At 40.5% G+C, this 144179-nt stretch overlaps 1 long non-coding RNA gene across 4 annotated transcripts; it reads right to left on the bottom strand.

The window, feature by feature from the left end:
• Positions 1-38934: 38934 nt before the first annotated feature.
• On the bottom strand, positions 38935-93051 carry LOC143684290 (uncharacterized). 4 transcript variants are annotated; one of them, XR_013175956.1, is made up of 7 exons: positions 92812-93051; positions 92032-92210; positions 90730-90808; positions 62849-62910; positions 52723-52847; positions 46264-46470; positions 38935-45627 (listed from the first exon to the last, which is right to left on the bottom strand). It is a non-coding gene; the product is annotated as an uncharacterized LOC143684290 (long non-coding RNA). The 4 variants fall into 4 exon arrangements; XR_013175957.1 differs by lacking the exon at positions 52723-52847 and having other exon boundaries at positions 38936-45627; XR_013175958.1 differs by lacking the exons at positions 52723-52847; positions 62849-62910 and having other exon boundaries at positions 38936-45627; positions 92094-92210.
• Between the last annotated feature and the right edge of the window lie 51128 nt (positions 93052-144179).

The following is a 144179-nucleotide window of genomic DNA, read 5'->3' as shown; positions in this document are numbered from 1 at the left end:
CTGATATTCTCGCAAACAGTGGGGACAACCAATTCAATAGGCTGAGCCCTCAATCTTGGGACTTGCTCTTAGGAAATTTTTCCTGCAAAGGAGAGGCTAAGCCCACTTATAACCATACCTAAGAATCACCCCTGGAGAGCCTCTTTTGTTGCTCAGATGTGGCCTCCTTCTTTTTAAGCCAACTTGGCAGGTGAGCTCACTGCCCTCCCTTCTACATGGAACATGACTCCCAGGGGTGCAACTCTCCCTGACAACATGGGACAGAACTCCCGGGATGAGTTGGGACCCAGCATCAAGAGATTGAGAAAATCTTCTTGAACAAAAGGGAGAAGAGAGAAATGAGACAAAATAAAGTGTCAGTGGCTGAGAGATTTCAGAGTCGAAAGGTTATCCTGGAGGTTATTTTTATGCATTGTATAGATATCCCTTTTTAGTTTATGGTGTATTGGAGTGGCTGGAGGTAAGTACCTAAAACTGTTGAGTTATGTTCCAATAGTCTTGATTATTGAAGAGGACTAAATAACTATGCAGCTGTTACAGTGTGACCATGTGATTGTGCAAAACTTGTGTCTGATGCTCCTATTATCCAGGGTATGGACAGATGAGTTAAAATACAAGGATAAAAATTAATAATTAATAGGGGTAACTACAGGTTAAAAATTGGGTAAACTGAAATACTGTAGGGCAATAAAAGGGAGAGATAAGGGGTATGGGATGCATGAGTTCTTTTTTTTTCTTTTTCTTTCTTTTTCTGGATGATGCAAATGTTCTAAAAATGATCATGGTGCAGAATACACAACTATGTGATGATATTGTGAGGCAGTCATTGATTGTATAATATGGTTGGACTGTACAAGTGTGGATATTTCTCAATAAAAATATTTTTTTAAAAAGACCACAGTAGTTTCCAGGACAAACCTAGATGTACCAAGGAATCTTCCACAATATTTTAACATGATACAGTTCTAGAACCTAATTAAAGACATCGGTGGTAGGAAGGTGGGGGGTGTTTTGGAAGTTATAAAGACACAATTTTAATTTGTACTCTAGGCATTTAAAGACAGTATATTCTCATTTGGGTTTATTAAAATATCATCTGAATGTTTACATAATGTATAAACAAAGTCATATTTGTTAATTAATATGCTTATGACACCAAATCTAAACTTGCCTTAATAATGCAAGGTAATCTATCATCCTACATATTTGAATATATTCCACCATTTAAATCATTCCACCAGTTACTTCCTGAGCCACTTTTCAATTCCAACATAGACGATCACTTTATCTTCCCCCTTTCCATCTCCCCACCCCCACCCAGCATGAATTTCCCCCATGATGGCCCTCTAAAGAGATCATCTAAGTGCAACTTGGGCTGTCCCATTTATCTTAGAAGAAAAGCTGGCCAAATTGTTAGGGCTTGAAGAGAGTTGTTCTAGAATGATTCACCAATGGTAATAGCTAAAAGAAATGTAATGTTTTACATCTGTTTCTTTCCTTATCACAATCATTCTTACCGTTGATGGGAGGTAAACTGGATTGAAGACATGATTTATTCTTTACAAAGTCATGTTCAGGACTCGCTCTGGTGAGTGTCACACATGCCCCCATAAATTTCAGATACCTCCAAGGAGATAAAATTCCTAAGAGAAGAATCCCAACACTTTCACTGAAAACCTATGTGATCTCAGACACTTTAATTTATCTGAACATCAATTTTCTCATCCACGAGCATTTATCCTGAACTTACAGTGTTTGGAAAGATAAACTAAGATGGTGTCTGTGAAATAACTTTTTTTAGTGAGACATAGATGTATGAAATATATTGCAGCTGTGGAAAGTCTCAATGAAGCTCTTAGCAAGACATTTTAATGACTAAATGGCAGACTCAATAGAAATAATTGTCAATTTCCCGAGATACCCCGACTATTACTCTTTAAGACTATTCATTGTTAGATCTTGGAAGAGACACCAAGAAACATGATAGGTAGGTAGGTAGATAAATAGACAGACTGACTCAGGAGCCAGCATCCTTAAGAAATCCCAAAACTTATATTCTAGTGGCGGATGCAGAAAATAAGCTAAATCATAAGTAAATACTATATAATAGGTTCATAATGAAAAGTGCTCGGGAAAAGAACAGATCAGGAAAGGCACATAAATAATGGGAGCAATCTGCAATATATACAGTTGATCAAGATAGTTTTCACAAAAAGGTGGTGTGTTATTTTGATTCAGTTGTCAACTTGGCCAGGTGAGCATACCTAGTTCTGTTGCCGCGGATATAAGCCAATGGTACGTGAACCTCAGCTATTGCTAATAACATCTGCAGTTGGCTAGGAGGCGTGTCTGCTGCAATGAGTGACGTTTGACTTAATTGGCTGGTGCTTAAATGAGAGAGCACAACATTGCACAGCCTAAGTAGCTCGGCATTCCTCATCTCAGCACTCGAAGCTCAGCCCAGGCCTTTGGAGATGCAGAAAGAAGTCACCCCGGGGAAAGTTGTTGGAACCCAGGGGCCTGGAGAGAAGACCAGCAGAGACCATCCTGTGCCTTCCACATAAGAAAGAACCTCAGTGGAAAGTTAGCTGCCTTTCCTCTGAAGAACTAACAAAATAAATCCCCTTTTATTAAAAGCCAATCCATCTCTGGTGTGTTGCATTCTGGCAGCTAGCAAACTAGAACAGGTGGCATTTGAAAAAATGTGGAACTCTTCATGAATTTGAAGATCATTAATTTGTTTATTCATCAAAGGCTGATTAAATGCATTCTGCATGCCAAGCAGTGCTCTGCATTCTAGGTTAGGCAAATAAGTCTTTGGGGGGAAAAGGTGCTGACCTAAGGTAACTTTGAAAAACAGTGTTTTGACTATGAACTGTAAGACAAAAACCAAGGATTACTTGGATTACTGTACTCGGGTAGTGCAGGTTAACAATTCCAAAGTTGCTGTACTTGTACGTCAGGACTGAGAAATAAGTGACTGGTTGGTGAGTGATCAGATCTGTCACTGTTGAAGCAGGCGGCATGGATAAACCAGGTGAAAGGCTAAAGTGAACCATGAGGTACTGGATTATATTCAGAGACATCAATGTGGACTCATGTTTAGTTTGACGTCTACATGGATAGATGATAATAACAGATATGATGTGTGCACAGGTTGGCATATGCACATCTAGGCCTCCTGGCTCTGCCTACTGAGAGGGCCTAGAAGCAATGATGCTGCAGTAGCAGTGAGCCTGCCAGCACCCAAATCTTGACTTCTAATGCCATTCTTCAATAAAAGGAACGAGGCTGTTTAGAGAAATGGTGGGGCAGGGATATCCAAGTTGAGTCTGGAGCTTGGATATCCCTGCCCCACCATTTCTTTAAATGACAAAATGTAAGGATGCATTAAAAAGGCAAAGGGAAGGGGGCATATCGATGGGGCACAAGAGCCAACCTGAAACAGTTCCCAGTAGCCGAAGCTAGAACAATTTGAGCAACAAAAACAATGCAATAACATGTTATAAATAAATTATAACAGAAAGGACAAAATAAATATCAATAAATCCATAGTGATATACATAAATAACTGAATTAATGAATAAGAGAGGAGAGACAAATCTCCCATACAGAAGAATTCCAAATAATTCATGTAGTCTCTCTACAAGGAGCTAGAGCTAATCCCCATCTCCCTGCACCCACACCTGGAATATGAGCTAAGCTCAGTGACCTGTTCCAAAGAGTATAAGAGGCTGGGGAACCTTACATGGAGACTCTGGCAAGGTGACTTTAGCTAGGTCAACATTGTCAGTGAGAAGCCGAGTTGATGGCACATACCTTTGATATGACATGACAAGAAAGGTATTGTACCACTAAGGTCTTCCTCCCCAAGAACCACATCTTGAGTCTAATCATGAGAAAACATTAGACAGACCCAAACTGAGGGACCTTCTACACAATATCTGACCAGAACATCCCCAAAATATCGAGATCATCAAAAACCACGGAGGATCTGAGACTGTGGTAGACTGGATGAGTCTGAGGAAACATGACAACTAAATGGGATATGTACCCCAATTAGGATTCTGGAGTAGAAAAAAAGACATTAGGTAAAACTAGTGAAATCTGAATAAAGCATAGAGTTTAGTTATTAGGAATATACCCATTTTGGTTCCTTAATTGTGGCAAATGTACCAAAGTAATTAATATAAATGTTCACAACAGAGGAGACTGAATGTGGACTATATGAGAACTCTCTATACTATCTTTGCAACTCTTCCATAACTCTAAAACTATACTAGAATAGTTTATTTAGATCAAAGAAAATTAATGTCAGATACCGTCCCTGTTCTCATGCAGTTGTAATTTCTCAAATAAGTACAGAGATGTTTTACTGCAGACTGTGTACGTACTATGGAGAAAAGTACAGGGGCCATGAAGGAATAAAACAGCAGTGGGAAGGGCTTTAGGAGGGGCAGGCACCCTGAGAAAAGCCATTTCATCTGAGGGACGTTTAGGAGCATGGAGGCAGAAATGTATTCCAAGCAAAGGAAATAGCCTGTGCTGTTTAAAGTTAGAGAATTTGGGGCTATATTTAACGTCTCTGGCCTCCTTTTCCTTGTTGCATCCACAGGTTTAAATAAAGGAATTTTATTTGAGTTCTACAAGTCTGAGTTAGCATCTCAGCTCTAAGAGCTGCTAAATGTATGGACTTGAAGGCAAGTTACCCAAACTTTCTTTGCTCTGGAAATAGCTCCTACGCAACAAGACTGTTTAAAGAACTGAATGAGATAATGAACATAATATGCTTAGCACAATATCTGACTTTAGGTAAGTACTCAGTGAGTAATAGCTATTAATTATTATAATACATTTTTAAAGTGAGGAGTTGAATGAGATTATGTCTAGAACCACTAGCTATAAGTATTTGCATTATTTGGGTGGGAGGGGTGTTGTTCCTGGGTTGAAGGCAAAATGAAATAGTAAATTCTATAAGGAATCTACCTTATAAGTACAAGTGTCTCCTATGTGAGATCCTGAATGTGATGCAAAGCTAAAACTATTTGGAAAGAAAGCATCAAAATCATATGCAAAGGAAATCGGAGTGCTAATATGACATCAAAACCCAAAACACCTAGAAAGACTAATATAATCTGGTCACTTTCAAAGTAAATTAAAGTAGGTAGAAGATTTTTGCTGGCACACAATTCAAACCAAATAAGTGCTCATTAAAATTTCCTACTGTTTAACAAAAATGAAGCAACTTCAAAAATAGTACGACCTTTCTGAACGCAGAAGCTAGAATTGCTCAATAGTTTAGACATATTAGGCTACCTGATGTCAAACTTATGCTGAGTAGAAAATGCCAAGTCTGAGCCTTTAGAGAACACACAACGTCATCCACGCACAGGGTGAGGAAACTGGGATCCGAATTGAAAAGGGACTTGCCAGAGTTCAGACCCAAGCGCAGATGCAGTTCAGCTCTTTTGGCTCCCCTAGTGTAAAGCCCCCAAATGGTGCGAGATCCCCAACTATGGCGCAGCATAAAACGAAGGCCTAGCCATTCAGAAACCACAATAGAAAAATAAGTAAAGAACACAGTTAAGAAATAGCTTTGATAGGCGGTAGTTGCAATGATTCAAAACAACTTCAATTACAATAAAAGCAAGTGTTCTCGTTTAATTTACCCTGGCTGTAGTGTAATTTCCTCTAGGAACTTGTCTGGGGTGGGGGAAGGGGTTAAGTCCGCTCAGTTTCCAGCCCCCGGCTGTGCTATCTGGGTAATTACTGCAGCTCACTCGAGGCCACACCTTAGATAAACCTGTAACGCTAGAGTTTTCTGCAAACAGTTTCTTTCCTGCAAGCTGTGGCTTGTCTCTTTCGTATATTTGCCCTAAGTTTTCAACTTGATTTTCCAGTGGCTAGTTTATACTTGGTTGAGCCAACAATTCAAAATCTGTTGATTTAGCTTCCTTTCTTCTCAGTGCTTGCGTGAGACAACCACACCAGCTTTGTGGTAAGGAACACAGGGCAGGTGAATTATTTTCCTACTATAGGAATAAAGATTTAAAAAAAAAAAAAGAAGAGGAGAAACTGGTTCAGATAAAGGTTATGATTTAATTTCCCTTGTTTTATTCACTGCTTTTTAAAACACTGGAGGCTTGGCTTGGGACTGAACTTTTATTTTGAATTCACTTCTTAGGTGAGTATTTTCTCATTTTAAGACATGCTGTTGTGTAAACAGAGCCCAGTATGAAAGCACAGTCTAAGGACAAAGCTGTATACTTGGCGTCAAAGGTAGGATGCCATGGAGAAGCCAACCACCCAACATGGCACTGTGGAAATGGAAGGTCAAGAGACACGCTGAGGTCATGGCAGTCTTTAGAGATTACACAGTAGTCAGGGTTTTAGGATTTAGTGGTTATAACTACAAGTTACTTCTTGAAGCTGCACATCTGCTTGAGAAAAAGCTCATCTGACACTCAGGTCACTGGGGACATAACTTTTTCCTTAGTAAAACAAGCAAACAAACAAAATAGGTGGTGTTCCTTTTTCCACATCACCCAGCACCCCAAAGCCAAACCAGGGGGGAAAATGCAGTGAATAATCACAAATTAAGTAAAAAAAAATAATAAACACAAAAAAACACATCTTCAGAACTTCTCAGAAAGTCCTGTAGGATTGCAAAACTGGATTCTTAATTTTTCGCATAAGATGGAAAATTCAGCCAGTGATGCAGGCTGTTGAAGTGGCATGCTCCAAGCCCTGGGTGAAGCGGACAGCCGGGCGGGTTCCTTCCCAGGGCGACGTGCTCTTCAGAATGCCCTCCAGCCACTCTGGATAGTTTTCAATGTCAACATCACCCAGCAACACTTCTTAACACGCATTAGTGGAATTACTTTGCCCACATAGTTTGATCGCTATCTAGTTGAGAAGTGTATTTGGGAAATAGAAAAACTTTGATTGGGTTCAGGCAAAAGGAAGAGGGCTTGGAGTGGGGTTGGGCAGGCAGGGGGTGGATAGTGGAAGGAAAATGTATTTACTGACTTTTCAAAAAAAATTTCAAAAGTTATACATGCTGAAGGGAGCCACTAATGTAACTTGAAGCAATATAAGGTTTGTAAAAGTGAACAGTGTCACCTCTGCCTCACGCCCACTCCCCTGAGAGTAAGCATCAGCAGCCTGGTGCATATCCTTTAGCTCTTTTAAAGGAAATAGTGGACAAGGAGGAGGAAGTAAAGCAGGAGGGAAAGGAACAAAGGGTCAGGATAAGGGGACGGAAAACCACGTGTACCAACCTGCCCTCAAACTGACCTCTTTCCATAACCAGTTGGCTGGATTCTATGCTCAGATGTGTCACAGAGATGGTTGGAAAGGTTACAACTTCACGTTCTCTTTGGTCAATGTCCTGCTCCACTTGTATTAGTTTAGGCTAGTGAAATCCATCCTCGCCACTGGACCTTGTTTTCTCCTTATCTAACCTCTGTCCCATCCCCAACACACACAGCTACTACCCCCTACCATCCATGAGCACAGGACCAAAATGATAAGTGGCAGAGGATGGTTCTCATAATACTACTGTTCTCTGAAGGAGGCTTTTGGGGATATCTGACTTCCTTGGTTCAAGCTAAGGCCTTGGCACACTAGTCCTGGGGGTTCAGGGCTACCTGTTTCCTGAAGTCAGGATCACCACACAAGCCTGATCGATGTCTGCCCATGGAGCTTGCAAGCCAAGTGCCTTTGGAGATATTTCAAGCCCTGCTGAGTCCTGCCCTTTGACAGTGCTGCCAAATCCTGAAGGTTAGCTTTCAGTTGTTGGTCATTGTGTGGATTGAAACGATCACATATTCCCAGAAAAGCTGTTTTAATCCTGACCCAATCTTGTGGGGGCAGTCGTTTCTTTCATCCTGATTCAATATTGTAAGGTGCAAACTTTTGATGAGATCATCTCCATGGAGATATGACTCTGCCAATTGTGGGTGTGGCCTTTTGAATAGATGGAGATGTAACTGCGCCCACTCAAGGTGGGTCTTGATTAGTTTACTGGAGACCTTTAAGAGGGAAACATTTTGATGAAACCTCAGATGCTTGAAGTGCCAGCAGAGAGAGGTGATGTAGACTCTTGAAGAAAAGATACTGACAGAGACATGGATGTTTGGAGATGCTTAGAGCCCAGCAGATGTTGCCATGTGCCTTCGCATGAGATGCTAAGCAAGTCAGAACCCAGAGTTGTGTCCCAGAGGGGCTAAGTGAAGGCCCACAGGTTAGAGTGGAAACCACTGGCATCAAAAGCTAGAGGCAACGGAACCGGGAACACGGACCCGTAGATGCCAGCCATGTGCCATTCCAACTGATAGAGATGTTCCAAATGGCATTAGCCTTTCTTGAGTGAAGATAATCTCTTGTTGGTGCCTTAATTTGGACAATTTCATGGTCTTAGAATTGTAAACTTGTAACTATTAAAGTCCCTTTTTAAAAGCTGTTCCATTTCTGTTATATTGCATTACAGAAGTTTCAACAAACTAATACAGTCATTATTAGGATTAAATTTTGGAAAAATTTATTGGCAGTCTCAGATATGGACCAGTTTGAGACTGGAATGGCATATTCCTACTCCCTTATCCCTCCACCCTCTCAAGTGTGAATGATCTGCCTCCCCATGAAGCTGACACATCTTGTGAAATCTCATTTCCGAGTTCAGCCCATCTGCCGAGTGCTGGGCAACCATGGAAAGACCTGGCTCTTACACAGCAGGGTGGTCAGGACAGTGAGGTGACCTGATGACAATATCCTGAGAATCCCAGAATGTATCCCAGATCCTGCAGGGAGCAGCCACCTGAGACTGATGTGGGCCTTCTGGGGACACAGATGACGACAAGCCTGAGAACCTCACCCTGCTGTCAGTTAAACTCAGGCTATTCTCACTGGTATATTATCGGTGCCAGACCAGGAAAAGCCAGTGCCTCCTGAGAAATGCCATTCTGGACTGTCTTTCCAGAGTAAATCCAAGTATAAAGGAGGGAGAGCTTTCCATGGGAATCCCAGAAGTTCCAGAACACATGATGTGTCCTCGCTTCCTGGGGCTACGGTAACAAAGTGCCACAAACTGAGTGGCTTAAAGGAACATAAATTGATTCCCTCCGAAGTCTGGAGGTGACAAGCCCAGAATTACAGTGTCAGCAGGTCCTTCTCTCTTTACAGACGGTAGCAGAAGATCCTTCTTTACCTCTTCTTTGATTCTGGTCACCAGCAATCCTTGCTGTTCCTTGGTTTCTGGTGGTGTAATTCCAATCTCTGCCTCCATCCTCCCGTAGCCCATCTCCCCTGAGTCTCTCTGTGCCTCTTCTTTTCTTAGAAGAGCACCAGACATGCTAGAGTAAGGGTCTACTTTACTATATTATGACCTCACCTTCACTGATTACATCGGCAAGGGCCCTTTATCCAAATAAGACCACATTCTCAGATCCTGAGGGTTAGGTTTCAACGTATCTTTTGGGGGACACAATCAAATCCATGGCATCATGCATCACACAGCAGACACAGCAGAACACTGTGTGGGCGGTAGTTTGCATGGTCTTTAACTTCTCCCCCTCTTTGATTTGAATGGTATCTGGAGACTTGCTTTAACAGTATTATAATCACTTCTATTTATTTAGTGCTTCTTGTGTGCCAGGCTCCGTGCCGAGTACTATAGAGATATTATCTGTTAGTCCTACAAATCTGACTGTAAAACGTTCACAATTTGCTCATAAAGTCAAGGCAGCCTTATTGAGACCTTAACTTTGCAAACTTGGATGAATGCTTTGCAAAAAACCAAGCCACTTTTCTTGATTTGAAAATAAGCCACTCTTCTTATTTTAAAATCGGCTGTTCTCTCTAGCCTCTACTCTGAGTAACCAGCCACTGGCATCTGCATCATGTATCTCTCTGCTGAAAACCTTGGCCTTGCCAGTTCTCCCAGAGTCTTCCTGCAAACACAAGTGTGTGGCAAGGAAGTGGGATCCATTCAAGAAGGCAAGCAATCCAAAGTCCAGAGAATGTATAAAGGGGTGTTACTTTATTTTCAAACGAAACATAATAATGAGTATTATTAATCTCTGAAAGTTAAAGCCTGATGTGAACTATAAAGAAGCATGAGACACAACCATTTTCTTCATGGAGTGACTTTCAAAAAGCAGACAAAGCTGTTTATTTCCTGAAAACCTTTGCAAATACCTACAAATACTTATAAACAGCATATGGTTCACAATTGGGCAATAATTTATCCCTGGCACTTTTATTTCATTTAAGAATGTAATGCCTTTTTCAAACTCACTGTTGAGTGATTGTCCATCGAGTCATAGGACTGGGCACTGGCAGTGGGCATGCCAATGCCGTGGGCCATGCAGAGATTTTGCCCCCAGAAATAGTCTCTTCAATCGTCTTTCTGAAATACTAGCCAACAAAAGAGGGTAATATGGGCAGTAGCCATATTTTTGATTGAGATACACCCATACTGGCACTTGAACTGACCACTGCATTGTGTGAGCAAATTGAACTTATTTAAGATTTGTTTTAATCAGGCTGCTATCATCTACACTTCTTTTTGATATATTCTACAATCCAAATTTTAATTTTTTTTTTTTTTTTTTACTTAGCCTCTTGCCTTTCCTACCAAGTAATTCAAGTGAGTAGAGTTTCACCATAAAATTGAAATGAGGTTTAATCTGTTGTGCAGACAGTTCTGACTCCCAGAGATGGTGAGTAGATGTAACTAAAATGCCATTCAGTGGAGATTGATTCAAAATCAGGGTAGGAGAGTTGAAGCCAGGGATCCAGGAGACACCCCTGGGCCCAGGAAGAGCTGGGCAGAGGAAGCTGCCCCGCAACCAGAGCTCACTCGACAGAGCATGTGGCAAGGCTTCTGAAACCCCAGTGAGCCCAAGGTGGGAAAATCAACACGCCAGCCTGCCAACATGGGCAGCATTCAATGGACCTATTTTTCACCACACACATGAAGTTACCATTCCTGCCCAAATATTTATTTGGGCTTGGATTCCAAACTGATTTTTCCTCTGTTAGGTTTAGGCACTTCCCCATTCCTTCTTCTCTCTTTTTAAGGTTATCTGAGGCTTTTCTTTGTCATCTATCTTAAGGGGCTGATGTTCCAGTCATTGAAATGGAGTCGAAGTCTGGAAATGGTGAGTTCGGGGCACAGAAATCAAATGTTGTAAAACTGCAAATTGAAAAACAAACTGAAGTCATGTATCACATCCTCAACTCAACATTCTAAAAACTTGCCTTTGTTTTGTTTATTTATAATAGTAAAGTGTCTGCTGAGATCTTACATCATTGATTTCTCATTTGAAGAATCGTTTGAGATAAACTTTTTTTGTTTCCTTAAGATGAAATTCTTTCAAGGCAAATTAGCTTTTAATATGAATATTGTGACTCATGGCAGGAGGAAGCGACAGCCCTGTTTTCCATTGCGGAAGTATTCAGGAATAAACGAGTCTGGAAACATAGAAATGGTGCTAGCGTAAGCTTTTAGATAAGAATCTAAAAACGGCTCTTTGGGACATCTGTACTGAATACTTCTGGGTAAAACAGATACATTTTTTTTTTAAAAATGCACTTAGGCCTGCCAGATGCCAGGTACTCTCTCATAGACTTTGGTTGTTTAGTTCTTACAGTAAATCTGTGATGATGATCTTACTATTCCCAGTTTATAGAAAGGCATACTGAGGTCAAATGATGTGCCAAAACTGCACAACCAAGGAGGTGCCAGGGTGAGAGTGTAAACCTGGTCTTCTGACTCAAATTTTGACATTCTTTTCACTACATTGTAGTAGACTTAGACAAAAGTCTTATATATTTTAATGGTTGCTTTTGAAATGAGAATTAATTTACATGTGTGCTTTCCCACATTCCAACCAAGATACGATCCTCAGTTTTGTGAATTAAATTGCCATATAGAGAAGATATTGTCCTAATAAAATTGCCTGTCTTAAATCCTTCTTAAAAACAAACTACTAGGTGCATAAGTGGTTCAGTGGTAGAATGCTTGCCTTTCATGTGGGAGACCCGGGTTTGATTTCCAGACCATAACCCCCCTAAAAAAACCCAACAAAATACCATATAAAAAAATAAACAAGCAAATAAATTAAAATTAAAATCCAGAAAATTAATTACAGCAGAGTTTATTAATAGTCTCAAAACAAAATGGGATTTTATTACCTGTGATTCATTAGAATGCTAGAGAACGTTCCCAAAAAGGTAAACTGAAATGGTATATCATTTTTTAAATATCATGAAGAATCCTAACCCAAGAATCCAAAGAGGTAGTTTTCTTTAAAAGATGCCCTTGAAATAAATATGCCAGGGAATAAATGTTAACCAAAACGTATTGGCTTTGCAGTTACAGTATGCTATAAAATTAAAGATGAATTCTAATGAACTGTGCCAAAATATGACCTTATAACTAGATAGGTAATGACACGGTCACTGCAAAACAACAGCCCTGAGTGAGAGCTCAAACTTTCAGTTTGACATTTTATTCCTTTGTTCCATATGTTTATTCTCTGAATTTCTTAAAGCCTATTAGAGGAAGTAAATTAATATCTTTAAATATTCATTGGCTCAAAGTAATGGTCGTTTATGTTCCACTAATTTGTTTGGTTTGGTTCAACCAATACAAGTAAAAAAGCTGACTGTTCTATGCTGTCAACAATAGCAAATTGTTGTCTGTGGGTATATGAAGCATACGGCAAAGAATATTTGGAAATAACCACTACTTTTTAGAGTATGAGTCAAGGTAGGTTTAGAAATGTTGGTGGGAGAAATGTGTCCAGGAAAGAAACGTCAGCATGGGCACTGACAAAGCAAAATGTGATGCCAGTGTTCTGCCATTTTCATCAAAAACTTCACAGGGTCATTTAAACCCGCCTAAATCAAGCCTCAAGTGTAACTAATATAGCCCTTGATAAGGCTGGGTCCTCCGCTGTCTCATTGTCCTGGGTTTTAACCCCACCACAGATTTCAGTTTGTGTTTATCAGGTTTACACATTTATGTGGTAAAGCAGTCATCATATCCCACTATTCCATGGCTAATCATGACATAAGCAGTTAGCACTCTTCATCTTCAAAGCTCTTAACAGCAGTTAATTAAAGTAAACAACCCCCTTAGGAGAAAAATTAATCACACTATAGCAATTCCCATTTTACCCATTGAGAAGCTGAAGTCAAGAGGCTGAGTAATTAGTCTCAAGCCATCGAGAGAGTATCTGAAGTTGGGGGTGGCTTGAGAAACCATGAGATCTCAAACTTTAATAAATGTTTGCTTTTCTCCTTAGTCTCTCCTACGTCACATACACTGCCATTCAACCAGGAGCTTTCTGCAGATGGCCTGTTGGAAGACAGAGGCCTGTCCTGCTACCCACGCTTAGAGCACAACGTTGACTCTAAGGTATGGACAGAACAGATCATCATTCCCAAGGCCCAGTTTTCACACAGAATTTTACTTTCTGTTACCTGATCCCGTAAAAAAAGGCCACAGTCTCTATTGCCAAATCTATATGAGAACAAACATCTGGGCTCAGAAATCAATTGAAAATAAACAGGAAAAATGTAATCAATCAGTATTATTCATACCTCCAAATATCTGGTATTGAGCTGAATTTTAGACTGACTTAGCTGAACTCCCTGAATCATTTAAAGTTTATATCAAATCACGCTAGATAATTTTCAACATATGATGTGCATTTTTAATATATAATATATAATTAATTCAATATATTCTATATATAATTTAATGGCATAGTATGGCACTAGTAAATAGTACATCTAAATTATACCCTTGTTCAACCACTGGCTCACAAAGTGTAATTGCTCTCAATTTCCCCTTCTGATTTAAAATTTCAAAGTGTCTCAAGCTATTCTTGAGTATACAGGAAACAAAAATCTATATGGAACATGAGTGACAAGACAAAAATAAACCTTGGGCTTTTATTATATTAAAATATTAGAAATTATACCCATATTCAACAGTCAAGATTCTCTCCAATTTTTGCTATAACTGAATGTGTTTGAACATACCCCTATATAGGTAATTCATTTCTTAGCAAGGGTTATAGTCCTCTTCTTCCCTGCTTTGGAAATGGATAATGGAGACTTCATTTTAAACAAAAAAGGAAAACAAAGGCTTGTTACAATATATTTGTCCTAAAAATATAACACTATTCCTGCTCTTATTAGCAACTTAAATCATGAAATAAAATTTTTAAGAAATAAAATTCAGAAAACTGGGTGAAAAATATATGTGAATTTTCTATATTATCTTTGCTAGGTTCCTCTAAATCTAAAATTATTCAAAATTAAAAATTTATTTTAAAAATCCAACAGAAAAAATGGAGAGAATATAAACAAGCCAAACACAGCAGAAATGCAAAAATGGCCAATGAGTATTTGAAAGACAGTCAATGTTACTAATAATTAAAATAACTGTCGGTTAAAACAGTTAACCTTTTTGTTTCCTATCAGATTGGCAGAATATAAGAGTTTGAGACTTAAAAGAAAACTTATCCCAGTGCAGTTTTCACCAAAGATGGTGCTTTAATTTGTCAAGCTGCTGGAATGCAATATACCAGAAATGGAACAGCTTATAAAGGGAATTTATTGCCTTATGAGTTTATAGTTGTAAGGCCATGAAAATGTTCAAATTAAGGCACCAACAAGAGGTTACCTTCACTCAAGAAAGGCTGATGCCATCTGGAACACCTCTGTCAGCTGGGAAGGCACGTGGCTGGTATCTGCTGGTCTTGTTCCCAGTTCCGTTGCTTCAGCTTCTGATGCCAGTGGTTTCCTCTCTAAACATCTGTTGGCCTTCACTTAGCTCCTCCGAGACACAACTCTCGTATCTGGCTTGCTTAGCATCTCATGGGAAGGCATGATTGCCGACATCTGCTGGGCTCTGCCTGGGTCTATGCATCTGCTCTCTCTGTTGGCATTCCAAACATCTCCAAACATCCATGCCTCTGTCAGCTGTGAAGCAACTGTTCTTCAAGTGCCTGTATCTGGGGTTTCTCAAAAATGTTTCCCCTTCTAAAGAACTCAAGTAAACTAATCAAGACCCACGCTGGATGGGTAGAGTCACATCTCCATCTAATCAAAAGACCACACCCACAATTGGGCAAGTCACATCTCCATGGAGATAATCTAATCAAAGATTTCCACCCTGTAGTATTGAATAAGGATTAAAAAAATAAAAGTGAGTGCCCCCACAAGACTGGATCAGGATTAAAGCATGGCTTTTCTGGGGTAGATAATAGTTTCAAACCAGCACACATAGGAAGACACCAAATTAGCCACCATTTGTAGTGGTCTTACAAGTTAACACATTTAGTTTCCTTCAGGAAAATACGTGTATCTTAAAAAAAAAACTCAGGGGTTGAGTAAAAAATGGACATTTCAGTTTACCAACAGGTTAGTGATTTTAAACATATATTTTAGTGGAAAAAACCAACATATAAAAAAGTAGGGAATACTCATGGTCAATCTTATTTTATCTATGCCACTTCCTGTCACCTCCAACCTAGCTTATTTTGAAACAAAATCCAGAATCATATCATATTTAAGTGTGTGTCTCTGCCTTTACAGATTCATATCTATAGACACATACATATTCGAATATAACTTGCTTAGTGTTTTCAATGGAATTCTCTTCTCCACTACTTTCCTTTTTCAGAGCCAGTAATTTCATACCAGAAAATTTTGAGATATAAAAGCAAGTGAAAATACTTTCCTATGAGGATCCAGGATTCAAAGTCTGATGCCTTTGCACACATGTCTGTGAGCATGTGTGTGGAAGGGTCTGTGCGTGAGTGTGCCTAGTCTTTTCCTCCTGAATCCCACTTTACCAATATCCTATCCTTATCTTTAACCTCTCCTCTACCTCTTTCTCACTCTTACAAATCATTGAAGCTGCCCCAACAGACAACAAACCCCAAAATTCCCAGAGCCATCGACCTCTCTTCTTCCCTTCAACCAAACTTCTGGAAAGAATAGATTATGTTCATTATCTTCATTTTTTCACTTCCTATTTACTTTGGAGCCTATAACAATTGAATTATGTTCACTTGAAACTACTCTTACTAACACACATTCATCAGGCAAAAGGATAGTAATGGTAAGTGAAACAGACAGTGGTACCCACCCTCAAAGCTCTGTGGAGTCATTGGTCCCACCCTCAAAGCTCTGTGTCCCATGCTTTCCTCACACCTGAGGTCTTGGGTTGATTCTCGGGGACAGCATGAAAGGCTCAACACTCCCTTCCCATCGCCCTTCGCAGTCCCCGCCTACCACTCAAACTTTGCTCCTGTGAGGTTACAGGCCACCTGTGGAGTTGGAAAACCTGGGCTTTGTTCCCCCTTCCTGCTGAAACCACATCTCTGTGTCACAGGTCAGTGAAGTAATAACTAAGGATGGCCATTTCTTTCCAGCCATCTTCATCTTCACTTGAAAAAGTGAAGATAATGGACATAATCTATTCTTTCAAGAAGTTTGGTTGAAGAGAAGAAAAGAGATAGGGTGATGGCTCTGGGAACTGTGAGTTTTGTTGTTTGTTTGTTGAGGTAACTTCAATGGTTTATAAGAGTGAGAAAGAGGTAGGAGGAGAGGTTAAATCGATTCTTTAGAACTCTGCAGTGGTTTCTGAAATCGCCAAACCTGTTCATGCCATATTCTTTGATGTTCCGGCACAGAACCTGAACTTCCTAACAAGTAATTTAGACACTCAAGAAAGGCTCATTTCTTATCATGTCTCATCTTCAAGCTCTATGAAGAGTGAGCAAAGACATAAATGAAATTAAAACAAAAAAATGTTGAGTATCTCTAAAGGGAATATTTGTCTTTTCAACTTAAACTAAAATGAACCAGAAAGGTCTAGTTTGTTTCCAATGGGAAAGTTTAAAACAATGAAGGGAAAGGAAATGATTGATGAAGAGTTGGATGATAATGAAGTATATTAAAATGAATGTTGTTTTTTAAAGAAAAAAAGTAATGTCTTCAGTCAGCAAGACATTATTTACTGCAACTAGGAGAAAATGAATGAAGAGGTGAATCTCTGAATGTTGATTTTCTTGAACAAAGCCCTTGAATCTTGAAACTAGTCAATAATGGCAATGTAAGAAAATTCCTTGTAAGTAGATAATATTAACCACAAAAATATCTTATGAAATAGTAAATGTTCGACTTTAATCACACCTGCACACACACATACACACAAACACGTGTACACACATACACAAAGACAATTTTGAAGATCAAAGACTATAAGAGAATATGGTGGGCAGGCCACGGTGGCTCAGCAGGTAAGAATGCTTGCCTGCCATGCCCGAGGACCCGGGTTCGATTCCCGGTGCCTGCCCATGTTAAAAAAAAAAAAAGAAGAGAGAATACGGCTTGTCATTAGATACTTGCAAGTTAGGCTATTATCTTGCAGAAGTTATTATATGGAGAAGGATACAATTATTGACTTATCATCTTTATAGTAAAATAAAGTTTTCTTTTGAGTGAAAGGATTGTGCACTGATACTTGAGGTGTAGAGATGGAAGAAATTACAGGAAATGAGTGGCATTTAATCATTTGTCCTATCGAGAGCAGACACAAAGAGACTGTAAGCTCAGTGAGGGCAAAAATCATGTCTGTCTTGCTTAATACACTGTCCTCAGTAGTTGGTGAATGGGTGGGTAACTGAACTCTCATTCTTCGTCTCACCCATTACCAGCTTGGTCCAGGAAAACGTGGGGAGGAGCATAAATGGAGCAATGATGACACCAGTAGAGAGGAAAGAGCAGACTTGAGAAATATTGTCACCAAAGAGAGGACTCTCAGTCGTGTGGTTGGGTAGAGCCAGAGTGGTGTGTTGCCAAGCGAATGTGAAAATAGGGTCCAAAAAGAGTGGCTCATTGTAAAAGTAGGTGTGGGGAGAAGAGATGTGGTGGCTGCATCGAGAGAGTTTTATTTCTTTGTTTGGATGGAAGAAAGAGTAGAGAAAAGGGTAAAGGCAAAGAAGAGAGAATGAGTCCTGGGGAGCAAATGGGTACCTACACACATATACCCACAATCATGTCGGCTTAGAAGTCACGTGCTTTGATCAGAAGCCCAAAGGACAATTGAAAGGCCCAGGTGCGGGGCTGCCACTGGTGCCCACTCGCCATCTTGGGGAAGCCACCTGACCTCCCTGAAACCCCAGTTTTATCATCTGTGCAGTAAAATGTCTCCCTCCAGGAGCCATCCCATCAGAAGTAGGTAAAGAGGAAAAGGGGATAAGGAAACTCAGGAGAGGAAGCGTGTTGAAATGTACTGGAAGGGAACTGTTTGTGAGCTACTCCTAGTGACTATGCCCCTAGAGTGAGCAGTTTTTAAGCTGGACAGACTGCAGACCCAACCGGTTTTAGTAGCCCCATTATCCACTCCGCCATTGTCCTTTGCTGCACTGTCTTGGCATAACAAGCTGCTATAGGAACTCTGCTTTCTCAGCCAGAAAGAGCAAGCTGAGTAGTGCTGTTAGGCCTTTGGTATCAAGATTTAGCAATCAGAAAGCTAATAAAGTCTCGAAGATTGGTATCGGTTTGAAAGGCAAAATTCACACAAAACAATTAATTAAGAACTTAAAACAAATGCACTGCTGAGGATGGAATTGGATCCAGGAGACAAAATGGGTTAAAAAAATTTCTTAAAGGAATGCTCTAATTGAAAATTGGCAGCAGCAGAAGACATAGAATAGTTAAAACAGTATCTTATCAGAAAATTAGCAAAATGTAATTTTATTGGGTTTTACAGATGTTATTTTTAACCACATCAAAAATCCCACCTCATGGCTATTGGCACAAATTGTTATAATTACTATAATTTGAAGTCTGAGCAATGGAATGGCTGTTGAGATAGTTATCTCATCCTCAGACTACGTCTGCATTAGTTGAGCAGCCAGGAGAAGGAGCTCGTGTTTTTGTACTTGGCCTGGACTTCATTTGTGTCCTTTATCCAATCTCATTCTTACGAATATTGAAGAATAATTTTTTCCACCTGAAACACTGGAGAAAATCAGGAGGTTAATATTAAGAGTGCTGAGGTCGCCTTTAATTAACATACCAATCACCTCACCTCCAATCTGCGAGCAAAGTGTTGTATTTTGTTCTATTTTTACATTTCCTAGTGAACTCTACCATATTTAATGCATATACTAAATTCGGGGTATAATATATTCAACTACCTACGATAGCTGATGATGCCAAGCTGAGAAAAAGGAGCTTTTAATAGCCTTAATATCCAAATTAACATATTTCCATTGCTAGTCAAGGGATTAAAATATGACTAAACATGTCTAAAACATATCTAACTTATAAATCAGAAAATGAGATCAAGAAATGCCTTAGAGGAAATTCTGAGAATAACTTGTATGCGCAGATTCACGGTGACATGTAATAATGAAACCATTATGACCTACGTTGTAGGTTAGATTTGGGGCCTGATTAGCAGCTAAATGGCTGTAAGATCCCCAGACAATCTGAAAAGCGGAGTCTCAATGAAAGAATAATGCTGGTCAAAAGGAAGTACTTTCAAACAACAAATGAAAGTAAAGGCCAGTATGCCTTTTTTGCAATCGTCCAAAGCAGAGTCATATTTTTTGCCATTTTAGGTCACAGAAAACTTTCAGAACAGACTCTCTCAAACTCTCTGCCATAGTTTAAGAAAGTATTGTATGAATATGTATTAAATTCATACATTCGATAAATATTATGTATTGTTGCTGCTCTTGGCCCTGGAGGGGCAGTGGTGACCTGGAAGTGGTGTTTCTAGTAGAGTAATAGGAGGAAATAATACAGGCAACAAACTCAGAACAATTGAATATGTAATAGAATGTCAGGGAACATGTGTCTTTTGAAGAAGAGTCAAGCAGGGTTAAGGGAATAGAGAGCCATAGAAGGATGGTAGTTTAAATAGGAAACCACCTCAGATAAAGTGATGTATGAGAAAGTACCTGAAAAGAGATGATGGAGAAAACCAAGTAGATATCTGGGAGAAGGGCATGACAGACAAAAACAGCCTGTGCAAAGGCCCTGAGGTAGTGATATGCTAGGAGCTTAGTGAACAAGAAAAGAGAGGTAAGAGGTAAGGTGGGAGAGTACACAGGTCAGATCAAATAGGCCCTGTAGGCTCTGATATGGAATTTAGGTTTTGTTCTAAACCATAATTTGAGCAGTGGAGTAACATTGTCTGACTTACACTATAAAAAGATGATTCTGCTACTGTGGAAGGTAGGAGTGAAATCCAGAAGGAAGTTATGAGGCAACGGCAGTCGCTAGTCAAGGAATGATTGGTGTCTTAGATCAGGGGCAAGAAAGTGGTCAGATTCACAATATGTTTGGATGTTGTACCAACGGAACTTGCTACTGTACTGGACAAAAGGGATGAGAGAAAGAGAAGACTCTGAAATGACTCCTAGGGTTGTGAGAACGTGAATGAATGTGATGCCATTTACTGGAATAGGGAAGATTAGAAGAAGCATGGATGTAGGATGTTGGGATGGAAATCGAGATTACATTTCAATCATATTAAGAGTGAGATGTCCATTAGATATTCAAATGGAGATGCCAAGTAGGTAATTTAATACATGGGTCTGAGTCCAGAGGATGGTTGGGCCAATGTTACAAATCTGGAAGCCATCAGCTTATAGATAGCATTTAAAGCTATGGAACTGGATGTGGATAGAAAGGAGAATCCAGGCTGAGGTTGGGAAAAACAGAATTTCTCAAAAGTAACTGAAAAGACTTACGTGACCTCTGTAGAATCTTTTCAACACTACAATTCATAGTGAAGCAGGGGCGGGCCACGGTGGCTTAGCAGGCAAGAATGCTTGCCTGCCACGCCAGAGGACCCAGGTTTGATTCCTGGTGCCTGCCCATGTAAAAAAAAGAAAAATAAAAAAATAATAAAGTACATAGTGAAGCAGGCTAGTTTTGAATAGGTAAGGAAGAGGATCAGGGGTTCAGAGCAGACCATTATCTAAATTTAATTATTAATTGAATAATTATCTTCTTCTTCTTGTTACTTTTATTTGTATATGAAGTCAGATCCTGAGTAAATAACCATACCAATCAGAACACGTTTTCCATACAGTAAATTCCAAATAAGTCTGATTCTGTTGCAGGTGGTTCATGGACTTTATTCTGAGAACTGCATCTCTAATGTGTCAGAAAGGAACAACAATTAATGGAAAAATTAAGCAGGGTTGTAAATAAGTCCTAAACGTAGAGGTTAACAACTACTGAAGACCTGGGTTCATTTCCTGGAGACTGCCCATGCAAAAAAAAAAAAAAAAAAAAGCTGATGAGAATTCTTGCCTGCCATGTAGAAGACAGGTTCAATTCTTGGCCCATGCATTCAAAGAAGCAAATAAACAAAAAAAATCAACAAATGCAATGACTGGATATTCACATGGAAATAGAATGAAATGTGATACACCACACAGCAAACAAAAATAAAAATAAGAGAATTAATGAGATATTTGGCTCAAAGAATAGCAGATGATAGAAGTTACCAAGTTTTTGAAAGGGATAGACTGTGATTGGCAGTAACTAAAAAATCTGTGTTTTCAGTTAACTCGTGCAGTAAAAAAGATGTGTAAATCACTGTCAGAAGCAGGCCTAAATGTATGAGTCATGAGATATTAAAATAAAGATTACTGAAAATCTTGAAATAGTTTCAAGGGAATGGAAGAAGAATCTCATCCTAAGACGATTTGAAGTAAAAAATTTCAGGATTCGTTGGAATGAATTTGGTGCCTTTACAATGTTCTTTCTGTTTATCCTTTACAAAGATGAATTATATTTGTTTTTCCTTTAGATTAAAAAAAAACAACAAATTCCATCACCTGAGATGAAATCAATTATAGCAGCACCTCTATCTTCTAGAAATCAGCTTCCTGGAAACTAAACATTCATAATGAAATTGAGTCTACAGGTTGTTTTGTTTTGTTTTGTTTTTTTAGGGAATTTTTATCCTTAAAGAAAAAAGGAAATAAACATACATTTGAAAAGCAAACAGTAATGAAACTAGCCAAAAAAAGATGTCACAGATGTGCTGGAACCAGTTGGCTAGCGTTCTGAAGGGAAAGGATGGTGATTAGGCTGAAAACCCAGGCATTTGGATTAAAAGCCAACAACTGGCTAACCTGAAGAGAACAGCAAGGGGCCATTGGAAGTGGCAGCAAAATGAAGGTCAGTTAACAATACCTGAATGTTAGGGGTCTGCTCCAAGGATGTAGAGGAACTCTTAACAGCTCTAGTGACCGGTTGCCGCAGCCCAGCTTGTCCCGACAGTTTGTTAAAGGGCACACAGCCCTACGTCAGCTCTGCCTGAACCCCAAGACTGGCGGGAATGCATTCAAAGGTCTCACTGTAGCCCATAATGATAGGTCTAAGTGATCACAATCTGTATTACTATTATTAATGGGAAACCTTATTTAAGAATATGGGGAAAGTTTTATTTTCAAATGGCTTCTGTTAAATGGTTAAAAGTGATCAACTGGGCGGGCAGTGGTGGCTCAGTGGCAGAGTTCTCACCTTCCATGCCAGAGACCAGGGTTCGATTCCCAGAGACTGCCAGTGTCAAAAAAAAGAAAAGAGAGAGAGACAGCTCAACTGTGTACAAGGGGGTGAAAGTGCAAAGGTCAGCATGATAGAGCCCCTCCCTCAGAAAGTTCACTGAAAGAGGAGAAGGGGAAGGAGGTAGGAGGCTGAGAAATTAGTGAAACATGATCACAGCACCTATGCTGTGGAGATATTAAAGAGGGAGCGATACCTCTGATCAGGGGTGGCAGAGAGACTACTGAAAGATTCTCAGAAAAGAAGTGCTGAGTTGACCCTTGGATGATAAAGGGGAGTGTTCAGGATAAAAATGATTTAAAGATTTGAACTTCAGTTATTTTGAAAAAAGCCGTTTTGGGAACAAAGCCGTTTTTGGAACACTTCATTCCCCCAATGACATTAAATAACTGAGGCATTATTCCATATAAATCAATCCAAGTGGACTAAAATCAAGTGAATATCTGGAAGCTTTTACTGTCATACTGAAGTCTAGAATATGGAATCAGCTTTGAAAATTAATCAGGTGTGTACAACAGGCAGGTGATCCACATATTAGAAACATAATTTTTATGCAAGATGGAGCAGAGTGAAATGCTTAGGGAAAAGATGCTATTAAAACAAGCTTTCCTGCAGGTTTACTATGAGTCAAGATTCTAGTTGGCTAATATTTAGGCAACAAAACATATGCTACAGTTTTCATATTTCAAACAAGAGCAAAATATAGAGAACTCCAACTTTTTCAAATATCAGAGGCATTTTGTTCTTCTTTCTCTACTATAATCTGTTTTGCCAGTTATCAATTAAAGATTGGCTGGCTGTCCCATTCTTACTTTTTAATCTGTTTCTTATGTGCTCAGAAACAAATAAAATGGCACAAAGGAATTTTCCAATAAAATATAACTAATGAATGAGAAAGTGCTATTTAGTGTTTTCTAAGCATTTCAAAATATTGTGAGACTTTTTTCCTCATTAAGATATTCCCAAACAAAACCAAAAAAGAGGAGAATTTCACTGCAGAAGCATGAAATATAACTAATAAGAACAATTATAATAATTTTCCTTAGAATATAGCAACTGTGAATGACAAATGTAAATAGCTGCAGTATATTCATTTAATATTACGGATAATTAACATGAGCACTAAATTAGAATTTCCTTTATCAGCCAGCGTTGTAAAACACTGCAACAGCCTTGAAATTACTAAAGGAGCTGAGGTCTGGGTGGAGAAAGAACACAGCCTCCTGATAGGGAAGGAGTGTACAGACTTTTAATTCCATAAATAAATAGAATGTTTCTAAGCACCAGATTTCATCAAAATTTAGCAGAATGAATTAGTAAACACATACTGCATGTCTCCTAAATCCTTTTATCCCCTGGAGCAGCTAATCATGTCCCTGTTTTGCATCGGATGGAATATGGAATTGTCCTAATTTTGAGATTTGTGCAAGTCAGACAAAATGGACAACCAGTGATTTCTGCCCAGAATTTACACATTTATATATAGTGCTAGTGTGATTTGTTCAATATACTTCTTCGCCTTTCTCCCATATACTATCAGAAAAATAAACAAAATTTTTTAGCTTAGGAAAAAGTGCCAATAAAACGTTACCCCACAGCTCCCCTGGAAACCGTTGCACTCACGCTCAAAATAAAATGAAAGGAGAATGTTGAAGTGAAGTAAAACAGGTCTGAAACTGACCCCTGCTCTGTGATATGCTTAAAAGATGCAAATGGATGTATCGTAAACAACTCTAACCTGGCAATTAGCTTGTAAAATACCTGCCCCTGAACAGTATCAGCAAGTCTGGCTTGTAGTAGGTGTTCAATAAATGCTTGCTAAAAAAATCCACTGGAATTTTTTAAGTAAGCTCTTACCTCAAATGAACAGATAAAAGTAAGAGTTCTGAATAGAATTTATTTATTATTGTGCTAAGGCAAAACAAAAGTTTGTCAATTTTAACATCTCTCAAATCCAAATATTTATTTTTACCTTCCTCTGACACTGCCTTAGTTCAGGCCATCATCCTCTCAGTCCCGGCCACTGAAACACTCTTAACAGTCTTCCTGACCTACCTCCTGCCCTGCCCCCATCAGATTTCCATTCCGGAGGCAGAATGGCCCTTCTGAAGCCTTTCCGTGTCCCCAGATTTCCTCAGGATAAAGCCCAAAGTATTCAAGCCCCTCCTTGAACAGACAAGTTTCTCAGCTTCAGTTAACCTCCATCCACTCAGCCTCCACTCTGTTCAACTCTGGACAGTGTTTCTTCGTGGCGTGCTTTCCCCACGGGGCCTGTGCACATGCTGTCAGCAGTGTCAGAAAGCTTGGCTCTCTCTCCCCACTCTTACCCCCGTCCTTTCCTCTGGCTTACCCCCACTCGTCCTTGAGGTTTTGGCTGAGACGCTCCAACCAGCCAGTTGATTGCATCTGTGCCTGACTACATCTATGATCAACTAAAGGAGTATTTTCTGCAATGAGAGAATCCAATCAGCCAAATTTAATCCAATCACTGGGAGGCTTTTAAGGGAGAAGAGTGAACTTTCACTTCTTCAGCTGTCAGCATCTCCTGGGGCAATCATAGGTGACCTTCACCAGAGCTACAGTACCTTCCCCATCTGGGGAATTTCTGATATTCTTGTGAGCAGAGGGGAAAACCAATTCAATAGGTTGAACCCTTGATCTTGGGGGTTGACCCTATGAAACCTATTCCTGCAAAGGGGCTAAGCCTCTCACTCTACCATTTACAGGAAATACTAGAGACAGAGGCACAAGTTAAAAGACACCACAGAGCTGGAAAAGTACCAGCACTGGACGGTGGTGAGAGCAGCACAACACTGATAGTGTAACCAGCCACTCAATTGTCCGCTGGAAGGTGGTTGAAATGGGAAACTTTATGTTGTTCGTCACAGTAAAAATTAAAAAACAAAGAACCCTCATAGAACCATACAACACAAAGAGTGAGCCCTAGTGTGCACAACAAACTTTAGTTAATAACAAAATCCAATTAACATGGTGCATCAGTTGTAACAAATGTATCATACTAATCAAAGCCTTTATCATAGGGATAACTGTGTTATGGGGGTATATATGGGAACCCTGTACTTTAGGTGTAATTTTTCTATAAGCTTAAAACCTCTGCAAAAAAAAGAGAGTTTACTGAAAAAAAAAAAAAAAGGCAGCACAGAAAGTCAACCATCAAAATCCAGACTGTGGGACGATTCAACGGGATAGACAACCTGGTGTCTTCAAAACAAAAACTGTGAGCGAGAGGGCCGTGTTCTGGGCATCACCTTCTCCAGCTGGGCCCTGACTGCTCTAGTGCACGGAGGTGCGAGAGGATGCTCCTGGAGGGCGAGGTGCCAGCATCCTGTCTGCTCAGATGTCTCGGCAACGGAGTCTGTCTCTGCCCGACCCAGGGATTCTCACCTGGCAGATCATCGGCAGACAGGCATCACCTCCTCCTAGGGATGTCTCTTCTGCTGCTGGGGAAAAATCTCCCCTCTCTTTCAATGCCATGCAACATCTTTGCTGCAAACACTTCCATAGCTTTCCTAACAAAGACAGTTTCTCACCTGAATAATAATCTCTCCACAGTAAAATCAGATATAATTTTTCAATACTCTTCCTAGCAGGGCACTTGCTGTTAGAGCTCTGGAATATTAAAATGCAACATTGTATTAAAAAAAAAAAAGAGGCCAGGGAGGTGGTTTAATTTTTAAATATTTTATTTAAATACTTTAAAAATATTTTTCAGTGAAGTTAATAGAAAAGCTCAAAACTCCAACCCCTTACTGTTCACAGTATTGTAGCTGTTGGACTATAAGGAGATGTAGTGTCATCCAGGCCATCATGTGGGGACCATGACCCCCAAGACTCAGGGTTCTATCCATGCCTGGCTCTGGGGATGGGGCAGGAGGGGCATCCCAAGGCTCTGACCAGAGCTGCTCTGCTGTTATTTCATTTATGTGTTAGGATTCTACATTGGATTTATTGGATTAAAAGGAGCTTTTCTGCCTAAGAAGAAGAGGTAGAATAATAGATCTGAGTCTCACAATGTGACACCCTAATTCTGTAAGTGAGACCACTGAAGCCAGGGAGGCAAGAGTTTGCCCCAGGGTCCTCCCACTAGTGGCCCTTTCCACCTGACTGCGTGCCTCATTGGTTCTGTCCATGAGGCATCTTTCCAGTGTGTCTCAAGCCTAAGTTGCCTCAGGCTTCCTGGAAATCAGGGCCTCTTGGAAATGCCAGAGAGCTCTGTAGCCTGAGCTCCTGTTGTGGATCACTGTTTCACCTTCCCGGGTATAGGCTGCTTGAAGACGTGATCCATTTCTCGCTTGCCTCCCCTCATCATCAGTTCTGGCACAGCCAGCAACAGAACAGGGTCTCCACAAGGAAATGCCATCCTAAGACTCAGAGGCGCCACTTTCTGCAAATGCAAAATACCTCACACTGGGAGGCACTGAGTGCACATGGACACACACACAGTCACACTCCCCCTCACACCTCCCATGTCCCTCCCAGTACAGCATCTGGCTCTTACTGCTGTGGTTGCAGCAGCTCGTCGGCTCTGCTACCTGATGGATGCGTGCTGATCTCCACTGATTGCTCACACCTGCAATTCAAACTAACCCCTGTTCCGCTTTGTGCAATCAGCCATGCCCAGGTAAGGCCATCAGCTTTCCAAATGACAGGTAAACAGAGACCCACCTGACAGGTCTGACCAGACACCTGTAAGATCTGCAGTGTGGAGAGGAAGGGGAAGGGAAAGGCAGAATCACAGAATTAAAGCTCCAAATGCAAACGTTGAGAGAGTGAGTGCTTCCTCTGTTTCTCAGAAAGATTAGAAACTCTGTGGATGGGAAACATCAAAGGTCTCTAGCTAATGAGTACAGAGTAGTAACTGGCCATGGAATTTTTATGGGCTTTAGGACCTGATATTTGTGTTTCTATGCATAGGAAGCTTTAGTCAGAGAAGTTAGGTAGACCTTAGATTTCAGAAGTGCCGAACATGACCCTGCTTTGATTTCCAGTGCCACCTCCTACCAGCTAGCTCTAGACATATTTGCTAATGTTGTCCTACTAATCCTCATAACATTTTTTGAAGGTAAGGAGTATGAATAGAAAAATGCCATCCATGCAGGACTACATAGCCTGCTCAGAGGATCCATAGCAGTTCCAGAAATATGCATTTGTTCTTGATGAAAAAGGTTCCTACTTTCTCAACTATATTCTCTACTCTGAAACTCTCTTTGTCTTCAATATGTATATGGAAAAAAATATATGCTGTGTCTACAGGAATATAAATCTATATAGACACCCTGGTTTATTTATTTAAATGCCATTGTCACAGGAATGAGAGCCATGCCCCATAAATCACGTTTCCCTCATCCTCAACAGTCCACATAGCCTTCTCAGGATAATAGTCGTAGAAATTTGTGTAAATAATTGGATCTTGGGTCATTTCCTTCATCTGGGGAAAAAAAAATCCATCTAACTTCTCTAAGTTAGATTTTTGCAATAAAAGTTTCACTGAATTTGTCCAAACCATGTGGTTAATGTTTCTCGAGGTACAAATGAAGAAACATCAGGAACGTGGCGCTGACAGTCTTATTTGAGGGTGTTTGTGTGTTTGCATGGGCAGACATCGGGAATTGAACCCGGGTCTCCAGCATGGCAGGCGGGTACTCTGCCTGCTGAGCTACCATGGCCCACCCTTATTTGAGTTTTAAGGCACCGTCCTCCAAACACAGTCCAACACAAAATTTACCAGTCACAGCACCTTCCATAATAACAATCATGCCTATCTCCTGCCTATGATATTTATTAAAGCATTGGACCAGAGGACATTTTTTTAATTCAAAGTTTTGTTTGGGGTTTAAGTTGAGGCTTACAAGCCAATAAAAATAAAGTCCATGCTTATTTGAGGGAACTGCATGGGAGTGACTTCCACTCCCCCCAAAATCATTCCGCCCACATTCACTAAAGGCAGAACAACACACTAAGAATAGGGATCTTCTCATGTCCTTCCGTCTCCCCAAATCAGTTATATGTCCTATCTTGTCCTTTTTTTCTCTTTTCTGGCATGGACAGGTTTCAGGAATCGAACCCAAATTATACTCTACATCTTGTCCTATTTTTAAAATGTTATTATTACTTGCATCAGATAGCCGAAGTCTCTCAGGGAGTTTATTTTAACTTCGGGTGTTTCAAGTTCCAGTGCAAATGCATACTAGCCGACACCCTGTCTGTGGTAAAGCTCTGGCCAGCCTGGGCAGTGCAGAGCCGCTCTGCTGCGTGAGTGAAATCCAGCTCTAGCCATGGTCATTCATGCCAGACAAGTGGTCAGGGGATTCCTGGAGACCGAGACTCCCATGTCTGGCCCTTTCTCAAATGTGCAGTGGGCCTTGGGCACCAAACCATGGCCCCGGCACACACAGCAGGCACTTCCCGGACCCTTCCCCATTTCTCCTTCCTGCATTATTTCAAGGAAAAGCAACCCAGACTTACCACCAGCTGCTACACGTGTTGAACATGTGTGTTGCAGACATCATGTTTAGATGCCTATATGAGGTCTCATTTCACTCCAAACGAGGATCCAGAGGTGCATTAGAAGCGTCGTCCTGACCCCTGCCTCCGAACCCTGGCTCTCCTGCCTCTCAGCCTCGGGCCTCAGGCCAGCCTCCTGCCCATTACCTTCTCTGTGATATCAGATCCTAACTCCTGAGTTTTCCATGGGAATTAAATGGCATGAATCTTGTAATGCATTTCTTGTAGTGCCTGCTGGCGCATGGAGGGTGTTCAGTACAAGTTGAGTGTTATTGTCACGACAAAATCCCGGGAAATAGGTGGTGTTAGTACTCCTCCATGGATGAAAAACTAGGATGCAGATGGGTTAATCTGATGGTTTTCAGAGCCTGCTCTCTGGGAATGTGTTAGAAATGTGGATTCTTGAGCCCACTCTGACTTCCTGAATCAGAGGTCTGGGCATGGGCCCCCTGCCTGGGTTCATGGAGCTCCCAGAGGATTCTGATGTATGTGAATGTTTTGTGACCACGTGGCAAGTCAGCTTGTCCAAAGTTATACAACTTCTAAGTGATGAAATCAAGATTCAAAGTGAGTCACAGGCTTGTATTCACTACAATGCATGCTCTAAATTCAATCCCAGAGAGGAATTCTATGCTTTCTCTCCTGGTTCTGACCCGACAACACAGAGTTAAGTGTCCTGCTCTCTACAATCCCAAAACTTGTTTCTGGTTTCTCAGAGCAGCTTTAGCCCTATTATGAGAGTCTTCTGTTTCCTTTCCTTCCTCCAGGGCTTTCATAGAGCAGTGGTAAGAGCTAGGACAGAAGATTATGCTGGGATAAGAAAAGCTCATTGTTTTAATTATTGACCTTTCCACCCAGACACTCCCTCTATGTCATATCCAAAAGCATTAAAATATGATTTAAAGAAAAAATAGAACAAATTGCATTCTATCCTCCCGCCTTCTGAATCCAAAAAGATGCAAGATTGCAGGTTCATGAATCAGTCTAGGTGTCCCTCTCAACTTCACTGGATCTAGGACAAGTGGAACTGAGAAGACAATAGCATGGAAAGTATTCTGATCCTTGGCTCCTAATCTCTTCTCCTTCACCAGACATAACACCCCCACTGGCATACACTACATCTTCTGGAGACCCATTGTCTTTGGTTGGTTCAGCGTAAATGGGAACCAAGTTCTCTCTCTGTGGCTGTCTCCCAGTCATAGCTTTCTCCCCTCACTGGGTCCTACAGCCAGTGTCCAGAGGACTTTGGAGAAGAGCCCAGAGGCTGAAGCTTCTAAAGGAAGAATAAGATCCTTTGAACAGGAACATCTAGAACTTAGTAGAGAGCTTTACGATAAATTATAAAGAATACAGCAAACCCATTTTACCCTTTGGCTCAAGTACTCCAGCACCATCTTCATTTCTTCATGAATCATTGTCCTAATTCATCATTTTACCATTCCCTGAACTCATAGGTCACATCTGCTCTGAAACCAACAAATGATATCCTGAGACTGCCAGGGATAAAGATCAACCCATGGTCCAGTCCATAGTACAGGCACCAGGGCCCCTTCACACAGGAGAAGACCAAATTTCTCCACTCTTTCTTCCTGCTGATTTCCCCCTGCTGCCTCAATGGCCAAATGGGTGAATTTAGAGCAAACAGATTCTGCTAGACCAGGTCATAGTCTGGGGATCAAGTTTGCTCTTCTGCCAGGAGAGTTTAAACTGATGCAAAAACTGATACAAATTGCCAGGTGGACTATCCTTATAGAGAAACACAATTGATGTACTCTAGGCCAGTCACCTCCATGTTAAACATTCCTTCTGGGCTTTAGGGTCAGCATGAATGGAGCTGACACTGAAGTATAGATTTTACTGTCCTGTATAGCAAGTACAGCTGTGCTCCTCTGTAGTGTCATTTTTAATCCAACCACCATTGATGCTGAAATTGTTGCAAACAAATGTGTATAAATGTTCCAGGTTTTATATGGCAAACAGAAGAAGCTGAGCCAGGTAAATAGGGGCGTGAGGCACACACCGTGGGAGATGAAGTCCCGAAGATGAAAGCACTTGCCTTCCATGCAAGAGACCTCCTCCCCACCCTGAAGCTCGATGGGCCCAGCTGACCTGGTGGTGTGCTCCCTCTGGGAGCCCACGTGTCCCCACACCAGACACCACTACGTAGCCACTGGGTTGGGGCTGAGGGGGAGGCAAACCAAGTTGAATATTTTCTCTGGCAGAGGGGAGGCTGGTGTGTGGCTGTCTTACAGGTGCCAGAATCACTGAATATTTCTCTTCTGTCAATCCATCTGAGGGCTGAACCCAGAGGACTTTCATTTTAATGATACTCTTGTTAGACAGAATTTAAAAATTAAAATACCTATAGTTGATTAATTAAAACTCTTTTTGTGATATTCAAGTGAACTCTAAAGGTATTTTACATTTCAGAACAACTGCGCATAAAATACAATTCAGTCTTTAAAACAGTCACTGCAGAAGTGAGAAATGCAATGAATAACTGCCACTTTGTGGCAGATAGCTAAGCCAAAAAATTCCTATGGATCTCTCACCAAGTCTGTGACTTTAGAGAGGTAACTTTCCCCTTAAAGATGGACTGCAGACATATGTCACTCCTAGAGTCCATGTGTCTTACCAATTACTGCAAGCAAAAACAACTTACCTACTTTATCTTCCACGATGTGCTGGTTTGAAATTGTTATGACCCTCAGAAAAGCCATAATCTCTTGATCCTGATCCAATATTATAGGGTGGAAACTTTGATTGGATTTTTTCCATGGAGACGTGACATAGCCAGTTGTGTGTTGGACATTTGATTAGATGGAGATATGATTCCACCTATTCAAGGGTTCTTAATTAGTTTACCAGTCTTTAAGACAGCTCACAAAGAGAGAAATAGACCAGAAGAGACATAGACACAGACATTTGGAAATGTCAAAGCCCCAGAAGATGCCAGGAGCTGAGAGAGCCAACAGAAGCCAGAGGGGAAGCAGAAGTGACATAGACATGGATAGTTGGGGGTACTTGGAGTGCCCAAGGAGATGCTTGGATAACAAGAAAATGCCCCCAGGAAAGCTGTTTGAAACCAGAAGCCAAAGGACCAGCAGACACCAGCCATGTGCCTTCCCAGCTGACAGAGGTGTTCCAGACCCATCAGCCTTTCTTGAGTCAAGGTATCTTTCCCTGGATGCCTTAGTTTGGACATATTTATGGCCTGAGAACTGTAAATGTGCAACTTAATAAATTCCCTTTATAAAAGCCAACCCATTCCTGGTGCATGGCATTCTGGAAGCATTAGGAAACAAAAACACATGCACAGACTTTTTTCTCTACCAAACGATTCTGAATAGGAATATCTGTTCTGTGACTTTGCAAAACACAGACACACTGTCTCTTGTCTTCTAGTTTCGCAGTAGCTGCCCCAGATTTGGGGATATCTTATTCATGTTTTGTTGCTTAAGACTATCTAACTTCCTTACAAAACTGGTGAATCTCAGGTACCCAGAGTGAAGGCCATGGAGTAACAAAGCACCAAGAAAAGTTCAATAAGCGTTATAATTTGTTTTTCAGAGCCCAAAATAAGAACATCTTTCTTTGATTTATAACCCTATTTTTTCTGCTACAACTTACATTTTTTCACTCTAAACACTTTACATAATTTTTACTGAGGCAAAGGACTCAAGTAAAGCTAAGGATTGGAATAGGTTCAAGCACGTGGTAAGTCAAGGCAGATCCTCTCATGGTTGTCTTCAGGTCTAGGGTCTGGTGGGATGGTGACTGTCAGAGCAGTGGTAGCTAAAGGACTGAGAAGACATGGTTAGAGCCCTCAGTGGTGACAGTAGGAGGGGCAGAGAGAGAGAGAAGAACTCGACACTGCGATGACCCATAAGCCACCCTTGCTACCAGAGCCTACAGCACTCTGAAAAAAGGCACTTTCCTTAGAACTTGAATTTTATGTAAATGCATTTTTATACACACAACAAAATATTTTTACATAATGCCATTCAAAATTACAAGTATTTTTAAACTTTTTTTCGTTGTAGATTTTGTTTTTTATTTTTAAGTACGTCTTGTACATAATTTTATAAAATTTCATTTGCCCTGTACCGTAACCATTACATTTAAGCACTGACGGAATTCTAGGAGTGAAAAATCACAGGAAACTTTTCTACTAGGACTGTGACAAGGGTGTAGTTATCATGACGCTAATGAAGATTGAGCTTAAGGTCTTCTCACTTGTGTAGGTCTCCTTGAAGGCTTTGGAAGTGCTTCCAGCAACGCCTTCATAAGGTCATATGCTTTTGTAAATTTTGAAAAAGAAATGTTAATCTCAGTTGGTTAATACCCTGGTCTCTTTCTACTCTGACTTTCCTTCTGCCACACTTCTTGTGTCAGCTAGGCTTGGCATGGAAGAATTTGGGGCATCCAATTAAGGAGAAGTTGACTTGGGGGTATATTTAGTTTGGATTTAATGGGATATATTTATGTGTTTTGCTGGCCATTCGGGCGTAAAGAGTGGATTCCTAGCATAGGCCTACTGCTACTGTGAATGAAAGATACAAGAGCAGGTAATGGAGCCTGGTATGAGTGTGTCCTCCAGAACCTGGCCCTGGAAATACTGCAGTTTGAAACATATGGAGCCAGACTCTGGAAGGTGCGACTATATAATAATACAGCTCTCATGGTGTCACTGTGTGATTGTGAAAATCTTATGGTGATTCTCTCTTTATTCAGGGTGTGGACAGCTGAGTAAAAAGATAAGGACAAAAAATAAACAATAGGGGGGATAAGGGGTTAAAAAATGGGTAGATTGCAATACTAGTGGTCAATAAGAGGGAGGGATAAAGGGTATGACATGTATGGATTTTTTCTTTTGGCTTTTTGTTTCTTTTTCTGGAGTAATGTGAATGTCCTAAAATGATCATGACAGTGAATACACAACTACATGATGATATTATGAGCCACTGATTATATATATTGAATGGATTTTGTGGTGCATGGAGATATCTCAATAAAAACATTTTAAAGAGAGAATCTGGTCTGTGGAAAATTTTTCCATTTAGGTGAATAAAATTATAAGCAGAGGATTTGTCTTTCTTTTGTGTCCCATCAGCATGGATGCTCTCTAGGTGAGGAATACCATGACAAGGTGTGGTAGAAAGCTGTTGGTCCTTGAAGACAGGTATATATGGGATTGGGTCTTGTCTCTTCGACACCATTAACCTCAGTTTACTCCTCCGTGAAATAGGAATGATAATATCTAACTTTCAGAGTTGTTCTAAGAAAAGCTAACTGTCATCAAGCCCTTTACTGAATGCACAACACTGAGCTTTACAGAGAGGTGGATACCAGAATTTCCATTTTACAGATGGCAAGGAGTTAAGGAACTAACCAAGTTCATGGAGTAAGCAGTGGGGTGGAACGTGAAGCCCAGCAGTCTGACTCTAAAGGCGCCCCTCTAACTACCACACTCTTCTGAAAGGGTACAAAAAAGCATATAGAATGTTTCTAGCACAACCAGGCAGTGGTCATCTTGAAAATGGTGAGGACTGTTAAATAACCCACTATAGACCTCTGTCTCCACTAGTGCAACTGTTGATGGTAGAAACCAGCTCAACTCCAGAGCTTGTGCAATTGTCTCAGTTCCTTTCTCCTATGTGGTTCCTTTCTCCAAAAGCATATGCTATGGCTTTTTAAAATAATGTAAGTTATACCAGGAATTATACGTAAACTAATGCTATTATGCAATCTTAAAAGGCTATTATGCTTGTTAATGTAATCACCATCATTCTCTATTTAAATGTCCTAAAGTTTTAGTATAAGTCATGTGCATGCATCTGTCATTAAAAATATTAAACTTTGTATAGACCTGCAATGATCTTTTATCAACAGTTGAATTTTCCTGAATTGTGATATAACCTTTAGTCTTATTAAACATGCATTGTTTCAACCATACTGTTTGAGTCTTTTAATGTCTAGGGATGAGATTATGCATCATGGAAGTGTTCTCTTTTTGCTCTTCACTCATCCGTCCATTCAACTAATGCTGTTTACCATGGCAGGTGCAGTCCTAAATTTTTTTGTACACATGATTGTTACATAGTCATGTCTTATAGGAATAAATAGAAGCTTGCATTCAATGTTTTATAAAATTGTGATGCTTGTGATGGTTTGCAGTTGTGTGTACTTCAGGAAAAAATCACGCTCTTCAAGCTAATCCATTCCTGCAGGTGTAGACCTACTGTGGGTGGGAACTTTGATGAGGTTGTTTCAGTTGAGATGTGCCCGGTTGGGTCTTAATCCTCTTACTGGAGTCCTTTAAGGAGGATCAAACACAGAGGGGACACAGGGGGGCTCAGAAAGAAAGCCAGAGAAGCTTAGAGAGAAGGACACACAGAGTTAAGACAAAAAGCAGCTAAAAGAAAGAAACACACAGAAGCTCAGAGAAGAAGCCTCTGAAGCCAGAAGTTGGAAACAACAAATCCCAGGAGAGGAGGGAGAGACCAGCATGTTCCTGGCATGTGGCAGGGGAGTGGAGGGCGCTGGTGATCTGTCTTCAGAGTTCAGATATCACCCACTCAATGCCTTGATTTAGACATTTTCACCACCTCAGAATTGTAAACTTGTAAGTTAATAAATTGCCATTGTAAGAGCCAACTCATTTTTGGATATATTGGATTTCATCAGTTTGAACAAAACAAAAACATAGGTCTTCATAAGTATAACTTCAGTGGCTATGTAATATTCCACGGGAGGATCTGCCAATCTATACCACTAATTGACCTATTCTTCAGTGTGTAAATAATGCTTAGGCATTAAAAATAATGCGATTGTAGATGTTTGTACATAAATAATATTCCTTTGGATTATTTCCTTACGTTGAATTCCCACAACAGGTCAAATACAAACATTTTTTGGTGTTAATAGCATTGCACTTCCACCTAAGATGTAAAAACATACCAACTTCAAAAAAACTTTGCAAACACTTGAGTATTATCACTAAAAAACTGGATTGAGGTAGCAGGTATAAAATGATACCTGTTTTGTCCTTAAGTTTATATTTTTCTTATGCGTACTAAAAAGGAGGAAGCCTATGTACAGTTAAACATAGTCCTCCTTTTTAAAACGTGTTTGTCAAATGGTCTGCAGTGGAGTGTGCAAAGGGCATCCAGCCCAACATTAAACATGAACTTGCACGCGGTGACTGTTAGTTACACGTGGACACATTGATATGAAGATGCAGGTGGACCAGTCAGGAGAGGGACCAAGCACACAGAGCATGTTACATGTGGGCACACTGATATGAAGATGCAGAGGTGACCACAGTGTGTGCTCTAAAAACTGTCCCCTCTTGGGCTCACACCTTTCTTTTTCTTTTACACTTCGCAGCTGGGTAATCCCCATCCTTAATTTCACTTAAAATACCTGCCAATGAAGCAACTTCTGAAACAAGCTTAAATTGTTTAATAAAAGGCTCTGATATCTCATGATAAACGTGGTTTAACTGAAGCTTAGAAATTGGGGACTAGTGAATGAACTTTTATACCAGTTGCCCATACCATTGATAAGAAAACGTGAGCTGTTATCCTTTTCTACCCCTAAAATTAGCCTCTAAGTAATATTCTTGATTTTAAATACTTAAAAATTAGTATATTCAATGGTTGTGGATTTATCTAATGCTTAACAGTGTCTTAAGAGCTGCGTGTCCTGAGACCAGATTTGCTAACTACAGAATAGTGGCTCACAGTTCTCATTGCACAGAATGTATATTGTTCCTGATATTACTCATATGAAGAGTGATAATTTCTGGACAATGCAATGCCAAAAAAGATGCCTTTTAGGATCCATTAATTATACAATCAAAAGGTGATAAAAAGCAATTGAAGGGTGTAATGCCACCAGTTTACCTGTGCTTATTTCTATTTTACAATTAACTATTGTTATTTCTATGCTACCCTTTGAAACATCCTACATTTTCATTCTCCTGTGCTTTGAAACTTCTGAATTAACAATTTATTATTGCAGAATTTAGTTGTTTTGGTATGAAATGGGAAGATGTGGGTGTCATATACCCCAAACGAATATACATAGTCTAATTTTTAATTTAATTTCTACTTGTCAAATACAACTTTCTGCTAAAAGTTAAAAAGAGATATATTTATCTTATTTCTATTCCAAATTTGTGATAGATGTTGCGAGCAATCAGGGGCAGAACGTAACCATAAGACTGTATCCCCAGATTATACACTATGTCACATGTCAGCTCATAGTGTTCAGCATCAACTTATCCTAAAATTGTTCAGTAATAAACGAAAAATGTGATTTGGCCCCTTGCTGCGTGGTCTCTTCTGGTACATACTCTCCAGCTGTTACCTGCTTGATCACACTCAGAATACCTGCTAGACACACTCAAAGTTATCAATCAAGCACAAAGGAATCAAAGTCTGGCTTGGGTTTCCTACTTGAGCCAACAAGAAGTAAAAATTAGTCCTCTGCTATTTTGTTCTATTAAATATTTTTTAATCTCAAATATGTGGGAAGCAAACAAAAGCCTTCTGCTAAAACAATTGATGGAGCCCACGCGACAATTAATGACTTGAAATGTCAAATAGGCACCCTGGATTTTTCCCCCTTAACCAACTCAAAAGCAATTTAATTTTAAAGTTCATATATCAGAGGGAAATAAACACAGTAAATGCAATTGTACTGGTGGTTGAATCTGAGGGTTAGTAGAGGGTCCAAAGTGATGGAGAAAAATAAATCCACAATGCTTTGTTTTTATTTGATTGTAAGTTATAAATTTACAGTGAGTTTCTTTTACTAGAAGTGTCTTTCAACCCTTGTTACTTAACAAAAGGAAATTTACACTTGGAGAGCCAAGGTTCAGGAAAGGTTAGTCTGTTTATATTAAGACTCTACCCCTGTTCTATTTTATATTTGCTCTTGTCTCTTTGAACATTTCCAAGCTCACCTCTCTGCTCAATCATGATAGCAATGCTATGGCCTTTCGAAGATCAGAATACCTTGGGGTCCAGGTCATGATAGCAAGCATCTATTTTTGAAGTAAACAGATGAGGTTTTCAGAGAAAAGTAGCCCCAAGATTGAATAGTCATTCTCTTAGGTGTGTCCTGGATAGGACAGTCATCATTCCTAGCAAACCACAGTTTTCGAATGGGAACACACTGCTCCCGTCTGTCCCCTCCTGTTTCTTCCTTTCTGTCTGCTCCTCTGCATCTCAAAAGCAATGTCTGCGATGGTAGAGAGGACTGCATTTTTAAATTTTAAATTTATCTTGGGGATAAATAATATTTATGTGGCTCAAAATTCAAAAGGTACAAAAGGTATACACTTCTGGTAACCTCTGTGAACAACTCCTTGGGAAGAGAACTTTCTTCTTTCTGTCCCTGCATATCCCCCCTTCAATTATGAAAATATCAAACCTACAGAAAAATTGGAAGAGGACAATGAATATCCTTCACCACTGACCCCTCCACAGATAACGTAGATAAAAGCTCCTACAAACCACAGCAGCATCCCTCTCCAAACCCGAGACCTGGGGCACTGATACAATCCAGTTATGTTAGGGCTCCGTGGCAGCTTCCTCTGTCACGTGCAGAGGCTTCCGATGACTGTGCGTGACCTCGTCCGAGAACACCATTCCCCAAATATCACCTTGTCAGTGTCTGACAGTGATAAGCAAGACAGTGCTGGATGTGTGTGCAAATAAAACTTTCTCTTGGACAAAGAAAAAAATGTAATCTGTGGAAACGAGAAGACAAAAATGAGTATAATCCTCCTGCATCTAAAATTATAATGTTTCAAAGGTTTGGTTAGGTTGGGTGATCATCAATGGGCCTTGAAACTTGGAATTTTGTAATTTTCTAAAAGACTAAAGTGTGTCTGGAAATGCTGTTCAATTTTCATTTACATTATCTCCAACCTTCATCCTCTTGTTACATAGTTTTTCATCTAATGTATTATTAAAATATTAAAAATGCATTTTCAAAATACTTTATTCTGGTTTTTGCATGTATATCCACACACATGAATAAATTTATACAAATATCATCATTATACTTGTCTTTTTAGTGCCTTTTTTTTTCTTTTACATTTGTATGGCTTCCTGCCACCCTCCTCCTCCTCCTACTTCCTCGTCAGCACTGACAAGCAGTGTAATATCATATCTATCTTTCCATGTCTTTCTCCAGGTTAAAATAATCTTATACAGATAAGCACATATACATATACATACATACATATGTTTTATTCCTTTCATCATTCATTTTACAAAAAATAGGTTCTTTTTTTTTACACAATATCCAATAATACCCTGGTCTATACAGATTCAGCCCAATCTTTATCCATTTTTATGTCTAAAACCAACATTATTATAATATTTGACATGTCACCAAAAATAAACTAACATACTTTAGAAATATTTTCAAAATTAACGTTGAAGTAGAAGTAAAGGCCCATCTTTAATGAAGCTGTGTGCTTTACACATGGCACTCTGTCAGTAAGAGCTTGACTTTCCAACCTTCCCTTGCTTTGACTAAGCGTCATTTTTATACGCCTGCTATAGGAAGTCCTGTCCTGTCTACAAGGATGCATTTTCAGAGGCGTCTGGACAAAAGTTTCAGCCAAGACATATACATGTTCTGGGGGAAGGGGAAGTTCTTTGAAGGACAGAGTGGATGATAGGACGTGATGGGTAGCCAGGAGCCATGTTTGGGTCATCAGGAACATGGGCCAGAGACGGCACCTCACACTAACACAACCATCACCACTTAGTAGTGTCTCAGTCTCCCTGGCTCTTATTTGGTGTCTTACTTGGCTTGGAGTCAGAGGAACAGTCTCCAACAAATTAATGAGCTCTCCTTCTCCAGTTTCTCACCTTAGGGCCTCTTTTCCACTCTCTGATTCCCAGTGCCCCAAAACTCTCATCCCCACACCCCATCAAACTTGCTTCAAAAACAAAATGAAACAAAAACTTGAGAGACACATTCACATTAAGACCCAAATGAATGAAAAGAGCTTAAAACATTATCTCTACCAGTATTGTTTTCATTTTTATAAGAATCAACGTCTATTTTGTAAAAAATATTCCAAAAATAGAGTTGATATAAGAAAGAAAAGGGAAGCATAGAAGGAGGGCCTGCTGAGCTCATGCAGCACCCCTGAACTCAGAGTAAGTCCCCCATGAAAAAGGACCCTGAGAATCCATTACAAAGATCACTGAATCAAAAAAATCTTTGGGCATGGTTCCAGCTCAGCCACATACCAAGCGTAGGAACTTAATAAGCCACTTCACCTACCTGAGTCCCAGTTTCCTCATTTTTTAAATAACGATCTTGAAGGAGATGACTTCAAGGTCAATTCCAGCTCCAAAATGCTAGGGTTCTATGATGGCTGTGGTCTCTCTGGGTGGATCGGCATTATCATTTGCACTGAGGTTGCATGATGTCTCCAGTGCCATAAAGATTTCTTGACAAATCCAGATTGAAAGTCCATACTCTGCACTCCTCACCCATTAACCACACCAAACCCCACCACCCACCCACAAACTCCATTAAGACGAAGAAGCATGGCACAACTTTAGCCCAAGTTCCATATATATGCCAATCAATTGCTTGATTTCTCAGTTTTTTTTAATCTACAAAACTCATCTGCAAAACTATACTGCTGACAGAGCAATTCTTTTAAAGTGAAAAAGTGATCATGTCAAATCTTGTTCAATCTTCTTCAAGAGTTTCTCATCGCCTACTGCAGCAAATGCTGTTGGCTGCCAGCCCAGCAAGCATTTCTCCCCCTTGAGCTACTTTTTCAGAAGCTCAGTTTTATTCCCATATCCTCTACCTGGCCATGTACTTCAGAAGAAGTGGGTTCCTCCCCATCGAGGGGATGAGTCAAAGTTGGTGTGAAGCAGTCATGGTGATTGCATTCCCCTTGCCAGTGAATGGTTTAGGTGGGGCATGTGCTACAGTTTTGGCCACTGACACATGAGGATGAGTCTGATGGAGAAAAGGTTTCCTCACATCAAGACAAATAAGCAAAACCTATCTCCTTCTGCAGTCATCTTTTGATCAAGACAAGAGTAAGCCCGTCAATAAACCATCATACCAAAGATGGCAGAGCATAGCAACGGAAAGAACTTAGGTCCTTGATGACAGAGTTGAGCCAATGAATTCAACCATCCTGGAACAGACCTGGCTGTTCATATCATATATTCCAATAAAAATTTTTCTTAGTGTTTAAGGCAGTTGAGGATTTCTGTTCCTGGCAGCAAAACACATGCTACTACATTTACAGCATAAAACATACATTTTTAGCATACAAGGCCCTTCATTTTCTGACCACCTCATCTCCATCACCATACTATAGGCTCTAGACACTCTAGCTTTTACCTAGAATACCCTCCCACCAATTGTCCACTACTCATCCTTCAGGTTTCAACAAAACCACGCCACTTCCTCCTCTCTGAAACCTTGCCCATTCTTCTGGAGCAGATTCTGCTGTCCTAATTTCCCAAAGCATTTTTTGCACAACTTTATTTAGTTGGAAGCATTTGCATGCCCATCAACCGCACTAGACTGTGAACTACTTGAGGACAAGGACCTCACGGGCTTTTTTCTCTTATATTAGCCCCTGGCATATGCCTGATACATGAGCATACCTTCAATATCCACTGAATGAATGCAACATCTGCTGACTCCTAATTTGGAAGGTTTGATTCCTTTTTCTCTCAGCATGAGCCTTGTCCAGTAGGCTATGACTCAAATTCAGAGTCTGAATAATCAAAGTATCTGAGACAAAATAGCTACCAGTTCCTACCCGAGACATGCACAAGCATGGAGAGGCAGATTAGGAATTAATTGTGTTTGACAAACTGACAATCAGTCATGTTTACTTCATTAAAGGAAATGAATAATGAAGGGAAATGCACCCTGCTCTATTTGGGCAGTGTAAGAATTCCTGTGCTACAGCTCAGCTCCAAGATGACAAAATGCTCAAGTGTAATGTGGCCACCTGGCCAATCCCTCTAGAGAAGGCCAATGCAGGCTTACTTTTCAGACCTATCAAAACTCCCAAATGTAAATGTGAAACAAGCAGGTTTCAGGTGATCAATTCAAAATCTGAATCTGCTCAGCTTAGGCTCTCCTATGTGTTCAGAAACTGCTTAGCCAAATCAGGTGTCTTTTTCTCCATCATTACCCACTCTCTGCTTTTCCTTGATGCCCCCTCCCCCACACGCAGACAGACAGACACACACACATACACAGGGAAAAGCAGTTTTTCTTCTTCCTGCACATAAATGCAGCTTTTTCTGGTAGCTCTGGTGAGTGACAGATTAAAAGTCCACATCTGCCCAGATGTGAAGCACAACACACACCCTATGATAAACCCTGAGAACTGGAAACCAAACAATCCCAGGAACTCCCCACTCAGGCCAAAGCACTCTTTCAAAAATGTATATCACGTTTAGTGTGACAGGGGGCAAACAATTACACTAGGGTTGAGATGACTCATTTAAATTGCAAAATTCAAATATTCTATTCATCTTTCAAGGTAATCAAACTCCTAAGAGGTTGCCTGTACTCCCCCAAGGAATATAAAAAGTGACAAAGGAGAAAAATGCACAGCAATTACACTGCCTGGATCAGTAGGTACCAAAAGCTGGAGGGAGTCGGGGTGGGTGAGAGTGTGGCCGCCCATGGAATGGGCAGCACTGACCAGACTCTCCAGAGCAATTACAGGACCTCGCACTGCTCCTCCTGCAGCCCTGGTTCCCAGACCAAGTCAGCCCATCATCAAAATGTGCTGAGTGCCTACCTACTATGTGCTAGAAGTCAGGGTGCAAAGGCAAAAAAAAATTCACCCCTCCCTCACCCCCTCCCCCACTCCCTAACAAAACAGCAAGACCAGTGCTAGAATGGTAAGGGAGAAAAGATACTGGCCAGGAGGCAGTAAATGCTATGCAAAAGTGCCAGGGTAGACTTTCACAGACACATGTCTAAAATGCATTGAAAGATGAGTAGAATTCCCCAGGAGAGGAAAAACTGCATCCTGGGCACTTCCAAGGCTCAGAACCAAGGACACATAGTAAACAGTTGGGAACTGGCAGCAGTTGGGGTGGCTGTGTTGGAGGTCTGGCTGGAGGTTTGGGGTCAGGGGGTTGTCTACGCCCAACCTCAAACCCTATTTTCAACCACTGCTCTCTCAAATCACTCCCTGGGCATTGGGAAGCTTTCTCCAGCCCCAAACACCCTGCTGATGCTTTCCGGACTCCACACAATATGCCTTCCCATCTGTCTCAAGTGCTCTTCCCACCCCATTCCCCCTCCCTGCCTGGACAACTCATCTCTATGAAGCCCCCTGGCCAAATCCTTGGGCACGGTGGGGTGTTCAGCCCCCTATACCTCCCACGTGGCCATTTCAGCAAGATGGACTGTGTCTCCACTTCAGAAAGGCATAGGTATTGTCCCTGTCTTCGGGGAGCATGTGAGCCTAATGACCAAAACAAAGCAAGATGCCCAAGCTATGGGCAAAGGGCCAAGAAGTGACCTGCCTGGTGCCCAGTGAACCACTGGGCAGTCCTGAAGAGGCCGCAGGCCATTCCCTCATCTCCTCCCATTCCAGTGTCCCTCAGGGGCATTGTCTCGACCCATGACCCTGATCTGTTTCATTTATTTACTTCTGCACTTTGAGGAGTGTCTCATTCTTTTCTTCCCCAAATTTACTTGTCTTGGGAGACAATGCAACAGTGAGGGAGAGTCCAAGTTTCGACTTCAAGCCGAACTGGACTTGAATCCCAGCTACAGCCACCTGAAGACTAAAAAAGAGGATGGCATTACATTGCTCTGAGATACTGTAAGCTTTCAGTAAACCAGAACTCTTGTCTCTGTTGATGATGGGTCCTGGGGTCATTTGTTGCTGTGCCCATCTCCAGTTCCTTATCTCCTGCCCTGAGTTTCACCAATTTTCTCCCCTATTTTTCTTCCCTACCCAGTCCCTTTCCCCTCAGCAAGAGTGAGAAGTCCTCCCAACTCTAGGACACCACAAACTTCATGAAGGAGGAGGCATCTGCAATGGATCTGAAGGACAAGTAGCATTTGGACCTGTGGGTCTGGCAGAAATTGTGGATAAAGATGGAGATGGGAAAGCATGTATCTTGTTCATGCAGGGAACTGTAGAGAGCTCTGTTTGGCGAGATTGTAGGGCCCATGCCAGTGAGATGCTAGAGATAGGGATGGATAGAGTCTGGGGCCCTCATCTTTTGCTCCAGGGACCCCACAGGCCTGGGTTTATAGTAGGGGTAGAGATTGAAGGTGAGATGCATTGAAAAGGAAAGAAACCAAAGGCAGAGGTGACCTGTGTGTCATGGAAAGCACACTGGTCACAAGTTCAGAGCCCTCTCCTCCAAGATCTGCAGCCAACAAGGCAAGTAACCTTGGGACTTCAGTTGGCTCATCTGTAAAATGAGAGGTTTGACCTTCGTGTGGAGTCAAATGGAGGCTTGCTTAACTACAGGCTTGACCACCTACCAGAACAATAGGATCATAAGTAAGTTACTGAATTTTCTGGTGTCTCACTTCCCTCATCTGTAAAATGGAGACAAGAGTACAAGTATTTCCCTTGTCGCATTGCTGCTAAGATGGTGCCTACAACTACACCTGCTCCAAAGGAAAAAAAAAAAATTAGTGGTATCTGTCAGAATTCCTTACCGCTTAAAAAAAGAAAAGATTCGTGTTCATGGGCCTTCCTATTGCAGAAATAATCACTTGGCAAAAATAAACAAATAAACAGCAATTTGAATACATGATGATACTTTCCAGATACATGTTGTCTTCAGAAAATATAAGTGTATTATCACGAAGACAGAAAAGCAATTATAAAACTCATGTCTGCTAGTCCAGTTCTCTAGGGAAACAGAACCAACAGGAGATATCTGCAAATATGAGATTTTAGAAAACTATTTCACACAACTGTGAGGTGCACCAGTCCAAATGCCGCAGGACAGACGGTGAGCTAGCAACTCCAACGAAGATTTCCGATGAATTCCCCAGGACAGGCTGGCTGGCTGATGTAGAAATGAAAATTCTCTCTTCTGACTGCTGAAGCTATCACTTCTCTTTTTAAAGCTGCCACTGATTGGGTTACATGTCTCCCTTGCTGAAGACATTCTCTTTAGTTGACTGTGAATGTAATCAGCCATAGATGAAATCAACTGACAGATGGCTTAAGTTCATGAAATGTCCTCACAGTAACCCGTAGGCCAGTGCTTGCTTGACTAGACAACTGGGCACTATTACATGGCCAAGCTGACTTAGAGACCTAACCATCACCGTCCTGAAATCAGTACAACTCGTAATCAGGTTTTGGTCTAACACAAGTTTAACCTGGATTTCAAAGAGAAAAGACTATCGAACAGAGGTGTGCTGGTGTACAACTCATCTTCCCAGTGATTCGTGGAAACTCTGGAAAGCAAGCAAACCACAGAATAGCAGCCAAGTATTTGCCAAGGTCAACAAAACCTCCGATGTCCCCACACTTTGTGACAGATCAGTTTGGGCCCCTTCCTGAATCTGATGATGAAAAATTTATGACCCTTTCCAAGCTCCAGCCGACAAGGCTCTGCTTGTGTTCTTAAAACAAATCGCAGGGGTTCCCTGCCATCCTTCCAGCAAACCTCATCCTCACCTGCCATGAGGAAAACATTCACACCTTGCATTTGGGTTTCCGCATGCCTCTTCCTCAGAGCCTAAGTGTGAGGACACGTCTGCCTATTCTTTCTCACCCAAATGCACACACCTTGCCTCTGTCTGCCTATCAGCTGGAGGTCACATGTTCCCCGGAGAACAAGCTAAAATTCAGTTTAGTGCTAAACTTCAGTTCTTTATTATTCCTTTTGAAACTCAGCGTAAGGATACACACCACATTCTCTTCCAGCATTCATCAAAATTCAACTTTCTGAGCTGGTGGAAAATACAGATACTTTGTTTCATTTGGATACCTTAGGGTTTATACAAGGGCATTCCCTTCTTCCAGAAGGCCACCCCTGATCTGCCCAGGCTTGGAAACCTGCTCCTCTTCAAAGGACTCACGGAACTCACCTCCGTGTGACATCTGCCACATTATACTGAAATTCGGTTGCTCATCTTGGTCTGGGAACTTCTCTGAGAGGAGCTCGTGTCTTTTCCTTTCCCACGTTGCATGCTCTAGATGCCCATGCGCTTCTACTCACAGAGCCAGGGCACGATGCATATCTGCTGAATCCCTTCCGCATCCCCATGGGATTCCAGCTGCCACCCTCTGAGGCCCTGTGGAAAGCAGACGAGGTGTTCACCTGATGCAGTTCCCCTTTAATGGGGGGGCTGGGGGGGGACCTTAGCTCTTAGAGGAGTCTTTTGGGTCAAGATTCTGCAGATATGTGAAGGAAAGGAGTTTGATGTGTCTTAGTTCTGACATCCTAGATCATCTCACTTCAGCAGCAGCTTTGCCCTTTGTTCTTTATGAAAACTGCATGAGAATAGGCTGGCCACGCTGTCGCTGCTGTAACGATATGTGGGTCTCATGGCACTACGCACTGTGGTTTGACAGTGGAGCACCCACACAACGCCTCATGGCTAGGGAAAGGCTCCTGAGCTCTGTGGATGGCTGAGCGGGCTCCCCGCTGACCATCCTGGGCCTGCCGCAGCCTCCAGCCTCCTCAGCTGACCCCTTTCTCCACAGCACTGACCATCTGCCGGGAGCTGCCTGGCCTTCGGAAGGGTGGACATCTCTGCCTGGTGGCCAGAGTCCGCCTTCCACACCCGCGGCCCCCGCCAGGCCCATTTCCCCTGGGTGCCTGGCCCCCATCTCAGCTGAGGAACGGGGCGGTGCGGCAGGGGTGCAAGTCTCCCCGACACCCCAACCCGGGCCCTGCCTCCCCCATATCTTCCCGTGGGCATGGACCGCAGCCCTTGCCAGGGAAGGCCTTTCCCTCCACCCGTCCGTCCGCAGAAAGGGAACTGAGGGCTGAAGCCAGCCGGAATTCAAGTTAACTTTATCAAATAGTCTCTTTCTGGGAAAACCAAGCCCAAGGGCCCAAACATAGTGTCCTCGTTCCAAGCGCAAACCACACACACACAGCCGTGGAGCATTTTGTGAGACAAATGGTAGCGTCACTAAGGTCCAAGCCCAGCCCCACTGTGTGACTTTCCGTCCCCAGGCCCCAACTCTCCAGAAGACAGATGAAAAGGCCTGAGGGAGGGGAGTGATCATAGAGATGGGGACAGCTTTTATTAAAAGAGCGCTTTCCCAGACCGTCACTAAACCTCGTCCACTTTTGTCAGTCAGGGGAGACAGTGAGAGAGACATTAGAGGAGGTAATTGCACGTATCAGTCAACAGCTTTTGTCCCGCGGCCGCTGAGAATTACAGTAAAACGGGCCCAGGAAAACAGCACACTGGATTAAAGGCGAAAAGGAGCTTTCTCCAGTTTCTCCCTGCTCACCAGCTGCTGTGTTCAGTGGTAGAGACAGAAGCAGCAGTATCAGAGGGAAATCTAGCCTAGCACAGTCTGGGCTTCTTTTTCTCTTGTTTCTCTCCACCTTGAAACTGACCAGGCTTTGACTTTAAAGAGCTTTCTAAAAAAAAACATTCTATCTCACCAAAGCATGACACTATTAACCATATATGAATTTTATGTATTAAAGTACAGGAATCCATATAAACTCAAACCTTCTACCGTTTCTCAGACTGGCTATAACATGATCAGGTCAGAGCCTCGGATGCTGATTGGCTTCAGCAGGTGTTCAAGTAAACAGCTTGCAAGGCAGAAACATTTTATTTATGTCTGACTGTAAATTGCACCAAACCAAACACGCTGACAGAGTCAGCGTAAAGGTCTCATGAGGCCTGTGGCTGAGATGTGCAGCAAGTGAGGGAGCTGGAGTAGAGAAGGGGAAAGGAAGAGACTGGCCTGATACCGAATGCCCAGCCCTGCCCTAAAGAGCAGCCGTGCTTTAACCCCTACAGACCCCATGAGATAAACCTGTCACCAGGTCCCTGGACTCCAGACACCTTCAACTGGCCCCCACCTCAATGTTAAAGGAATCCTCTTTTTCTAAATTGTACGAAGAGGCTGTCTGAAAACCTGCCGAAGCTATTGGATACGGGAGAGGGTAAAAGCTGCCTTCTCAGGTGTGGAAGAACTCTTGGGCAGCCCTAGGGAGACAGTACGGACCAGGAAACAGTAGGTCTGAGTGATGGGGGTGGGGGGGGAGTTAGGATGCCGGGCAGTGAGGCTTGGCCAACTCCATGTGGCTCCAGCAGAGGCCAGTGGGGCCCTGAGGTGGAGGGCCACAGTGAGGCCGCAGGTGTGAGTGAGTTTCATCTTTAAATATTTGAAATCGTGTGGCCTGTCAGCATAGCCGAGGTCAACTTTCTGAAGCCATACTTATTAGTTCCATCTTGCAGATCAAGACACCAGGGTTAGAGAAGTCAGGCAACTCTACCAAGGAAGTGGCACTAATACGGAATATCCACAGCCACCCGTGCACATGCACAACCAGATATGCCCAGGTGCTCACTCAGAACACTAGGCCACCTCATGCACCCTGGGGAGAGCGTGTGCCCAGGCGGGCTGGAAGGTGGGGAGCTGCAGTATAAGCAAGCATTGTCTCAATGGGGCCTCAAACATTAAATACTGATGGGCATCGAAAGTGGCAGGAGTAGAGTCATGCGGGATGAACTAATTGCATTGATCGGTATTTTAAAACACTTCTCATACTAAATTAAACAGCTGTATTTAGAGGATCCAGTATTTATACAAAAAATCTTAAATAGGTGATTAGTTCATATGCTTTGAAAGTCAAGATCACAGCAGCGATGCAACATCTGCACCGCCCTCTCCTGCAATGTACATGCAGGTGTGCAGACCGAGCTTCTTTCCACAGTCCAGGTGCACCCTCCAGGTCTGCTTGTCCAGAGGACTCCTAAGAAGCCCTGACGCCGCTGCTCCACCTCCAGGTCCCTAAGAATATGTGCAAGGAAGGGAAAGCTGCATTAAACGCCAGCTCTGGACTCCCGGACACCTCCCCTCCCCTCATGTCACCCCCACAAATGTGCGTGTGTGCTGCAGATATGGTGGGCTTGTTTCCACACCTCCACAGCAAAGGGATTCATGAAGGTTTTGTTTTCTTGGTGCTTATAAAGTTATGTTTACCACTACGCTGCATTCTACCAAATGTGCAATAGCACTATTTCTAAAGAAACAAAAATGTGCATACTTTTACCATAAAATACTTTATTGCTAAAAATTCTAACTACCATCTAAGCCTTCAGCAAGTTGTCACCTTTTTTGAAGGTGAAAGGTCTTGCTGACTGGCCAGGATGGTGAGTGCTGAAGGTTGGGGTGGCTGTGAAAATTTCTTAAAATAAGACAATGACATTTCCCCTATTGAGTGACTCTTCCTTTCAAGAAACATTCCTCTGTAGCCATACAATGCTGTTTGATAGCATTTTACCCACATTAGGACTTCTTTCAAAATTGGAGTCCATCCTCTTAAACCCTGCTGCTGCTTTAGCAACTAAGTTGATGTAATATTCTAAATCCTTTGTTGTCATTCCAACAGTGTTAACAGCATCTTCACCAGGAGCAGTTTCCATCACAAGAAGCCACTTTCTTTGCTCATCTGTAGGAAGCAACTCCTCATCCATTCAAGGTTTATCATGAGATTGCAACAATTCAGTCTCATCTTCAGATTCCCCTTCTAATTCTAGTTCTCTTGCCTTTTCCATCACATCTGCAGTAACTTCTTCCATCGACATCTTGAACCCCTCAAAGCCATCCATGGGGGTTGAAATCAACACCTTCCAAACTCTTGTTAATGTTGATATTTTGCCCTCCTCCTATGAATCATGAATGCTTTTGATGGCATTGAGAATGGTGAATCCTTTCCAGAAGGTTTTCAATTTACTTTGCCCAAATCCATCAATGTAATCACTATCTATGGCAGCTATAGCTTTATGAACTGTATTTCTTAATTCACAAACTTGAAAGTCAAAATGACTCCTTGATCCATGGGTTATAGAACAGGTGTTGTATTAGCAGATGTGAACACAGCATTAATCTGGTTGTACATCTCTATCAGAGTTCTTGGGTGACCAGGTGCATTGTCAATGAGCACTAATATTTTGATAAGAATCTTTCTTCTTTGAACAGTAGGTCTCAATGGTAGGCTTAAAATAGCCAGTAGACCAAAAAAGAAAAAATATTCAGTAAACCATATGGTAAACTTACATGCTGTCATCCAAGCTTTGTTGCTCCTTTTATGGAACACAGGCAAAGTAAATTTAGCATAATTCATAAAGGCCCTAGAATTTTTGAAATGCTAAATGAGCATTGACTTCAACTTATTGAAGTCATCAGCTGCATTAGCCCCTAACGAGAGAGTTAGCCTGTCAATTGAAGCTTTGGAACCAGGTATTGACTTCTCGTCTCTAGCTATGAAAGTCCTAGATGACATCTTCTGATAGAAAGCTATTTTGTCTACACTGACAAAACAATAGAAAATTTATTGTTTAATGTAGCCACATTCATCAATGGTCTTAGCTAGGTTTTCTTGATAGCTTGCTGCAGCCTCTGCATTGCACTTGTTGTTTCACCTTGCACCTTTATGTTACAGAGATGTCTTCTTTCCTTAAACTTCATGAACCAACCTCTGCTAGATTCAAACTTTTCTTCTGCAGCTTCCTTGTCTCTCTCAGACTTCATAGAATTGCAGAGAGTTAGGGCCTTGCTCTAAATGAGGCTTTGGCTTAAAGAAAATGTTGTGGCTGTTTTGATCTTCCATCCAGAAAACTAAAATTTTCTCCATATCAGCAAGAAGGCTACTTTGCTTTTTCATTATTTGTGGGTTCCCTGGAGAAGCACTTTTTATTTACTTCACAAACTTTTCCTTTGCATTCACAACTTGGCTAACCAGTTATCACAAGAGACCTAGCTTTTGGCCTATCTCAATTTTTGACATGCCTTCCTCACACTAAGGGTAATGATTTCCAACTTGTGATCTAAAGTGAGAGAAATGTGACTCTTCCTTTCACTTGAACACTTAGAGGCCACTGCAGGGTTATTGATTGGCCTAATTTCAATACTGTTGTATCTCAGGGAATAGGGGACCTAAGGTGAGGATAAGCAAGCGGGAACAGCAAGTCAGTGGAGCAGTCAGAATACAACACATTTATTGATTAAGTTCACCATCTTATATGAGTGCAATTCATGGCTCCCCAAAACAATTACAACAGTAACATCAAAGATCACTGATCACAGATTACCATAACAGGTATAATAATAGTGAAAAAGATGAAAACATTATGGGAATTACCAAAATGTGACAATGAGACACAAAATGAGCACATGCTGTTGGAAAAGTGGTGCTGTGATAGACTTGTTCAACACAGGGTTGCCACAAACCTTCTGATTTGTAAAAAACACAGTATGTGTGAAGTGCAATAAAGAAAAATGTAATCAAACAAGATGTGTTTATACAATGGCTTGAAAACAATCATCAGTAGCATGTATTGAACATTTACAATGTCCCAAACAGAAGTCAAAGAAAATATTAAGTCACTGCAGATTTTTAAAAAATTAAGAATGTCATCATCCTATTTTACAGATGACAACACAGCAACAGAAATGTTATAAACCATCCAAGGACCATAAGGCTAGTGTGAAATCAGGATTCACACTACAGTACAGCAACCAATCCTGACATTGCTGCAAACATCATTAGGTATCCTGGTCTCCAGTCAGGTCACATGGAACACACACACACATACACACACATTACCATGCAGAGAAATCTCACTAATATTTTATGACATCAAGGCATGCTACTGCCAAAATGGCAGGACGGTTTGGGCGGTTTATTTAAGACACTATTTTGCTAATTGAAGATATTCTGGGACTTAGCTTACCTAGTTTCTACTGAAAGTTGAGTAAATTGCTCAAAAGTCTGAGGATACATTCATCAACTTTCAAGAAATCAGGGAAATGATGTTTAGGAAAGAATATCGTTGTGACATGGGCTGGAGCCTTGGGTTACTTGGAAGTAATGATCTGTCATATAAATTTATACCAACCACTTTCACATCCAATCTTCTGCACACACAATTGGTAACTATTGGCATAAAGAGTGACTCAAGAACACCAACTTGTGCATTATATTTCTATTGCCTAGGTCTATAAAAGCAAACTTCCCAAAATCAAACCCACACCTCAAAGCCAAATACCCTGGGCTAGAGACCAGAGTGACTCATTCAATGGTATCTGTGCCTTGCCGGGGAGCAGGCTTGCATCGAACCTCTGATATCTTCTTATTCTCTAGATGACCACAAAGGAAAAAGAGATTAACAATACGAACCAAAAGGATGGCTTCCACACCATGCCACCAACCCTGGATAGCTGTGACTAAAGAGGTTTAAAAGTGAGAGTAAATTCACATGATAGGGTGGTTGTGTGTAGGGACACCAATGGCACAACAAACCTCTCTTGCTCTAGAGTTTTTAAGGGATTCAGCTAAAGTATACCTTTAAATTCATAGTCAACTTTTGAATATTCCAGGTCCAATAATCCAGATGGTGATTTATCTCAGTTTTTCCTTCCTTCAGCCCACTGCTTCTTTTTTGAAAGTTGTCTGTTTATATTCCTTGGGCTAAAGGAGAAACCACTCATTTACCATATCACAAACATTTATTTACCATAACACAAAAATCCTCCTTAAAAACCTTTTACGCTATAAAAAAAAAAAAAAAAAGAGTTCCTACCTGCAAGGAGTTTTTAGTCTACAGAGAGATAGGAACAATATGTTTTTTTTTTAGAAAAAGGCAATTGCAATGCTGAGCAACTCCTTTTGGCTAGAAGTAAGCACATATATCTCAGGAAGACCAAAGGATCATCCTTACAACTCATTCCAGACAAAATTGCAAAGAACACCCAAAGAAATGATGCCTGAACTGAGGAGTTACCAGGTTTAGAGGTGGTAAGGAAAGTAACCCAGTAGTGGTACTCATGTGCAGAGGCATGGAGGTGAGAAAACATCACCAGTTAAGAGGCTAAAAGTAGTTGACTGTGACTGCTATTTGAAGGACCAAGGCAGGGAGAGTTGAGGCTCTAGACATGAGCTGAGCCAGACTGTGAAACAGTTGGTAGGACCTGCTACAAGTATCTGTACCTTGAAAGTGGTGAGGACCATGGAAATGCATGAGAAGAGAATAGCATGGCCAGATCTGGACTTGAAGAGATAGTGCTCTGATTCAGGGAAGCTAAAATTCTGAAATAGGTGGCATTTAAACACTGGCCTTTAGTCTTCCTTTTCAGAGTCTTTTCCTTTCCATCTTCCTGACTTCCTCCACTGCAAAACTCCTCAGTTCCTAACATGGTGCAAATTCCTAACAAGACTTAATCAATTTGTGTTTTAATAAAAGACACAAATTTAAGTAAAGGAATGAATCTAAAATGTAGAATTTGGAGAAATCCAATTCAATTAGTAGGAGAAGTATCTGGGTGTGAGAGACCCCATTGCCATGTATATTAACTAGAGTTCTTTAGAGAAACAGAATCAACAGAAAATATCCATATATATAAAATTTATAAAAGTGTCTCACATAACCATGGGAAAGAGGAGTCCAAAATCTGTAAGGCAGGCTGTGAAGCTGACAACCCCAATGAAGAGTCTGAATGAACTCCACAGGAGAGGCTTGCTAGCCGAAGCAGGAAGATAATCAGTCTCTTTTGAATCCTCCTTAAAAGCCTCCAGTGATTAGATTAAATGTCCCTCCTTACAGAAGACACTCCCCTTGGTTGATTACAGATGCAATCAGCTGTGGATGCAGCTGACGTGATCATGATTTAATTCCATGAAATGCCCTCATAGCAACACACAGGCCCAGCAGTTGCCCAACCAGACAAATGGGCATCACCAACCTGGCCAAGTTGACACATGAACCTGACCATGACAGTCTACCCCTTGTCAACTTGGCAGCTGTACACATAACCCTTTAACCATATTTAATCTCTAAATAGAAAACAATAAAAGATACATTTTTTCCTCACCTAACAATACTCAACTGTCCCATGTACAACCAGAAATGTATTAAACCTCCCCATTATAGGGTGCAAGTCCTTGGATAAATATTCACTCTTAAACTTGATATCTTACAACTTAAAAACTATAACATGAAACAAACAGCATTACAATCCTCATTTCTGTAACTGATCACATGGTCACACTTCATATTTTTCACTACCGTCTTCCACTACCCATTCTATGTTCCCTTTACCCTCAGCAAACACTTTAACTGGCCATAGTTCTTCCCCTGGTTGGGGTGACCCAAACCTTAATTCCTGAAGTTTCAGAGCTATTGGTAGTCCTGCCTGGATTGGGCTGTTGCAGTTTTCCATTTATTTTAATCACTGGGCATGGTAGTACTAAAAGATGCCCTAAGGGGTCTTCTATATTCCAGGAAAACCCTTCTTTACCTCCATTGTGTAGTTGCAGTCTTATTTCCACCTGATGGTTAGGACCAATCAAGCCAGCCAGTAAAGTAATCCCCTTCTTGACTTGTTGATCCAGAGACATGAGTAACATGAAGTGACCAAGTGGCAGCCTTAGATTCCATTTCAATGGAATCACTGTGGTTTCTCCTGGTGGATGCACTTCCCCTTCTGGAACTAAAACCTGTTGACCAGCAGAGTTCAAGGTCACAGGGACAGGAAGCAAAAAATTTCCTAGTGGATCACTTCCTTAGTGAGTGGTGCCTCTTCCATTTCCACCCCTTGGTTCCTGGACCGATGAATCCTGGCTATAGGAGAAAAAGCACCACATAATGGACGCTGATTCATGGCAATCACAGCCTCCTGGAGGACATTACCTCAGCCTTTCAGGTTATTGCCACCTAGTTGGCACTGTAATTGAGTTTCCAAAAGGTCATCTACTATTCTATCAATCCAGCTGCTTCTGGATGATGGGGTACGTGGTAAGACCAGAGAATTCCATGAGCATGTGCCCATTCCTGTACTTCATTTGCTGTGAAGTGTGTTCCTTAATCAGAAGCAATGCTATGCGATTACCATGATGATGGATAAGGCATTCTGTAAGTCCATGGATGGTAGTTTTGGCAGAAGTGTTACATGCAGGGAAAGCAAACCCATATCCAGAGTATGTGGCTTTTCCAGTTAGAATGAATTGCTGCCCCTTCCATGAAGGGAGTGGTCCAATGTAATCAACCTGCCACCATGTAGCTGGCTGGTCACTTCAGGGAATGATGCCATCTCGGGATCTGCTGCTGGCAGATTGGGCACTCAGCAGTAGCTGTAGCCAGGTCAGCCTTGGTGAAATAAAATCCATGTTGCTGAACCCATGCATAACCTCCATCCCTACCACCATGACAACTTTATTCATGAGCCCATTGGGGAATAGCAGGAGTTGCTGGGGAAAGAGACTGACTGGTATTTGCAGAACGGATCATCTTATCCACTTGCTTATTAAAATCTTCTTCTGCTGAAGTCACCCTCTGGTGTGCATTTACATGGGACACAAAAATCTTCATGTTTTTAGTCCACTCAGAAAAGTCTATCCACATACCTCTTCCGCAGACCTCTTTGTCACCAATTTTCCAATTATGGTCTTTCCAAGTCCCAGACCATGCAGCTAAAGCATTAGCAACAGCCCATGAGTCAGTACACAAATGCACATCTGACCAGTTCTCCTTCCAAGCAAAATGAACAACCAGGTGCACTGTTCGAAGTTCTGCCCACTGGGAAGATTTCCCCTCACCACTGTCCTTCAGGGACATCCCAGAAAGGGGTCGTAGTGCTGCAGCTGTCCACTTTCAGGTGGTACCTGAATATCGTGCAGAACCATCTGTAACCAGACCCGAGTTTTCCCTTCCTCAGTCAGTTCACTGTAAGGAACTCCCAAGAGGCCATAGCTCTGGTCAGGGAAAGAGAAGCTAATGTGACAGGCATGGAGACTGTGAGCATTTGGGCCGCTTCCTCATGTAACTTGCTTGTGCCTCTCAGGACCTGCTCTGGCCCTATTTCATATATACCATTTCCATTTTATGATGAAGTGCTGCTGTGCACACCCAACTTACGGCTTGATGGGTCAGCCAATACTCAGCTCATGATAGGTAACCTTGTGGGTCATGGTTAAGCATTCAGTCTCTACTAAGGCCCAATAGCAGACCAAAAGCTGTTTCTCAAAAGGACAGTAGTTATCTGCAGCAGATGGTAAGGCTTTGCTCCAAAATCCTAAGGGTCTGCGTTGTGATTCTCCTATAGGGGCCTGCCAAAGGCTCCAGACAGCATCTCTATTTGCCACTGACACTTCCAGCACCATTGGATCTGCTGGATCATATGGCCCAAGTGGCAGAGCAGCTTGCACAGCAGCCTGGACCTGTCGCAGAGCCTCCTCTTGTTCAGGTCCCCACTCAAAATTAGCAACTGTTCTGGTCACTCGATAAATGGGCCGGAGTAACACACCCCAATGAGGAATATGTTGTCACCAAAATCCAAAGACATCAACTAGGCATTGTGCCTCTTTTTTTGTCATAGCAGGGGCCAGATGCAGCAACTTATCCTTCACCTTAGAAGGGATATCTCAACATGCCCCACACCACTGGACACCTAGTGGACACCTTTCACTGAAGTGGAAGGCCCCTGTATTTTTGTTGGATTTATCTCCCATCCTCTGACATGCAAATGCCTTATCAATAAGTCTAGAGTAATTGCTGCTTCTTGCTCACTAGGTCCAATCAACATGATATCATCAATATAACAGACCAGTGTGATGTTTTGTGGGAGGGAGAAAAGATCAGGTTCCCTGCAGACAAGATTATGACATAAAGCTGGAGAGTTGATGTACCCCTAAGGTAGGATAGTGAAAATATATTGCTAACCTTGCCAGCTGAAAGCAAACTGTTTCTGGTGGTCCTTATCAACAGCTATTGAGAAAAAAGCAGATCAATAGCTGCATATTAGGTACCAGGGGACATATGGATTTGCTCAAGCAATGACACCACATCCAGAACAGCAGCTGCAATTGGAGTTACCACCTGGTTGAGCTTATGATAATCCACTGTCATCCTCCAAGACCCATCTGTTTTCTGCACAGCCCAAATAGGAGAGTTGAATGGGGATGTGGTGGGAATCAGCACCCCTGCATCCTTCACGTCCTTAAGAGTAGGAGTAATCTCTGCAATCCCTCCAGGAATCCAGTATTGCTTCTGATTTACTATTTTGCTAAGTAGGGGCAGTTCTAATGGCTTCCACTTGGCCTTTCCTACCATAATAGTCAGGCCTCCCTCCATGAGTCAGAGAGACAATGTGGGAATTCTGCCAATTGCTCAGTATGTCTATTCCAATTATGCATTCTGGAACTGGGGAAATAAATACAGAATGGATCTGGGGGCCCAGTCGACCCACTGTGTGATGGGCCTGAGCTAAAACTCCATTGATCATCTGACCTCCACAAGACCCAACTCTGACTGGTGAAACAGAGTGACATTTTGGGTCCCCTGAAATTAATGTCACTTCTGAACCAGTGTCTAATAATCCCCAAAATATCTGATTATTTCCCTTTCCCCAGTGCACAGTTACCTTGGTAAAAGGCCATTGGTCTCCTTGGGGAAGGCTTGGAGGAAGATTAAGAGTATAAATTTGTGGCAGTGTAACAGGGTCCTCCCCCAAAGGGACCTGGCCTCCCCCTCATTCAAGCGGCTTTGGGTCTGTAAACTGTCTCAAGTCTGGAAATTGATTAAGGGTCTGTAATTCTGTGTTTTTGTAATTCAAGTTAGACTTCTGTTCACTTGCCCTAAAACTGTTTTGTTTATACAGCTCAAATAAGAATTTAGTAGACTACCCATCTATTGTAATTTTAGGTATCCAGTGATCTACTAGCCAATGCCGCAAGTCTCTGCAAGTCAGATTATTTTGTCTCCTGCTTTGAGTCTGCTGTCTATTACAATAGCTACGTCCACCTTGTCTTTGGCGATTAAGCACTGCAACATGGTTTCTACCAAGTTGGGATCCGGTCATCCCCATTGTCTTTAAGGATTCCAGCTCAGTGACAGCTGTTTCCACAATAATATCTGACCTACAGAGAAGTGCAACTATAGAGCTCTTCAGGGATGATGGTGCTAGTCTCACAAATTAATTTCTCACACTTCTGGTAAAAGGTGCATCCTCTGGACATTCCTGGGGTGTAAGAGCAGGCTTTCCATGATAAATCCACTCTAACATTCCAATTTCTCTAAGCCTCTGGATACTCTCATCTACATTATACCAGGGCAGTTCTGGAATTTCATCTTCATTTAGTGTAGGCCACATTTTTGTCCATGTTTCAACAAACCAAAGTATTAGAGTACTTTCTAGACGCTCAAGCTACAACACTGAATACAGAATCTCTGCTTAGTAGGACTGTGTCAACAACTTCAGGCTGATCCACCTTAACTTCCTTCCTCCATTATCCCCCTCTGATATCAACTCCAACACATTTTCCCCTGATTTCTGACTACACAAATTGGAAAATTCATTTATTTCTTTTAGAGTATAGCACACCTCCTCATGAGTCACATTATACACCTCATTTTTGGGTCTGTTAAGACTTCCATCCAGTTGGAGTTCTGGAAGCAAAGAGGTGGACTGGGGGTAAATCATGAAAGGAATGTGCAATGTCGACTATTTATTACAGGGGATTCCATTAATGTTTCATCTGGTGAAATAGGGTGTATTAGCTAGGGTTCCCTAAAGAAGCAGATCAGCAGGAAATATTCATAGACATAAAATTTATAAAAGTGTTTCAAGTAACTGTGGGAATGTACAGTCCAAAATCTGCAGGGCAGGCTTTGAAGCTGGCGATTCCAATGAAGGATATGAGTGAACTCCAAAGAAGAGGCTTGTCGGCCAAAGCAGGAAGAGAGACTGTCTCTTCTGAATCTGGTTTAAAAGCCTTCTGGTGATTAGATTAAACATCATCCATTGCAGAAGACACTCCTCTTAGCTGATAACAAATGGAATCAACTATGGATGCAGTTGACATGATCATGATTTAATTCTATGAAATGTCCTCATAGCAACAGGCAGGCCAGCACTTGCCCAACCAGACAAACAGGTGCCACCACTTGGCCAGGTTGACATATGAGCCTGAATAAAAAGCATGTCCCCAAATACAAATTTAGACAGATAGCAAAAGAGACATATGAATGACACAGCTTTTGAAACCTTGCTTATTGAAGAACACATTTCTGTTGTGCTCATATATGAAAGACAACCTGGCTCAGGTATAAAATTCCTGAATCACAGCCTTTAACAGGCAAAACTCTTAAGCATATTGCTTTGTCACAGTCATCACAGAATGGTACAATTCTTTGTATTGTTCTCTTTCTTCTTTTGGCATTTTGGCATTATCCTTTTTTTTTTACACTGAACACATATTGTTGTAATAAGAAAAAAAAATAAAAAAGAGAAAGAAAGAAGCAAACTCTCTCTCCAAGCCAAACTCTGCAGACAAACTCAACATCCTTCCCCATATGTGGGACACGACATCCAATAGTGAACATCTCCCTGGCAATGTGGGGCATGACTCTAGGCAGGAGCCAGGCCCTGGCATCATGATATTAAAATGCCTTCTTGACTATGCAAAAGAATGAAAGAGGATACATATCTCACACCCTATACAAAAATTAACTCAACATGGTTCAAAGACCTAAACATTAGATCTAAGACCACAAAACTGTTAGAAGAAAATGTAAGGAGATATTTTATAAGTCTTATAATAGGAGGCAGTTTCCTAGACCTTACATCCAAAGCACGAGCATTAAAGAAAGAAAAAAAGAAATGGGAACTCCTCAAAATTAAACACTTTGTGCATCAAAGAACTTTGTCAAGAAAGTGAAAAGACAGCCTACACGATGGGAGACAATTTTTGGAAACGACATATCAGATAAAGGTCTAGTATCCAGAATATATAAAGAGATTGTTCAACTCAACAACAAAAAGACAGACAACCCAATTACAAAATGGGCAAAAGACTTCAACAGACACTTCTCAGAAGAGGAAATACAAATGGCCAAAAGGCACATGAAAAGATGCTCAACTTCCCTGGCTGTTAGGGAAATGCAAATCAAAACCACAATGAGATATCATCTCACACCCACCAGAAGAATGGCCATTATCAATAAAACAGAAAACAACAAGTGCTAGAGAGGATGTGGAGAAAGAGGCACACTTATCCACTGTTGGTGGGAATGTCAAATGGTACAACCACTGTGGAAGGCAGTTTGGCAGTTCCTCAGGAAGCTAAATATAGAATTGCCATATGGCCCGGCAATACCATTGTTAGGTATCTACTTGGAGGACATTAGAGCAAGGACACTAGTGAACATTTGCACACCAATGTTTATAGCAGCATTATTTATAGTTACAAAGAGATGGAAACAGCCAAAATGTCCATCAACAGACGAGTGGGTAAACAAACCATGATATATACACATGATGGAATACTATGTATATATCAGAATAAAGTTCAGAATGAAGTTATGAAGTATGTAACAACATGGATGGACCTTAAGAACATTATGCTGAGTGAGATTAGCCAGAAACAAAAGACAAATATTGTATGGTTTCACTGATATGAACTGAGATTAGTGAATAAACTTGGAGAATTTCATTGGTAGCATTGAATTGGTGTTCAGTTAAGAACAGAGGTCATCAGGAGATAGAAATAGGATAGATATTGGGTAATTGGAGCTGAAGGGATACAGATCATGCAACAAGACTGAATGTAAAAAATCAGAAATAGATAGCACAATACTACCTAACTGTAATACAACTATGTTAAAACACTGAATGAAGCTGAATGTGAGAATGATAGAGGGAGGAGGGCTGGGGGCACAAATAAAATCAGAAAGAAAGATAGATGATAAAGATTGAGATGGTATAATCTAGGAATGCCTAGAGTGTATAATGATAGTGACTAAATGTGCAAATTTTTAAAATTGTTTTTGCATGAGGAAAACATAGGAATGTCATTACTGCAGGGTGCTGAATATAGATGGTAACTAACATTTTTAAAATTTTACCTTATGTGTGAGACTAAAGCAAAAAATGTTTATTTGGTACAAAATTTGTATTTTGACTAGGGCATTTCCTAATATAACTTATGTAGACAGCTTAATTGAACACCGTAAGTACATAGAACCTTGAGTAGGGCATGAGATTTTGTTGGTTTGTCCAGAGTGATGCCCCAATCAATCCCAGAATGATTTGAACAGTTAATAAAAAAGTGTTTGCAATGTCCCCTTCAGGGAACGGTGAGAAAGGGGGGAAATTCAACTTCCCCAAGTTGAATTCTTGATATTCTCACAAGCAGTGCAGACAACCAAAGCAATAGCCTGAGCCCCCAATCTTGGAGTTTGTTCATATGAAACTTAACCCCACAAAGGATAGGTTAAGCCTACTTAAAATTAGGCATAAGAGTCACCCCCAAGAGAACCTCTTTCATTGCTCAGAATTGGCCTCTCTCTCCAACCAACACAACAAGCAAACTCACTGCCCTCACCCTATGTACATGGGACAAGACTCCCAGGGGTGTGGACCTTCCTGGCAACATGGGACAGAAATCCTGGAATGAGCTGAGACTCAGTATCAAGGGATTGAGAAAAACCCTAGATTGAGCTGAGATTCAGCATCAAGGGATTGAGAAAACCTTCTCAACCAAATGGGGGAAGAACGAAATGAGACAAAATAAAGTGTCAATGGCTGAGAGATTCCAAACAGAGTCAAGAGGTTATCCTGGAGGTTATTCTTACGCATTAAATAGATATCACCTTGTTATCCAAGATGTAATTGAGAGGCTGGAGGGAACTGCCTGAAAATGTAGAATTGTGTTCCAGTAGCCATGTTTGTTGAAGATGATTGTGTAATGATATAGCTTTCACAATGAGACTGTGTAATTGTGAAAACCTTGTGTCTGATGCTCCTTTTATCTACCTTGTCAACAGACGAGTAAAACATATGGAAAAATAAAAATAAATAGTAGGGGGAGCAAATGTGAAAATAAACTTAGATTGAAATGTTAGTGATCAATGAAAGGGAGGGGTAAGAGGTATGATATGTATGAATTTTTTTCTGTTGTCTTTTTATTTCTTTTTCTGAATGGATGCAAATATTCTAAGAAATGATCATGATGATGAATATGCAACTATGTGATGATATTGTGAATTACTGATTATATATGTAGAACAGAATGATCATATGTTAAGAATGTTTTTTCTTGTCATTTTTTTTAATTTTAAAAATTAATAAATAAAAAATTTTTTTAAATGCCTTCTTGACCAAAATGGGGAAAGGAAATGTAACAAAATAAGGTTTGAGTGGCTAAGAGTGTTTAAATAGAATCAAGAAGTCATTCTGAAGGTCACTCTTATGCAAGCTTCAGCCAGATTTTACAAATTGCCATGGTGTGCCAAGCCCCAAACAATAATATTCTTAAAACTCCTAAAGAAAACCCAGTGCTCTAAGACTTTATAAAAGTTTTACTTATTAGGTATATTTTCAGAAATTTAAAATTTCAAGATTGTTCCTACACAGATAAGCCCTAAAACTTAGCGGTACCTATCTCTCCCAGAACATCAGCCAGTGGCATCCTCCAACCTCATAATGTCCACACTCCTTTTCAACACGACGAAGTTAGAAAGGTCATTGCCCAGATATCCCTGAAGATTGAGAGAAGGATCAAAGGAGAGAGGAGAATTGTTACATAGGAGTTAGGATTTAACAAACGACTGTGACTACTGAATATTATACAGATATTTCTTTTTAGTTTCTAGTGTATTAGGACAGCCAGAAGGAAATACCTAAAATCGTGGATCTGTAACCTATATACTATGCTTTGAAATTTGCTCTCTAACTACTTGTTAAACTGAACTTTGAAATTTATCACTTTTCTGTATATATGTAATATTTCACAATAAAAATGTTAAAATAGAAAGAAAGAAGCTGGTACTTTTATGCCTGTAAAAATGTGATTGGCACATGGCAATCACAAGTGGGTAGATTTGGCTGCTCCTTCTAAGCAAAGAACAAAAGCCTTGACAAAAGTTCAATCTCTCATCAATGCAAGCACTCATATTGGGGGAAATGTGGGGAAATAGGCTTTCTTAGTGATGACAGGTGAGAGTGTCAGCCGATACAATTTCATCAATTGTTAAAAATTCTATACAAGGCCATTTAACAATATCTATCAAAATCATGAATGTACGTATTTTTTGACTGAAAGATTCTACTTTCAGGAATTTTATACACAGACACGTGCTCAAGCATTCATACACAAAGCCATTTATATACCAGGTTATTCATTACAATATTATTTATAATAGCAATAGATTGAAACAACCAAGATGTCCAGCAATTTTGGACTGCTTAAATAAGTAACAACATATACATAAAATGTAATCTAATGCAGCTATAAAAAAGAATGAGGAAACTCACAATATACTATGAAAAAGATCTTCAAGATACAGTGTTAAATGGAAAGGAGAAAATGTAAGATACTGAATCACTACACAGCTATTTTTCACAAAATGTATTGGGAGCAGGGGTAGGGAGAATGCACATATGCGTAATAAAACAATTCTGGAAGGATACACACAAAACTGATGATAGTTGGTTGCCAATTGGAAGGGGAAATGGGTGGCTGGGGCAAGAAACTTCACTGTATTTCCTTTTGTACTTTTGAACCATGTAAATGTATTACCTAATCAAAACTAAATAAACTAATGTAAAAATTATGCCCTTGTCCTTGAATAGCTCACAGCCGAAGCAAATGAACTACAGCCATACAACGGGGATGACCTAATTAAAAATACTGGTAAGGTATAGCAGAAGTAAAGAAAGGGTTAAAAACAAAAAACGTGGTCCTGGAGCAAAGAAAATAATTGGGAAAAGATCTTATTTCTCCTCTTTCAGCCTCCATTTCTCTGTACTCACTGACTCCAGAGGCCCACGTGTGGCAGCTGTGTTTCCATTGAGACTCCAGCACCCCAGGGCTGTCACCAATGCCTTCAGTGGATGTGGGACACTGAAGCCCAGCACGGTGACGGGACTCGCCGCAAGCCACACGGCGGTGGCAGTCCTCTAACTCTAAACCACTGCAAATCTGCTGTCTGTCAGCCCCGCACTGCCCCTTACACCCATGGGCACGTGGTCACCATCTGCTCGGATCCGGCTTCCCGGGCCACGGGGACGGAGATGTGAGTTAGGCCGTCGAGTGTCTGCACTCCAGCCCTCTTTGTGGAAGCTTGCCTGCTCCCTCGTCAGCTGAATCAAACTTAAGCAAACGTCCCAAAAGGAAGACAGAGAAATCATCCTTTCCCTTTTGCAAAAGTCCTCAGCAGAAACGTGGTTAATTCGGTCCTTGCCCCTTTGCCAGACCAGGATCCAAACCTTGCAAGTTTCAGTTTGATTCTTCTACCTGACAGGCTGGCCCCTCCGTGCAGTTAACAAACAGCAATCTCAGCATTTAATTATTGATCTTGTTTTAAAGGAAACAAAATAATGACCTATGAGCTTGCCACCCCAAAGCTCATCTTTCATTTCTCCTTGGCAACAGAGCAGCTGCATTCTCCCTTCCCCATCCCCATACACCCCCGCATTGGGTAGATAGTGAGCGTGGCCTGCCTGCTCCCAGGGCTTTAGAAGGGGTAGCGCTGGGGCTGGCCGAGGCCGACTAAATCCCTCCGCAATTCAGAGCCCTGACTTGCTACCCCTGCTTTATCTTTTCCACGGAACTGTTCTCCTGTCCAGGACCTTCAGCGTGTTCCCACAACTCCACGCAGTTAACCACTGTGCTCTCCTCTGCCCTCTCCATCAGCTCCTTTCTTCTTCTTGCTCTTTCTCTGCACTTTAGAACAGGAGCCCATCCTAAAAGTAGCTCCCCTCTTGATCCTGCCTCCTCTTTCATCTGGGCTGCTGTTCCTCTTTCCTCTTCCCTTCTAGGTGCCTTTGGAATATGGGGGAAAACTCTCACTTCCACAACTTTAAAAAATAAAATATTACTAATGTAATAAGAGCAGCAAATACGCGTTCAGCATTTAACTCAGTGCCAGGTGCTGCGTTAAACACCTACCATGCAGGACCTCAGGAGGAACAAACCTATTTTGCGAGCTGTTGTGGTTCATTTTGTCACAGCCGCACTGCCTGACAGTCTCTGGTTGTGCGAACATGTCACTGCCGTCCAGCAGCCCCAGGCTGTCCCTGGCTCCCTGACCCCTCGGGGCTCCCCTGTGTCCCCTGACTGAGGTGACAGCGTCTGGGGTGCACCATGTCCCTTCCGTGTGCAGGCTACTCCCAGATGGCCCATGCGGCCTGAGCACACAGTAAATAATGCCCTGCAACAGATGCTCAGTGAATTTGATTTCTAAATGCATTGATTTGATGATCACACAGATGAAAGCAGGTAGGGGGTCCAGAATTCAACATTAGCTCTCTCTCCATTTTTTCCTTAATCATATTTTACTCCCATAGTCATATAAAAGCTAAGGAAACAAATTGACCCTTAGGTGGTTTCCTCAGGATGTATTTTGCATCCACTTCGTTTCAAAACTCAGTCGAACCTGGAGGTAGACACCTCCCCGTTTCCGAGATGAGCCAGCTCTGCCACTTTCCTGTACAAAGCGAGAGGCCTGCGGTGATCCTGCCTGGAAGGGCGTGTGTATTGCGTGGAAAGTCAGAAGGAAGGCTACATGCAGCTGTGGGGAGGGAGAATTCCATTCAAATTCCATTACAACGATGTTTCCAAAGCAAAGAGAAATGGTTCTGCTTCAAGTTTTTTGTGCCCACTATTTCCCTAGGGCAGGAGCCCCACAAGCAAATACCCTTAACTCTGCCAGCTCCTTAAATAAACACATACATGGGAACCATCTTTGGTTATGGAGATATTACAGGAAAACAAAGGTTACTTTAACTTCAAAAGTGGGTTTTAGGACAAACCAGATGAAAGCTTATATGAATACACAAAATAATAGACTAATGCTATTGACTGCTTCCTTTAAATTACTTTATCAGAAGGAACATATTAATTATAATGAAAGCAAACTTGTACTCAGTGGGCTTCTAAAGAAAATTCCTTTGTAGCCTCACGACAGAATTTCCCACCATTTTTCTCTTTCTGATGAAATCAACTCCCCACGGTTGGTCAGCAGGATAATCTAATTTTAGCCAACCAGCTTGGGAGCTGCCACTGACCTCACAAAGGGAGAGGAAGGCAGCAGCAGTCAGAGCAGCCACCCACTCAGCTCTGATCATGTCTGGACTCTTCTGTCTAGTGACAGACACCGGCATGCTTCTTAGATGATTAATCTTTTCCCCTGTGACCCTCCTTGAATACATTAGCTAAACAAGACTGATAAATTTGTTTATCCCCAGACATTCATTAGAAAATTACCTGCAAAAGTAATTCTCACTAGAGCAGTTTGTGAATAGAAAGCCATATGGCAGATGAGAACAAAAATAAGCAATGAAATCTCTCACTGTATGTTGCAACAGGTAAGAAAGTTTTTCGCCTCTAAACTTTTATCATTTTGAACTAAATCGCAAAAGCACAGCAGCCTAATGGGTGTTTTATTGAGCAAAAGAACCCTTTATCCCATCACTACTTATTTCTCTAGCCAACAAACGATGTGCCTACTATGAGTTAGGCAAGGTTGCATCAGAGAATAGATGTGCCTCTGCCTTCCACAACCCGCGGTCCAGTGGGAGGAGACAGATGTGCACACAGATAATTACAGCACATGATAAGGGGCGTAACAGAGGCCAAACAGAGAGTTCTGGAGGCATGGAAAGGGGGTGGGTAACTATTTTCGAGAGTCAACAAAGACTTCACGGCCATGACATTTATATTAGGCAAGAGTGAAGGAGAGTTTTTCCTCAAGAAGAGAATATTCTAGGCAAAGAGAATAGCATTGGAAAGACATGCACTTATGGGCAATTCTGGTGGATTCCTGGACATCAAAATGTCTGGAGCAGCAAGGATACTGGGGATATCTTCTTCCAGCAAATGAGACTATAAAAGTGGTTGGAACCAGGTAGAAAAGCATCTTGTAGGATGGCATAAACAGAGGAGACAGGCAGTGGTGGTGGTAAGGGCCAGTGCGTAACCTCTCGGTGAGGCTGAATCAGGAGAATAAGGGTCCCAAAGCACCACTGGTGGTGGTCCTCACAGGTGAGAAGAATGGGGACACAGTGGGCACTGCTGCAGCCTGCGGTTAACAGGGGCTTTGCTGTATGCGGCCACTGTATCCAGAACCACAGCTGGGCACATGGACCCAGAGGAAGGGCCTTGTGGGGTTGAGGTGTTCAACATGAGGATGTGACAACCAGCACTGCTCTGCTGAGGTCATCAAAATGGGCAGAGCCTTATGGACCCTGGCAGGGCTTTACAAACCCACACTGGACAGTCCCTGCCAACACCAGGTTAGGGTCAGGCTGCCCCAGCAGGCCAGGTCGTGTGGTCGGGATGGCAACCCCAGGAGTGGCAGGGCAGTCAGCCATCATCTCACAAGCTCTGGGGCAGTAGTCTGGTTGCATAAGGCAGAATTTCTGGCACACAGACTGGAATGGAAGATGCCACATCACTGGGCCCATCATTGATCATTTTCTCCAAATTGATCTAAGAACCCCAGCAAGGGACATGCTCCAGGTGCAGATGGGGTCCCCAGGCACAAAGCTTCTCTAGCTGCAGGCCCATCCGGGCATCCCTGTCTTCATCTCTCATTCTGTCTTCCTGGGGAAGGTGATGCCTCCCAATCAACCAGTCCACAAGAGCGTCTTCAACTCCCCTTCCTGGTCCGCTTCAGAAAGAAGTCAATCACCTGAGACAAGGAGTCTGTACCAGTGTGTCCCCATGTAACTAGCAGTAACCATGTGCTCACTCCATGACCTCACTTTGGTCCACCAGCGTCTTCATATTAAGGAGTCTGTATTTTCCAAATGTTCAACAGTGGGTGTGTATTAGTTTTATAATAAAAAAAAAAATTTTAAAGGTCAAAGTTACAAAATAAATTACCTCTAAGTTATATCTCTCTACTGACAAATGCATAGTAGGTTGTACACATCTGCTGCAAGCACTTACAGAGCCCCTGCTCTGTGCACAGCCCCATGCCAAGCTCACTACAGACCCCACGCTACTTAATCCCCCAGCAACCCATCAGACAGGTGCACACCTGCTTTTCCATTTTTACAAGGAGCCAGAAGCTGAAATGTATATCAATAAGAAATAGATAAACGCCATTATAGCTTAGCATAGCTGTTGTCAAGTTTCCGGAGTTTAAAGAGCACATTGCCTTGAAGCTATTAATGTTAATACCAAAACTTTTAAAAGAAATGCACCCAGGGAACCATACTCTGGGCACCTATGTGGCAGCCATCAGAATGCACAGAGAAGCACATGGTCTGCCGGGAAGGCAAGCACCGGGACAAGTACATGCAAGAAGGTGTGAGATGTGCCTCTAAGAGTGGGATACAGGAGAACAATCAAGTCAACGAAAAATAATTTTCACATTTAAAAAAAAGAGCGGACTGTGCCGAGCAGTCAGCCCGCAGCACCATTCCCGAGCAAGACCGTCCACAGGCCACTCTTCAGCCTTGATAAGCAGTTCTTCACTTAACCTCAGGGGGCGCAGTTTCCCCCCACATCTTTTTTCTTAGATGAAGAAAATACAGCTCAGAGGTTAGGGAACGTATCCAAAGTCACATAATTATTAGATGAGAGACCTGGGACCCTCTTCACTACATCATAAAGTCACAAATAAGAAAGTTTGAGTTTTTTACTGGTAGGCAATCCACATGCACTCAAAGACAAATTCCCACCTTCACAGAGCAAAGCGTTCATTCTTCAATGTACCTCGCTTTCTGCCCAGTTTCTCTCTCGTCCTCACTCTTCCTTACCACAAGCAGACCAAGAGGCAGCATCTCCCATAGGACCAGGCACAGAACTCTGCCCGTGTTTCAAATACAAAAGATGCGAAATGCATAGTTTATGTTTTTCTTTGGCTCTCTCCAGACCCTGAAAATTTGCTGAAGACATCATGCTCTTTTCTCACACGCACTTGGTTTTTTTTTGGATGCTGCAAACCCATGTTGTACCTTTTTAGAAAGGAGCTCTTCATCAATAAGAAGTTCTCTCTTCTTGCTCCCCTCTGAGGCCCACCTGATTAGAACTAGTGGCATTAATCTGACCTTTGTAAAGGAAATGCAAGGTGTTAAAACTCACGGGGACAAGAGGCCATGAGGCCTTATATGAGGATAAGAAAGCCTAGTCGTTAACCAAGATGGCTGTAAACTGTGAAGAGCATGGGAAAAAAAATTAGACCTCCTACACAACATGACCTTTTCCAATCATTTTCTTGGCATTAGCAAGGGGGAAGTGACCTTTTGGACAAATCTATCTCGGCAGGATATCTGAGTTGCTCAGTGGCAGATGAACATCTATCTCTGCCCTTTTCATCCAGAAATGACCAGATGGGAAATCACAAGGCACTTAGAGGACATGAGACATCCCATGGGATAAAGCCAGGGAAGCAGAGCCAGCAGAATGAGGATGTTTTGGCATCAGCACGGGGTACTTCAACAAAAGATGTAGCCAGTGGTTTGGAGGACGTCTTGTTCCTTCTAAATCATGTTGCATACCATTGACAGAAGAACCGTTTCACTCCCCTGCTCCAGAGCCTGCTATAACTCCCCATTGCCTCTTATTACCGTGGTACAATACGTCCTGGTTTGCTCAGACAGTCTTGGCTTACACCCGTGATCCTTATGAGATAACTAATGACACCTCCTATCGCTACGGATGATTCTATGTGGTCACCATATCTTCTACCTACTTTGAGCTCCTCCATCCATGCCATGTTCACAGAATGGAAGACCAAACAAAGTTAACATATCAATTCCATCCAAATGATTCATAGATTCAATGCAGTACCAATTAAAATCCAAACAACTTACTTTGCAGAAATAGAAAAACCAATAACCAAATTTATTTGGAAGGGCAGAGTACCCTGAATAGCTAAAAATATATTGAGAAAGAATAATGAGGTGGGGGTGTCTCACACTACCTGATTTAAAGCATGTTATGAAGCTACAGTGGTCAAAATAGCATGGTACTGACATAGAGATCTAATGGAATCAAACTGAGTGTTCAGAAATAGATCCTCACATACTGATCTTTGATAAAGCAGTCAAGCCAACCCGCCTGTGAAAGAGCAGTCACTTCAGTAAATAGTGTTTGGAGAACTGGATATCCATATGTGAAAGGATAAAAAAGGATTCATATCTCACACCTATATAAAAATTAACTCAAAATGGATCAAAGACCTAAACATTAGGGCGAAGACCATGTAGGAAAATATCTTATAAATCTTGTGATAGGAGGTGTTTTCCTAGACCTTACACCCAGAGCATGAACAATGAAAAAAGAAATAGATAAATGGGATCTCAAAATTAAACACTTTGTGCATCAGAGAACTTTGTGAGGAAAGCAAAAAGACAGCCTACAAAATAGATGGAAGACAGTATTTGGAAACCACATACCAGATAAAGGTTTAATATCAAAAATAGATAAAGTGAATCTGCACCTCAATAACAAAAAGACAAACAATCCAATTTAAAAATGGGCAAAAGACAATAAGCAGACACTTTTCTGACAAAGAAATACAAATAGCTAAAAGGCACATGAAAAGATGCTCAACTTCACTGCCTATGTAAATCAAACCACAATGAGATATCATCTCATACCCACTAGAATGGCCATTATCAAAAAAACAGAAAACAACAAGTGCTGGAGACGATGTAGAGAAAGAAGCACACTTATCCACTTTGGTGGGAATATAAAATGTTACAACCACTCTGGAAGGCAGTTTGGTGGTTCCTCAGGAAGATAAGTATAGAATTGCCACATGATGCAGCAATCCCATTACTTGAAGGTAAGGACACAAATGGACATTTGCACACTAATGTTTATAGCAGCATTATTCATGATTGCCAAGAGGTGGAAACAGGCCAAATGTTATCAATGGACAAGTGACTAAACAAGTCATGGTATATACATATGATGCAATATTACCCAGCTGTTAAACAGAATAAAGTCATGAAGCATGTAACAACATGAATGAAACTTGAGGACGCTATGCTGAATGAAATTAGCCAGAAACAAAAGGACAAATACTGCATGGTCTCATTAATATGACCTAACAGTAATATGTGAACTTTGAGAGTTCAAGTTAAGAAAGCAGGGTATCGGGAGATAGAAATAGGGTAGAGATAAGTCATTTGGTCCTGAAGGAATACAGATTGTGAAACAGGACTAATTGTAAAAATTAATAAATGGATAAAACAATACTACCTGACTGCTGTATAATACAATATAAGTACATTAATACAAGTACACTGAGTGAAGATGAATGAGAGTATGGTTAAGGAAGAAGACCTAGGGGCACATATGAAACCTGAAAGAAAAATAGAGGATAAAGACTGAGGCAGAATAACTTAGGAATGCCTAGAGTGGACAAAGATGATGATTAAATGTACAAACATAAGAATACTTTTGCATGAGGGAGAACAAATGAATATCAATATTGCAAGATGTTGAAAATGGGATGGTACACATGAAAAGATACAATCAATGCAAGCTAGGGTCTATAGTTAACATTAACACTGTAATATGCTTCCACTGAATATAACAAATGCAATACGCCAAAACTAAATGTCAGTAAGGGGGTTGGGGTATGGGAAGGAGTATGGATACTTTGCAGAAGTGTCTTCATATAGATTGTGGTGGTGAAGTCATGGCTATGTGATTACACTAGGAACCCTTGATTTTTTTACTTAAATTGGATTGTATGATGTGTGGATAAGACCATTTAAAATGAGAAAAGAGAATGGGAACTCTTCTGCCCAATTTTCCATACTTTTTACAATTAGCTCAGTAGTTCTCAAATCACTTTGTGTTTATGGTGACAGACTTAAATGCATTAAATTGGATCCACTGATATCACTTGGTTTCCTCCTTCAGTGCTGAGTACAACTATCTACTACCTTGACTGTGTTGAACCATGGTTCTTAAATACACCAGTGAGTTGCACATTTTAGTAAGTTTTGTGTTCTGGTGTGCACAAATTATTTTTTAGAGCTGACTGTGAAGTCAATAAGGAGAGTTGGAATCTTGACTCTGCCACTTATAAGCTGTCTTGTAATATAAATATCGAGAAAATAATAGATCCTCCTTCAAGATTCAGTTTCCTCTTATATAAATGCAGGTATCATTACAGAACCTAACTCATGGGGTTAGCCTTAAGCACTGGGTAAGACACAGGTCAAGGGCTCTACCCGAACCTGCTGGATGCCGGTAGAAGTGGTGATGTCATCACAGCTCCCCGAGCATGATGCTGACAGCCCACCACAGTGTGGCCCCACTTGTAGCTATGAAACACTGCACACATTAATTATCACAGTGTGGAGGCCTATTTGGGGAAGGTTCGTGTCTTAGAGTTCTCCAGAAACAGAGATTGGGATCCTTAGCACAAAGCTCCAGAGCACAAAGTATAGGACAAAGTTAGTCCCAGCTTAAGTCCAAGGGATGGCCTTTTGTACCCCATGTAAGTTGGCTATTGGCCAAGGCATGGAGGTGGGTATTTCCCCAGGAAATGAACACAGCTGAGAGTCTGGTCTACCAGCTGGTGAAGCAGATGCTGCCGTCGGCACCAGAACATCCATTAGTTCCATACCCTTATGGAACCCTGGTGCATCCTACCATGTCTAGACAATGACCTCATAAAGACTTGTGGGACTTGTTCTACTAATATATGTGACCTTAGGCAACTTAATTTCTCTAAACCGCAGTTCCTCCATGTGCAAAATGGAAATGGTAATGCTTATATTGTAGGTTATGGTCACGGTTTATAAAATAATTCATTCCTAATCCTGACAGTAATTGGGGTAGGGGTAGTACTGCACATCTTTTTGTCCCGTTGTCCAGATGTCTTTATGAGCATTATGCTCAGCATCCAGGTTCCTTCACTTCCATATCTTTGCTAATGCTAGCTCCTCAGTTAGCCAAACAGGTGAACATACACTCTTCCCTTCTACCCCAAAACCCCCTCCATCTGTCCTCTGCTTTAGTTTCCCACTTCCAAACCTCGGTTCAAGTTCCCCCTGCTCCTTCAGCCTCACCCACTTCCTCAGACGCACACTAATCTCACCTCCTCCAAAATCCCATTTCACTGAAGATCATGCAACTTGATATTTAGTTGATCTCTAATTGTTTAGTACTTGCTTGATCACTTCCAACCAGATTTTACATTTCTATTCCCCCATCCCAGGACTCAGTCCAGGGCCAGACATCTAGGGGCGAGTCAATATTATCTAAGAATTTGGTTCTTGATCAGAACAATGAAATAACTCAGTTGACCATTTCAATTCTTGGGATTATCAAAGCTAGCAAAGTCCTTCTCTGTGATCAGAGGTGTTCAGCTGATGACCTGGACCACATAAAATGAATGATAATGGCTTCCTCTGTAATTTACCCCACACATGAATCTTAGGTGAGATTTTTCTATTGGATTCTAACAGTTCCTGAAAATTGGTGCCCTAGGGAGTGTAAAGTGGAATACCCAACACCGCTCTGATTATCAACTGCAGTCTATGCATGCATTACAATGATGGCAGGGCTAGGCTGCTTTCAGCATTCTGAAATCTTATTAAATCAAACCTTAAGTATTTAACAAGAACAGGTGTGTTCTATTTTATGCAATAGGTATTTCCTGAAAAGTTGAAACAAATAGAATTTGGGGAAGGCAGGGGATCAAAGTATATTTAAAATTCCCTTGGGGCACTCTCTAATTGATGGTATTATACTATTAGGGTTTTTTCCTGTCCATTCATTTATTTTGTTTTAACATAAAGTTTTTGGTGTTCTCAGATCAGGAGATACCTATCTTTTCTCTCTTCAGGTTTTGAGAGAAATAAATTAAATTAAAAAATTATTATGATTAAATGCTCTTTTTTTTTTTTTTTTCATGGGCAGGCACCAGGAATCAAACCCGGGTCTCTGGCATGGCAGACAAGAACTCTGCCTGCTGAGCCACCATGGCCCACCCTCTCTTTCCTTTTTGTTATCTTTTTGCCCAGTATGAGATAGGTTGTGCTACTTGTTTATTTTAAAACACCATCCATTTTAATATATTTTACAGAGGAGTAAATGAAAATTCAGAGAGGTTAAATAACCAGGGGAACACAGCTAACAGGTGAGGAACCTGCATTAGAAAACCCAGTAACCCTGAAACCTAACCCAAGACATTCTCTTTCAAACATTTCAGTCTATATTTGATTCCTAGCTATGTGTTTGTGGGATTATTATCAAGTATTATGTAAATTTATGGTTTCATTTGTTTTTCCTATGTTCCATCTATAGCATTTCTTCTGTAATACCATATATGACTACTTGAAAAAAAAAACCTGGCCTTCTATAAATTATATGAAAAATAACAGAGCTTGTGGGGAAAATATGACTGGGCAGACGACATGAATTCTATAGAACTTTATAACTTTATAACATAGCAGTAACAAAAATAATAGCAATCCTAAAAAATATTTAGCAGTTAGATATTGGCATTTGCACCTAGCCTCAAATCAGACTTAAACCTCACAGCTTCAGAATCCTTCTTCAGGATGTACCTCATCAAAATATAGTGTTGGACATCAACTAGTTCCATCTCTCTACCCCCACATTATTGACAGACTCTTCCAACATGAAGGAGTTAGAATGACCACAGCCCAAACACCCCTAAAGTGCGGAATAGAAATTTTGATCTTTTGAAAGATCAAAAATTATGGTAGAGTTTGTATACAGAGAAAATAGGGATTAACTAATGAATATGGTTGCTGAATCATGATATTGATATTTCTTTTAGTCTCCAGTATCTTAGATCAGCTAGAAATAAAAACCTAAAATTGTGGGATTGTAACCCATACCAAACTCTGAAATATGTTCTACAACTAAATTGTGGTGCTGCACTTTGACATTCATTGCTTTTTTGCATATATGTTATTTTTCACAAAAAAAGAAAAAAGAGAGACAGCAGAGTATAGCAGAGAAGATAGAATTTAACAAAGAGTGTGACTGTTGAATCCTTATATTGATGTTTTTGTTGGTCTCCAGTGTCTTGTAGCAGCTAGAAGGAAAAATGAAAAATCATGGAACTATAACCACCAAACTTTAAAATCTTTTCTATATTTACTTAGCAAAATGTACTTGGAAACTTACCAGGTTTTTTTTTTTTTTGTATATAGGTTATATTTCACAATTTAAAAAATGATTTGGGAAAAACTATATTTATTGGTTCAGTATTGAGACTGTGGCTGTTATAGCTTCACTGTATGATCACAGGCAGTCTGACAATTTTTAAACCTTGATCTTAACAGGGTTGATCTTAATGCCATATATACGTTACTCTGCATGCACACACATGTACACACATGTATACATACACACAATATGTGTCTATCTCTCTGTTTCTGTATCTCTCTATATATATCTGATTTTTTGGTGTGTGCGGTAGAATGAGGATCCTCAGCCGTGTTTCCTTAGCCCCAGAGCTTGGTGCCCTCTACCAATGATCTCGAGGCCATGCTTTTAAATATCCCGGTCAGAGCCGCTCCAAGCAACAAGCTAAACACATTATTTTTAATGTCTAGAGAAATCTATGCATGCGCACAAAGACAGCTGATGACCGTGGAGTGCTATTTACTAAAAAGGCTTACATGATTCCTAGAAGAGATTCTCTTCAAGGTCACAGAATTCAAATAAAGTTACGGACCCAGGAAAAACTGGCCATACACAGAATTAGGAAAACTATTTATGGAACTTACACATACCCCTACAAGCCAATCTCTAAACCACACTAACCTCTGTAGAAGGACTCTATGGTGACGAGATAAAAATCATTGCTAGGAAGAAAAAAAAAAGGCCACACAACCGGGTTGTGGCAGGAGCAATGCAGACTCATGGGACCCGCTTCCCCCACCCCCTGCTTCGCGCTGTCTGCCACGCTCACCACACATTCCCTGCCTTAGAAAGACTGATCTAAAATAAACGGGACAGCCTGATTAAAATGCCAAGCAACCACTCCTTTTATTCCCGCCATCATCGAGCTATTTTAGATGAAAATCTTAGGCAAATGAGTAGCCCACTATTAGCTCAATGAATGCAGAGGGGCCCGATCATTTCAATCATGATGAAAGACTCACCTACAGCATTTTATGTTAGAGGTTCTGAAGGCGACACACCTTGAAAATCAGTCATGGACACACAGACAAAATCTGGACCACTTGGGGGAGGGCTGGCTGCCCCTTTAAAATCCCTTCTCCTAAGAGAAATTTGGAAATTTAGCTATCTCTTTGAAGCACCTTGAGCCATCAGAGAAATTCACTTTTTGAATATAAAATCATCATTAATAATGTATATATTTTAACTGAGTAAAGATGAAATTAATTTTCCACTAATTCATACAAGGCTGGTCAGAAGTGCTTTCTTCTAAGATTTTTTCTCGATAAGGGTTTGGATAAAGGGCCATGGCTAGAGAAACAGGAACAAAAATATCCCCTCGGATTTCAGATACTGATTACTATTTCATCCATTCGAGTCCTGCTTCAAATATTAAATTTTCTTCTCTCAAGCAGTGGGGACAACCAAATCAATAGCCCAAGCCCTCAATCTTGAGGTTTGTTCCTATGAAACTTATCCCACAAAGGATATACTAAGCTTACTTAAAGTTAGGTCTAGGAGTCACCCCCAGAAAACCTCTTTAGTTGCTCAGATGTGGCCTCTCTCTCTCAGCCAACATGACAAGCAAACTCACTGCCTTCCCCCTCTCTACATGGGACATGACTCCCAGGGATGTGGACTTCCCTGACAACATGGAACAGAAATCCTAAAATGAGCTGTGACTTAGCATCAAGGGATTGAGAAAACTTTCTTGACTGAAAGGGGGAAGAGAGAAATGAGACAAAATAAAGCGTCAGTGGCTGAGAGATTTCAAACAGAGTTGAGAGGTTATCCTGGAGGTTATTCTTATGCATTATATAGATATCACTTTTTAGTTTAAGGTGTGTTAGAGAGGCTAAAGGGAAGTGCCTGAAACTGCAGAGCTGTGTTCCAGTAGCTGTGTTTCTTGAAGATAATTGTATAATGATACAGGTTTCACAATGTAACTGTGTGATTACAAAAACCTGTGTCTGATGCTCCTTTTATCTATGGTATGCACAGATGGGTAAAAAATATGGGATTAAAAATAAATTAGGAGGAACAAAAGTTAAAATAAATTGAGTAGGGTGAAACACTAGTGGTCAATGAAAGGGAGTGGTAAGTGGTATGACATGTATGAGTTTTTCTTCTTTTTTCTTTCTTCTTCTGTAGAGATGCAAATGTTCAAAAAAATGATCATGGTGATGAATACACAACGATGTGTTGATACTGTGGGCCATTGATTGTAGCCATGTCAAGAATGCTGGAGGTCTCAAGCTGCCGGACTTTAAGGCATATTATGAAGCCACAGTGGTCAAAGCAGCATGGTATTGGCATAAAGATAGATATATCGACCAATGGAATTGAATAGAGTGCTCAGATATAGACCCTCTCATCTATCGACATCTGATCTTTGATAAGGCAGTCAAGCCAATTCACCTGGGACAGAACAGTCTCTTCAATGGATGGTGCCTAGAGAACTGGATGTCCATGTGCAGGGGAATGTAGGAGGACCCATATCTCACACCCTATACAAAAGTTAACTCAAAATGGATCAAAGATCTAAACATTAGGACTAAGACCATAAAACAGTTAGAGGAAAATGTAGGGAGATATCTTATGAATCTTACAACTGGAGGTGGTTTTATGGACCTTAAACCTAAAGCAAGAGCACTGAAGAAAGAAATAATTGGGAGCTCCTCAAAATTAAACACTTTTGTGCATCAAAGAACTTCATCAAGAAAGTAGAAAGGCAGCCTACACAATGGGAGACAATATTTGGAAACAACATATCAGATAAAGGTCTAGTATCCAGAATTTATAAAGAGATTGTTCAACTCAACAACAAAAAGACAGCCAACCCAATTACAAAATGGGAAAAAGACTTGAACAGACACCTACCAGAAGAGGAAATACAAATGGCCAAAAGGCACATGAAGAGATGTTCAATGTCCCTGGCCATTAGAGAAATGCAAATCAAAACCACAATGAGATATCATCTCACACCCACCAGAATGGCCATTATCAACAAAACAGAAAATGACAAGTGCTGGAGAGGATGCGGAGAAAGAGGCACACTTCTTCACTGTTGGTGGGAATGTCAAATGGTGCAACCACTGTGGAAGGCAGTTTGGCGGTTCCTCAAAAAGCTGAATATAGAATTGCCATACGACCCAGCAATACCATTGCTAGGTATCTACTCAAAGGACTTAAGGGCAAAGACACAAACAGACATTTGCACACCAATGTTTATAGCAGCGTTATTTGCAATTGCAAAGAGATGGAAACAGCCAAAATGTCCATCAACAGACGAGTGGCTAACCAAACTGTGATATATACATACGATGGAATATTATGCAGCTTTAAGACAGAATAAACTTATGAAGCATGTAATAACATGGATGGACCTAGAGAACATTATGCTGAGTGAGACTAGCCAACAACTAAAGGACAAATACTGTATGGTCCCACTGATGTGAATCGACATTCGAGAACAAACTTGGAATATGTCACTGGTAACAGAGACCAGCAGGAGTTACAAACAGGGTAAGATAATGGGTAATTGGAGCTGAAGGGATATAGACTGTGCAACAAGACTAGATACAAAAACTCAAAAATGGACAGCACAATACTACCTAATTGTAATGTAATTATGTTAAAACACTGAATGAAGCTGCATCTGAGCTATAGTTTTTTGTTTGTTTGTTTGTTTGTTTTATATATATTTTTTATTTTTATTTTTTTCTCTATATTATCATTTTATTTTTTTCTATTGTCTTGCTATTTCTCTTTCTGAATCGATGCAAATGTACTAAGAAATGATGATCATACATCTATGTGATGATATTAAGAATTACTGATTGCATATGGAGAATGGAATGATTTCTAAATGTTGTGTTAGTTGATTTTTTTTAATTAATAAAAAAAAGAATGATTGTATATCAAGAATGTTGGTCTACTGGTTCATTGTTTATAATAAAAATATTTAAAAATATATATATTAAATTTTTACTTTCACTATCACTGAGAAATGCAGTTGTTGATAAAATGAACCAAATTTTAATGGGCAGAAGTAAGCAGACACACAATTTTATGTTCTAGCCATTAAAGCATTCTAGAATTGTAAGGAATGTGTTAAAGATGTGAGAATGAATTAATATTTATGTTGTCTCATAAATTTGAAGGATGCTGTTTTGAGCCACAGCTATTGGCTTATCAACACTGACATGTGATATTGAAGGCTACCCTACTGCCAGAAAGAGATACTACATCTAGTAGATTCTATGATTGACTGGACGTTGAGACAAATTCCGTCTCCAGTATTCCTGCGTCCAACTGGGTGAACCTAAAACACGCTCAGCTGGTTCTTACAGTTTGCTTGATGTGACCTATAAAATACTAGGAAGTTACCTCTCCCCCACTAGATTTTAAACCGTTTGAATCATTCATAGCCCCTGGTGCCTGGCACAAAGTGTGAGAACATATTTATTAAGACAATAAATTAATGTAAAATGGTTCCTGGGATAATTGCATTTTTTACTTGAACCATTTAGTCTCCAGTATCTGGAAGAATTTATTTAAAGCTCCTTTTTAAAAAGATAGTAAATAAATAAGAATGAAGAACAGGAGATGGAAAGGGGGAAGTATTCAAAACAGGGCAACATATGGCCCAAAAATCCAATTAGTGGTACATGTCTACTTCATCACTGAAGTTCCACTTGATGACCTTTGGTTTCAAAATGCTGCATGAGAGTTCTCAGGATGACCTGAGCCAGGATCCCCCTAGTCAAGCCCCAAAAGACCAGGAACTGAATGATTAAAGAGCCAGAGACACAAAACTAAGCTACTTCACGAGACAGTCATGCCCATCAACAGCCCCTCTTTCCCTCTTTGCCCAATGTTGACCTTCCACACTTCGGACCCTCTGCCACCTCCTGCTTCACGCCTGCCATTTACTGCTGAAAGGGGCACACCTTTCCTGGGTCTTTGATCTCTGCATTTCTTCTTTTACCCCACCTAGAATCTTAAGATCCCCACATGTAGGCTTGGTTCCCTCCTCCTGTTCCTGAGGCCTTCGGCCTGAGAAATTCCAGAAGCTTTCTTTTCAGTCTTCTTTCTACAAGCCACCAGCAAGAAAGACAGCACAGTAATTTCCTCATCTTCATAACTTTGGGAAAGTCATCACCTATATGTAAGTACGCACACATGGTCATTTGTGTGCATATACCTGCTAACACACACACACACAATCAGGTCAGAGAGACTGACATGTAAATTGCAAGTTCCATCATAAACCATTTCTCTAGCATCAAATGTCTAAGTATCTTAAATGACCATTTTTATGGCATAGCACTGTAATCATCAAATTCATATGCTACATTGCAAGACATCAAAGTGTTTTATGACATTTCAAAGATTTAACCATTTCAGAACAGTTTTTGTGGCCATTGGATTTGAAAGGATTTGACCAGGTGAAAGGTGGCCCCGCTGCCTGAAGGACACTTACCTGGCCGACTCCATGTGGACACTGGCTTTGGTGACCAAATGTCCGTTGACTCCTGAGGACTGAGGTGTCCTCATGGAGGACAGTTAACAACGTCATGTTACTTCATGACACTGATGCCCTTTTTAAAGTTAATGGAAGTTCCTTGTCTATCTATGCATCTATTTCCATGCTGTTATCTATGAGTTGTTACATGTAAGGGTCTAGAACTGCCTGGAGCACAATAAGTGTTAGGTAAGTGTTCACTGTTTTAACATGGAAAGAGTAGCAGTAGGCATGACCTCCAGTGCTCTTTGTACAAGGTGGCCTTCTCCCAGGCCTCTGCTTTCTCTTCCTCTTGTCTACCCCTGTATCATTGAGCATCGTCTCCATTTCCTTTCCATGTTTCTTGATCTGGACTAGTCTTATCTTCTCTATCCACATGAAAATGCTTTCTGGAAAAAATATATACAGCACTCTAGGCATGTACTCCAAAGTCAATCAGTAGGACTTAAAGCTATTTTTAACCTTGATTATATGAATGTATTCATTGGTTCTCTTTTCATTGCTATCACTATTATGCAAATCCCTGCATCCAGAACGAATTCACTCTGTGCTCCTCTGACCTGGAGGTTACCTCCTTTCATGAGGGATATTGACAATAGGGAAACTTCCCCAGGTATCCTCAGTCTCATGTGCATCCTTCGTGCCACTAGGGAAGTAAGTAGGATAAATTCAAATTGCTAGTCTTGCCAATCCTGAGCCCCAGACCAGGAACAGACTAAAATCCAAATGCAAATTACTAGAATTCTGCCATTTTGAATTTCTTCTTGTTTATCCATTTACAATCAACATTAGCACAGGACAAATCTCTAATGCCAAAAGCTGTTCTTAGAACTCAATGGCATAAATGGCCAAATTTCCATCTATACTTGTATTTGAACAATATTCACATTGAAACATTGTCTCTGTTGGTTACAGTTGGTCTGCTAGCAAACCTCAATGGGTTTTAGGTTCTTTGAGAGAACAGAAATCTTATGCCAAGCCCTCCTACACCTTTATCACACATCATCACATTCTTGTAGACCAGTGATGACATATTAGGGTATTGCTCAAAAACATACAAAGTAAGCTTAAAAAAAAATCAAGATTTGTTTCCAGAAAATTCAGAATACATTGTCATCTCACAAAACAGACTTCAGAGCCCAAGTCATCGATGAAAGTGCCTCCATTCTAAATTTCACAGCTTGTATCAAACATCAATTTGTGAAGGAAATATTTAAAGAGTAAGGAATGACATATTTCTTCACCATATTTGATTTTTATGAAGTTGAAATTGCAGATACCTTCATGTATGAAAACAGCCAGTTTCCAATAAATATAAATGTGTTGAGATTTTAGATACATTAACTGAAATCAGTTAAATGTAAACCTGAAATTGCTTTACAGTAAGTCATGAAGACAGAAACAAAAATCATCAGTATTTAGAATCCTGAAATAAATTCATTTTATGAGGCAAAATGCTCAGAAGCAAATTTTTTTTCATAGCAATAAAATAAAATTTTCCTCAGGGAGTCTGTAAAATTCCCTCCAAGTTCCTGATTGATAAGCCTTTACAAGAGAAAGACTACTTGTCAAGGTAGTAAGTCGCCTACTGACATATTCCATACAAAGCTTCAGTGTTTAATACCAAACTGCAGGGTTGTGAGTACAAAGACACCAATTATCCCAAAATGAATTGGGGAGAGTCCAGTTCAGTTATTAGTTCTTTAAGCCATGTCCACAGGGGACAGAGAGAAATGGAGATTTGGCAATCAGCTGGTTAATTTGATCACTGTCGACAACAGCACTGTGTAATTTAGGGCGGAAACATACCATGACCTGGTGTTCCTAATTTGCAACATTCATCAAATTAATCAAATAATTGCTGATTCTCAGTTTCACTGCACCCTGTAAACAGAGTCTGCGTAACAATGGTCACATTTTCACCTACAGTTACAAACGAAACATGACGTGACATTATCCAGGCATCTGTACCTCCTACACGGTGTTGCGACGCATTTTCTACACCAACATTCAACCATCTTCTCTCTGCCTGCGCGACCGTCAGCCTTCTGTACCCTCACCCTACCCTCTACCCTGGTATGAGCCTGACTCCTTGGACATCAAGAGAAGAAAAGTCTTCAACTGGGGCTCCCTCAGCTTCCCTAGCACATACACACAAACAATATTTGTAGTTGCATCAACCTATACCTCCTCTCAACAGGAGAGTTTTCTGTCTTCTTTTACAAAACTTTTAGCATCTTCTCTTGATCCTGGGGACTTTGTTCCATCTCCTTTATCATTTGCCTTTGACGGTGTGCAGATTCAGTCAACTCAAAATGTACATACAAGAAGTCCCTTGGATGAAAAGGCACCTTCTCTTCCAAAGTGTTTAAGTTAATAGGGCCTTTCTGGAACAGAGGTGGACCACAGGTTTCGAAGTGCCTTGAAAATGTTCACACCCTTTGACCCAAGGCATTCCTCTTCCAAGAACCAGTCCTAAGGAAATAGTACAAACTATGGAACAAGCTTTATGTTCAAAGATGTTCATAGCAGTGTTATGGGTGGGTGGACATTTATGAAGAGTTTTTAATGTTAGGAGAAAATATCATCAGCTAAGAAGGTCATGTAAATGGACAGTAGAGCTTACCTTTTAGGTCTAGCAGGTGAGCGCAATACTTGTATACCACTGACTCTGCAAATGACGTTGCTGAAACATGGTGAGGTCAGAAGTGTAGCTGTCTTATTCAGTGCTCTAACACAGTGCACATGTTGGTTAATGAATGAGAAGTTTTATTTCTGACTAATCAAAGCACATCACATGGAGAAACACTGATGGGAGGGAAGGGACACTTATCGAGCCAATTAAGATCAACTAAATCAACCTGGGTGATTCATGCAGTGACAGATGTAGTGCCAAATTCTCTACATGTGCAGAAGAGTCATTCTACAGTGATTCCATCTCTTCTCAACTGGGTAAAAATACACAGAGCAGATTAGAAGGGAACAGTCCAAATGTCAATAGTGTTTGAATTAGGGTTGTAGGATCATGGATGATCTTGTCTGATTTTTATAATTTTCTGTACTGTCCCAATCTTCTACACTGAGTATGCATTTTACTTATAATCTGAAATAAAGCTTAAAAATAAAACCCTGCCTTGACTCTACATATTTCTGTAGTGATTTTGTTTCGTCTCTTTGCAATGAAGCTTCTTTCGAGTCCTCTACATCTGTGGCCTCCACTTTCTCACCCTCGGAGTCACCTCTTGACTCACCACAGCACTAAAATCTCCACTATCAGGGTCACCAAAGACCTCAGAGTTGTTAAATCCAGTGGCCACGTCTCTGCCCCCACTGTACAGGTTGGCAGCAGTTAACAACTGTTGACCCCTACCACCTGCTTGGAATCCTGCTTTGAATTCCAGGACAGCACTCCAATCTTTCACCCTTCATTTGCCTCCCTTCTCCCCTCCCTCAACCCATTAAAAATGACAGTTGTCCTCAGGATTCTCTTCATAACTCTTCTCACTATAGCTTATCTTTAGGTGATCTCACCACACTTCTTTCAGCCCCTGTGTGCGAACTCTGTGAACTTCCTTCTCTAAGCTCCCTGCTCACATATACAACCACCTACTGCATGAACCACAAAAACCTCAAATTGCCATGTCCAAAAATGAAAATCTACTCTTCTATGGCCCTGATCTCTGTTAATTGGATGGAAACTGAAAATCTGGGATCCTTTTCCATCTCCCTCATTGTCCTAATACATATGAACTATCACCAAGGTTGTCAAATGCTTAACAAGTGCATATTTTCCTGAACACTTTATCTAATCCACTCATTTTACAGAGTACCTAAAGGTCTACACAACTTTAAAGTCTATAACTCTGAAAATTTATGATTCTATAAAATGAAATATTAATTTTTACCCAAGTTTTGAAGTACATAGATGAAAGACACTACTTCAATAAAAAGATAACTAAGAGATGTTGAGCTTCACATCTGAATAAAATACTTCAGGTCTCAAGATAAAATTATTTCCAAAGTAACATGTAGCAGTAGAATTGTAGAGTCAAAAGGCATGACATCTTAAATTTTAATAGATACTGTCAAGGGCCCGACAAAGACCTAACAACAATTTACACAGCTAAAGACAAGCTCTTATTTGATCTGATAGGCTCCATATATGGAAGGAATTAAAAGAACATGACATTCTACGTGCGACATGACTTCCAGGAGTGTGGACCTTCCTGGCAACATGGGACAGAAATCCTAGAATGAGCTGAAACTCAGCATCAAGGGATTGAGAAAACCTTCTCGATTAAAAGGGGGAAGAATGAAATGAGACAAATTGTCAATGGCTGAGAGATTCCAAACAGAGTCTAGAGGTTATCCTGGAGGTTATTCTTACGCATTAAGTAGATATCATCTTGTTATCCAAGGTGTAGTGGAGAGGCTGGAGGGAACTGCCTGAAAATGTAGAGCTGTGTTCCAGTAGTCATGTTTTTTGATGATGATTGTATAATGATACAGCTTTCAAAATGTGACTGTGTGATTGTGAAAACCTTGTGTCTGATGCTCTTTTTATCTACCTTGTCAATAAACGAGTAGAACATATGAAATAAAAATAAATAATAAGGAGAACAAATGCTAAAATAAATTTAGTTTGAAATGCTAGTGATCAATGAAAGTGAGGGGTACAGAGTATGGTAGGTATAATCTTTTTTTTCTTTTCTGTTTTCGTTTTATTTCTTTTTCTTTTTGTCTTTTTATTTCTATTTCTGAATTGATGCAAATGTTCTAAGAAAGGATGAATATGCAACTAAGTGATGATATTGTGAATTACTGATTATATGTTTTAATGTTTTATTTGCTTTGTTAAATTTCTTTTAATTAATAAATAAATTTAAAAAAAAAGAACATGACATTAAGAAATACTAGGCAAAGCCAAAAGCATAGATTGTAAATCCATACAAACCCCATCCCCACACATCCTCCATCCCCACTATATCCAGCAAAGAAGCCTAGTGCTTCAATTGTCCTCTGTATAAATAACAGGACTTAGGTGAAAGCTGAAATTCAGACTTCCTAAAGTAATTATTGGGAGTAAGACTTTGGAGATAAAAACCAAAATTTTCAATGTTTTCTATTTAAACTACAAAAATATATGTATACATAAAAATATGAATAATGAAGGCCATTGAAGCATAGTTTGTCCTAGTGGGGAAAAAAAAGGAAATTTTTCACTAGGGAATGGATTAAATGCATTTCTGATAATGCTCTGCAGCCATCAAAATGGAAAGTAGCATCAAGGAAAGAGGTCTCTGGCAGATTCTTAAGAAAAGCAAGGACAGGATGATATGAAGATGACAGTCCCGCCTGCACACATAACTGCTAGCGTGTCTGTGTGTGCACGTGCATGGTGACAAAGGAAAACGAGCGATAAACATCAAACCACCGTCCATGGCAACCCCCGGGGGGTGGCAGGAGAGGAGGGGACAGCGTTGAAAGGCCTCTACATCTTTACTCTGCACACTTATGGCAACTTTTGCAATGGCTTTTCCTGCATGAATTTTTATAATGGTTATGTAGTGTTTCTATAACTTTTTAACTAAAGTGTCATTAAATGAATTGCCACGACTCTGCCAATTCTTGAGCAAGGGAGCTGTGGGTGCCCAGGTCTCATGTCCCCTGTAAAAGGGCCAGAGATGCTGCAGCAGTGCCATCAGGTGAGCACCAGAGTGCTCCGTGATTAAAATATCCTTCCAGGCTGCCCCGATCGGATAATCCAGCTTTCAGGGCCATTCCCATACACCTCCACTCAACTGCCATCGTTTTACAGCACACAGCTTCAACAGGTCCCCAGGGACCCAACCCCCCAGGAGAGACCCTTTGCCAGGCACCTGTGTCCGAGAGCACATGCCACGAGCTGACACTGCTCTACCACTGGTGGGCGAGGAAGAAATATTTGTCAATGCATATATTGATCTCAAGTGGTAGCATACCTTCTCCCTAAAAGAGAGCAGTGCCAACCACAACGCTGTCAGTAGTGAAAATTCTCTCTCTCTCTAGAAGCCTGTGCAGGCTCCGCCCAAGACTGTGTGTCCCCATTTTTCTGGAGAGTGAATGCGGTCAGCTAAGGATAAGGGACTAGGAACCCGCCGTACAGGGCGCCATACAGGGTTTGTACGGCGTACAGGGCGCCTGGCCTTGTCATTGGGCCCAAAATCCAAAAGTGCTTTCAAATGGAAGGCTTTTTACAACTCATTCGTTCCCAAAACTGACCAGGCCTGAAAAGATGTGGTAGCAAAATCTGATCTGAATTGATGTGGAGCTGATAATAATCTTTATATCATTCATGCATTATAAAATACACAGGTTATTTTAAAATTATAATACGTCCATATCATGTCTTCAGTATCTTGGCTCCCTGGGGATGTTAAATCCATTTTAATACCGTTTCCAAAAGCCAGGGCTATCCTTTATAAAACATTCAAATAAGAAATAGAATTTATATGCTCTGACCCATAAGGGTTTGCAAGACATAGGATTCGAGTTCTCCTTATCCTGGGGAGTGGTGTGGATCCGAGCACACCCACTTACACACACGAGGTCCAAGGCCCACAAAGCACTAACAAAGCATCATGACCCAGAGAAAGAGTGACCAGAGATAAAGAGATGCAGGCGGAACAATGTTCCACGGGGGGGGGATGAAATGGCTTTAAAGCTGGGTTGTGAAAGATAAACCATAACAAAAAAGAGAAGAAGAAAAAATGAACAGAATAAAGAAATATTAAAAAAGAAAAAAACTGGGTTGCGGTGAAAGATGTACAATTATGTACATTCACTAAAAATCACCAAGATGTTAAAAAACAAACCCTTGTTTTGCTCACATCTGATGCTATACCTTTTGGGAAGCATGGATCAAGAATAATTATGTTTATCTGGGTGGCTACTACCACTGAGTTAGTAGGTAAATGCCATCTTGTGTCACTGCAGCATTTTCTGCCATAGAAATTTAGAAATAATTCAATGTCTATCAACAGGGCAGTGGTTCAACAAGATGAAATGCACCCCTACTATAAAAGACTATGCAATTCTAAAAAACAAATAAATAAAAATGAGGAATGTGTGTTGACGTGGAAAGATCCCTAAGATGCAGTGTTAAGTGAAAAAAGCAAAGAACAATAGTGACTAGCAAAATTTAAATCTAATGCACACGGGTACACATATTAAACCACATATAGCTGACCTCTGGGGAAGGAAGATTGAGGCAAGGGGTATAAAAGAGGACTTTTATTTTTAAATATATTCCTTTGCAGTACTTGAATTTTTTCACCACAAGCATATACTACTTTTGCCTTTTAAATACAATGTTTAAATGCTCTTCCTGGCCCTTGACTAAATAGCTCTCCTCAGCCAGTCCTGCCGCCAACAAGGCCATGCTTTCCTCAAAAGAAGACTAAAGGAAATTACTTTGAACCCCATTAGCAGGAAGGATTAACAGAATTCTCCATCACCCAGCAGTTTAACAGTGTCCAAGCTTAACAGTGACAGAGACAACACAGCCCACTCCTGCACACTCCACTTTACCACTCATTTTCTTTGATACTGCTTCATTTGATCCTCCTGCCAATCCTGTGAGGCAACATGACAGCCCTATTCTGGAGGGGACGCTGGGGCTCGAGAGCTGGCGTCACCTGCCCACGGCCACCCAGGTCGCAGGAGCGGGGGTAGGGCCCCCAGCCGCAGTGGGGTTTTATCCAGCCTCATCAGGGACAGCGTGAAGCCCAGTGGTGTCCCTGAGTCACATGGGACTCTGAAGGCCTTATGAGTCATCAGAGAAACATTTAATTATACTTGGTTCGCAGTCGGGCTTTGCCTGTACCTCAGCTGTGTCACAGTCCCGGGAGAAGCTTAGCGTGCACTGCACACCCCTCAGCCTGAGGAAGAATGTCTGACCAACTGGAAAACCTTTGGCCACGCTGACCTTGCAAAACATACCCTTGGTTGACCCCCTTGGCTGCGACATTCTTCCCTTAGAGAGGAAGACGCCCTGTCCACTCTGCCCCTCCTCCAAGACCCCCATCTTCTTCCGGGGTTGCCCCCTTCCCGCAGCAGCAGCGCCCGAGGGTGGAAGTGACAGCCTTGCCCCCTCCGTGCCCTCCTCCTCCAGCCCCTGCAGTGGCGGACTCTCCAGGACATCTCCTGGTTGCCCCTCCCTCACCTGCTGGGCATTTCCGCAATGTGGGAGTGGACGAGGAAATGAAACCAAGTCTGCACTCAGAATCAAGGTTAACAGCTTTGAGGGAGAGCGAATTGGGGCTTTAACCTTGGGAGACATTTCTCCGTGGCCCCAGCAGACTGCCCCAGCAACGGGAATGTTCCATGTGTCAGCTCAGCTGGCCCCAGTAAACACAGACCTAAGTTTTCAATGGGGAAGACAAGCGATGAAGCTCTGGGGTGGGAAACCAGAGAGCCCATGCCAGAAAGAAAGAGGTAAAATCATGTCACTTTGGAATCAGACAAATAGAGGTTCTAAACCTATGTAAATTAGACTCTTACAAGTTGCGTGATTTGGGATAAGATTCTCATATGCCACACCTCAACTTCCATCAAGGTGGAGTGGTGCCCACCTTGAGAGTAGCGTTGAAAGATAATCTACCATCCCTGGCTCATAGTAGCTGCTTACTAAAACATGTCAACCTTACTTCCTGGTTCTGCCACAGAAAGGAGAACATGAAATAGGCAATGCCTTCCCAGATCCTTCTAGTCTAAAAGTTTATGATTCTGTTACATAAATTAGCAAATTGCTTAAAGAAAATGTTTAAATACGCAGGATTACAGCTGACAATGTGACTTCATTTTCATGGCAAGCCCACAGGACTCGAGAGATGAGAATTCACTCGGGCCCTGTCCCAGGCCCCTTCTCCAGCTCTCCAGGCCACCACTGTCTGCTGACCAAGTCTCTCCAGCAGACCACAGCTTGCCACGGGAGGCACAACCCGGCTATACGCGAGACCGTGTGCACTGCCGAAGGCATTAACCACAGCCCTTACATTACTTCTTCTTAAACATTTTTTTCCCTGTATTGATAAAAATAGTACCTGCTTTCTGAGTGTTGCGATGGGCAGAAAACAGAGAAGAAACCTATCAACAATGACTTCACAACGCAGCTGTGAATGCTTCCATCTCTTCAGGTTTTTTATTTATCTATGCATATTCCTTCTTATACAAATGAACTCATTACTGCATGCTAAATGGCTGTTTTACTTAGGGTTTTAACAACCACCAAAACACCATGTAAAGGCCCTCCGCAGAGCTCCCAGGACTTGTGAAGGCAGAGGCCATCAGTCAGGAGCCAACCCAACCACACACCTCAGCAAATCTTCTAAAAGCCCCGAGGGAAAAAGAGTTCCAGAGAAATTGAGGGTCACTCCACTTAAGCTTCTTGATTTTCAGAGGACTTTAAAGCTACTCCCGAGACACAGTTCTCCCACTAGTTCTTGGCACGATGCGGATGTGAACAGATGGGGTGGGGCAGGAAACCACCAGGCAATGGAGTAAAGCACTGACAGGGCATGAAGTGGAGGTAAGAATTCATGTTCCTGGAGCAGCTGCAGTAGAAAAGCAAAGCCTTCCCAAGGCCTGCAGTTCCTCTGTGGATCCTCCTGAACCAGACAGGACCAGCGGGCCAGAGAAACTGGCCATCCTTACCTTGAAGGCCTCTGCCTCCCAAGAAGAAACCCCCAGGCTGGAGGATCACAGACGAATGCAGCCACGAGTTTTCTGTGGGCTGTAAGAAGCAGAACAATATGTAAGAATAGGAGATAAATTAGGATAACTTAAAGTTTAACAATGGCAGTATCATTGATAAGCCAGTTGCCAGGAGATCCTAGAAGCCTGTTTGGGGCTGATCTGTAGCAGGGGGTGATAGGAGCTGGGATGGTGGTAGAAGTGTTTTGTTTAAAAAATAACATTGCAGAATCGCTTTTCCTTTCAAAGTTGGCCTCTCAGACCAACAATGAAGCAAAACCCAAAATTTCTTTCCCGCTTAAAAGCGTCTCTGATACTTGTCTGCTAAAACTTCAAATGCAGTAGCCTACCCAAGGAAAGAGTGGTGTTGGTCAGGGGATTGCAATGAGAGACACTTTTATCCACCTGTCGCATCAAGGCCACTGTGTGTCTCATGAAGGAGTTCGTGTTGCACTGAGAACCAGTCTGGGTGGTTCAGGTGGAAGTGGGCTCCAGGGCAGGACAGGGTGGCCAGCCCTGTGGACTGCCCGGGAACAGCGTCTGTGAAGCCATATGCTTGGTCCCTTTATTTCTCCTTCCTTCACTTGGTGCCAGCTGTACATGGTCAAAGGGCCAAGGTGGCATTAGGAGAAAAACAATTTCACTTCAGTTAACTCTTCTCTCCTAGGCTGAGTAGACTAATGGAATCAGTCTGCCTGGAGTGTATTGATCCTCATTTTCCAGTAGTACCATGTCCTGGAGGTTAGCACCTATCTGAAAATTCTCTCGTCTTTGTCATTATTTTGCATCTCCTATTTTGTAGCAACCTCGTACATTAGACTAGGACCCAGAGTGAACCAGGGAACAGGCGTGGCAGTGCTAAGTGTTCAAGGAGCAGGATACATACAACCTACACTCAGTGTTCAGAGAATGGGTTATAGATATTCTATACAGATGACTATATATACATGATGATGATAAATTAAGAAAAAAAGAAAGAAAGAGAACAAAAGAAAGAAGAATGGTAAATGTAGAAAATCTTCATGTCTAGGGGGATAGAGGTATGTTGGAATTCTCTCTATGGGATTTGTGCTATATTTGTACTGTTCTGTAAGAGTGAAGGCATTTCAAGATAAAGTTTTAAAAGTTATAAAAGGGTAAAAGTTTTCATCTCAGGTGGTTATATGTACACTTATATGAATTACACAAATAGATGTAATGACAGAATTAATTTACTGGTTTCTTGTTACTCCAGAAAAGTCATTCAAAGATTTAACTACACACTAGGTAAGACTCTACTCCAGATCTGAAGATGTGTCTTTCAACTTCAGTTTTCAGTGTCTTACTGGCCCTTTAGTCTTCTCCCTTCTCAGAGGTCAGCGATGCTCTCCTTCAGGGGCACATCCTGGACGAATGTGCTAAGGTGGTTGCCAGGAGTCTCTCCACATAGGTGATCTACAAAGCTGGAGAAGATGTGAAAAACCCAAAAAGCACAGCTATGGCAGCAGGTAGGATGAAACAGGTGGAGACAGAAACAAGCTGTGTCACTTGATTGGGGGAAGGTTTCCTTGCCCCCAACATTTCATCCTCCAACGACCTAAATTTTGCCCCTCCTTTAAGGCTCTTCATTAAGGCTTCCCCAAGCCTACTCTAACAGAAATCCCTTCCTCTTCAGAATTCCCAGTGCTCTTACTGCTGGCACTAATTAGTAATGCCAGTGCTCTGTATTGTTGTTCATTATGCCCCATCCTTTTACACAAAGTATTCCCTCCCTAAAATTAAGAGCCTTGTCTTCGATTTTGAAAAATACCCACAGTCATCAGGGCAGAGCTTGAAAACGGGAAGCTCAGGAGGATTCAGAGTCACCTGTGGGGACATTCCCTCACTCCTGACCTCCCGCGACCCCGCTGCTTCTGCTCTCACCCTTGTATTTCCTTATCATCTGCTTTCTCTTTCCTAACCTCTCTCTCTCTCTCTCCATCCAACAGGGAAACACAATTTCCTTCTAGTTCCAGCTCTTCTAAGTGCCCAAGTCCCCAAATGCCTTTTGTCTTTCAGTGTTACCTCATAACCCCTTTATTCACAGGGGACGGTCCAGTGGGCTCGAGGGCTTGCCCGTGGAAGCACGGCACCTCTCGGAGGCACAGTCCCTGCTGCTCAGCTCAGTCTGGAGGCCACGTTTCTCACTCTGGGTGACTGCTTCCTCTCAGGAACCGGACCTCCAGGGCAGTGGTCCGGCACAGTGCATCAGCTCTAACTGTCACGATCTCAGTCCTAACTGCCACCCACACTCACATTCTCTCCCACGGGGCTCCTGGGTACCGAGCCAATCAGAGGCCCTGGTGGCTGCCTGTCCACTGCTCTCGGCATTCTGTGGCAGTCACAGGGTGTCCACAAGGAGCACAGAGAGGACCATGTCCACAAGGAGCACAGGGAGGATCGTGTCCACAAGGAGCACATGGAGGAGCATGTCCACGAGGAGCACAGGGAGGACTGTGTCCACAAGAAGCACAGGGAGGACCGTGTCCACGAGGAGCACAGGGAGGATCGTGTCCACAAGAAGCACAGAGAAGACCGTGTCCACGAGGAGCACAGGGAGGACCGTGTCCATAAGGAGCACAGGAAGGATCGTATCCATGAGGAGCACAGAGAGGACAGAGTCCACAAAGACCACAGGGAGGACTATGTCCACAAGGAGCACCGGGAGGACTGTATCCATGAGGAGCGCAGGCAGGACTTGTCCATGAGGAGCACAGGGAAGACTGTGTCCAAGATGAGGCGCACAGGGAAGATCATGTCCATGAGGAGCACAGGGAGCACTGTATCCACAAGGAGCACTGGGAGCACTGTGTCCATAAGGGGCACAGGGAGGACCGTGTCTGTGATGAAGAGCACAGGGAGGGCCGTGTCCACGAGGGGCACAGGGAGCACTACTGAGAGGGAGCAACTGCTCAGGCTGATGAATTGGAGTCTTGGTGCTGACTTATTCCAAGCCTCCTGACCAAGGAATGGAGAAAACCCTGGGAAATTGAGGTAGATACGTTTTCAGTGGGGGCTTGGAAGTCATGTCGTGTGGTACAACACTTGAAAGAAGACTTTTTTTAATAAAGGAATTTGCTTTTTATTATTGTTTTGGTTTAATGATGGAGAGCTTTGTTGAAAAGGATATATCGGCCAATTCTTGTTACATTTTGGTTGCCTTTCAATGTCTGTCTGGAGGCCAGTGTTGACTGTAACAACTTGTGTGCATTCGTGGTCACCCACCCTCCCAGGTGGCCTATTATAGCTCCACCCCAGTGATGGGTTGAAAGCTCCAACAACAGCAATATTTTATTGCTGAATCATCCCTTCTTAGCGGCTATTTAATAATATTTTTTAAGAGGGCCCTGTATTGTTCTGTTTAGCTCATTTGGGATTCCTAATATCACATTACATCTGGGGAGTCTTTGTTTCCTCAAGGTGAATAAAACAAAAAAAGAACAAAAAACAGAAACCCCCATATTACTGGCCTTTCTATTTGCTGTCACAGCAGGCAGGTCTCTATGCAGAGAACAAAATAGTAACATGGATCACGTCACATTAAAATGGGGCATCTAATTATTGTGTGTAGGGGCAGTTCATGAGAGGTGTCCATAGGTGATTGGATGCATTTGGGTTTGGAAGGCTAACAGGGAGAGAAACAAGGCCCTTTACTTAGAAGCAGTGCAGGCAAGTGGGAGCCTGGAGACCCCCACACCGCTCCACGGCTCCTCATGGCACTAAACCTAACCAGCAGCTGGGCATGCCTGGCAAGCCACCCAGCTACACAGCCCATTGCCAAAGGGAGTCCCTGAGTGTGCAGTGCTTCTCACTGGTTCAGTTTAGCAGTCACTGCAAACAAAAAGGACTTGCATGTATTTACCACTGATTATGTGAAATAAAAAGGCTTTGAAACTATCAAAGTTTATTAGCCCCCCCTCTACACCATGCATTGTACCAGGCACTGAGGATACAAAGGTAAGTAATAAACCTCCCCAATCCTTGGAAAACTCCACCTCACAGCAAAGATAGACCCATATACACTTAACCATAAAGCAAAATGATGTGTTGAAACAGGAATGAGCAGATTCAGGAGCCCATGTCTGCGAATGACTCATTTGTCCAGTCTGAAGGCAATGAACGGGGAGGGGAAGACCCCATAGATGAAGGGGCATTTGAGCTGGGCTTCCAGAGAGGATGAGGAGTTCGGCAGGTAGAGGAGAGCATGGACCCTTTGGCAGAAGAAAACCAAACATAAGTAGCAATGTGATAATAAATTGTGCAATCGTCAGGGACCCCATTTGCAAAGCGATTTCAACCTGAACCATACAACAATCCCTTGTTCATGTTTTCTTGGAGGCACCTCTTTCTTTAAGGCTTGAGTTGCTGTAAAGAAAATACATGTTAAACAGTTCTCTCCAGTACAGCCAGAGCCTGAAAATCAAGCTTGTGCTGTGTGAAAAACTGCCTGTTTCCCAGTTCTGTGACCTAAATCATTTGCTTAAAGAGTGGACACCAATTTAAAGAGCAAATTTGGAAAATTTGAATGAGAAAATGAAAAGGAAGTAGTTCAGAAGCAGGGTAAGCTCTCTCATTAGAATCTACTGCTAAATCGTTTGCTCGGCGATTATTTAATTTACTCTACCTGCCTGTCCTAAGGTCCTAAGCACTAGTGCTATGATGATTAATTAGACAGGAGCCCACATGTAAATGATTGAGAATAAATTGGCCAAAAAGTGAGACCTCTGTTTTTTCTGTGGATATCAAAGGACTGCAGCTAGTTCACAGTAATGCTTTCACCATTCTAGGGCGAAAATAGGCAAACATCCTCAACTTTATGCTTTGTATCCCCAACTCCCCCGTTGCAATTGCTGCATGCCGTCTTCAGTAACGCTGACTGTCCATAGCTCATCAGAGAGTGGGTTCTAATTTTCATATAAGTAGATGCACTTTTTACCTCAAAATGTCATTCCTTTGGTTATTTAACTGCTTTTGATCATAAATTATTCAATAAGCTTTGACAATTTTATACCAGTCCCCCCCCCAAATATTTTACCAAAAAAGTTTGAGAATCTGTGGTCAAGAGCACACCAAAATATTTCAAGAATTATTTTTTTAATTGGGTCTATAAATGCTTTGGAAATACTTGGATTTAGCCATTCAAAGAAACTCTTGTTGAACATGGATTTAACAGACTGGAAATTGATTATTAACAAGCTAGAACTATAATTACGGAAACTGCAAAACCAGGATTTAAAATAAGGATTGTAGCACCCACAAAGAAAATTTAAAAACAGATTATGAAACATTATGTTTACTGTATGATATGTCTAATAGGAATTTTCTGTATATTCACAATTATACACAGGGGGAAAGGACTGGAAATGGATGGGTGGATAGATAAACAGACGGTTTATTAGTCAGGGTTTTCTAGGGAAACAGAACTGCTAGGAAATATCTGTAAACATGAGATTTATAAAGGTATCTCATGCATCTGTGGGATGCACAAGTCCAAAGTCTGTAGGGCAGGTGCGAGCTGGCAGCTATGAGGAAGGTCTGCAATGAGTTCCCCAGAAGAAACCGGTGAAGTTGAGACGAAAGTGCTCTCTTCTGACTGCTGAAATCGTCACCTTTCCCTTAAAAGTCTTCAACTGAGTGGATTCTCTCATTGTGGAAGACACTCCCCTAAGTTGTCATAGATGCCATCAGCCATGGACGCCATCAACTGGTCCACGATTTCAGTCCCAGCACATTCTCACAATAATGCTCAGGCCAGCGCTCACCTGACCAGACAACTGGGCCCCACCATGTGGCCAGGTTGACACTTGAGTCCAGCCATCACATATGGAGAGATAGACAGACAGGTAGATAGACAGATAGACAGGCAGACATGTACACATGTATACCTCAACAGGTGGAATTATGGATTATTTTCCTTTTTACTTATCTGCGTTTTGTAATTTTTCTACTGTGAACCTGTATTGCTCTTGTAATAAGAAAAATGTTTGGTTATTTTAAAAGGAAAATGTGGGTTGATTTAAAAAAAAATACTAGAAATGCAACCATAAAGTTTCATTTAAAAATTCAGAGCAAGGAAAGAAAAAAGCAATAATTTTCAAAGTATACTTCAGCAAGTAGTTACAGAGAGGAATACCAAGACTTTAAGTCTTGGTATTAAATTGAATACCAATTCAATTTTGAAACTTTAAGCCAATGGTTTCCCTTCTTCATCTCCATCCCTAGGAAATAGGAACTAGGGGTGAAATGTCGACTACAAGCCTTATCAATTCACTTGACAAATATTTAGCAGGCACCCTTTGTGTGCCAGGCACTGGGCATTGCACAGAGTTTCCACTGAGGGCCACCAGTGCAACGCAGTCCTCGGGGCTCAGTCCGTGCTCCCTGGCCTGTGTCAGCAGCACCCAGGGGGACGACATTTCTTCCTTCAAAGTCACCTCCCTCCCCTTGAACCTGCCACTCAGAATGTCCCAGGTGGGGCCAGCTTGAAAGGAACACCACCAGGGAGGTTCATTTCCAGGTCCTTTAAAATACTGAAAAATGGAAAACCAAGGGACTTTTCAATAGAAAGCAAAAGCTTTAGTAAAATCACATAAGTTCATATAATGGAATATTCTACAAAAATTAAAAATCTTTTTCCAGATGCCATTTAGAGTCTAAGGAAATTTTCATGATAAAAATGAATTGAAAACAAAACAGATTAGAAAATTTTATATCCAGTGTGATCACAACTTTATTACATAGAAGAAACATAGAGACTGAAAGAAAATTGGTCAAAATATGAAACTAATGTCTGCTGTCTTAGAGTCACATATTTTTATTTTCTTCTTTAAACTTCTGTGAATCTTCTCATATTCTCTATAAAACGAGCCTGCATTGCTTTAGCAATCAGGAGAAAAATAATTTTTAAAACAACAACCAGGCAATCACCACTCCTCCTGAAGTGCTGCAGTCAGTGGGAAGGTGGAGGCAGAGGCAGGGGCCACTCTCCAGTGTACGTCCAGCTTGTGTGCATTCCTTGGTTTGTGGACGCAGAACCTTATGGAGGAGGTTTGATGATCCTCATTTAGCAGATGGTGAGATGACGGCCCAGGAAACTCCATTCACCAGTTACTCAAAAAACACTTGTTAGGCATTGCTCACAGTGGGACCAGGCAGAGCTCTCTCCTTACCGAGGATCTCCAACTGGCCACCAGGCATTCAGGAACTTGCTCAAAGCTAGAAAGAGGCAGCATGAGGACCTGAACCCAGGCCCTTCCGGTCTCAAGGCTCACATCCTTTTTCACTGTATCACCAGTCCCTACCTATGGGTTCAAGATGTGTTAGACCATTTTAGGTCCCATTTGGGTCCCTACTGGTGATGAAAGAAATGTGGCCCCACTCTTAAGGTTTTCTCTTCTTCAACTCATTTCTTTGCAATCACTACAAGCCATCACTGCACACGTCTGCAAATCTTCAGTGACCTCTCATCAGACAGTGGGGGAGAGTTTGTAAGTAAAGCTAAAAGGATTGTATCATACCTAAATAATACTTTCACCATGTCACTCCAATGCTCAAAGCTTTTCAGTTTCCTGAGTGCCTCCATGCTATTGTCAGACTCTGCATGCAAGGCCCTCTGCTGTCTGCCCCAATGTCCCCTCCACCCAAATCATTCCAAGCATACACATGCACCCTGTCCTACAGTCAGTCCACTCGCTGGCTTCCCACCTTCACTGGCTCCCTGGCTTTGGGGAGCCTTCCTAATAATCTTAAACCCCTTTTCCTTATCTGTAAAAGAGGAATCATGTTGGTTAATTAGAATTTATTAATGATTAATTAAACGTATGCTATAGATCCCTGAGCTGACTGCCACCAGCCCATAGAGAAGTGACCTGTGATGTCAATTCGTTGCTATTGTGGCAGTTGTTCTTGCTAATCTTTTTTTTTGTGTGTGTGTGTGTGTGTGTGCTGCATGGCAAGGGTCACATTTCATTCTTTTTTTTTTATTAATTAATGGAAAAAAAAAGAAATTAACCCAACATTTAGAAATCATACCATTCTACATATGCAATCAGTAATTCTTAACATCATCACAAAGATGCATGATCATCGTTTCTTAGTACATTTTCATTCTTTTTCCGTATGAGTATCCCCTTATTGCAGCACCATTGTTGATTTTTTTGTTTGTTTGTTTTTGTTGGTTTGTTTGTTTGGGAAATGCTTGCGCCAGGAATTGAACCTGGGTCTCCCACATGGCAGGCAAGAATTCTACCACTGAACTACCCTAGCACCCCCTCTTATTAATCTTTTGATTTTGCTTTTCCCCTTCTGTGGAAAAACAACGTTTTCCATGCACCTTCCCCTTTCTGAGCTGCCATTTGTACTCCCCCTCCTTTCTGCATAATCTAATGCTAAACCATTCAAATCCCAGCCCCTTCCCAAAAGCAATGCCCAGCAGTCCCAGCCCACAGCACACACGCACTCCTCTGAACCCCGTGAGCAATTCTGCTTTGTACTGATAGTTGCAGGGAATCTAATGGTTAAATGCTCAGACTTTAGTCGAAGCAGAATCCAAGTCCCTGCTCTGCTGTCTACCAGCGAGTTACTTTACCCAGAAATGACGTCCACCACATCAACTGTGCTAGAGAGAAGACATCAGACTCATCCCTGCCATCGCCACCCCAGAGATCACCCCAACTGTAATGGGGTGTTGGGGTCCAGCACCCTCGCCACTGTATGAGTCACAAGGCACTTTAGGGATTGGGTTGCCTAGAAACATCAGGGATAGCTAGACATTTAGAGGCTGGGAATCCTCAGGCAAAAACCACTACCAGACCTTTGAAAACACCAGTCAAAAGCCAATCACAGCGGTTCAACATAAGGAACAATCAACATAACAAAGCACATTAACAAATAGAAGGGAAAGATCACATGATCGTATCAATTGATGCTGAAAAAGCATTTAACAAAATCCAGCATGCTTTCCTGATAAAAACACTTTAAAACTTAGGAATCAAAGGAAACTGTCTCAATATCATAAAAGGCAAATATGAAAAACCCATAGCTAGCATAATACTTAATGGTGAGAAATTGAAAGCATTCCCCTTAAGATTGGAAATGAGACAAGGATACCCATTGTCACCACTATTATTCAACATTGTATTAGAAGTCATAGCTGGAGTGATTAGGCAGGGGAAAGAAAGAAAAGGTATCCAGATAGGAAAGGAAGAAATAAAATTTCATTATTTGCAGATGATATGATACTATACTTAGAAAACCCTGATAAATCTATAGCAAAGATACTTGAGCTAATAAACAAATTCATCAAAGTGGCAGGATATAAGATTAATATTTTAAAAATCAGTAATCTTTCTATACACACAAGCAATGACTGATCTGAGGTGATAACTAAGGAAAAAATTTCGTTCAAAAGAGTGACCAGAAGAATCAGGTATCTACGAATAAGCTTAACCAGGGATGTGAAGGATTTATACACAGAAAGTTACAAAAAAATTGCTCAGAGAAAATTTTAAATGACCTAAATAGATGGAGAAACATTCCATGCTCATGGATAGGAAGGTTGAATGTTGTCAAGATGTCAGTTCTACCTAAATTGATCTGCAGATTCAAAGCAACACCAATCAAAATTCCAATAACCTACTTTGAAGACTTGAAAAAGCTGGTTATCAAATTTATATGAAAGGGAAAGAGACCCTGAATAGCTAATGATATACTAAAAAAGAAGAGCAAAGTGAGAGGACTGCCACTTCCGGACTTTAAAGCTTACTATACAGCCACAGTTGTCAAAGTAATATGGTGCTAGCACAAAGATAGAAGGATTGACCAATGGAAAAAAATCAAGAGTGCAGAGACTGACCACTAAGTTTATGGAAATTTGATCTTTGATAAGGCCCCCAAATCCTCTGAACTGGTACAAAACAGTCTTTTCAATAAATGGGCTTGGGAGGACTGGATTTCAGTAGTCAAAGGGATGAAAAAGGATCCCCATCTTACACGCTATCCAAAAATTAATTCAAAATGGAATAAAGACCTAAATGTAAGTGCCAGTACCATAAAACTTCTAGAAGAAAAAGTAGGGAAACATCTTCAAGATCTATTAATAGGAGGTAGGTTCTTAAACTTTATACCTAAAGTACATGTTGCAGAAGAAAAAATAGACAAATGGGAACTTCTTAAAATCAGGAGCTTCTGTGCCTCAAAGGACTTTGTCAAAAAGATGAAGAAGCAGCCAACTTAATGGGAGAAAATATTTGGAAATCACATACCAGACAAAAGGTTTGATATCATGTGTACATAAAGAAATTATACAGCTCAATGACAAAAGAACAAACAACCCAGTTATAAAATGGGCAGAGGAAATGAATATGCACTTTTCTAAAGAGCAAATACAGATGGCTAAAAAGCATATGAAGAGATGCTCTTTTTCATTGGCTATAAGGGACATGAAAATTAAGACGACAATGAGAAATCACCTCACTACTATAAAAATGGCTGCTATTAAATAAACAGGAAACCATAAATGTTAGAGATAATGTGGGGAAATTGGAACACTTATTCACTGCTGGTGGGAATGTATAATGGTTTAGCCACTGTGCAACTCAATTTGGTGACTCCTTAGAAAGCTAAATATTAAGTTGCCCTGTGGCCCAGCAATACCAATACTTGATTTATATCCAGAAAGATTGAGGGCAGTGACACGAATAGATATTTGCACACCAATGTTCACAGCAGCATTTTTCACAATTGCCAAGAGATGGAAGCAATCCAGGGCCAATCAACAGATGAGTGAATAAACAGAAATGTGGTGTGTATATATATATATGGAATACATATATATATTGGATGGAATATATATATGCAGCATTAAGACAAAGCCCCTGACAACATGGATGAAACTTGATAACATAATACAGAGTGAAATAAGTCAGACACAAAAGGACAGGTACTATATGATTTCATTATTATGACTCTAGTAAAGCCTCCAGTGTTCTGGAGCAGCTAGAAGGAAATTTCTGAGATGAAGGAATGGTAGCCTATGACAGACTCTGGGACCTGATCTTTAGCAGCTTGTTGAAATGTGCTTTGAAAATTATTGTTTTTTTTTTTCTTTCTTTGCTTTGTGTGTATGTGTGTATATATATATATACACATACAAAAAAAATCGTAAAAAATACTAGATGAAGCTATAGTAATATTAGATAAAATAAATTCCCAAAATCAAATATTTGAAAATATTTAGTAACATAGCTCACTACCATAGCAAAGTTGATATTTGTAATAACTTTCTACTTGATAATTTCAGAACATACACAGTTTTGACAGTGAATCAAATGGTATTTAAGATAGTGTTTAACATATAGAATCTAAGAAACTCTCCTATATGTATTTGTAGATTTTTCCTTGTTGCCTTAATTTTAAATTGTTTTATGAAACTTACTGCACAAACACAGGTTTTAAAATGATTATTTGGATATTTTTTTTTAAATATGCCTGTGGTTAAGCTAACTAAGTGTTCTAGTTTACTAGCTACTGGAATGTAATATACCAGAAATGGAATGGTTTTTAAAAAGGGAAATTTAATAAATTGCAAGTTTACGGTTCTAAGGCTGAGAAAATGTCCCAATTAAAACAAGTCTATAGAAATGTCCAATCAAAGGCATCCAGGAAAAGATACCTTGGTTCAAGGAGGCCGATGAAGTTCACGGTTTCCCTCTCAAGTGAGAAGGCACATGGTGAACAGGGTCAGGGGTTCTCTCTCGACTGGAAGGGCACATGGTGAACACAGCATCATCTGCTAGCTTTCTCTCCTGGCTTTCCCCACGAAGCTCCCCAGGAGGTGTTTTACTTCTTCATTTCTAAAGGCCACTGGCTGATGGACTCTTTGCTTCTCATAGCTATGTCATTCTGCTCTCTCCAAATCTCTTGCTTTCTCCAAAACATTTCCTCTTTTATAGGACTTCAGAAACTAACAAGAACCACTCAAATGGGTGGAGACACACCTCCACCAATCCAGCTCAACAACCACTCTTGATTAAATCACATCTCCAGGGAGATGAACTAAGTACAGTTTTAAACATACAATGCTAAATAGGGATTAGGAGAAATGGCTGCCTTTACAAAATGGGATTAGGATTAAAACACGGCTTTTCCATGGTACATACATTGTTTCAAATCAGCACACAAAATATCTATTTTTGGTGGTTCTAAGTATATTTTCTTAAATAAAATTACATTTTCTGAAAGCCTGTCACAGAGAAGGAATAGTTTCTTCAGCAATTGGTGCTCAGGACCCTGTGTTACGCAATGTTTCTTAGACCTTCCATCAAAAGCATGAGCAACCAGAGAAAAAATAAGGATAAATGGAACTTCATCAAAATTTAAATTTTTTGTGCATCAAAAGACTTCATGAAAGCAAAAATAAAAACCTGTGGAATGGGAGAAAATAAGGGTTTAATGTCCAGACTATATAAAAAATCCTATAACTCAACAGCAATAAGAAAAATAATCCAATTTAAAAATGGGTAAAATACTTGAATATATATTTATCCAAAAATGATATACAAATGACCAAAAAACTCATGAAATTTCCTATTAGGGAAATGCAAATCAAAACCCCAGTGAGATACCACTTCACAAACACCAGAATGGGTACTACTAAAACAACAACAACAAAATAATAAGCGTTGGAGAGGATATGGAAAAATAGGAACCCTCATACATGGTTATGGGAATGTACAATGGTACAGCCGCTGTAAAAACAGTTTGTTTGTTCCTCAGAAAGTTAAGTATCGAACCACCATATGACCCTGCAATCCCACCTCTAGAGACTTGAACAGATATTTGCACACCAAAATTCACAGTGGCAGTATTCACAATTGCCAAAAGGTGGAAGTAACCTAGGTGTCTACTGATGGAAAATAGATGAACAAAATATGTTATATACAAAAATATATATATATATATGTTATATACATACAACAGAATATTAGTGAGCTATAAAGAAGAATGCAGCTTTGAGACATGCTACAACATAGATGAACCTTGAAGACATCATGTTGATTGAAATAAGCCAATACAAAAGGACAAATATGGTATCATCCCACTTACATGAAATAATTAGACTATGCAAATTCATAGAGTGAAAAATTGAAATATAGGTTGCCAGGTATGATGTGGGTCTGAGAAATGGAAAGTTAAAGCTCATTTGGTAGAGAGTGTTTGGGGTGGTAGAAAAGTTTTAGTAGTGGATGGTGGTGATGGTGACATAACATAAATATATTTAACGCTACTGAATTGTATACTAAAAAGTGACTAACATGACTAATTTTAGCTTGTATATTTATTATCAGAACAGAACTATATGACACAAAGAGTGAACCCTAATGTGAACTATGGACTATAGTTGGTAATATAATTGTAACAATATTGTTTCATTATCTGTAACAAATATACCATGCTGATGCAAAATATTAACAATGGGAAAAACTGAGTGTGCAAGGGGGGATGTATGTGAACTGTATACTTTCTGCATGATTTTTCTGTAAACCTACAATTGCTCTAGTAAAAAATTAAGTAAAAGAAATAGAGACATACTCAATGTCCATCGGTAGAGGAATGAGTAAATGAATTACATATATCCACTCTTAGGGATATTATACAAACGTTAAAAAAATAATATGAAGAAGCAAATACATACTGACATGGAAAAATCTCTGAGACATATTTTTAAGCAAAAATAGCAAATTGCAAAAAAGACAAACACATTATGTTTCTATTTATTTTAAATCTTAAAACTTCCAGAGAAGTTATATTTGTATTTGTATATGAATACTTAGAAAGAAAATCTGAAAGATACAGAGCAAGCTTCGGATAGTAGTTGCTTATCTCTAAAAAGAAAAGGAGAAGGCAGGCCACGGTGGCTCAGCGGGCAGAGTGCTCGCCTGCCATGACGGAGACCTGGGTTCAATTCCCAGTGTCTGTCCATGTGAAAAAAAAAGGGGGGGGGCAGAGTGTGCAGTTCCATCTGCGTATGTAGGGGAGCATGGCCCAAGGGAAGATGGGGTAGGAGAAGAAATATCGTTTGAACCTTTTGCGATAATACTATATTTGTGCATCATTTATATAATTAAAAAAACAAAATTGATCAGCAAAAGGGTAATAAACAATTTAAATGGTGCTAGAAGCAATTTTCTTTTAGAAGTGAAGAAGTCAAAAAAAATATTTGTGAAGCATGACCAGATTAAAGAAATTGATTATTTCAAATCTCTCATTTGTCTGTATGGATGGGGGGGGGGGGGGGGCGGAGTCGGTTTAAAGACTCTTTTCTTTTAGGTCACTATGTTTACACTGTTACTTCATCCTGCCTTATCTGAGAATAAATTCCTTTGCTAATGTGTTTTTAAATATTAGAAAGCTTCCTTACTTAAAAGCCACCAATCAACTAGATCTACTTTGCGAACAAGTGTGTTGAGCAAAATCTGATCTGGGTGGAATGGCAGGCCCAGGAAATGAAGAATCATTCCGAACATGACAGTGGTCACTTAACAGATTCTCCTTTATCTTCCAGAGGACAGCCTCTTAGGGCAACAGCTGCCTCATTGTTTCAGGGCATCCAGGTGAAACCAGGTGGCGTTGCATCGGCACCCTCCCTCCCCGCACCTCCTCAGTGCCCCAGGCAGCAGCGGAGAGGGCCAGCCCCGGGCTGGATTTGGGGGTCTGTGTGCTGCATCACGCTCGGGACCCTGAAGAGCTTCGTGGTGTCATGCCTTCCTGACAGACAGGCCTCTAAAGCAAACAGCAGAGAGGAACGCTAGGCCACACACCTACATTTCAGCCATTTGCACATGTCAAAATGGCTTTACGGTGGATTAGAACAAATAGTCCCACGCCCGTCAGAAGCCCCCCTTCCGGTCCCTAAACGAGAGTTTCGCTCTCTTTTTTTCACTTCCTTACTAACACCAGTGATTAGGGACAGCAATCTCAGAAATACAGGATAAGATTTCCAGAGTAAGATTGCTGTAGGATATCAAGCAGAAAATATGCTACCAGCCATAAAACATTCAGCTGCTTAAAAGACTTTAATGATAAAAATCATGAGATGTGTTTCAAGTAGCAAAAGACAGCAACATTTTTCATATCAAAATGTGAGCAACTTTTTGAGTCTAGTTTTTAAAAATGTTTTCGTCTCCTCGATGAGCTCTAAACACCAAAATGTGATTTTGTTTGAGTCCAAAATTCAGGAAGAGATGAGTGAGCCAATGGAGATATATGGCCCTGTGGCCAATGGAAGAAAAAGCTGTCAATCGTCTAGATGTCAGGTTTTTAAATCTGAGTAAGGCAGACTTACTGATTCACAGATTTTTACTAATTCTAGGCCTGTTTTTAAATCCAGACCTTGGGCTCGATTATTCAGTGAGAGCTTATTTGCCTAATTATGTACTATCTGAAATAGAGACACAGATTAGAGCATGTTGTGTTTCCCATCTCTTTGGGACCTTTTCAAGGCAAAGAGAGGTCAGGTAAGAGAACTGTTTGGCAAGTAGCTTCTTTCCCCTCAAAACAGAAGTCTGTATGCAGTATTTCTTGACTTGATTTGGGGCTGACTCCCTCAAATTCCTTATTTCAGTGAGAAAATGCTGAGGACATGCTGAACTTTTCCATAACAATTCTGACACTGAATCTCAACTTTTAAGTGCAAGATCTGGAATTAAACTGCAGACATTAGTATGAGCACACTGGGCTATTAGATTTCCGCTTTGGTTTATGTCTGGCTTGATTTGATTAAAGTCTGCTCAAACTATGCATCCAGCATCTTGTTTTCTCATTCTTCCCACCACAATGTAATCCTTAATTTCCTCTACTGCTGGAACACTTCATGCTGAATGATTGGATTAAACCCAAGACACAAGAATATACCTAAGTCCGCATAGCGTGTGGCCAAAGACCTCTTTAATTGGTAAGTGGCTTTTACTCATTTATCAATACTAAATATTGCCTCCCCTTTGCTTCCTTTATCTAATAACAAGCTACTTTCAAAGAGGATAGAATATTACAGGAGAGGATCTATGTCTTTTTCAAGGAGTGAGATACTAGAGAATAGCACTTACACGCACTTTTTTTTTTTTTTGCCTCAAAACAAACATTACATTTTTTCTTTGTCTCCAGCTTCCATGGACTTTTGTCTTTTCTCTCTTTTAGATCTGTGTATGTTCTCAACACCTGTCTCTCTGGGAAACAGATATCCCATTTCTTCAGCTCACCTGAAGTAGACATATATATTATTTCCCTGAGGGTAGAAAAAGAGATCAGAACTTGGCAACATATAAAGTAAATACCCACTAATTGCAATACATTCATTTAAATTGGGCCTTTATCCTCCTTAGGCATTATAGTAGGTGGCTTCCTTTGAAGTCTTGTTGAATTTGTCCAAAATTACCTTGCCTGAGGCAGACGGCTGTTTAGAACATTTGTTCTGAACCGATCCCCAAAGCAGTGAATCTTAACATTGGCTCATGTGCTTCCCGGGAAAAGGAAACGTCCTGGCAGGGCATGGATCCAGGCTTAGATCCCCCATTGTGTGTAAAGAAAAGGAGAAAAGGAGAGATAACTGCACAACTCTCGGGCATATAATGGTTTTATACAACTCTGATGGTGTTATAAACCACAAACCTTGTACATTACTGAAATACAGAACCAAAAGCCCGACAGTGAATTACTTTTCTCTTTTTTCTGTTGCATCCATTCATGCACAGATTCCTGGATTCCTCATTTCAATTTGATTTTGTTAGGGAGTGTTATCATTTGCTTGCTCGCTTGCTTACATTATTTTAAGCACATGTAGTTTATATCTGTCATATTGTAAACACATCCTGGGAATTTTGTTTTACATGTTTAGAGAATTCTAACATGTAAAACAACATTGTGTATGTTGAGAACATACACAGATCTAAAAGAGAGAAAAGATAAGTGCTTCTTTGGCATCGAGATATTATACCTGTCATAGACACCCATCATTCCCACAGATGCACTGATGAGCTGACGTAAACCAGCACCCTGTAATCTGTGGACCTGCTCAAGGCTTGAGACTTGTGCTACATCAGAAAGCAGCTTTCAAGTCATTTTAATGTGTTGCCAGGCTTTGCTTTTGTTATATCAGGAACTGCTCTGCAGGCAAAGGAGCTGTCCGAATCTGGAGCAAATGGTTCTCTAATTTATTGTCACTAGGAGCCTTAAGTCATGGTCTATTTGACTAAAGGTACAACCCAACTTGGGTTGTGAAACATTTATACATAACATTTGAGAACTGTCTGAAAACATCATGAGACATATGGGGTAATGGCAATCATTGGGCTGAGGCTCCCGGGATATCACCGTCTTCAGGCAAAGGTAGACAAAGCAGTGTGAATAAGTTATGGACCTCATCATGGTGTCAAGACAAAGGCCTTAAGCTTTGCTTCATCAAAATGAGGAAGTAAAGCAAGGAAGAAAGTGACAAGGGAATAGGTAAGCAAGTGATTTTACTCAAGAGAAAGGAGAAGTTCCCAGGATGATGGTAAAAAGAGATTGTGGGAGGTGGCGTGACAGTTCACAGTGGTCCAAAGCATTATCTGTCCAGATCATAGCAAGGCAGCAGGCTCAGGGAGACTGAATCCAAAAAGGTCGCTTGATAGAATACCTGATGTGCTCAAATATATTGAGAAAAGATTTAGAAAACTGGGTAGTGTGTGATGATAAATTGCTGATAAATACCTAGAATAAAAAACCAAAGTTCATAAAAACAATACGTAAATAGAACTATTAACTTCAGAGAAAACAAAAAGTGATGCAAGATATTCTAAAAAACTAAATAAAGGATATCTCTATCAATATGGTGTGATCTCCAGGATGTTTCGTTTAATTAAATGCTTCCATTTCTCTAAGAATGCCCATTCGATTATATTAAATATAAAACAAGGGAAGGCTAAATCATAAAATAAAAGTTTAAAAAGAGTTTCACTATATGGCAAGGGAGGTAATAGCTGAACATATTTGAATACATTGCTTATAGATTTTATTTTGGAGCTAAGTAAGTATTTTACATGGTTATTAAACAAAAATAAATTTTAAAATGCAGTCCCTAAAAATAGAAATAGAAAATGAAACAAATTGGACCTCATTGTGTAGCCAGTTGGGTCATAACCTCAAAGAGAACTATTACAAATGACTTTGTAACACAATTATTTGACTGCATGTTCTTAGCAGGATATACTTCAAAATAACTGCTTTGGTAAATATAACTTTTCACTAATTATATTATTAGTAGTACTGTTGGTATTTTTATTCTGAGACTGTTGTATAATTATACTAGTGTTTTTAAGTACTGGAATTTTCACTGTGAATAAAAAGAGATAAATATATAAGATCAGTAAGATTAAGAAAATCTCATATGAACTTATTAAACTTCCCCACAAGGGGAATTCCTGATATTCTCTCAAGCATTAGGGACTCCCAATTTAATAAGCCAAGTCCTCAGTCATGTGAAATTTATCTCTGTCATGGCAAAACTAAGGCTACCTATAATTATAATAAGAGTCACTTTCTAAGAACTTCTTTTATTGCTCAAATGTGGCCTCTCTCTTTTGAGTTTCACTGCAAAGAAATTCACTACCCTCCTCCTTACACAGGACATGATGACTCCCAGGGGTGTAAGTCTCCCTGGCAATGTGGAACAGGACTCCCACAGACAAACCTGGCCATGGCATCATGAGATTGGCAATGCCTTCTTGACTAAAAGGGGGAAAAGAAATGAAATAAAGTTTCGATGGCTAAGAAGTTTCAAATAGAGTTGAAAAGTCATTCTGGAGTTTACTCTTATGCAAGTTTCAGTCAGATATTGCAAATTGCCACAGTATGCCAAGTCCCAACCAATAGCATTCCTGAAAACCCTAAAGAACACTCTGGACTCTAAGACGCTAAACAATTTTTCTTAGTAAGTTTATTTTTTCCAAAAATGTGAAGCCTCCAGACTGTTCCTATGCCAGATAAGCCCTGAAACCCAGAGGTACCAGCTCTCCAAGAGAATCAGCAAGTTTCATTCCTCAACCCCATAAGGTCAGCACCCCATTCCAGCACAAAGAAGCTAAAATGGTCCCTGCCCGGATATCCCTGAAGAGTGAGAGAATGATCAAATGAGAGGGAGGAGATAGTAAATGAGAAATTAGGAGTTGACAAATGATTATGACTACTAACTCATATGGATATTTCTTTTTGGTTTCTAGTGTATCAGAAGGAAATACAAAAGCTGTAATACAGCAGCCTTGATCTTTGGTAATGATTGTAAAACTATATAGCTTTTATCTTGTGGTGTTTTTTAAAAAAAACCATGTGACTGACACTCCCTTTATCCAGTGCATGGGTAGATGAGTAATAAAATAAAGACATGTATATTTTTATAATAGAATAATGTATAATATAATATATAATATAATAATAATGATAGGTTGGGAAAGTGGGGGAAATTATTCCTATGTAAACTATGGACAATAGTTATAATGCTACTTTAATAATATTTCCTTGATTGTAACAAATGTAAATTCTATTTTAAAAAATTACAAAAAAGTGTTATCATCAATTGTAACAAATATTCCACACCAATGCAAGTGTTGGTGGTGGGATGGTGTATGTATTTTGTGTATGATTTTTCTATAAACCCACATCTTCTCTAATAAATTTTTTAAAAAGAAAGAAACCCCATAATTCTAGATCTGAATTGACAGTGTCAGCATGAACTCATATATACTTTATCATAAATATATGTTTTAGGTATTTATATACTTTATCTAGATGTGTCCACTGAAAAGTCTAGAAAAATGACTGACCCAATAGCAACAAGCACCATAGGGTCCAGACCATGGTTTCTAAATATCATTTCCCACCAAATGCACCATGGCCCTTTGGAGAAATAGCTGCCTTGGGTCTGGGGTAGAAAAAGTATAAGATAATCCTAGAACACCTTACACCATAAAGCTAGGAAGCTATCAAAGACTACCAAGGTCATGGTCAAAAGAACTGAGAAGGCAACTTGGACTGTCTTCCACTGGCCAAAGAAAGGATAATTTGAGTATCAATAAGGAAAATAACTGCAATGGATGGGAACTTATTAAATATGTGCCTGGCACAGTTTCATAATTATAACTATTATTACAATAATTATCCAGAAAGTCACCTAGTGATCTCTTTCTTCCTTAAAATTCTATGATACTCATTGCCTATAATGTTCATGTGATAATGAATAATATAATAATATAGCACCTAATTTATTTACTCAAGGTCTGTTTTTTGTATGCTTTTATAAATTGATACATCTTTAAAATAGAATCAATATATACATATGGCAAAAATAATTAAAACATGCAAAAAAAAGCATATATAAAAATAATTCTTCCTTTATTCACCCATTCCTAACCTCCCATAATATCCCCCACTTCATCTTCCAAAACGTAACTACTATTATATTTCTTGTAGGACATTTTTTCAAAATGCCTGCCTATCTAAGAATATACACAAATTTATAGCTACTCATTTCTAAAATGTAAAAATTTGCACAGGCTAACTAATTATATATACTCAGAACCTTGGGTTTGTGTTTCATTTTCCTCTTAAAAATATATACTAAAGGAATGTAGGGGGTGCAAGGGTAGTTCAGTGGTAGGATTTTTGCCTGCCATGTGGGAGACCTGGGTTCGATTCCCAGCTCATGCACTTCCCAAACAAACAAACAAGTAAACAAACAAACAAACAAAATTTCAATAAATGGCACTGCAATAAGGGGATACTCACATGTAAAAAGAATGAAATATGACCCCCATCATACAGCAAAAAATATATATATGGAATGTAAAATAGTTCAGCCATGGTGGGAGACAGTTTAGCAGCCCCTCAAAAGGTTAAACATAGAATTATCATAAAACACAGAAATTCCACTCCTAGCTATATACCAAAAAGAACTGAAAGCTAGAGCTTAAATAAATACATGACATGCATGTTTATAGCAAATCTATTCATAATGGCCTAAAGGTGGAAATAGCCCAAATGGACAAACAAATTTTGCTATTTATGTACACTGGAGTATTATTCAGCCAAAAAAAGGAATGAAGTGCTGATCCATGCTACAATCTGATAAACCTTGAAAACATTATGCCTAATGAAAGAAGCCAGACAGAAAAGGTCACGAACTGTATGATTCCATTTATACAATTATCCAGTATCCAGGTAAAGTAAAAATTATATGATTCCATTTATACAGTTTTCCAGTATCCAGGTCAGATGAACTCATAGAAGATGGAACCCAGACTGGTGGATGCCAGGGACTGTGGAGGGGAGAATGGAGAGCAACTGCTCAATGGGTGTAGGGTTTCCTTTTGGGAGTGATAAAAATACTTTGAAACTAGACAGAGGTAGTGGTTATACAAGGTTGCAAATTCACTAAATGCCACTGAATTGTTCAATCTAAATAATTTTATGCTATGGGAATTTCACTTCAATGAAACATGCCTGCATATTTTAGTTTTGTTTAATTTTTTATCATAGTAACATATATATTACATAAAATTTGCCATTTTTAAGTTTGCAATTCAGTAACATTAAATACATTTATAATGTTGTGCTACCATCACCACCTTCCATTGCCAAATACTTTTTCATCACTCAAAAGGGTATCTAGTTTTTTTTTTTTTAATTTTTTTATTTTTAATTTTTTAATTTTTTTTAAATACCAAAAAGCCACCAAACACAAACATTCTTAACTTTTGATCATTCCGTTCTGCATATATAATCACTAATTCACAGTATCATCACATAGTTGCATATTCATAATCATGATCATTTCTTGGAATGTTTGCATCTATTCAGGTATCTTATTATTTTAATGGGTACATAGTATTCCATTATATGGAGGTTCCACAAGGACATCCTAGAACCATTACCTAGCTCCTCACTGATGAATAATTAAGCTTATTCCAGTTTTGTGCTATCTTGTCCATGTGGTATTACTTCTTAACTTTAGTGTTATTTGTTTGTAAACTCTTCATTAAGTTATGCAGCCTATTGTGTGTTTCTTTATGCCCCACTCTTTAAGCACTGAAAATAACATTTGCTTCAATGATGGGGTCTACTTTGTCCTATATTTGAAAGGCTGCATGAAAAATGCCCACAGCCAGTCTCAGTACTACAAATTCCCAGTTTCACTTTTGAAGTCATTGAACAGATCTTTATAAATCAATCTTATTTCTAGGGTAAGAAAGATGCACTTTACAAGACTAAATCAGAACTAATATTTGAAATTGCTGTCAGAGGTGAAGAAGCAGTAACACTAGTGAAGGAGGACGTGGTGCCCTGAAGGTCTGGGGGGCTTCATCTTTACAGGTCTGCCTTCTCTCTGGGCTCATGAGACGTTGTTTGAAGGTGGAAGATCACACCGTGACTGAGCAGCAAGCGTGGCACGGTGTCCTATATGGTATTCTCTTATATGTCCCTGCAAAATGCCACTACAGTGGTTTAAGGACATGGTCAACCCCTGACAACAACCAAATCCAATCAGTTCTCAAAGGTAGAGTGTATATCAGAGTGAATGCTCCTTGGCTATTAAACCTAATTCACAGGACTATAAGAAAGTAAATAACGCAAGGGACTAGATTTCAAGAATGAAGTCACAGTATTTTATCAGAATAAACAGATGAAACAGATTTCTGCCTTTTCTCCTACTTTTAAAGTAAAAAGTGAAAGTATTAAAGGTCACTTCAGAGGTCTTTAAAATAGTATTTTTCAATAACAAGATATATTAGTATCCAGTTCTGAGGCCATTTGTAAGGTAATGTCTTTGAAATTTAAGTGGCGCTCCCTTCACACTCACTCACGCTCACATACACACAAACAAGAGCACACACACAGGTGTAGGAGCCCAATCACTGCAGGATTAGCTGCTCCTCAGAAAGCTCAGTAATGATCTGAAATCTGAAGCCCTACTTGAACTTTTCTACTAATTCAGTAATTACTGCTGTGCCTGAAATTGGCCCCTTTCCTGCAATTACTCAACATGCACTTTCAGTCAAAGAGGTTAACACCTGAATTCAGATTCTAATTAGCACCTAAGGTGGAATTTTTTGTTTAAGGCTTATTAAAATGGGGACTTTTCCCAGCATAAGATGTCACTCGTCTACACAGGTAAGCACATGTTTTGTAGATCAATCCACTTCTAGTTACCTGAAAAACAACAGAAGTTAGAGGTGAAACGAAGACCAGCATATCACCATCTAAGACACTCATCTCAGAATAAATCTAATTCAGTCAGTCTCTGGAGATCTAGAGCCAAAGGCCACTGTTCCCAAATCCACAGTTTAGACCTGAGTACCTTAAATAAGTGTATTTTCTCAAGGGAGGATGCAAATAAATGAGATAAATGCAAATTAATATTAGTGTCATCAATTTTCATGGCTGTCCTGTTTCCTTCCCCCAGTTTTCCTGGTCATTAAAATTTCAGAGAGGGCAGTTACAAGGAGTCAGAATTATGTGAGTCTTTCCCTCCTCGGGCCCAGTTGGTGTGAGTTTAGCTTAAACCCGAGTGTGCGTTAAGCTTTCTAGGGGTCCCCGACACCTCACCCTGAGAAGTGCTCGCCCAGTCATGGCGTGGACGTCCCCACAATGAGAAACTCACCATCTCCGAGGAAATTTGTTTATTTGCCGCAGCCTGAAAAAGGATCCTATATATGACAGTTTATAAGTACACTGGATTTTTTTTATTTTGTTAGTCAGTCTGGTTAACCCATGATGGTCTTTTCGGAGTAGGATTTTCTCATGCAAAAGAACAGGCTGCCAGTACCCAAAGCACAGGTCCAGATCTCTGGCTCATTGACCAGGCCTCTTGGGTCACAGGAAATGCCATTTGTTAAGAAGCTGCTTCTGTATTTAAAAAATGTTAAAGAGTTACAAAGTCCCACTGAGGCTACGTACACAGTATAACTCCTGAGGTGAACCCGGAAGCTGATCTCATCTCATGGGATGGTCAGCAATCGCTCTTGTGTCTACAAGTACATCGTCCTGGGAGCATCCTGTCTGCTCGCTGGCCCCAGGGAAAAAGTGGGTTTGGCTGGCCCCCCAGCTCCCACAACGCTGTCACAGCTGTCCCCTGCTTTGTTACCCTCTTCTCCTGGACCTGGCAAACTAGTCACCAACTGTTTCTCTGAAACAGCATTAGACCCAGAACGTCATCTCACCCAAGGAAGACCTTAGGTTTCCAGGTGTGGGGTGGCAGTTGTGGGCACCAAGACCCACTCTCTCCTAGATGGCAAGGCATCCATCTCAAAATCAGAGGGAAGGGATGCTCCTTGAACAAAAGATTCTGGGACGGACATTCTCAACAAAGTGCCTGGCACGAGCAGATGCACCAAGTACAGACAAGTGTCAGAAATTTGGGGCCGGGTAGGTCAGCCATTGGGGCTTCCTGTCTTACTGTTTCCTTTTAAATTACAGACCTGGCCCCCTTCCCCTCACATAGCACACATTCCAGCATGAACTGCTTCCTGGGGCAGGTGGCACACAGTCTCTATCTGACCCTGGGATCTGAACACTGGCAGCAGCCCAAGACTTTGTGTCCTTGTGCTTGTCTTTGGCAGAGAAGTCAAATGACTTGAGGTCTGTGGGCAGAAGTGGGGAGATGGGTGGAATAGTCAAGATACCATCATGCATTGTGGTTAATAGTGCTAAGCAAGGGTGCGGTCTGGTAGACTGGATTCAGGAACTAGGGCTGTGAGGAGGGTCTCCCAGTCAGCAAGCCCAGTGCTGCTTGAGAGGGCACAGCCTCTCTGCCACAGTGTCCCCTGGCCACAATCGCAGCCAGGAAGGTGCAGGAGTGCCCCAACCCCCTACCCCTGGGGCTGGGGGCATGAGGGCACAGGCAGACCACCAGTCAGAGTCTGAGCCAGGATTCTCTTCTTCTGCCTTGTCGGCTGAGCACATTGTATTTAGGAGCGCATATCATTCAACTGACTCATAATGAGCTTTTGGTAGAGGTTACTATTTAACGGTTTCTCCTCCGCCCTCATTGAGGACACCAATTTTTTCAACCCGAGTTCAAGAACTTATGTTTCTCTCTTTTGACTTTTCTTCTACTTCAGTTCCATTCCTTGTTCAGCGATGGAAATGATTTGGGTTTACTGTGTTCTGGCTTTTGCCATCCACCAATGTAATAAGCATTCTTTCTTTGTCCCTATTCAAGGATAAACTTGAAGATATATACAGGGTTTCCTGGAGTCTAACGACTCAACTCACTCTGCAATAAAGAAATGGAACACTAGTAACGTGTCAGCTACTCTGAGGGCCACCTTGAATTCAGAGCCAAACAAGAAGTTGAAACAATGCCTGTGTCTTTAGGAACAAAAGCAAGAGGCTCAAGGGAAGGGAGTTGGAAAACCACTTAAGAAACACCTCTCTCCACCTTCTGAATTACAGGTTTGCTTATGTTCCTTCAATGTCAGCTTTCTCTGCATGCCCAGGTGTAATCTCACTAAATTTCCCATCTTCTTGATTTAATACATGTGTTTACATACATATATTTAGAGCCTTAGGTCTACACTTCAGAATCTGCTTTCAAATGAGTTGAAGCCTAGTGAAAACTTGGGGTGTTTGCCCTCTTAAATGTATGGCTGCTTCATAAAAGCTATACTCTTTGCTGATGGGCCCATTTGCTTCAGTAAGTTATATTATAATCTAGGCTTTAACAAGCATGAATATGCATAAATTTATGATATCACAACATATTTGTTCAAATTCCTGCCACCACAACTGATGTTTTTAGAAAGAATACAATGTGAGAATATAGTTATATTTTCTCAGTTGTCCAGGTCCAGGAGTTACTAAGGGAATATAGTGATTTGACCTCCATTGAGGTCAATTATTTGCTGTAGTGTAGACCTTTGACCAAAATATTTATCTTCCTAAAGGTGACTGATCACAATAAAGTCTTGTAGTAAAAAGAAAGCTCAAGGCCAGGGAAGCAAGGCTGTAGGATTGCCTTGGGTTGAGGTATGTTAGCCACATTCAGTCACTAACCATACCCTCTGTCTCCTAGTACCTAGAAATTATTAGCACATAGGAGATACTGTATAGATTTGTGAATGAATCAAATGTTTTTTTAAAAAAATAGTATAAATCCCTTTTTTCAATTGTAAACTATAATAGTCCTTTATACTCACTATTTACCTACAAGCACCTAGACAAAATTCACACCATAATGGAAAATTACTCCAGTTTTGCCATGTCATCAAGATAATAATATATTTTATAGAGCATAAATTTGGATCAGAGATAGTCACTATGCCTGAGAATTATCTTTACTGCTAAACTAGCCAGTTCCTTTATAAGTGACTAATAGAAGAATAGATGTTCTTTTGTTGCTTCCCAAAATATACCCAGTTATTCGATCCAACTTCCAAAAGGGCTGGACAGCTGGGAGACCAGGTCATGTGGGATTCAACCACTCATAACAGTTAATATATCAGGAAAGGAGAGAGGAAGAAGCTGAAGCAAAACACAGCACAAAGGATAGCATGTTACTTTTAACCACACCCATTTACTCCATGGAACAAGAAAATTTATTATAGCATATTCCCACCAAGACTCTGGAAAATATGAGAAGTAGGGTAAAATAAAACGTCTCTTTTAAAATATGTTGTACTTTACCCAATGACAGAATTTAAAAATTGCCAATATCTTTAACTCATCTCAACTCCAAGGATATCATGCTGAGACTGAGGACACAGATGCTGGAGCCGGGGAGGTAAACTAGATTTCTGGTTCCTCTGCTCACTGCCTGTTCATGTTGGGAAGCACCAACCTCCCTGGTCTCACCAGCCACGTGGAGACAGCATGAGATATGTGACAGGTTAGGAAGAGCAAATGAAGAAAACCTTTGAATAATGCCCAGAATAGACTAAGCACTCTACAATCCCTAATCATTCTTTTTTTGTTAGTGACATTAATACTCACAAAAACCTATTACTGTCTCTTTATAGACGAGAAAACTAAGACTTGGCCAAGGCCACTTAGCTATTAAATGGCAGGATTGAGATTTTTGCCTGGCTCCACCATGCTGCAGACATCATCCAACATGGAAATTGCTTGTTCCTCGATGGCCAAGAGCACCCAGCCGTCGGGGCCTGGGTGGGGGGCGTTGGAGTGTCAGAAAGGATCTGGTAATAACATGATGTTTTTCTCATCTGCTCAGTTCAAGCAAAGAGTTGGTGAAGACAGCAGTGTTCACAATTGCAAGCTTTGGGATAAGCCCCCCAGGGGCAGATGGGGGTCCAATGGGGGGCCAAACCTAGTGCAGTCTGGTGCACCCTGCACCATACAGTCTTAAACAGAAAGTCTAATTTGCCTCTGAGCCTCAGTTTCCCCATCTAACAGGATAAAGATATGTATCACATAGGGCTTTTACAAGAATTAAATGAGATAATGCAAATAAAGATCTTACTGAGAAGCCTCTAAAAGATGCTGTCAGTGTTGCCTGGCAGATAGGAAGCACTTATTGGATAGCAGCTAATGAATGTGGCCTTTCAGGCATGATTGGGGGACACAGCTGGAGTGGGGACAGCAGGACACCCAGGGTAAGTGGGGGCACTGGGCAGTTTCTAAAGTCTCAGAACCAATGGCTTTGTGGTTCTGAGCCGTCTGTCCAGGAATAGCAGGACACCAGTCACTGGCAGGTTAGGATAGGGTCAACAGTCTTTCTTTTTTCAATTTTTATTAGTAAAACCAATCAACATACAATATGAACATTCTTTTTTTATCACATAGTTCTATATTCATCATCATGAGCATTTCTTAGAACATTTGCATCAATTCAGAAAAAGAAATAAAAAGAAAACAGAAAAAAAAATCATACATACCATACCACTTACCCCTCCCTTTCATTGATCACTAGCATTTCAATCTAGTAAATTTATTTTAACATTGTTCCCCCTACTATTTATTTATTTTTAATCCATATGTTTTACTCATCTATCCATAAGGTAGATAGAAGAAGCATCAGACACACAAAGTTTTCACAATCACGCAATCACATTGTGAAAGCTATATCATTATACAATCATCTTTAAGAAACATGGCTACTGGAACACAGCTCTACATTTTCAGGCAGTTCCCTCCAGCCTCTCTGTTATGCCTTAACTAAAAAAGGTGACGTTCTAGTTTGCTAGCTGCTGGGATGCAACACACCAGAGATGGATTGGCTTTTGATAAAAGGGGATTTATTTCATTAGTTCTTCAGAGGAAAGGCAGCTAACTTTCAACTGAGGTTCTTTCTTACATGGGAAGGCACAGGATGGTCTCTGCTGACCTTCTCTCCAGGCCTCTGGGTTCCAACAACTTTCCCTGGGGTGATTCCTTTCTGCATCTCCAAAGTCCTGGGCTGAGCTGTGAATGCTGAGATGAGGTATGCTAAGCTTCTTGGGCTGTGCTACATTGAACTCTCTCATTTAGGCGCCAGCCAATTAAATCAAACATCATTCATTGCAGCAGGCACTCCTCCTAGCCGACTGCAGATATAATGAGCAACAGATGAGGTGCATGTACCATTGGCTCATGTCCATAGCAACAGAACTAGGTACCTTCACCTGGCCAAGTTGACAATGGAACCTAACTACCACAGGTGATATCTATTTAATGCATAAGAATAACCTCCAGGATAACCTCACGACTCTGTTTGGAATCTCTCAGCCATTGATGCTTTATTTTGTCTCATTTCTCCCTCCCCACTTTCAGTCGAGAAGGTTTTCTCAATCCCTTGGTGCTGAGTCCCAGCTCATTCTAAGATTTCTGTCCCATGTTGCCACAAAGGTCAACACCCCTGAGAGTTTTGTCCCACATAGAGGGGGGAGGGCAGTGAGTTTGCTTGTCATGTTGGCTGAGAGAGAGAGGCCACATCTGAGCAACAAAAGAGGTTCTCTTGGAGGTGACTCTTAGGCCTAATTTTAAGTAGGCTTAACCTATCCTTTGTGAGGTTAAGTTTCATATGAACAAACCCCAAGATTGAGGGCTCAGCCTATTGCTTTTGTTGTCCACACTGCTTGTGAGAATATCAAGAATTCTCCACTTGGGAAAGCTAAATTTTCCCCCTTTCTCACCGTTCCCCTAAAGGGACTTTGCAAATTCTTTTTTATTCACTGTTCAAATCCTTCTGGGATTTATCAAGGCATCACTCTGGACAAACCTACAAACTCTCATGCCCTACTCAAGGTTCCATGTACTTATGGTGTTCAATTAAGCTGTCCACATAAATTATATTAGGAAATGCACTAGTCAAAATATAAATTTTGTCCCAAATAAATATTTTTTGCTTAAGTCTCACATGTAAGTTAAAGTTTTAAAATATTAATTACTATCTATTTTCAACACCCTGCTTTATTGACATTCCTTTGTTCTTCCTCATACAAAACATTTTTTAATTTGAACATTTAGTCACTATCATTATACACTCTAGGCATTTCTAGATTATACCATCTCAGTCTTTTTTGTCTATCTTTCCTTCTGATTTCATTTGTGCCCCCAGCCCTCCTCCCTCTATCATTCTCACATTCAGCTTCATTCAGTGTTTTAACATAATTGTATGACAGTTAGGTAGTATTGTGCTATCCATTTCTGAGTTTTTACATTCAGTCCTGTTGCACAATCTGTATCCCTTCAGTTCCAGTTACCCAATATCTATCCTATTTCTATCTCCTGATGACCTCTGTTCTTAACTGAAGTTATCCAAGATCATTCATTAATGTTAATTCATATCAGTGAGACCATACAGTATTTGTCCTTTTGTTTCTGGCTAATCGCACTCAACACAATGTCCTTAAGGGCCATCCATGTTGTTACATACTTCATAACTTTATTCTGTCTTACAGCTGCATAATAGTCTAATATTCCATTGTAAGTATATACCACAGCTTGTTTAACCACTCTTCTGTTGATGGACATGTGTGCTGTTTCCATCTCTTGGCAATTATAAATAATGCTGCTATAAACACTGGTGTGCAAATGTCTGTTTGTGTCCTTGCCCTCATGTCCTCTGAGTAGATACCTAGCAATGGTATTGCCGGGTCATATGGCAATTCTGTACTTAGCTTCCTGAGGAATCACCAAACTGCTTTCCACAGTGGTGGGCAACGGTCTTTGAGGACAGAAATCTCATCATCTCTGAATTAGCAATGTGCCCAACAGAGCATGACAAATACTTAACAGTAACTGTTTTTTAATTGAGTGATCTTGAGCTAAATTGAATTGACCAACCCTCCTCAATATTGCTTGAGAAACATAAAAGCTACCACCCAGCCCTCACTTCCACACATTTCATAATAACTCATTCATACATTTCCTCACCCCAGCTATTAATTGACTGATTTCCATGGAAATACTCACAAGTAAATGAGACAGCAGAATCCTGCTATCATGTAGCTTAGAGTCTGCTGTATAATTGAGCAGGTATTACCTGTGGTCTGGTAAGTGCCCTATAGGGAAGTTTATGACAAGCACAGGTGCTGACCACAGTGTCCTCTACATTGTGTGGGGGGTGGGAAGCACAAGGAGCAGGGCCAGTAGACATGAGGCTGGGGGGGCAAAGCTGGACCTGGAGGCCATGCCAAGGAGTGTGGGCTTTAGCGGAGGTGAATGTTTTTAAACCAGAGAATGACATGATCAGATTTGCATCTTAGAAGTGACAAAGTTACTGCACCAATACTAGGGGTCAACAATAGAGAGGAATATGGGGCATGGGAGGATTTGGGTTTTAGTTTTTATTCTTATTTCTGTTCTAGAGCCATGAAAATGTTCTAAAATTGATCATGGGGATATATGCACAATTGTGTGATGATATTGTGAGCCAGTGATTATGTACTTTAGATGACTTGTGTGGTGTGTGAATATATCTCAGTTAAATTGAAAAAAACCAATGTTTCAGTTTGCTAATGCTGCTGGAAAGCAATATACCAGAAATGGGTTGGCTTTCACAATGGAGATTTAAGTTACAAATTTACAGTTATAAGGCCATAAAAATGTCCAATTTAAGGCTTCAACGAGAGGATGTGTCCACTCAAGAAGGGCGGATCCTGTCCAGGGTTTCGCTGTCCCATGGGAAGGTACATGGCAATGTCTGCTGGCCCTTAGCTCCTGGGTTTCGCTGCTTTCCATTCTTGGTTCCAGTGGCCTCCTCTCTGAGCTGCTTCTGTCTGTCTCCAACATCTGCAAACATCTGTCCACATCGATTCTCCATGCATTTGAACTCTCTGCTCTAAGTCTTGGCTCTTTTAAGGACTCCAGTAACTAATAAGACCCACCTTAAATGGGCAGGGTAACATCTTCATCTAATCAAAAGATCACATCCACAATTGGGTGGGTCACATATCCATGGAAATGACCTAATCAAAAGATCCCAACTTACGATAGGCTTGCCCCTGCAAGGTTGGATTATGATGAAAGGAACATGGCTTTTCTGGGGGTACATAGCAGTTTCAAACCTGCATGAATATGTTATCTGAAATGCATTTATACATTCTTGGCCATTACATACCTATAGTCTTTTATTTAAAACCCTTGGTGCCCTTGTTATTCAAGACGTATTGGAGAGGCTGGAGGGAACTGCCTGAAAATGTAGAGCTGTGTTCCAGTAGCCATGTTTCTTGAGGATGATTATATAATGATATAGCTTTCACAATGTGACTGTGTGATTGTGAAAACCTTGTGTCTGATGCTTCTTTTATCTACCTTGTCAACAGATGAGTAGAACATATGGAATAAAAATAAATAATAGGGGGAACAAATGTTAAAATAAATTTAGTTTGAAATGCTAGTGATCAATGAAAGGGAGGGGTAAGGGCTATGGTATGTATAATCTTTTTTTTCTGTTTTCATTTTATTTCTTTTTCTGTTGTCTTTTTATTTCTTTTTCTGAATTAATGCAAATGTTCTAAGAAACGATGAATATGCAACTAAGGGATGATATTGTGAATTACTGATTGTATATATTAATGTTTTAGTTTGTTTGTTAAATTTTTTTAATTAATAAATAAATTAAAAATAAAAAAATAAAACCCTTGGTGCCATACGTGTTTTAGAATTCAGAATTTTAGAGATGTTGAACGGTGATATGCAATATCTTACTTAAACCTCCAGTAGGGTCTGAGACAGCACCAAATTACCAAATGCCATAATATTTCCACAGCAAAATATATGAATAGTTACACAAGTGAGATCATTAACGCAAAAAAGCCTTGTATCAGTTTAAGCTATGTTGGTAACAAATGAATCTAAACTGGATCAAATTTTACCTAAGCTGAGTTACAAAAAAACAAAAATCAGTTCTCAGAGCTTTATGAATTTCAAATAAAAGGATTTCAAAAAATATACATAAAGGATTATGGATCTCCACCACTTGGTCCTACTTTGAATGTGTTTATCACTTTTAAAACTTTTGCCATAGAACTTTTTTTGAAAATGCAAATTTGTTCCAACAAACTTTATATATTAGGGGATAATTTAAGCATAACTCAAATTTTGCATTTGCATATGCACAATTCTGCCCCCAATAGACACTATGTGCCAGTTTAAAACTGATTTGTATCCAGAAAAGCCACATTCTTTAATCCTCATTCAACATTGCTGAGTGGAATCATTTTTATTGTTTCCATGGAAATGTGACCCATCCAGTTGTGGGTCGTAACTTTTGATTAGATGGTTTCCACGGAGATATGTCTCCACCCATTCAAGGTGGGGTTGCTTCCTGGAGCCCTTTAAGAAGGAACCATTTTGGAAAAATCTCAGCACCAATAGAGCCCACACAGCCAGAGACCTTTGGAGATGAAAGAAAATGCCCCTGGGGAAGCCACTGAAGAAGCCAGGAGAGAAATCTAGCAGACATCACCACATGCCTTCCCAACTGACAGGTGTTCCAGACAGCGTCGGTCTTTCTTGAGCGAAGGTAACCTCTCGTTGGTGCCTTAATTTGGACATTTTCATGGCTTTAGAACTGTAAACTCGTAACTTAATAAATTATCTCTTTAAAGGCCGTTCCATTTATGGTATATCACATTCCAGCAATTTTAACAAACTAAAACACACTAAGTGCACTGAATTCTGTGTGTGTATATATATGTGTGTGTGTGTGTATATTTATTAATTTTTAATTTTTTTTAAATAACAAGCATTCTTAACTTATGATCATTCCATTCTATATATGAATTGTGTATTTGAAGATGGTCAAAATGAGAAATCTTGTGTTGTATATATTTTGCCACATTAAAATAAAGAGAAAGGAAAAATAAACAGTTGATCACAAAACTGCATTCAACTAAACCAAGATGGGTAGGAATAGATAAAACAAACATATTCACACACCTCAAACATATACCGCTATTATTATCACACAAGGCTGTGCTTTGCTATTTTTTCTCCCTTGTGAGCGTCTATGTATAACAAACACTCATTCAACGTCCCAAACACGTCTGGGCACCCTGGATAAAAAGGACAAGCAGTGAATGCAAAATGGAAAGCACTATCTCTACGCAAAGGCCTTACACAGAAAGGCCAAATCCAGCGGCAGTGACTCCTCTTAGTGCTGGTAGTAACTGGTTTAGTTGTTTCAAACATTGCTACAATTTCCACAGCTTCCAGCTGTCCGGCAAAGCTGCGAGTACAGATGAGAATGCAGCAAAGGAATCTCCAGGCGTGATACACAAGTTAATTGAAGAAGAAAGCTAAGTTTTGGATCAAATTTTCAATTTTGATGAAGCAGGTGTCTACTATAAACATTTGCCTGGAAGAAGCTTTATCACAGAGGCAGGAAACGTGCCCCAGGATTTCAGGCTGTGAAAGATCGTTTACCTTCAGTGTCATGTAACGATACCAAATTGAGAACAATGAGCTGTGCCCCTCCACAAACAGTATTACAGCTTTCCATTGATTTCTGATAACCCTTCTTCTACCAATTTCCAGTAATTCACAAGCTACAACCTTCCAGTTCCCACTTCCATAAGTAAACAGAAGCTCTATTCCAAGATAATATGCTATATTAACTGTAGTAATCACGTAGTCTTATACATTTAAAATTTGTGCAGCTGTGCTACCATCTTTATTAGCTTACTGTCTTTTATTTTTATGCATCACAAAGTTTTAGTATTTAACCCAGTCCCATTTTTCTCATCAACACTGTGGTTTTTATTGTGCAGTTACACATAGCATGGAGACTTTTAGGAATATGTATGGCACATTATAGCAAAACTGACTGTACTTGTAGCATTCAACAAGATCTTCAAAGAATAAGTATAGGACAGATACATTTTGATGGAAAAGAAGGAAAAAAAATCTTAAGGTCCAACTACGATGCCTCTACTACTAGCAAAAATGGATTTGATGCATGAAAGAATATTCACAAATGCCAGAAGTCATTATTTCTGAGTGATGGATGGAGAATGACTTGTTTTCTTTATTCTTTACTGAATATTTCAAGCTTTCATAAATACATTTGGCTTTTGTTGTTTGTTTTACTTTTTTCTTCTTTCTTTTTGAGATCCCAATCAAGCAAACCAGGCTCCAGTTAGAAATGAGAGTTGTTACCGGACACCTGGCCTGGGTATGAGGGTGCATCTGAAAACCAACTCCCCCTTCTTCAGTTTTTCCCTGGACCAGCCCTGCCCAAACCCTCACCCCTCAAACCCACGCAGTCCCCATGGCACTAGGGTCAGTCTCTCCTCCCACATGAATGAGCGTTGGCTAAACTCTCTCTAGGTCTCAACCAAGCCTGGGCCAATAGCTGGCAGGGCATTGTGTAGGTAAAAGCCAAACACCAATTTCCAGGTCTTAGATCCTATCCTCTTTCTTAGAAAATCCAGTCTTAATCCAGTTTGCTTTTTTTCCCCAAAGCAGCTTATTCACTAATGGAACGGTCAGATCCCTCCACTTGTTCATCGCACAGAAAAAGCTCCTCATACAGACCACCTGTATCGGAAGGACCGCTGACTAAAGGTTTTTTTCCTTTCCTAAAAACAGATGTTTCTGGATAATTCTCAGGATTTTGCATGTCAAGTCTCACTTTTTCATATAACGACGTGTTGTCTCCACTAGGTAGTTTTCTTGTGCTGTACCTAAGTCCCACCAAACTGAATGCGGAAACACCACGTTTTAGTAACAGTTTTTTTGTTACTGACACCATGAGGTTTTATTCCATCCCCCCCCGCCCAACACACCGATTCCGAAACTTGTCACCTGTTGCCCAGCATTTGCCTATTAAGAGATCTGCATTGGGCCTTAGTTCTAAAGTAATAATTCAGACATAACTCCTAGTGATGTTAAAGGGAATTTGATCAAGCAAGGAACCACTAAATTTAGTGGCAAAGAAAAAATATATTACATAATTAGTTTACAAACTGGAGCAGTTTCTGCAAGGCAACTGAAAGCCTTCTTTATCAGAAAAATTGAACTTCAAATTTGCTGAATAAGGTTTAAGAGGCATTATGTGCTTTTACTTGATAATGTTTTATTTCGTCTCCTTTTGTGCCCTGCCAATGTCTGACAGTGAAGCTGTAATCAAGAAGCTGTTTTATAATATCAGTGACTTAAAACATGAAAGTCTTCCTAGAGGGGAAGGAAAAGAAAATCTGTTTCAAATGGAACTCTTTTCCTCCCACTGGCTTCTTTACCTAACGGTAAACCTGAACTGAGTATTTGACCTGTCCCCATAGACCATGTCCACTATGATGGGCCAACTTTTTGAGCTGAAATTAACTGCAGCCCTTGGAAACAGGCATTGCTTTCTTCAGGTGGGACGAAAGACCCACAAAGTCTATTAAAATGTCTGTTTCATACCAATGAGTTCACCTAAGCCTCTGAGGAGGAGTGTGAGGAAAACCCTGTGTAATTAGAAATTTAAGAACTCACAGTCAAGTACACCCCACCCTGACTGGGGGTGGGGGAGGAAAAGGAGAGAGTCATGACGTGGCTACATGCAGGGTGCACTTAGAAACCGTGCATCCTTCTGCTTTCCTGTGCCGATCCTTGCTTACGCTCTTATCGATCAATTGTGTGGCATGACACATTTAAGAACACCCAAGCCTGGTCTTTAGGGGTTGCTGCCTTACTGCTTTGATTTGTCATTTCTTTCAAACAACTTGGGTGGCTAATCTGATTTTTCTGCTGACTGGACCAATTCTAGTTGTGCTTTGATGAATTGGTCCAGCAAATCTAAGCAATGTTCTCTCAAAGTAGGTGACACTGGCTGTGCGACTGTGGTGGAAGATCCTCTCCGGCCCTTAGGAAGCATGGGGGGAAAAGACAATTCAAAGGACTTCCAGACTTCTGGGGACCAGCCCTGCTGTGCCCTTGCTTGGCTTTCTCCCAGTACTGGGGATGACTCTGTGAGAATGCGATGACTCACCACTGTGAATCACACACGCCTGTGAGCGGTTAGAAGAAAAAAAGAAGTTAAGAGAGCAGAGTAAATTAAAGTAAATGTCAAATCAGCCTGGACTCCATATCCTTTTTTTAATGCAATTTTATTGAGATATATGCACATACCATATAATCATCCAAAATACAATCAATGGTTCGCAGTATCATCATATAGTTGTACATGCATCACTATAGTCAATCTTTGAACATTTTCATTACTCCAAAAAAATAAAAAATAATACCCAAAGGGCAGTGTGACCATGGTTCAGTAGCAGAATTCTTGCCTGCAATGCCAGAGACCCAGGCTCAATTCCTGGTGCCTGCCCATGAAAAAATAAATAAATACCCAAAGTATCACATACCCCTATCCCCTCCCATTATTTATTTATTTATTTCCTTATTTTTTTACTCGCCTGTCTATACACTGGATAAAGGGAGCTATAAGATTTTCACAGTCACATGGCTACACAAGCTATATAGTTATACAACCAACTTCAGAATCAATGCTACTCACACAATCTAATTTAACTTGTACAGTCAGCCTATTTGAACATTATAACTACATAGACTCTTGACTGAGATCTGGTTGGTTTGTCCAGGTTGGTGTGATGCCCCAGTACATCCCAGAGTAACCTGGGCAGAAGATTAAAAAGCATTTGCAACATCCCCTTGAGATACTGGGGAAAAAGGTGGAAACACTAAACTTCCCCACCTGAAGAAGACCTGTTATTCTCACAATCATTGGGGACTGCCATTTGATGAGCCAAACCATCAACCTTGGGGCTTGCCCTTATGAAACCTATTCCTGCAAAGGAGAAGCTAAGTCTATTCATAATTATGCCGAAGAGTCACCCCCAGAGGAGTTTAAACGCGGCCTCTCTCTCTCTCTAAGCCAACTTGGGAGGTGAACTCACTGCCCTACCCTATGTGGGGCTTGACTCCCAGGGGGATAAAGAGATGAGCCTGGCTCTGGAATTATGGGAGTGAGAAAGCCTTCTTGACCAAAAGGGAGTAGAGAAATAGAGACAAAATAAAGTTTCAGTGGCTGAGCGATGTCAAATAGAGTCAGAAAGTCTTTCTGGAAGTTATTCTTATGCAGTATATGACATCCCTTTTCAGTTTGTAGTATACTGGACTAGCTAGAGGGAAATACCTGAAACTGTTGATCTCTATTCCAATAGCCTTGATTCTTGAAGATGATTGAGTAACTATAGAGCTTTTAAAGCATGAACATATGAGTGTGAAAACCTTGTGACTGGCACTCCCTTTATCCAGTATATGGACAGATGAGTAAGGGAAAAAGAGACAAAAAGTAAATAAATATTGAGGGGGAATATGGGGTGTGGGATGTCTTGGTTGTTCTTTTTCACTTTTATTTTATTTTATTTTTTGGAGTAATGAAAATGTTCAAAAATTAATTGTACTTTAGTAGATTGAAATGCTGGTGATCAGTGAAGGGGAGGGGGAAGGGGTATGGTATGTATGATTTTTTTTCTTTTCGCTTTGTATTGCTTTTTCTGAATTGATGCAGATGTTCTAAGAAATTATCATGATGATGAATATACAACTATGTGATTATAGTGTGAGTTATTGATTATATAACAAGAACGGAATGATCATATGATAAGAATGTTTGTGTTTGTATGTGGTAATGTATCATAAATAAAAAATAAATACATTTTTTTAAAAAAGTGAATATATACAATAAAAAAAAAAAGGAGAAGCTAAGCCTACTTATAATTATGCCTAAGAGTCACGCCCAGAGAACCTTTTTTGTTGTTCAAATGTGGCTTCTCTCTCTAAGCCAACTCAGCAGGGAGCCCCATTACATGGGACATGACTCCCAGGCGTATAAATCTCCCTGGCAATGTGGGACAGGACTCTCAGGATGAGCTGGGACCTGATATCATGGAATTGAGAAAGTCTTCTTGACCAAAAAAAGGGGAGAGAAATGAGACAAAATACAGTTTCAGTGGATGACAGATTTCAAACAAAGTCAAGCAATTATCCTGGAGGGTCTTCTTACGCATCATATAGATACCTTTTTTTAGTTTATGGTGGCTGGAGAGAAGTACCTGAAACTGTTGAACTGTGCTCCAGTAGCCTTAATTCTTGAAGACGACTGTATAACAATATAGCTTTTACAATGTGACTGCGTGGTTATGAAAACCTTGTGTCTAATGCTTCTTTTATCCAGGTATGGACAGATGAATAAAAAAAATTAGGATAAAAAATAAGTAATAGGGGAGGTAAAGGTAAAAATTAAGTAGATTGAAATACTAGTGGTCAATGAGAGGGAAGGGTAAGTGGTATGGGATATATGAGTTGTTTTTTTTTTACTTTTTGTTTATTTCTAAATGTTCTAAAACTGATCATGATGATGAATACACAACTATGTGATGATACTGTGAGCCACTGATTATACACTATGTATGGACTGTATGTGTGTGAAGATTTTTCGATAAAAACATTTGTAAAAAAATTGTACTGACGAAGGCATAGCTAATGATGATACTGTGAACCACTGATTGTATACTTTGGATGATTATATGGTATATGAATATATAATATATCTCAATAAAATTGCATTTAAAAAAATAAAGTCAATTGCTTTAAAAAAAGAACCAAAGCTACTGGATTGCAGTTCAACAATTTCATCTACAGTCTTTTAATATAAAGTATAAAATGAGCTCAGTTTTTAAGCCTCTCCTATTGCTAAAAGCTATTCTGAAGTCCATCCAGTATGGCCTTTTCTATCAGGAAAAGCTGGAACTGTGTAGCACTCCCTGAGGCAGAGCCAGCCTTGAAGAGAGCAGGCCAGAGAGAAATGACAGCTATGCTCTATTGAGCCTAACTATGTGCTACAGGTCTTAATATGTACTCTGTTTTACAGATGTGAGAATGGGGGACCAGGGATGCTGAGTCCTGCCTGAGGTCGCACAGCTGAACCCTGCAGAGGCAGGTTCAAAATGAAAACAATCCAGCTCCAAAGTATCTCCATGCACTGTGGTGGTAGTAGCTTTACAGGAACACGCCTTCACAACTCTGCATGAAGAGCCCCCCACCCACGCTTCTTCTCTCTTTAGGAGGTAATTGGAATAGTGCTGTGCTTTAGGCTTCGGCTCTGACTGCACATAACCTGCCAGTTGTTAATGTGTGATCTTGGACAAGTCACATAGACTCTATAAGACTCAGTGACCAACTGAGATGATATAATCTAAGAATGCCTAGAGTGTACAATGATAGTGACTAAATGTACAAATTAAAAAAATGTTTTTGCATGAGGAAGAATGAAGGAATGTCAGTATTGCAGGGTGTTGAAAATAGATGGCAATTCATATTTTAAAACTTCAACTTATGTGTAAGACTAAAGCAAAAAATGTTTATTTGGTACAAAATTTATAATTTGACTAGTGCATTTCCTAATATAACTTAGGTGGACAGCTTAATTGAATACCATAAGTACATGGAACCTTGAATAGGGCATGAGAGTTTGTAGGTTTTTCTAGAGCAACGCCCTGATAAATCCCAGAGTGATTTGAACAGTGAATAAAACGTATTTGCAAAGTCTCCTTTGGGGAATGGTGAGAAAGGAGGAAGATTCAACTTCCCAAGTGGAGAATTCCTGATATTCTCACAAGCAGTGGGGACAACCAAAGCAATAGGCTGAGCCCTCAATCTTGGGGTTGGTTCATATGGAACTTAACCCCACAAAGCATAGGTTAAGCCTACTTAAAATTAGGCCTAAGAATCACTCCCAAGAGAACCTCTTTTGTTGCTCAGATGTGGCTTCTCTCTCCAGCCAACATGACAAGCAAACTCACTGCCCTCCCCCTCTCTACATGGGACATGACTCTCAAGGGTGTGGACTTTCCTGGCAATATGGGACAGAAATCCTAGAATGAGCTGGGACTCAGCATCAAGGCATTGAGAAAACCTTCTGGGGAAAAGCAAAATGAGAAAAATAAAGTGTCAATGGCTGAGAGATTCCAAACAGAGTCAAGAGGTATCACCTTTTCAGTTAAGGTGTAATGGAGAGGTTGGAGGGAACTACCTGAAACTGTAGAGCTATATTTCAGTAGCCATGTTGCTTGAAGATGATTGTGTAACACAGCTTTTGCAATATGACTGTGTGATTGTGAAAATCTTGTGTCTGATGGTCCTTTTGTCTACCTTATGGACAGATAAGTAAAACATATGGATTAAAAATAAATAAATAATTGGGGGAACAAATCTTCAATTTAGTAGATTGAAATGTTAGGGATCAATGAAAGGGAGTGATAAGGGGTATAGAAAAAAAGTAGGGAAACAGGCTAAAATATATTGGGTGGATGGAAATACTAGCAATCAATGAGAGGGTGGGGTAAGGAATATGGTATGTGTGAGCTTTTTTTCTTTTTACTTTTTATTTCTTTTTCTTGAATTGATGCAAATGTTCTAAGAAATGATCAGGGTGATGAATATACAACTATGTGATGATATTGTGAGTTATTGATTATATACCAAGACTGGAACGATCATATGGTAAGAATGTTTGTTTTTGTATGTTTATATGTTAAAAAAAAATTTTTTTTTTAAAGACTCAGTGACCATATCTCAAAAAAAAAATTTCTAAAAATTCCTGACACTACTTTTGTCAAAGGATGGTTGTGGGAAAAGTATTTGCAAGCCCCCTTCGGGGAATGGTGAGAGTGGGGAGAAATTCAACTTCCCCAAGTCGAATTCTTGATATTCTCACAAGCAGTGTGGATAACCACAGCTATAGGCTGAGCCCCCAGTGTTGGGGTTTGTTCACATGAAACTTAACCCCACAAAGGATAGGTCAAGTCTACTTAAAATTTAGGCCTAAGAGTCACCCCCAAGAGAGCCTCTTTTGTTGCTCAGATGTGGCCTCTCTCTCCAGCCAACATGATGAGCAGTCTCACCACCCTCCCCCTCTCTGCGTGGGACATGACTCCCAGGGGTGTGGACCTTCCTGGCAATGTGGGACAGAGATCCTGGAATGAACTGAGACTCAGCATCAAGGGACTGAGAAAAACCCTAGAATGAGCTGAGAATTAACATCAAGGGATTAAGAGAACCTTCTCGACCAAAAGGGGGAAGAGTGAAATGAGACTAAGTGTCAATGGCTGAGAGATTCCAAACAGAGTCGAGAGGTTATCCTGGAGGTTATTCTTACGCATTAAGTAGATATCACCTTGTTGTTCAAGATGTAGTGGAGAGGCTGAAGGAAAATGCCTGAAAATTAGAGCTGTGTTCCTGTAGCCATGTTTCTTGACGATGATTGAATAATGATACAGCTTTCACAATGTGACTCTGTGAATATGAAAACCTTGTGTCTGATGCTCCTTTTATCTACCATATCAACAAAAGAGAAGAACATATGGAATAAAAATAAATAGGGGAAACAAATGTTAAAATAAATTTAGTTTGAAATGCTAGTGGTAAGTGAAAGCGAGGGGTAAGGGGTATGGTATGTATAATCTTTTTTTTCTCTATTAACATTTTATTTCTTTTTCTGTTGTTTTTTTATTTCTTTTTCTAAATCGATGCAAATGTTCTAAGAAATGATGAATATGCAACTATGTGATGATATTAAGAATTACTGATTACATATGTAGAATGGAATGATATCTTATTGTTTTGTCTGTTGTTAATTTTTTTAATTAATAAAAATTTTTTAAAATTTTAAAAAAGGATGGTTGTGAAGGTTAAAGTTAATAATGTTCATAAATGTCCTAATGCATCCTAAAGATGCAGCAAAGCACTGTTATGATTATTCAGTGGCTGCAGAGATGGTGGTCCTGTGCCATATCACCACGTAATTGTAGAGGGTTAACCTCTCTTTCTGATTTTCTCCTATGCTTTTATCAGCCCTTCTTTCTTTAAAGCTTTATGCTTAAGATTTCATTATAGAAAATTTCTAACATATAAAAAGTCAGAGAAGATAAACTCTCAGACACCCATCACCCAAATTCAACAATTATCAGCTTGAAGACAGTTTTCTAAAAATTAAACTCTGATTCCTTGAAGATGATTGCATAATGATAGAGCTTTCACAAAATTTATTGGGGCATCACTCTGTGATTGTGAAAACCTTGTGTCTGATGCTCCTTTTATCTACGGATAAAATGGACAGATGAGTAAAACATATGGATTAAAAATAAATAATAGGGGGAAATGTTAAAATTAAAAAATATATATATATTGGGTAGATGGAAATACTAATGGTCAATGAGCGGGAGGAGTGAGGAGATGGTAATTATGAGTTTTTCTTTTTTCTTTTTATTTCTTTTACTGGAGTGATATAAGTATTCTTAAAAATGATCATGGTGAGGGATATACAACTATGTGATGATATTGTGAGCCATTTGCTGTACACCATGTATGGAATGTTTGTATGTTAAGAATGTATATGCTTGTATGTTGCTGTATTAATAAAATTTTTTTTAAAAAGTTAAACTCTGGATTGTTAAAATAAAGGCTGTATTTTCCTCTTCAGTTTACTTGTTACATAGGGTTACTTGAGTTTCTTTTATTAAAATCCCAAATACCCCAGGAATCATTTTCAAATGCAAAAATATTGTTCATAGTTTACTTTCTGTTAACTAATTGAAAAAAAAAAGACAGTCCATATTTTTGAGAAACATGGTTTACAATATTAGAAGCTATAAAAAAATTTATAAAAGATATATGATCCATCAAATTATGAAGTCCAGCACAGAATCAAGGCAGGTATATGAACTTGAGCAGGGCCTGAGATCTGGGGAAAGTTTACAATTCCTCTGGGAAGTTTTCCCCTGAACCTAGTCCAAAGGTTGGACTGTAAGTGAAACACAAAGAAAATGAACCCAAGCTTTGTCCCCCAGTTAGAAGAATTCCCCATAGTTCTATCATTGAAAATTGGGCCTTTTGTCTCCAAATGTAGGTTTCCAAAGTCTAGAATGTTGGGGCAGAACAAGTGAAGTCATTGCAAACCACATCTCAAGCTCTCTGAAAATGATTCCTTAGTAATGGCAAACTAATTACATGATTACAAGACTCTCTTCATGTGCCATTAGTCATAGGAAGTTGAAAAATGCGCCTGTTTTCAAGGCAAAATTACTCCTTTCGAATTGTGCCTCAAAATGTCGATTCTCATCTGTGGGTCCAAACTGAAAAATCCAGGCCAAATGTTCAGTTAAAACTTCTGAACAGCCACCCATACCCAAACCAACCAACAGTCTGTGATCACTTGGGGAGGCTCTTCTAACTGGGAGACACAAATGAAAACACTGGAGTCTTCTGCATATTTTCCTCATCCAAACTCTCTAGGGAAATTATAATCACAACCACTTCTTTTCCCATAAGTCAGAAGACATAGCAAAGCTATTTTTTCCCCTGACAGATCCATGGAACACCAAGCTTTTGGCTCCATTTCTCTGATAATGACAACCGGCCACATTTTAAATCCAGCTGCACATGCCCATTCTTCCAAAACCACTACTATGCTGAGAACTGGGAATACAACAGCGGACTCAGGAATGGGCCCGGGACAGTTTATCCACCACAGAAGGGAAAAAAACCTACCCACATGTGTTGTAAAGAAGAGAAACCGCATCCTCCTCATCCCCCCAAAAAGAGGGGAAATAGACTATGGCTGTGAAAGAAGCCAGAGAGGCCAAAGGGGAATGATAGACTCTAAAACTCGCCCGGCCAAGAGTTCCTTAGAGTACAGACATCATCTCACTTATTTTTGCAACCACAGTGCTTATACATAGTAGGATTGCAATGAATGTTTGGTAAAATTCAATTTAATCACAATGAAAAAAAAAATAAAACAGATTGACCCAAGGTAGCTTGCAGTGCCTCTAAATATAATTAATTCTTGAGGTTCACAAAATCATCTGAGAGTTGCTTGCAGTCTCGGTAATAATTTTCATCTAATGACAACTCCTAAGACCAGACACGAATTTCATTAAAAGAGTCAGCATGCCAGCAGCTAGAATATGAACAAAATGTTAAAGAAGATCGTTATTTCACCCGGGTCAGAGGACAGAATAAAACATAGGTTAATTACGCTCTATCAAGCTTTTGCTATGTGGAATTTGTTTCCAGGAATAGAAGCTAAACTGTTTTAGATCTGAATCTGTGTGCTAACAAGAAGTCTTATATGAGAGTGTATGCAGCAAGACCTCGGCTGCTAGCTGCTGGGAAGCTCAGCTGTGGGCACCGGGGGCTCCACAGGGAAACCCTTTACTGCGCGGCAGAAGGAGTTGCTCATAATAGACTCACAAGAAATGTCCACCAGACTGAGATAAATTGCTTCGGCTGGGGTTTGGCCCCCTTTAAAGCAACTTGATGAGGCAGCTTCATTTCTATGGTGACATTTGCTGTTTTAAGTTCCAAACAACACTCAAGCTCGATCTTGTTTCACCACCAAACTTTTCATTCAGGTGTGGCCTCAGCAAAGCTGATAACAATTACGCACTTTCCCTGACCTTGTCCCAACTTTCCTGTAAACAGGTACAGTATGAAAAAAAATGTAGAATGGAAACCTAATACCAAATCCCAGTGCAGGGCGGCTGCTTAGCTGCTCCATTGTGTCTCGAGGAATGCTTTCTGCACCACTTTAGGGCAGTCAAAAGAAAGGGTGTGACAATGGAGGCCTGAGAGACAAGACTGTAAATTGAATCTTCTTTTCATAAGTTGAAGATGAGCTTTATACCAACAAACATCTGGGCCTCCTGTTGCTCTAGGCCTAAGTTTCAGGAAGTTTGGGTAGTAGAGATGATGTAAATGCAAGTGACAAAAATAATTACCTGACTCAGTACAAGTTCCATGGGCTGTGTTGATTTAAGATGCAGTATGAGCTACTGTGCCGAGTCAGGGCTTGATTTCTTTTTGTTGTGTTTGCTTTCATTCTTCATGAACAAATATAACAAGTACAAGACCGGAAACTACAGAGTAGATAAACCAGGTGGGTGGGATTTAATGAGTTAAACCTTTAAGTGTTCTAGAGAGCCTGACTTTGTGTGTGGGGGTAGAAACACTGACTGGAAGCTTAAATGCCATGCTTTCATCTTCGGCTTGACAGATGATTAAATGTGAGTGTTTACAATATCCTAGACCAGATATGTTGCACATGAAAAGGCATAGCCTGACATTGTTTAAAAAGAATTGTCTATATTTTCCACATGTTTTTGGTAGAAAGTATATTTCTTTCATAATAAGAAAAAAATCAATATGTGTTATATTTAGTATTTGGCATTGCTGATCTTGCAGGAAAGCTGTGCGGTTCAGATGAAAATTCAGTTGATTCAGACTGAGGCAGATTTGGGTTCAAGGCCTGACTCTGCACCTATTAGCTCCATGAACTTGGAAAAAGGGCTACACCTTGGCTCCTTAACTTCTCTGCATTGCACTTTCCTCCCCTGTAACATGGCCATGATAACACCTTCTGCTTCACAGAGCCTGTTAGGGATTAGACCGGTCAGAGGTGGCTGACATGCACACTGATGTTCACAGCAGCACTGTGCACAACTGCCAAAGGTGGAAACAGCCCAAGTGGCCATCAGCTGAAGAACGGATAAACAAAATGTGGTCTGTGCATATGATGGAATATTGGCAGTTGACTGTAAAAAGGAAGGAAATTCTGTTACATCAATGTTGCAACATGGATGAATCTTGAGAGCACCATGTTGATTGAAATAAGCCCAACACAAAAGGGTAGATATTGTGTGATCTCACTTATATGAAACAATTAGAATATGCAAATTCATGCAGCCAGAAATTAGCAGACAGGTTATGAGGGGCAAGGACGGGGTAGGGAAAGGGGAGTTACCCTTAGTTGGTACAGAGTTTCCACTTGGGGTGATGGAAAGTTTTGGTAATAGAAGGTGATGATGGCACACCCCCTTATGAATGTATTTAATATCACTAAATTGTACACTTGAAAGTGGTTAAAATGATTAATTTTAGGTTGTATATATGTTACTAGAATAAAGGTTAAAAATACATAGAACTGTAAAGCTCAAAGAGTGTACTCCAATGTAAAGTGTACTTACAGTTGATAATGTAGCTATAATATTTTTTTCATTAACTGTAACAAAAGTACCACACTAATGCAAAATGTTGGTAGTAGGGAAATCTGGGGGTAGGGTATGGGATCTCAATACTTTCTACATGGTTTTTCTTTAAACCTGCAACAACTCTAATAAAAAGAAGAGGAAGAAGCAGTGCCAACACTTCTTAGCACTCAGCTATGGCAGCTCTTGTTATTATGTTAACTAAAGAAGTTCCTTTATCCACTGCTGTTATGATGGAAAAGCCAACACCTTTATGCAAGAATGCCTTTTTAAAAAGTAAGTTAATTCTATACAAACATACTTTTAAATGTTAATTGAGAAACACAGAACTGATATGAAAAGGTATAAAAAAACTACGATTGGGTGAAAACTGCCAGGAGTTTTGCAAAGACTGCTCCAGCCAGAGAAAGAGAAGGAGTAAGTTCTCAAGCAGTTTCCTCGTTACCCCAGTTTCCTCATCAGTCAAACCAGGCTGATAATGCCATCCCACCTTACCTCATGCAGCTGTTCCATCATATACAGCAGCAACAATCTCCGCCCTTTCTAGAATCCTCACTAACATGAACGCTTCATTTAGCAGCATACACAGGCTTCTTGTTTTATGTACTCAATTCTTTTGAATGAATGAAACTCACAATCCTGGCAAACAGGGACCCAGTGATATGCTTTCACATATGGCGAGTTAAAATTGTCTTAAAAGAATCATTTTAAATGACACATACATTTTGCTGGCATCAGGTTCATTGTTCCTTGACTTTGAAAGCAATATGGCAAAATCTGCTAAGAGCCATAAAAATGCCCCTATAGCGCTACATCATCACCACACACCTGGGAACTTATCATAAGGAAATAATTCAGCAGATGACAAAGAGCTGTACACATAAACATGTCTGTGGCAATTTCATACATAAAAGAGAAGTCACTAAAACACTCAACCATGGTTACAACGAATGAGCAACAATTATAAAGGTAACAACAACCCAGAATAGTAAGAACAATAAAATGTTAAACTACAAAAGCAGAATATAAAATGGAATTCTAGGGCAGGCCATAGTGGCTCAGCAGGAGTAGTTCTCGCCTGTCATGTACCAGAAATTTGGGTTCGTTTCCCGGGCCTGTCCATGCAAAAACAAAAACAAAAAAAATATATGGCATTCTAACAAGACTTCAAGTCTGTAAAATTGTAGTATATGAATTATGATGAAAGTAATATACAAAATTAAAAATAAGGTGTTATTAGGGAGAGATATAGATATTTTTATTTTTTCTTAGTTATGCTATTTTTCACAATTAAAGGAAATAAATATTGATTGAAAAATTTTTCGTCTGAATAGGGCTGTAAAATTTTGAAAACACTTGCATTATCCTATTTCATTTTCATAGTCAAATAAGTGTGAGCTGATCAATCATCTTTCAAGAAATGAAGAAACTGAAGATTCAAATCCTGTCTAGAGTTCATATTTTCTTTGCTAATGTTGCTGGAATGGAATAAACCAAAAGTGGGTTGGCTTTTTTTTTTTTAACACGGGCAGGCATCTGGAATCAAACCCGGGTCTCCAGTATGCCAGGTGAGAATTCTGCCACTGAGCCACCATCACACCTCTCTAGGTTGACTTTTATAAAAGGGGATTTATTAGGTTGTAAGTTTACAGTTCTAAGGCCATGAAAATGCCCTAATTAAGGCATCCAGAGAAGGATACCTTGACTTGAGAAGGGCCAGTGTGTCACATGGGAAGGCTCATGGCTGGGTCTCTGGGCCTTTGGCTTCTGCTTGGGGCGTTTTCATTCTTTCTCTCCAAGCATTTCCAGGAAGTGGCGGAGCCAGGCCTTGAGCCCTTTCTCTGGGTCCCTTCCCAAAGCGGCCTGCTCTGGACTACAGCCAGAGAAGGCCGATCCCCCCAGTCCTGGGATGGAAAAGGTGTTGGGTAGAATGCCTTAATCTTGCAGTTCTGAAGTGACCTGGCATCTCTGAGTGTTCGCATGCCTTGCAAAGGTCCTTCTCTACCTGTAGCAGTGCTTCACCTATTCAGCAAGACCTCATTCCCCACGGGCCGTGGCTCCGTGGGACAGAAGCAGCATCTGGGAACTCACAGCACCCTTCGATTTACTGTAGGATGGCACCTTGTGTCATAAAAATATCAGTAAGATATTTATTTCTACCCTTTGGAAAATAACCTCTTATTGGTTGTTTCCGTTTCCCAGCTGCTAACATGAACACCACACAACAGGTTGGCTTAGCCGCAGGGAGTCCTTGGCTCCAGGTATTAGAGGTTACAAGTCCGAGTCCAGGCATCAGCAGAGCAAAGCTTCTCCTTGAGGACTGCCCTGTCCAGCAGCTGCGGCCCATGGGGCAATGTCTTCTCTGCTCCTCGGGGTGCGATTGACTTCTGCTTCCCCCTTTGGCTTTCTCTTCCAGTGTCCAGTTCCCTTTGCACATGAGGATGTCCGCCATCCTTGTAAGGATTAATGGATAAGGCCCGCCCTCACCCACTTCAGCACACCTTAACTAATAACCTCTTCAAAGGTCCTAGTTACAACAGGGCCAGGGCTCTTGTGGGGGACTTCCCAGCACTGGCTACTCACAACTTTCACAGACTGGAAACACTGAGTTGCCCCAGAAATGTAAAACTAGGCACATATTCCTGGATGAGCTTTATCTCAAAAATCTCAAGGATTCCAGGAAATTCTGACGAGATCAGATACAAGTCTACTAAATTCATCTGTATGTTTCAAGTGCTTCCGGGAAAAGGTTACATTTTCTTGTGCAGCCCAAATAAAAGGCAATTAAAAGAAAACACTTCTCAAATTTAGTTTCTGAGTATTCAGAGCCTCTATATGTCCTCATGATCACTGATGTTTCTGTACGTTTGCAGAAATGAGTCCAAAGAGAAAAAACATAGCTGAAAGAAGAGGGGAAGAGGGGAGGAGAGAAAAGAGATGGAACGAAGAGGGGAAATACTGCAGTAAAATGAAAAATGCCTAGGAATTAACTTAATGGGAAAATGGCTGACAAATTATTTGCACTGTAACTCATGAAACATTATATATAAAAAGCCTAGTGTATCGTAGCAGTTTAATAAATAGTAAATGAGGGTGTTTTCCTTATAAAAGTATCCAGGCTGATTAATGAAGAAGGCCTATGGAACTGAAATGTCAACATTTTGCAGCCACTAATGAATTAAGGATGCAGGGAAAGATTGTCAACAACCGCTAGCATCACCAAATTGGAGACAGCCAGCTAACATCTGCTTCCAATGGAAAAACTGAGCACCACCTATGAAATAGTATTGCCAAAAGAAAACAAAAATTGAACCTGAATCTGATCCTAAGACTCTAGATCAAAATACCAATTCACAGGAAATACAGACAAAAAATAGAGGGATATATTAACTACGTCACAGGGAAGCAAACCATGAAGCCCAGACTAGAGAACACTCCACAGGACAAATGATAAGAGTTTCTTCAACAAGTAAATGACATCATATTACATGGGGAGAGAGAGAGAACTATAGATTAAAAGAGACATTAAAAACCATATTAACAAATCACAACGTGTGAACCTCATTTGGACAATGATTCAAATAAACAACAAAAACAATAGAACATTTTGAGATGATTGGAAATTTAAACAGTAACTCAATAATTAATAATTTAAAAAATTACTGCCAATGTTTTAGATATGATAACAGCATTATGACTTTTTTAAGAGTCTCTATTGTTTAAAGATTCATGCTGAAATATTTATGAAATATGATACCTGAGTTTTACTTCAAAATAATATGAGAGAGGACAGTGCGACAGTGTCTCAGTGGCAGATTTCTCACCTGATGTGCCAGAGACCCAGGTTCGATTCCCAGTGCCTGCCCATCTAAAAAATAATAAAAATAAAACGACTGTGAGAGAGGGGAACAGGAGGTTGAGATGAAAGAAGAGTGCTCTTCAGTTGAAGCAAAGCCTCATAGGGTCATAAGGTTCACTACACCACTGAGTTCAACCCATGGGTTTATAGGAGTACACTGTACTATTCTGTCTGCTTCTATTTGTTTACAGCCTCCTTTAAAAACAGAGATTTTTCATCAATAAATAGTATCAGTAAATGTTAATCTCCTTCTTCCCCTTCTTCAACTAGCAATGTGAAAGTTTAATACGATAGCCTGGGTTAAAAGATAAAAGCGATAGCTGCATAACTTTGTGTGTGTGAGAGAGAGAGAGAAAAAAAATAGCGTACATACCAAAAAAAGCAACAAATTTCAAAACACAACACAACAATTCGTTATAGAACAGATGTCAGCGTTTGGTATGGGTGACAGTTCCACAATTTCAGGTTTGTCCTTCCAGCTGCTCCTGGACGCTGAAGACTGAAAGAAATATCAATGTGATTCAGTAGCTGCACTCATCTGTTAAACCCTACCGTCTCTGTTGTAACTCCTCCTTTTTCTTTGATCTTTCTTTAGGAGTATTTGGGCTATGCCCATTTTAACTTTTTCACATTGGAAAAGGTAGTCGATAATATGAGATGAGGGGATGGAACTGGCTGATGTTCTGGAGAGGTTGGGCCTTCTGGGTTTCAGGACTTATCTGGCCTATGAACCATCTGAAGGTTTTAGGTTTCTGAAAAGTAAACTTAGTGTTTGCAACTTTTGTAGAATCTCAGATAAAGCCCTAGGTGTTCTTTAGGGTTGGCAGAAATAGCTTTTGTAGGGGGTTGGCAAACCGTGTTGAATAGCAACATCTACCTGAAGCTTGCAGAAGAGTAGCCTCCAGAAGAGCCTTTCAACTCCGCTGGAATTCTCTCAACCACTGATACCATATTTATTACAATTCTTTCCCTTCTTTTGGTCAGGAAGACATTTTCAATCCCAAGTCGCCAGAGCCAGGCTCATCCCTGGGAGTCATGTCCCACGTTGCCAGGGAGACTTTCATCCCTAGATGCCATGCCCCATGTAGGGGGGGAGGGTAATGGTTTTCTTGCAGAGTTGGCCTTAGAGAGAGAAAAGCCACATTGAGCAACAAAAGAGGTTCTCTGAATGCAACTCTTAGACATAACTATAGGTGTGGCTTACCTCCTCCACTGCATAAATAAGCTTCAAAAGAGCAAGTCTCAAGGCTTGGTCTATTGACTTGGGGCTCTCTAACGTTTGAGACAGTATCAGGGGGTTCCCCAGTGGTAACGTTTAATAGCTCCATCTTTTTTCTCCATTCTCTCAAGGGACTTTGCCAATACTTTTTTTTTTTTAATACATGGGCAGGCACCAGGAATTGAACCTGGGTCTCCAGTATGGCAGGCAAGAACTCTGCCACTGCGCCACCATTGCCCGCCCCCAGTACTTTTTAATTATCTGTTCAACATACTCTGGAATGTATCTGGGCATTACATTAGGTTATACAAAATTACAAGCTCTCATTCTTATTCTGGGCTCCCTGTGTTTAGATTGTTTAAATGATCTATCCAGACAGGTTGAGTTAGATTATGTGCGACAGAAAATTTAGGTCTTGGACAAAATATACCTTTCTTCCTTTGGTTTCATAGAGTAGGTGAAGGTATAAATACAATGTTCTGCTCACCCCCATTTTTAATCTACCTTAGTCCTGACCCAATTCTTCAATTCTTTTCTCTAACTGAAGCCTGATCTCTTTTTCAATTTCTTTAACAGTTGTTGTAGGTGGCAGTGCTGACTTTCAGAGCTGCAGCACTCCTACTCTGAGTCTTAGGTGTCCCACAGGTACCCAAAGTTCCAGGGTAATACTAGGTTATACACAGAAAGCACAGCATCTCAGATTCTAGAAATAACAATTACCACTCTGAACTAACGTGTCTGCTGTAAGAGTTTACAATCTAGGCCCCAACTTTCTTATAAGCATTTTCTAAATGAGACCATACAATATCTGCTCTTTGTTTCTGGCTTATTTTGTATCACATAGCATCCCACAGCTTCATTCACAATATTGCATGCCTCACGACTTTATTCTTTTCTGTAGCAGCACAACATTCCATCCAATAGCCGTTCCACTTCTCAGTGTATCCTTCAGTCACCTCCATCCATTGGGTGTCAGGTATAATGTCCAAAGTCAGTAGTCCAAGTCTCACATTATTCTCACTTAGTGTAAAATCACCAACACTCTCAATTATAGGCAATTTTCATTGCTCCCAAGAGAAAAATAACTTATAAACATACCCTCACAAACTAGAAAACACAAACCTCTCCTTAACACTTGTCCTACCCTTCCTCCATTATTTACCCCTAGTATTACTGTAGATATATTTACTTGTTAAACATAGCCCATAGCATCCAATAACATTTCCCCTATACCCTGAAATTATACACTTTTTGTACAAGATTCATACTTTAGCAGTAGTTCATGCAAGAACTTATTTATATTTGTAGTGCTAATCAGTGAGACAGATGGGTCTATAAAACCCCTTTCAATAATGTCACCTTCAGTATGGCAGTGTTACTTGTAGACCCGATAGTGACCTGCCTTCACTTCTATTCATTCCCTTACATTAAAGTTCAGCTTCATTAGTTGAACATTCACCCATCTCTACCTTCTGTGTATCTCTAGGTCCCCTATACTCCACAAAATAAGCTTCTGAGTTTACGTTTACCGAAGTCATAAAAGCGAAATCATACAGTATCTATCTTTTTGTGTGTGTCTTGTTTCACTCAGCATTATTTCCTCAAAGTTCATCCATCTTCAAAAGAAGAACGTCATTTCGTCTTACCGATGCATAATATTCCATCCTATGAATACACCGCATTTTGTTAATCCACTCATCTGTTGATGGGCATTTGGATTGTTCCCATCTGTTGGCAATTGCAAATAATGCTGCTCTGAACATCAGTGTGCAGATGTCTGTTTGTGACACTGCTC

This window comes from Tamandua tetradactyla, chromosome 5, assembly GCF_023851605.1.
Source record: "Tamandua tetradactyla isolate mTamTet1 chromosome 5, mTamTet1.pri, whole genome shotgun sequence".
NCBI classification, from domain to species: Eukaryota; Metazoa; Chordata; class Mammalia; order Pilosa; family Myrmecophagidae; genus Tamandua; species Tamandua tetradactyla.
This window is presented reverse-complemented; position numbering and strand designations above follow the sequence as displayed.